Source organism: Episyrphus balteatus, chromosome 3, assembly GCF_945859705.1.
Source record: "Episyrphus balteatus chromosome 3, idEpiBalt1.1, whole genome shotgun sequence".
Taxonomy (NCBI): domain Eukaryota; kingdom Metazoa; phylum Arthropoda; class Insecta; order Diptera; family Syrphidae; genus Episyrphus; species Episyrphus balteatus.
The window spans coordinates 92878386-93009815 of record NC_079136.1 but is presented as its reverse complement, the minus strand read 5'-3'; the positions used below and the strand labels follow the sequence as shown (position 1 = coordinate 93009815).

Below are 131430 nucleotides of genomic sequence, written 5' to 3'. Positions count from 1 at the left end.
ACTCTTTTGAAAAAAAAAAAAATTAAAAATTAGTTCATTCAATTTCATCGGATTTTCTTGATAAAAACTGAATTTTTGCATTGAAATAATTGAATTTCTCAAAGACTTTGGCAAATAAGAACTTTAAACTTTTGCTATTTAACTTTCAACAATAAGGGTATTGAATGAATAAAAAATAACTTAATATTTAAATGTTGAACTTAAAAAAAAAAAAAATAAGTTACATTTTTTTTTTAAACTTCTATTAACAAAAATTTCTTCGAAAATGAAATGGGTACTTTTTAATTTTTTTCATAAATTGTAATACATTTTGACATTTCCTTTTATAATTTCAAATCATAATAAATGTGGCCAGAAAAAAAAACTTGAAAATAAATGCATTTTATAATACGAAAAAAGTTTTAAAAACGACATGTTAAAATTTTGTCAATAATTTTTTTTTTCAAAAATCTGAGTTCAATTACCATTCTTTCAAAAGCCCTTCATTCAATCAACTTAATTTTAATTTTACAAATATGACTAAGCTTCTAGCTTTTTAAAAATGTATATAGTTAAATGTTGTAGGTGTTGCCGTTGTGTTCAAATATTTTTTTTTGTGTTTGAAGTTAATTAATAAGAAAATTGCATCTATCGCTTGAACGATGGAAGATTTTCCCTCACTCCCATATATTTTTTTCCTTGAATTTCTTAGACAATCTTTTGGCATCAATTAATTTATGAAATTTAAGCAAAATTTTTGAAAAAAATTTTTTTGTTCACAAAAATCTTCAATTAAATTTAAAAAATCAAAACGGCAACACCGGCAATTTTTTATCTTTAGACTTTAAAGTATTTTTAGTTACCTACGTTTGAAAAAAAAGATCACCAAAATCTAAGCTATTCGGCCGGGTTTCCTAATATTGCCATTTTTTGAGCTTAAGTTACTCCGCTATAAAATTAAAATTGAATTAAAATTATTTTGTAAGATTTTTAACATTTCAAGCAATTTTTGCCATCATGAGAGTAAGTAAGTACGTGCGACGCAGTCGAGCATCTTATTTCATTTATATATGGGTTGAATCCTCATTTATAAATAAGTTTACCTAAATTACTCAGACTTCTATTATGTAAGTTTGTCAATTTTTATTTATCTTATTTGTTTACGAACAATTAACACTTTATTAAATGATGAATGTGTTAAGTTGACACACCCCTAAAATTATGTTTCAAATCCTTTCATTAAGTGGTATTGATACGTAAATTACAATCACATATAAAATAAAAAAAAAAAAAAAATCAGGCATTCTTAACAAATATTAAAAAATAACACAAACACTAAAAAAAAATTTATTAAACACAGAGCCTTGGCTATTATTAGATAGTCTTAGTTCAACTTCGTATTTCATTTAAAACAGTTGTACCACCTACTTTTAAAGACATATAAATTATAACACTGGTTTACAAGGGTTTTGTTGCCGAAACAAAAATATACTTTTCTGAAGGTTTTTGGTGTGCTGAACTCGAATCCGAAGTCAGAAACAACTAATCAGCTCCCGTTTTTGAGATATTACCGTTAGAAAATGCAAAAATACGTTTTTTTGAATTCTTCGGGCCTTCTTCTTTTGTATAAAGAAAATTGTTTGAGCATATTTAGTAACGGTTTCTATAAGAACTGTTTTCCATCTTTCGACACCTGTTTAAATCTTTTCAATATCTTTTATATTGCCCGAGATATCTCAAACTGAAGTAAGTGGGTTTGGCTTCATATATCATACCTATAGAAGATAATGACGTTATAAAATTTATAAAATTACCAATCAACTTAGGATATCTCGGGCAGTAAAAAAGATATCGGAAAGATTTAAACAGATTTAAAAAGATGGTAAATAGTACTTATGAAAACCGTTACTAAATATGCTCAAAAAATTTTCCTTATATAAAAGAATAAGGTCGGAAGTACTGCATTTTCTAATTTTCTAATTTTTTTTGACTTCAGATTCGAGTTCAGCACACCGAAAACCTTCAGAAAAGTAGATTTTTGTTTCGGCAACAAAAAAAAAGTTTAATTTTGTTAACCAGTGTAATAGGTAGGGGAGAGGTGCGGACAGTGAGACACCCTTTTTTTAAATTCGTATATCTTAGAATGTTTTCAAGATAGCTAAACGAAACTTTGAAGACAGTTTAAGATTTTTATCTTAATATTTTATATTTTATCTTAATGTTGCAAGAAACTTGTAGTTAAAGAATGAATGAGAGCATTACATTGGACTAAAATGTAGAAAAAGTCAAAACGTCTCACTGTTTGCAAGGGGTGCGATCAGTGAGACATTCTTAGGTGAAAAAAAATTAACGAAAACGTCAAATAATTAGGTAATTGACAAGTATATAATTAATTTATGTTTCTTTAACCCATTTTTTCAAAAAAAAAAAAAAAAATAACAAAAAGCCAAACAAAAAAACGAAAGAAAAAACACTACGAAATCATATTGAAGTCATGCTAAAATAATAGATTTTTTTTTTAAATCTATGTCTCACTGTTTGCTTTTTAAAAATCTATGTCTCACTGTTTGCTTTTACATAATGTCTCACTGTTTACTTTTTGTCATTATTCGGAAAAATATAAAATTACAAAAAACGAGAAGGTATTCTAATTACATGATATTTTTTTATGAAAGAACATATAAATATAATACATATGTAAAAAAAGTTCTGTCCACTAACCAGATTTTTTTGTGTTATACACTCTTTTTATAACACTCCAAAAACTACTTTCACCTGATTTTGTGTGATATTTTACGGTGTAGGAAAATGGACAGCTTTAAATTAGTCGGGACAAAATTAAAAGACGCAGACGGGGAAATAAACGTTTTGACCCAAACTAGCATTACACTGTGCTTATTTTCAGAAAAGAGAAAAATGGATTGTCTCACTGTTTGCACTGTCTCACTGTTCGCACCTATCCTCTACAGGTTAAATAAGCGTTTAATAAAAATTGGTACCCTCAAAATGTTTTCTCTTGCAATCAAGCCCGTAGCCAGGATTCTTGTGAACAATTTCGTATAAATTAAAGGCTGCCTGCATACTACATGCTAAATGTAATACAAACAATAGGTAACCAACATGATTTTTTTTTCTCATAAAACCATCCCTGGAATTGCAATGACGATTCTTAATTTCAAATTATGTATTGTGTTTTTTCATACACTATTTTCAGCAAAGTCCGATTGTCTTGGTTTTAGTTCCCTTTCATTGAGATGTAAACATGCTGTTTACTTGTTTTTTTTTTTTTGCAAAATACACAAATGATGGACTAAGAATCCACAGCCATTATGTGGATCTGTTGATGACATAAAATTATTTCCATCTTGGATGGTTCTTTGATTCGGATCTATAAGATATGAAATACTTGCAGAGTCAAGTCAGCTAATTCCAAAATAAAGTGCATTAACAATGCACTTTCTTAAATATTCTTTAAATATTGCCTTCTTCAAGTAAAATGCACTTGAAAACTTATACTTTAATTGCATTCATAACCTAGAAATTTTGGTAAAAGCTAAGGAAAAATATCCAAAAATGGTATAAAAAGCTTTTTTTTTTTCAAAATTTAACTTTTTTTGAAAACTTTTAATTATTCCTAGGTTTATCTAAAACTTAAACGATATTTATCAATAAAATGTTCAAATAAACTCAAAATAATTTGATTTTGCTCATAAAAAAGTTCAAAGAAGTAAGTCATTTAGACATGCAGAAATATGGTGTTTCATTTCATCTCAAAAATTCAAACCCTCACAACAGAAAAACTGCTTTATGAATAAGTCTGAAAATTTGCATATTAATTTCAGGTATATTAAGCTTCAATAATTAAGCCTCAGTTTAATCTTATCACCCATGGAAATTAAATAGCGGTACATTTTCTAAAAAACCGTAAAAATGCCTATTTTGATAGATTTTCTAAATTAATCTAAAAAATAAGAAAACAATTTGTTTAACAAAGCAAACTTAATTTCTTTGTAGGGAATTGAATGAAGTTTTTAAATGTGTCCTTGAATATTCTGTACAGTGATCCGTTGTTGGGATATTGATAGATAGTCAAAGACAAAAGTATAGTTTTTGGTTTGATGACTGATATTGCAGTTAAAAAAAAATCGTAGAAGTTTGAATTTTGGCTTTGGTCTGCCAAAATGATACGAGTTTTGCTGATTTTCTTATCTACTTCCAAATTTTTTCTCCCCTTAAAGCCCCACAGCAGATCCAGCTGACATCAATTTTAGTTTTCCAGCAAATAGGTACTAACTATATATCAAAATAAGTTTTTCAAAAATTGAAATTTGGCACGAGCCATAAGCTAAATTAGACAAAAAATGCAGTCCAATTTACTTGTTAATTACAACACTACCTTAGGGGCTAAGTTAAGCCCAGCTTAGCCCCGCGGCTTGACTTAGTCCGATGGGCTTTTTGTATTTAAAATGTAAATTGCTTAGCCCCGACTGCGTTTTTTGTCCAATTTAGCCCAGTCGTAGCAAAAAAAAAACACACCTATTAAAAGAAAATTTTAAACGAAATTGCTTCTAAATTTAATTTTTAGCCCTTTTTATAAAAAAAAGAGGTTGTCTGTAAAGCCGGTTTACGGACGATGATTTTACGTGATAACGTCGTCAGAAAACAGGTTGTGTGCTTTTTTTTAAATTGAGTCAATTGAAGCGTTTACTTTTTTCAAACAATCATAATTTACAAGAAAAAGCTAGAAAAAAAATACCTTTTTTATTTTCTCATTATATTAATTTTTTTATTTTAAAAGCTTACAAAAAAATTATGCAATTTAAAAGCCAAGTATTTCTTCTTAAGAATAAAATCATTTTTTAATTTTTACAATGCGCAAAAAGTATAAAAACAATTTATTGAAAACAATCATTTTCATCAAAAAAATTTTTATCTTCTCACGTCATTAATTCCATTTTTTCTCTTACAACCTATAAATGTGAAGGCCTATTATTTCACCTTTCATATGACGTATCAATCTGATTTCAAAGATGCCTACAAGAGAAGTTAGAATTTTTTTAAGTCAACCATGTCGAATTTCCAGACTGAGAATACGGAACTTCCCACACTGTTCGGGGTGCAACAGATCTCCACTGGTGTTTTGAGGTTTTTCGCAAGTTTCTTGAATTAACATTGTGTAGCTTGTAGTTAGTCTATCGTTATGTGTGATATACCAAATGAAAGATAATTGTATCAGGATGCTCATAAAAGTTTAATAAAATTTCTATCTGCTCTTGGTCAAAAGTTATAACCTGTTGAATTCTAAAATTTTATTTTACCGTTATCTCAAAATTGTGTTTACGAAAATGATTGGAACTTAGCACGCATATAGTCGTGGTCATGGTCTATCATTAACTCTATTTACTTTATTCCTGTATCTATTAAAGAAACAAAGATAAAAATAAAAAACGATGAAAATCGGTTAAAAACGGTAAAAAAAACGTGTTTTTTAAAAACTTGTTTCTTCCGTTATTCAGTCAAAACTCACTAAACGATTCTAATTTTGCATAAGGCAAAAACCTACATGTCCTATAAGTTTGAAATTTTTTGAACGCTCAAAAAAAAAAGTTAAAAATCAAAAACTATCCAAAAATACCGCTTAAAAACAAGGTGTTTTTCAAAAATTCATATTTCGAAACGCAGAGTGTTGGAAAAAAATCCTAATTTTTTTCCCTCAACTTTCACCTGGCACCTTTAGAATTGTTAAAAAAAATTTCCCCTACCCAAAATCATCATTTTGTCATAGCCCCAACACGTGTACAACGTTCAAAGAAAACGTTGTAGATTAGTTTCAAATTTTTTTAGAATTTTTTCTTAAATGCAGTTGTTCTTAAATTAGTTTTATCTATCTATAGCAAAAAAAATCAACTCTCTACGACTTCGCGTTTAGATTTTAGCCCAAACTTCATCTTTCCGTTTTGCCCCTGTTTATCCTATTAAATGACGGAATTTTTAAAAATCCTTCATTTGGATTAAGCTTTATTTTATTATCTTTCAAATAAGTTATAGAAGATTTTTTTACCTCTAATACTTTATTTTTAATTTTTAATTGAAATTTTTTGCCGCCCTGCGAAAGTGCGAGAGTGGAACGGGAGAAAATGGCGTCACTTTTTTGATGGTTCATCGATTTATAAGATGTTATCACGTCAAAAAAAAAAATTACCTAGAATGTTATGAAAATTTCTATATTTTTTGAGCTAGGGAAACACACTATTGTAGGTATATAAATGTATTTCTATGTTTCCTAGGGACTTATGGGGTTTTCTATTGAGAAAAGAAATTCATTTATTTTTTGATTTAAATCTATCAAAAAATTATTTTTGGTCTTTTCAACTTCCAATGTTTAAAAAAAAATATTTATTTTTTTATATTCAAAATTAGTTTTCAAGATTCAGATTGCTTGAAGCATTGACGTCAATGTACATTCGGACGGAGTATTTTCTTGAAAACAGTTTGCTTTACTTTTCACTATTCTCACGAAAACACGGCTGAAGTTAATAAAGTATTAGCATTGCATTTTTTTTGTATGTACAGTTGAACTTGACGCAGTTCATAAATCCACCCCTGCATCATTTTGTTTGTTTATTTTTTTTTTTAATTCATTCAACGAAAAAAAGGAAAAAAAGGCTTTTGGTGTTCATGACAATTTTCCCTCTGAAACCTGCATCCGCGATTATTTAAAATACAGTACCTAATTTTAGATATAAGCTTTTACCCAGGACTCATTGACAAAACCGATTCATTCAATAATGAAAAAATGAATTATTAAACAGGATAAATGAAGGGCTAATTAAATTTGATGTACTTTACCTGCAAAATCAGTAAGAGTAAACGTTTTGACTTCATTTAAACTGCAACAAATAAGTAAAATTTTCTACGAAAAGATAATTATCATGAAAACTGACCTATGAACTTAGTATAGACATTGAGACAGAAAACAATTCTCACAGAAATGGTGGCAATTACTGTAAATTGATTCATTTAATAATTGTTGTTGATTAATTAGAGGTAATGTTTAAGTTTACACCTAGTTAAAAAAAAAATTAACATTTAATACAATAAAGGCTATAAATAAAACAAACTAATAGCTTTTAAGGTATAGCTTCGACTTGGGTGATTTTTGTTTGTTTGTTTCAATGTGGAAACTACAATGCAACTACATATAAACAAGTATTTTTACATTACACTTTTGTTTTTTTTTTTTATTTTATAAAAAAAAATTTTAGATTTAGTTAAAGAGCAAAATATTCTATAAAATGACAGCAAAATTGCCATGAAAATTTTATTCCTAACAAAACTTTTCATGATAATTTTCGTTCCCATGTTTGAAACAAGGCTCCTTTTTGTTTTCCCTCTTTTGTTCGAAACTAGTTTTTTTTTTGCAATTGTATCCACAACAAATCGCTATTCTTCGCAATCACGAATCATATTAAGCTATTAATTGCTTGGATTCGCATATTTGTTAAAAGCCTTAATCGTTACATCTAGAGATCTTATGCTGTGGACTGAAACTACACCATTCGCGAGAATTTCTTGAGATGTTATCATTTTCTAATAGAGCAGAGAACAATCTCAATAATTGTTTTCGGCTAAAAAGTTGTGAGTCAATCTGCAAAGCATACAATGCAGTTTTACGTTCACTGTGGCGTATGCGTAACTTGTTTTGTTTAAACAAATTCTTTTATTAAATAATAATAAATTCTTTTATTAAATGGCATATAAGCATCCGTTTTTTGTTATAAACTAAAATAATAAAAAAATATTACTTTATTCAACGTGGTATGAAAAAAAAAAAAAAAAACAATTTTACATTAAAAAGTTAATATCACTTGAGATATTCTTCATTTCTTATAAAGGTCTTTTAATACGCTCCTCAAATACATTTTACATTGAATTGGTCTAGAACCAGCGATTTTTATATTTTCTCACTATTCTTCCAAGTTTTATAATTGTTTCCCTCTGTTTGGTGTTTAATATCTTCCCAAGAATTCTCAATCGGGTTGAGATAGTAAGACTTGGCTGGCCATTTTACTGAGTAGGTTTTGGATCAAAACGCCTCATTAAAGGTCTGTTTTCATCAACTTAATTAATCATGTGGTCTTCTGTTAGGCCCTTGTACACAATTCAGATCTAATTGTGTATTTATTTTGACAATTGAGGAGCTGATTTCCAAAACCAGCTATCGGAAAAAAATCGAAAAATGAGATATGCATGTCATTTTTAGGTCTTTTCAACGCGCGTCTGATTCAATTAAAAATAATTTTCTAAAAAGCACACAGAGATAGTCATTCAATGTCAAAAAACGACTTTATTTCCAAAACAGCCTATTGAGCACCAAATGTTTTTTCCAAAATGGCCTATACAAAATGTTCTTTCCAATAAGGCCTCTTCAGTATAAAAAATATCAATTTGGCGTATGATAAAATGCCACATTACAATGACGGAGGAGTTACAAAAGTAGTTTTCGTCATTACTTAGTTCCGTCCGCCCATTTGTACATCGTGCTAGGACCTAAACGGTCTAACGATTTTACTTAAATTTTGTGTACTTAAGGGTCTTAGTAAATAATATTAAGAATCTGTGTTTTTAGTTTTTCTCAAAAATTTGGATAATGAAAATGGCGTTGTGGTTTTTTGCGAAAAATTACTTATTTTTTAGCTTATTTCGTACCAACTTTTTTCAAAATTTGCAGACTGTTATTTCTTATCATTAAAAAAATGAAATATAGAGCTATTCAAATAACCAAAATAGACACTCCAAATTACAAGAGCAAGTAGGTACGTGCGATCCAGAAACGCATTTTAATTCAATTTCATTTATAAAAACGTATTTTTGTTTCATGTTATAAACTAAAATACTGATATTGATAAAGGTTTATTTACAAAAAATTTAAAAAAAAAATCGTGATTTCACCCGCAAAAGAAGATTTTTTAAATAGTTTTACTTCCAAAAGAAGACATAATTCAATTATAATTCCAAAAGCAGATATACCGACTTTTTAATAAGGAATTTTCAATATAAAGACTTCAGATATATTTATTTTGAAAACTTTAATGTTATTAAAATTTCGTAAAGAATAAATTTGTAGAAGATTATTTTGCTCTATATCTTCTATATTACGAAGTAAAGGTTTTTGGAATTTTACTCAAAACTACCTTCAGGTCTGATAGCTGGTTTTGGAAATCAAATCCTCAATTGGCGCCACACCGTGACCAGAAATGATTCCCCATTTCACTGCATTTCACTTCCGTTTTAGATTAGACGATTTTTAAACGGATCTACAATTACGTTGTTTTTTCTTAAGAGGGCCACCCTCTCGGCCCGTTTGTTGCGGTCCCAGAGGTTTCAAAAATTTAATTGCATTTTAAACTTGTTTTATGGAATACTTTAATGCATCTTCTATACACATAGTGAATTAGATTTTAAGAGTTCATTTCAATTGGCAATGAGCTGTGTCCCATCTGCCTCTACTTGTCTTGAGATATATGCAAAAAAAAATTTAACTTAGACCTCAATATTCAGAAGAATATATGTTACTACACTTTTGCACTTCTCCATAATCGCAATGTCCGTTTTGATTAAAATCTAGAAATATTTTTTACACGAAACCAATACTTGACCTATGTTTAAACAATTTAATAGCATTTATATCTTTTCTTCAACCGTGTTGTCCTTTCGCATACTCCATCAATGCATCCGTTAAAATTTGTATAAAAAATATTCGTTCCAATTAGGGTCCTGAATATCGCGTTTAGGACCCTAACTGGGAATTTTTTCGGATCCCCACCACTTATGTTACCGATACTGCTTCGAATAAAATACAATTAAAAAAAAAATAATCTTAAAATCTTTAAATAAAACTTTCAAAACTTTCTGAGCTTTTAGTTTTCTGTATATTTTTTATTTCAAAATCATTAAATAAATAAACCTTCTGAACACTTTCTTATAACGAAATCTTATTTATCAACAAATAAAATTTAACACAATTCTTTTTTTCTGTTTCTGGTTGTGATAAAATCAAAAGTTAAATTTTCAACCGTGAGTTCTTAAATAGGATTAATTTATTTTGTAGCAATTTATAATTGCTCTAGGGACACACACATACACACATTTAAATAGTCAATGTATATTTATTACACTTCGTCTACCAATGAGTATACAAATGCATTAACAAGATTAATTTTGTAAATAATATAATTTATGTATATCTACGTAATTAAAATGTCTTCAATGATTTATTATAATTTTCCATTTACTTTTAAGTTAAAACATGATAAAATATATTTTTTTCGATTTTTTCTAAGCATAATTATTATAAAATCTCAATCATTGCTTATTGATTTCTTTTATTTTTATATAAATTCATTAAATTGTTGGTCATGTGTTATCATTTTATCAAAATAAATTAAACTTCATTTCTTAATAAATCATTAAATTCCAAAATATTGTAATAAAATAACAACCATATTAAGCTAGTTAAAATAAAAAAAAAAAAAATACATAATTGCATCGTCCTCATTTGTAAGTATTTGACTATTTTTGTGGTTTCGTTAAAATTAAGTACGAATATTGCATTAATAAACTGAACAATTGGGGTATTAGGAGGAGGGGGGTCTTAGACAAGAGAGCAACTTTTTATAGGAAAAAGTTATTGTTGTTTAGGAGGTATAACTTTTGTAGGTCTTGTCATGAAATATAAACGCTAGATCCCTCTCATTTTTGAATATCAGTCATCAGTGTGGTAGGACACATGAACAACATCACCGCCGATGCTTACCAGACACTGCGCCTGAAATAAATTTATAAAAAAAAAGAGAATACAAAAAATGAGTAATTTAAATTGAAAATAACTAGTGAGTTTATTTACATAAAAAAAAACAAAATGTATTGAAGGTTTTGAATGAACAACAACAACTTGTGTGTGTTACCACACAAGCTATTTCACGGGGTAACATAACTACAGCCTATGAACTTGGTGGTAACATACACAAGTTGTTGTTGTTCATTCAAAACCTTCAATATAAATTGATTTCACAAGCAGCTGCCCTGCCAGTATTAAAAAGCTATACACAAACCATTTCTAATACAAAATATATTTTATTTTGTCTCTTCTATTCTAAATTTTAAAATTTTTCTATTCTATTTTTGATGTTTTCGGCCTATCGATATAATGGAAAATTATTTTTTACCTGATTCTTATGCTGATTGTCGACAAGAATTAATTCTGTCATGTAAAATGCGACCATTGCATTACCACCTAGTGTTGTAATATGTGCTCGAACAACAGCCAGTAACTGAAGGAAAATGTAAATGTATAATAAAATCAACGAAAAATATTGTTTGAAATTTAAAAACATGTATTTACCTCTGTGATAAAACTGTGCACGAATCCACTTATTCCACCAATTTCCCGTACAGATGTACTTTCTCGGATAAAGAAGAAATTTAAATTGCCAAGGTACTTCTCAATTTTTCCACCAGGAACGTAAGTCAGCGGAGTTATGTCAATTCCGAATCGTTCTCTTATTGGGTACTGTAATTAAAATTATAAGTAAGAATTGGGTTTATTTTTAAACATCTAAGTTTTTCCAAAAGGGAATGTCTTTTTATTATTTAGACATGAATATGTTCATTGAATATGTCTGTATTATTTTAATAATGTGAGAACTGTAACAAAAAATAGATATACAATTTCCAAATTAAATTTTATTTTCTATACCTAGTCTAGTCGTAAATAATAGCTGTGTTTTAATATTCCCGTGATCCAGATCGGATCATTGTATTTGTTAGCGTACAATAACAAATCGAGATCCTGCTTTTGTTGTAGGTAGGTATGTTGTAGGTGGAAAGCTTCAAAGATTCAATATTTCTGTGGTGAGTAGAGCAAGCCATTCTATCTAAAACGGACACCAACTTTTCTCCATAGGGTTTAGGTCGAGACTACTTTCAGCGGGGCAATCATTCGGTGATATTAAACCTGATACGTTATTTTTAGACATTCTTGATTGATTTTTGCCTTTTGAGCTAGAGCAGGCTCTTGCTTGCATGTTCATATTTTGTTTGTAAATATTGTTCGGTTAAGAAACTAAACAACGCTCTCCAAAGCAGTGATACAAGTCTTGAGTCACAAAAATGGAGGTTGGTTTGATAGCTTTTGGAGTTCAGGACAGGACCTTTCTTTTTTATAAATGATGGCTTTTTAGTTTTTGTAAAAAAAGGAACAGTTTTTAAAAACAAAAAAATATGAAAAATAGCACACAAAATTGTATAGAAATCTTACAGCAGTTACCGAAAAAAAACTAAAATATATGAAAATAATGGGCGTGATAGTGGACGGATTTTTCTAAAAGTACTTTCAAAATAAATTACTTGCGTAAAGAAACAAACCCTGAAAATTTCATGGAAATCTTTGGAGTCGTTACCAAAATAAAATGCATGACTGAGTCGCGCGTACTTGCTCTTATAGTTCAAAGCAATTTTATGTTAGTTTACTTGTAGATTGTCTCTATATGCATACATTTTTAAGCAATTTGGTTGATGTAGGGGAACAGCCAACATGGAGACCAAATTAAGTTAAATACATTTTTTGTTTTGTTGTTTGACTTTTTTGAGAAAAAGTTTTATTTCAATTGTTTTGAATATTATGTATGCAAAGTTTTCGAGAAAATTGCATTAACTTATTAACGATTTGCGGGAAGAGCCGGTATTAGTGATTTAAAAAAAAGGAAACACCAGCTTTCAACTATACGTATTTTCTGTGAAAAAGTAAAAACGCAGTTTGATTAGAATACATAATTATGTACATCAAGTTTAATCGAAATCGTTAGAGCTGTTTTCGAAATAATTGCAATAACTCAAACATTTTGTATGGGAGGTACACTATTTAAGTGAGATATTAAAAAAAAAAACTTTGGAAATAACAAACAATATTGCTTTACGCCGCCGAAATGTCACCCAACTTTTTATGACAATCAGAGCATCTTAAAATTTTGAACTTAATTTTAGGTGGCCTAAGTTGAACGCGGGAGTCTCACACTCCTATATGGGCTCATTCAACACGTACATAGGTATAAAAATTAGACCATAACTAATATTGCACATTTTACTATTAGCATCCATCAAAACCAAAATTGCTAGTGGGTGGGCAGAAGAATTTATGTCGTGTCAGCAATTCATTTATCTACATAGGTACATGGTACATATTAGGTTTCTTTTTAAACAAGTAGAATAAGAGTTGCGTTGTGATTAAATTGTCTGAAAAATTCTTTTATACTCACATGTTTCATACTTCTCGAAGCATTCATCTTAACGGACGATGGTGAACCTTTTCTATACTTTAATGAATAATTTCCATATAAAGAGGATGGTACAGGTGTACTGGGTACTGGAGTAGGTGTTTCCACAGCTTGATCTTCATCCAAAGGAAATATTAATTCCTCATCATGTGACTTTTTAATTGATCCATTCACATTAACTGCTCCATCATTATTAATGGTCTTTCGTCGATTTTTAAATTTATTTACTTCTCCAAGTCCCAATGCCATTCCTGTTACCAGAAGTTGGATTTCATCCTGTGAAAATAGTTCTACTATATAAATATATTTGATTCGTAGTTAATATAGGATCTTACACTCTCTGGAAGATCTAAAAGAAATCTAAGATCACATATTGCACATGGCATCATGCTGCGTAGTTTGAAAAATATAGTCTGGCAAAGTCTAGATGAAAAAATTAAAAATAAAAATGATACAGTTCATTACCAAAAAAGAAAATTTTTACCTTTGAAAATGATTAGCTAATCCATTGACACCTTGGTTGTGACCCAATTTCGCTCGCCAAACTTGTGTGAAAAATTGCAAGTTTCTCACTATTTCCATATCATTTAAGCCTGGCACAGTCTGTGTATTCACCACATGAAAACCACTTGGTGGTGAAGGTTCCATTAAAAGTGAAATAATTTCCAAATCTTCAATATCATCGACTTCCAAAACACAAGCATCTTTATTTCCAGTATTAAGATCCATCTCAAGAATTTCATCATCCGATTCATCAGTATCCGATTGGCATCGGGCACTTGGTTCATAGTCTGGATCCATTGATTTAAGTTGATAGATTTCTCGATTGCGCTCGTAAGTTTCTTGTAAATTTTTTTGCAATTCATTAAGTTTAGCTTTATCTGTCCAAGAATTACCAGCGACAATTTTTGGCACCGATGGGGGAGGCAGGGCTTTAAGGAAAATTGCTGTTCCAGTAGCAATGAGCGCAATCATTCGCTCACCAATTGACACTTGAGCTTTCAGACCGAATATGGCATTCATACCTTTGGCTTTTAATTTATTTATGAGCACTCTATGAAGTTCATATTCTAAAAATGGCAAACCGTCGGATATCTCTTTGGCATTTGATTCAGAACGCAAATCTTTTTTAGCACGAACTACTTGAGCTTGCATAAAACAACCTCGACCCGTAACCAACAATGAATCTGGGATTTCTACTGTGGCCATTAATACATCTGGTACTCTGCCCTTTCGACAAACAGCACATCTTTTCATTTTCACATTGAATGGTACCGAGGCAAGACTATATGGTACATGGCACATGGTGCAGGCAAGTTTGGGACTGGTTAGTTGACTCAGCAACGAATTTTTCGGTGTCACTCCGTAGGAAGTCGACATTATATCTTTTGATGCCGAAGATGGATCGACCAGATGTTTAACTTCTTTCAGTATATCACGTTCTTCGAGGGATGTTGACATTGCTGGAGGCTTGACGCCAGTCAATTCAATTTGAGAAGCAGTGCGATTGTATAACATGTTAATAACAGCTGCTGTACCCGTTGCTGAGAGAACACATACATCATCACTTTAAGGAAAAACAAATAAAGGAAGTTTTTATTAATACAAAAATAGAAAACAAGTGATATTTTTCTTACGATATAGTTGTTGCTTCGGAATAACCAAGAACAACATTACATCCCAAAGCTCGGGCGTGTGAACGTATTTCCATTCTCAACTCTGTCCACCATGAATCTCGTGTTTCGGGCTCATCGGGATTTGGAACTCTTTCGAGAAGTTTTACAGAACGCGCAGCAACTGTAGCTCCTGTAATAAAGTAAAAAAATATTTATTATATTTGGGGAAATGTTACAAATCTATAATAAAAGAAACCCTTGAACGGAGTTGATGAAAGTTTGGTTCAGGATTTATTTTTGAGATATATTTTTAACGTATGCTGAACACTTAAGAACAACAATATAAATTAGCATTAAGATTGAGAAGTGAAAATGAAAAATTTAATACTTCGTCAAATAGAGAACTTTTTCAAAGATGCGAGGGAGATTATTTAAAATTTTCGGTAAGATTATTTAAAATTAAGCATTTTTATCTTGATGTTGTTCAAAACGACGCTCTCGAGATCGTTTTTTTTTTAAGGTTGAATTTACTTTTTTTAATTGGCTCGAACTACTATAGTTCTTCTTTCAAAGTAGAAAGTTGAAGAGACGAGTGTTTATAGAAAAATTGACTGAGAACACAAATTTCAACGATATTTTCAATTTACTTCAGGCTTGAAATTAAAATGAAAATCAATTAAAGACTAAGATTGGACAACACGTTCATTTTAAGTGTTAAAGCTTTTGGCTTCAATTGATTCAATTTTCATTTTTATTTAAAATCGCAATTAAAAACGGAAAATCTTTCAACTCTCAAACAAATTTTACAATTTTCTGTTTTAAATGGCGCTAATATATGAAGGTAAGCTTTGACTTGGCGAAGGGGCTTACGGCTACTAGGTATTTTTATGAAGCTTTTAACTATGCGATCGCTGAAGTCGCTTCGGAGAAGTGCTTTTTATGGTCGACAAGTCGAAGCTTAGTATTATCATACTAATTATACACCCACGCCCCAAAAACAAAGAGTGGCCGGTAACAGAAAAAATCATTCATAAAATCAACAATAGCGTCAAGAGTTCTAGTTAGGCCAAACTACTTGGTGAACACCTTATTATGGTCTACTCAGACTTATGTCTTAATAAGTGACTAACTAGCTTACCCGTGCGAGACTTCTCGCATGCTTAAATAAAAAGAAAGTATGGGTAGGTAGGTACAAATGTAAATGCAGAGTGTGTTTTTTAAAAAGTCGAGAATTACTAAAAAACTCGTGTTTATCCCATTTAAAATACATTGGATTAGCCCCAGTTTAAGTTAAACAGCTATGAATATGGCACATTAAATTTAGCAATTCTAGGTTCCCTAAGTTGTACATACATTTTATAATTAACTCTATTTCAAACAGGTTGCCGCAACTAATATCTCAAACTTGGTCAATTTGAAGAACTTGAACCGATGTTGAATCATGCATTCACCACCTTAAATCGTCAATAAAAAAATTGTTGAACGTAAGGTTTCTGTCTGATTCTTACATCCGACAATTTTTCCTTTGACGATTTTTCTTTGCTGTTGTATTGGGCTTTTCCAAAAATTATCTTAGACCCATTTAATTCACACTCCATTAAATTTTATATCGCTATTCAAAAGTGGAAATTTTAAAATTCGTATCTACCTACGTGATTTAATTGTTTTTCATTTTTAATAGCCACTTATCATATTTTAGCCTAGGAAGTACCTTAACGGACCTAACACCCCTATTACGATTGTCAACTATCAATTGATAGTTGATAAATACTGAAATTTGATGTTTTAAAATCGAAATGGGGGAAAACTGGTCATTTTTTTAATGGATCTTTTCAGTTACATTTCAAGGTTAGCATCATTCTTCGTTTTCAAATTTTTTTCAAAGCAAATAAGAGATCGAATTTTTTTTTAACAACTATAAATTCTTTGCTTCCGGCTACAAAGATGTTCAGTCACAAAATTGCACTTTCGGGTTTTGATGAAAAGAGAATCAAAAACATAAATTTAGAGTAACTCTTTCTTATAAAAATAAGAGGATCAATGCTCAAAAATTCATCGATTTTCAACTTCAATCGGATTTTCTGGTAAACTATCATTTATGTAAGTCCTTTTTACCCAGGGGCAAAGAATTGATAGTTGACAATCGTAATAGGGGTGCAACACTTACGCCCCTATAGCACGCAAAGAGCAAATGAAGGGTCCAGGGGAAAAACGGCACATGTCCACTTTTTGTCAAAAATAAACGAATGATGAGGTCTTTGTAGTATTTACTGACCACTATCTGATGGCATCCTTACTTTTATAAAACAAATTTAAGCCTTGCTGAAAAAATAAATAAATTGTGTGCTTTAAGTACTAAGTTGTATGGAGAGCAAAATTTAAAAATGCATTTTTCTCGAAATGAGTTGGAATGGACTTGTGCTGTTTTTCCCCTGGAGCCTTCAAATATTACGGCCTTTTTCTTATGTACATTATGTATATACTATATATGTACATACAAAGGTACACTTCCCAGACTTTTCCTGGCAAATGGAAGATGAAATGTTCCTACGGAATATGTTCATACATATATGTACCTACTTACAAAAAATCTTGAAAAAAACCATAGGTGTGTTTTTTGTTTATCTATGTTGATTTTTGAAATCCATGCAAATATTTGGCGCGACTGTGCATAAACTTTGGCAGCTGTCTGTCAGAAAAGTTGCTTTTGTTTTTTTAATATTAACTCCGCAGTGGAAGGCCATTACATCCATGATGGATGCAAACAAATTTTTTCACAAAAAAAAAAAACAAAAACCATAGCATGGCATCCATTTTGGATTCAAAAAATTTCACAAAAAACCAAAAATCAAAACTGACAGTTCTGATTCCAAAAACTATCTTTGTCTTTTCCTTTTCTAATTTGACATATCTCGGCAGGGAAAATGTAAACAAAAAACATATTGCCACACACACTTACAACAAACACTGTGTGTTCGAAATCATTTGACCACAAAAACTTTTATATTTCGCGATTGTTTTCAAATTTAAAGTTTTTATTTCCGATTAATTAAAAAAAATTAATTAATTTTACATATTTATTTTGGAAAACACGAACTAAATTCACAAAACTCTATCACAATTCGCGCCTCCTTTTGTTTGTTTATGTCTTCACCATCCCAGCTATAGCTGTACATTTTTTTTTCTTTTTTTTCTGTTTTCTTTTGACTATTTTCTTATACTGACAATCGTTGGAAGTTCCCCACTGAACTTATTCCAAAGATCCTGTCAAAAGCGATGAACACTTCCACTTTCCAATCATTTTGGAAACATCTTATGTAGAAGTGTTCAATGATCTGAAAGAATAAATAAAATAAAGGTAGGACCGCACTTGATGTTGAAGGAACTACGCTAAGTACACCAAAGTAAAAAATAAGCAAAATATTTTGTAGAGATGAGCAAAAAATCACGACCTGTGATTTTTAACCTGTGATTGACAAATCACAATCACTACCTGTGAACAGTCTTCAAATAACCTGTGATTACCTTAACCATGAATTGGATATTCACTTTTTACTTTACAGTTCGCACTGAAGTGAGGCAAATTTTTTTGATAAAAGTTAATTAAAGTGCATTTGCGGGTTCAAAACAATTCCCTTTTATACTAGAACTGTTGTAAAAAGTTATTTTTTTCCAAAATCACAAGTAAAAAGTCATTTTCAATGCGTTTTCGTGAATTCCGCGTAAAATAATTCACGTTTACACTTGACCTGTTGCAAAAATTTAATTTTCCAAAATCACAGGTCAAAAGTCATTTTCAATGCGTTTTCTTGAATTCCGCGTAAAATAATTCACCTTACACAAGTGCTTTAGAAATTCAAATTATAACCTGCGATTTTTCAAAACAGCTATTGCAACAGTTCTTTATTAAAAGTGAATTGGTTTGACTGGAATTCACGCAATTGCTTTGGATTTTTTTTTTGACCTGTGATTTTTCCCAAAACAACTTTTTAACAGTTCTTTATTAAACGTGAACTGGTTTGACTGGAATTCACGCATTTGCTTTCCAATTTTTTTTAACCTGTGATTTTTCCCAAAACAACTTTTGCAATAATTCTTTTGTAAACGTGAATTGTTTTGACCGGAATTCACGCAAATGTTAAGGATTTTTTTTAAACCCGTGATTTTGTTCAAAATAACTTTTGCACCAATTCTTATGGAAACGTGAGTTTAAAGCGGAATTCACGAAAATGCATTGAAAATTACTTTTGACTTTATAGCTTATAACTATAACTATAAATAGCTTTTGCAACAGTTCTTGTGTAAACGTGAATTGTTTTTATCGGAATTTACACAAGTGCATTGGAAATTATAACCTGTGATTTTTCCCAAAACAACTTTTCAACAGTTCTTCTGTAAACGTGGATTGGTTTGACCGGAATTCACTTCACAAGTGCTTTGGAATTATTTCTAACCTGTGATTTTTCCCAAAACAACTTTTCAACAGTTCTTGTTTAAATGTGAATTGTTTTTTACCGGAATTCACGCACGTTCGGTAAAATTAATGTTTTGTTTACCCCTCACAATCACGTATGGCTCCAGAAGAATCACGGTTTGCCCCCAAATATTGGCTGTGAAATCGCAGGTTGCCCTGATTAGAATAAGGGTTTTCAATGCTACTTTTCCCGTGATATAATAAATTTCTCCCGTAAAATCAAGAGTCGCTTAGACAAAATAATGTTTTCCCCAGTATAATCACGGATGGCTTTGGTAAATCGCGGATCTGTTTGCTTAAACCAGGAGTTTTCCTCGTAAAATCAGCTCCATTGTTTCAAATACACTCGTATTTGAGCTTCATTAGTACTTCCTACGTGAAAAATCGTAAAGAAATGTGTATATTGGAAAATACAAACGTTAATAATGCTACGTGTAATTTTTTTTTTTTTTTTTGGATTTTCATTAAAAAAAATTAAATCACGGTTAAAAATCACAGGTTACAATCACCGTGAATTCAAAATCACAGGCACAGGTATACCTGTGATTGAAAAATCACGACTTAGCTCATCTCTAATATTTTGTATCTTTCATTGGTTATCGGAACTACACTATGTGGAATATAATTATTCCTATCAAAATATCGTATTATGTGATAAATGAATAAAATAAATCAATTATTTGTATTTGACGAATTCGACGGAAGAAATAGCCCAACTTTCTACTTTTTCATCTGTCGTATCCTTTGACATTGGTTGTCAACAATAGATCAGTTCGATTTTCTGTTTCGGAGTGCACACCGGGGAATTTCAGAACTTAGAACTGTGTTCTTTTCTTTTCTGATTTTATGAATTGTGAACTTTAGTTGTTTATTTGTGAAGAAAATGTAATAAAAGTAACATTTAATGATATATCTAATAAATTATATCAATTAAATACTAAAATTCTGTTGTAGAGTTCAATTTTACTATGCCAAAGTCATATCTACAAATGATAATCTGTTATTAAAAATTGTTTTTAACTGAAGAGCAAGTACATACATAAAGTCTAGTAGCGTATTTTATTAAAAAAAAAGAACAACGATAATAGTTAACAATTTCTTGCATCAGAACTTCCTTAGTGCACATTCATCGAGAAAATATCGAACACACCTTGGAATTTAAAGTGAGCTGTCAAAAAGCAATCCGTCATGCAACGTTTTCTTTGGGTCACCCCTTTCTGTCCCATCCTTCAATTTCAACGGATTAATTGACACAACGGGTGGAACGGATTCTATGGGTTGGGGCCTTTAATTTCAAATTAATCTTTCGATCCATTTTACCTCGATGAGGATTAGCAATGTACCATTAACCATTTGACATTCAAAATGAAATAGTTTACGAAAATATCTTATTTGGATTTTAGTGAAAACATGATATAAGGCACTTAAATACAAAATAAAACTTTTGAGTGATCTTTTTTTTACGGAGGTTGACTACCCAGAACCTCAAAAGTTGGCATTTTCAATTTGTGTGCCAAAAATGAAATAAAAATGTATAACTAATGTTACATGTAACAGGGCTGTTTAGGTACTGCCTAAAACAGAAATAATTCTCCTTTTTTCAACTTTTTTAACCCAATTCCTGTTTGATTAGACTGAAACTGTGTAGTTTTTTTTTTACAAAAAAGAGAGCCCCTCTTCTTGCAAATTTCTGCCCAAAAATTTCTTCGGACAAAAGTCTGAAATCTTTCAAAAGCTAGTGCCTTCTTTTTTTCTTTTAATAAATGATTATTTTGTCCTAAAAGAGTTTGCGTACTTTTGCACAATTTTTTCTTTCTCTGAGAGGATTTCATCCCCACTTCTAAAATTTGACAGGTTTCATATTTTTGTCCAAACTTATCTGCAATTTGTTTGTATAATAATGCTTAAAATGTTAACCATCAGAATTTTTAAGCAAATCGGAGAATTTACTCGCCTAATGAACGCCCCTGATGATACGAACTAATGATATACGAACACCCCTAATGTGAACAGGAACACGCCATGTCAAACATTTCCAAATTCATTGGAAAGTGGTAAAAAGTCATTTTAAAATTCATTTTGGCTGGAATATTATTTTTTAAACAAATTAAGATTTCTTAAAAATTATAAACATTTAAATATTTATATTTTGCCAGATTCTGGCGGCAGAAATTCGCCTTTTTTTAAGATATAATTTATTAAAATCTGTTCGGTGTAAGTCCCGGTAAAGGGTGTTCGACAACCGTAATAATATATATGATGATAGGGAGAGGATAAGCTGACCTCTCGTCTTTAGGTAGTTAAGTACCTAGTCGGTACTTAAGTACCGGTACTTGAAGTATTTTTCAAGTACCAGTACCAAGGACTTAAGTACCAGTACCAGTACCGAAAACTGGTACTTGAAAGACTTATAGTCAAACCAATGAGCAAAAAATAATTAATTTTATTAATTTTAAAAATCAATGACAACTGCACTTTGTGATTTTTTAAAGTTTTCAAAAACTTGAGAGGGATAAATTTTTTAATTAATCATGCATACTTACCCAAATGAAGTATAAATCCTGTTGGGTATTTTGTTAATGTCAAAAATGGATACTCAAGCATATCTAAGTTTTCTGGATTTGATTTTATATTAACTCCGGCATTAAGACGCATAGATGCTGTTGCTGCAATTAGTCTTTCACTTGGTACACATATTGAGTTTCCTAAATTATTGAAAAAAAAAAAAAATTATATTAATAAAATACATATTATCTAAAATTTAGATTTAAATAAATAAAATTATACACAAAATACACACGAATATTTACATGGTTTTTATTTATTTTTTAATTGTTTCTTTTTTTTTTTTAAACCAAAACAAGAAAAAAAAAATACATTGTATGACAAAACAAAAAATACTGAAACATTGAATCAGAGAAAATCTGAGATATTGACCACTCAAAAGAGGTTTTATGATGTTTAAACATAAAGATTCTATTTTACATAAAGTTTGTTGATACATATTAAACAAAAAAAATATCTAAAAATCTGGATGAATGATGTAAGAAACATGAAGAGGCGAGGGTTCGATTCATTACACTACACAATTTTGTATGTATTTTATTCGACTGTAATTAGAGTGACAAATCTACCCACAACCATTATGAAATATGACTGATGAGAATTGATTTAAAAAAAACGACATAGATTACAATACGAAACAAAGAGATTTAATAAAAAAAATAAGCAATACGTAAGAGGTTTCCACGAAGACAAGTAGACTTAAAATATTTTGAAAGGATCTAATTTTAAGTAGAGCCTAAGACATTCAACAGTATCAACTTCGTAGTTCAAGTAGACGATTACTTGATAGAATCATCTCATAATGGTGCTGAAATATTCAAACACAAAGTTGATACTTATTTCAATCAGCTAAAAAAAAGCTTCCTAACTATAGCACATTGATAGTTTTTAAACATGCTTTTAGGATCAGTATACTCGAAAAAGATTTACTTAAACCCTGTGTAGCCCTCTTCACTGTTTCATGCAGTCTTCTCATGCTTAACTATCACATATATAAAACAAGGCTTGTTTTTTTTTTTTCTGAGAAGATATAAGAGGAAAACATACATTTTGACATGTAAATATATTATATATGCATGTTGTAATCATACATACATATTATATAAGACAATTATTGGAAGTAGAAATTTATGAGAACAACATTTTTTAAACAGTGAATACTCAATACGAACAGAACAAAATAGTAGAATTTATCAAAATAGAAACAGAAGAAGTTTTCCTTTGGTGTTCTAGCCTTTGATGGTTCTATACTTCTAGTAATTTTGTACTCACTTTTACGACCATAAACTGTAAAATAAACAGACACTTTTTTAAGCCCTTACAATTAAAAATAAATTATAAAAAAGAAATAAAATATCAGTTTAATACTAAAACCATGAATACAAATAAAATGGAAGTGGACTCCATTATGATAAGAAAACAAACAGGATCACAGGATCAGTATATCGAAATTTCTTTTTACTTGCTTTATAAGGCAAGTTTTGGTTTTGTGTAAAAAATAAAATCGGGGATTTAATCAAAATTAACATTACGATTATCAAGAAATTAATAAAAAGTGGTTTTCGTAATGGCGTCCGCCCTTGCGTTGGCGTTCGTCCAAACCCCCATCTGTACATTAATAAATGGCTTAAACGGATGAATGCATTTGCTTAAACTTTGTACAGATCTTCTTTAGAAGTGATACCTCCGATATAAAATGTTCGGTGTATGGCAATAATCTTAAAAAGGATTTAACGTAATGGTCTAAGTAATTGTTAAAACTACGTTTAGTTTTTTCAAAACAAAACAAAATGGCAAATTCGAAAGAAATGGTTTGAAAAACGTTTTTCGAACGAAACTGTTCAGAAATTTTCATACTAGGTATGTTTGTGTTTTAGTATTGCAATAAAATTTGGCGCATCGTATCGCTTTGTAAAGGTTTTAATTATTATAACTTGATTCAGCGCCACATAATGAAAAAATTTTGCACTAACTAAAAATCCTTTACAACAACCTGTGAAATATTTTTCATAATCAGATGAAGCGCCTGCTATTGGAACCGCTTTTGTAATTTTATCTTTCCACTAAAAATAATAAATTCTGATTATAAATCTTGTTATTAAATTACATACAGAGCCACAGCCCAAACTGATGGGTTGATACATTTTAAACTTGGTATGAACTCATACCAGTAAAGAGGGGTTTTTGGAATTATTTTTTTTTTTTTTTGTTCGAAAATAACGGTAAGTTTGATTTTCTCAAAAACAGCTAATATGATTTTGATTAGAAAATTCAATTAATAATTTGAAGACAAGGTCTATCTTTCAATGAAAAAAGTTTTTTTTAATTGTTAGTAACGGGACCTCCCACAGAACCGTTTTTTGTGTGACTATCTCCCATATTACTGGTTCAATTTCAACGAATTTTTTTAATGCAAATGCATTTATATCTTCTGAATAATAATCAAAAAAAAAATTTTTTTTTTTTGATTTTTTAAATATATGTATTTGAATTTTTTTTTTTTTGAAAATCAAAAGAAAATGAGACATTGATACAAGTTTTGGTTTTAGATGTTGATTTGAGTTGCTACAAAATGGCTTACCTACCAATTTTATTAATTTTTTATTTTTATAAAAGTTATTTATAAATTAGTTTTTTTTAAACGGCTTTAACGATTTTAAAAATTTGTTTATAAAAATACATCTTAGTAAAAGAAATTAAACTGCATTTTTTTTGGAGCTCAATTACATACATTTGAAATGTTGTTTTTTTCATTTTTTTAATTGTTTTTTTTAATTTTTTTTTTTTCATGCACAATAATCAAATTTGTATTTAAAAAGTCTTGAGTTGTAAGAGCAAGCTCTTGCGACCCAGTCGTGCATTTTATTTTTGAATGCAATTTAGATTGTACAAGTATCTACATTGATTCTATGTTGGTATTCAAAAAATGAATGATACAATTTAGAAGTGTTTTTTTTTTATTCCCAAGAATGGCCGTTTTGACCGTTTCGTCAAATGGGTAAAACGCACATTAAGATCAATAAGAATTGATTTCAATATGAACAAATTGCTTTGTTAAAAAATGTAACACGGTAAGTTTTTACTTTGAATTTTAAACCAATTGTCGGCTTGAAAACCGTTTGCTAACATGAAAATAAATGTTTTGAGAAATTAATATTCGAAGTCTGATTTATGTGTGAACTTGATTTATTTATGAACTTAATTTTAGTCAAATTTTAATAAGAAATTTGAATTCTTACCTTTTGGTGTAACACTCAAATCGGAATCAGATGATCTTCTGCATATCTCAATATCTTTAGCACCAGATGTTGTTTGTGTTGCAGCTGCAGCTGCTGCTGCTCCTGTACTACTTATGCCAACTGTTTTTGATGGACTTGGAGACATCTTCGAGCTGGTTGAGTCATGTCGGATGTGCCCTCCAGAACTGGCCATTGTCCTACACACAGGGCTCGCCCGTTTGTCAAGTACAGGAATACCAGCTGGTGCTGAACTACCCCCACTAGCCGCAGCAGCCGTTGATGATGATGACACTACCTCCGTTGATGATCTATTATGTTTTATGGACAATGGAGTAGATGGTGCAAGCAATGACGAGCTGTTAGTATGGTTACTCAAAGTCACAAGGGATTGTGAGTGATTTATAGATTTATTGCTAAGGGACCACTCAGAGTCACATTTTTCTGGCGGCATATTGGTTGTGATGGGACGACGTTTGGGATGTGGGAATAAATTGTGAGGGGAAAAGTGCTCCGTCGGAGACATTTGGGATGAATCGGATTCAGTGGGCGTTGGAGTGGATGGACAAATCTGCAAAATAGGCGAGGTAAATGTAACACAATTTTTAGCGAGACTAGCAATTGCACTATTGGGAAGCTTTTTCGGCGAAGGCGAATGCGCAGGCGACGGCACCGGTGATTTTTGGCATGGAGAGAAATTTGCTAGCGAAACAAAGGACGATTCAAGGGGCAAAGCACAAAGCGAATTAGTTCCCTCAATGATTTCTGGTTGAGAGGAATAGAAGTCGTTCTTTTTGTTGCGATTTTGTTTAGGTTTAAGATTGGTTAGAGTAAGCGCCGGCACGTCTAAGCTTCGAAATTCATCTTTTTTTGGTACGTTGTTTTCTAATGCAGCTGTCGCAACTGTAGATGGTATTGTATCAGAGTCTCCAGTAGTGCATAGATCTATGACTGTTGTTGGTATATATGGATCTGCAGTTACAACAACTATATTTATGTCTGCAACTTGAGATGGTGATTTTTCATCGTCTTCTGATTCTGGTGATTTTTTACTATCCTTGGCTTTTTTCTTTTCGGGAGATTGTTTGGAGCGTTGCATAACTTCCTATATATGGGTATATTAGTGTAGTGTTTGAGTTATTTTTTTAGATGTTTTGTTAACAATATTCTATACAAAGAAAAACCAAAATACATAACTAGCCGTATTACTTTATTTTGAACAGAAGTTGATATATTATAGGAATTGCCACGTATTTACAGGGGGTGATTCAGAAAAAAAATTGCATTTCAAAAATCGAACTAATAAACATTAATGAATTAAACTATTTAAACAAAACAAAAATTGATGATCTGAACTTTTTCCACAAGAATACAATTGTGTAGCTGTAGCTCTGGCTTTGAGATCTATGTATCACCTCAGAGCGCTTTAACAGTATTAACATAGTTTTACATTTTGACTGTAATACAAATGATAGCTATAGCTGTAACATTGTATTAAGGTGGTTAGGTTCCTGATGAGTTTAAACAAATTCCTCTTAAATATTTAAATGCGCGATTCAATTGAGGCTATGGTTTTTGAAAGAGTATGTAAAAATCTAGCAAAACTTTGCGTCTTTAGCAAGAACTTGACGAGCTTTCAAAATCCAGGATTAAGAAGTTGACAATTTTTTTCTTTTGGATTTTTTTTTTCTACTTTAGAATTTTCTAGGCGTTTTCAATAAAAACCGCTCCGAAGTTACAGGTGTTAAAATAAGGTAATCGAGCTGGGTTTTCATGATCGTAGGTACCTCCCTACCTAGTTTTTATTAGATTCGTAAGTATCCCAATTCCTTGCACTTAACCTTGATCATTGATTTTTTAAGCTCCCATACCACAATCGTCTGCGAACATTGTGATAGCAAATTATTTTTCAAATCTTCTTAAAATGTTGTTTGATGGGTAGTCAGTATGGTGCAACTCTAGGATCTCGCTAAGTACGCCGGTAAAACAAGACCTCATTCTTTTAATATTGTCTAATTAATTAATGTTCGTTCAGTTTTGATTTTTTTTTTCTGAATCACTCCTACATCCTACACTCCTACTTGGCTGCGTTCCTTTGGAAATACTTATCTACTGCTTAGTACTTAAAGCTGCTTTGAACTACTTTTTTAATATAACAAAAGTAGTTCAAAGTAGTTTTAAGTTCTAACCAGTAGATAAATGTTCCCAAAGGAACGCAGCTATTAAAAAAAAAAAAAAATCCTAATCGTAGACACAAAGTAAAACGTAAGGTTAATTTTGTCAATGCTTAAATACTTCTTAGAGCACCCGCACAATCAATGTGAAAATGTATGCACACTACGATTGAGTATCGACCAATCAAAAAGTTTGAACGATTAAAAAAAAAACACGATTGCCTTCAAACTAAAGTGTATCGTGCCGACCCGACTATTAATTCGGTCGGCCGTGGGCACACTTGCAGCCCAAACCGACTTAACACTCACCCGATAGACAGTTTGTAGTTTTGCAAGATTCCCAGCTGGTACGCAGGTGAAGTGAAACGAAATTTGTTTATGGATTTCACGTTGACAACGAAATGCTATGCTAGCAAATACAAAATAGAAAATTGCTTAGTGGCCGGTTATAGCGATCAGGAAAATGAATCAGGAAAAAGTTTTAAACAGATTATTCGTTGAATAAATTTTTTCTTGATTCGTTGTGTTTTCATTGGATTTTAAACACAAAAGCGATTATAAATGACTCAAATAATTTTTATTGAAAAAAATTTACAATGAAACACTTAAAATTCTATTTATTTGTTTTCTTGATGCAAATTCATTTTTCGTGCCAGCTGAATGACGCTTGAAACAAAATAATAACCATAACCGGTGCCTTATTAAAGAATTCCGTGATCCAGATCAGGGGACGAATTACGGCATACTTTCGTTAACGAATGGTCGCTATATGTCCCTATTTTTTTCTACTGTTGAATAGAGACAGCGATAGTGAAAACTTTAAAGTATAATCGTAATCATATATTATATTGTATTAATTTGCGTTACAACAACAAATCGAAATCCTGCTTTTGTAACGCAGATAAATGCAATGATCGTAACTGGATCAAGGTAAAAATAAAACACGGTTAAAAAACTATTAAGCTAATATCAATTATTATCAATTGGTAATGAAATAGTATCTCAATTCAATGGATAATCGGTTATATACAGCATTTCCAAATACAATAAATTCTTCCACTGGTTGACTAAATCGAAAATTTATTTTGCTTATTGAGAGTTTTTCTTTTAGGGGTTTCTTACTTTAAGCTGTTCACTATTACTTGAAGGGTTGTATTCATGATTCAAATTTTTTTTAAGAGTACGCCTGAGGGGACTTTCGCTCTTTTGAAATCTACATAAATCATAATTGAACTAATAAGCGAACATTAAATCATTTACTTCAGGATATTTTTTTTCTTTGAGGATTTCCCTTTAACGCTTTGCTGTAGTTTTTTTAATCTCGAAAATAATCAAAAGTAACCGAGATCGAATCGATAGTAGAATAATAGAAACTGATGTTTTCTTTGGATTAAGCTTCCGACGCTCCGTATAGCAAATTATTTTATGAATACATACAAAATTAAAATCCAATTTTCTGAAATAAATCGAAGAATATCGAGTTAGGCCATCATTTCAGAAATCATTTTACACACTGAGGTATTTTAGCGTACTATCTTTTGAAAGTTATGGGATACATGAGTAATCATTAATTTTAATTGAATAAGCCCGCAAACAATGACTTGATATATTTATGATTTCTATTAATTTACGAACAAAATTACTATAAAAAACATCTATTTCAACATTTACAAATGTTGCAATTAAATTTCTACTAATAATCTTAGAAAATTAAATTTCTACGAGGATTCTTGCTTCAACTTCAATAAATTTTTACTTTAGTATATAAAATGGGTCTTTAAAAAAAAATAACACTAACAACATTAGATTAGAAATTTTATCACAATAACTTAAATGATTAAAAAACTATTAAAAAACCCCACAGTTTATGTATAAAAACCTACGTTACTCCTATGTCTACGATTTGATGTGCAGCAATATCATAAGCAATTACCACATTAATATTATTATTACAATCTATTGAAAAACAAATGTGCTGATTTATGCTCCCTCTAACCTGTAGCTGCTGATATTTTGTAGCAATATTGTCTTTTAAATCGTGCAGCAACGATCCACGCCTTTCATCCATTACACATTCAAGTTCATCAACTGTTGTACCTGGCTGCATCCAATTTATTTCATCAGCCTCATCATCTTCAGATCTCTCATCGTCTTCCTCTTCGCCGTCGTCATCGTCACTAGAGGACGACGATTTAATATCAATATCATCTTCATTAGGTTCATTCATGGCAAGGCTCTTTAATATCCGGCGTAAATCTTCATCGTCAACAATGGCATTGACGACTTTGCCATCTCTTGATTCTTTCCCATCTCTTGATTGATTTACTTCACCAGCCGAGGAGGCACCACTCTCCTCTGTGATAATTGGTATTGAATCTACATCTTCACAAGTTTTGGGAAAAGTTCTCATAATCTCTGTTGACGTTGTCGAATCTGATGACTGAGAAACTTCTCTCATGTCTACCCTCTCTGGTTTTGTTACAATGTCTGGTGATGAACGAATCGAATCATGAAGGGTCGACTGGAAATTCATAACTGGCTTTTCAACAGACGACACAGTTGCGTCACTTATTGAACGCTGCATCAAATGCTTTGGTGATTTATTAAGTCCAACCGCATTTCTTAGATCCATTAGTGACAAGCGAATGGGATCGATAATGGACAATGTAGAGTATGAACTACTCAATGACTTTGTTTCATTGTCAGACTTTTCTGTGTCGCTGAGCTTTTTCTTAAATGCCCCACATTTTTTGTGAATAATCATTCGGGATTTGTTTTTGATTCGTTTAACATGATGAGTAAGTTTTGTACGGGGTTTCTCTCCACGTCGTTCCTCTTGCCGCAAAAGGGATTTCATATTAGAATTTTCAGTGAAATTCTCATCGTCCGAAGGACTTCTGAGTTGTGGTTTTTTAGTCTGATCGGATAGCAAATTTCGGTCAGATTCTACTATTGTGAAATAATCATTGCATGGATCATTAGCTCCGGTTAGAAATTCAAGATAGTTTAGTGTTTGCCTTATTAATTTGTTTGTAATTAATTTGATAAATTTAGCAATTGAGATTATAATAGTGACAAAAAAGCACAAAGTTCACACAATTCACCAAGACGTAGAGGAGAAGAGTTACAAAAGAAAAACAAAACAAAAGAAAAAAAAAATACAATTAAGAGCGCGAATTGATCGAAATGAAAAAAAAGAACAAGAAGAATAACAGGTTATTTTGGAGCTGAAATTTGGGAGTTTCTTTTTTTTTATAAAACATAATTTTTTTTTATTTTTATCGCGCACACACTTGATTAAGTGCAAAAGTATGTTCTTGATGGTTTTATTTTTTTTTTTATATCTGTTCAATATATCTATTTGTTTTGTTGATAAATATTTAAATTGATAGTACTTACTCTTCAATTAATGTATTGTCGGCAAGAGTTTGAGCATTGTGTTCTGGGATTTTAATTAGTGTTACAGCAGTTCCTATGCCTCTAGCTACAACTCCGACGTCACCCTCCAAATCAAAGCATTGATTGTAGCCAATAACAGCATTTGCACCCAGATTGATTGCTTTCAAACCAATTTTTCGCTGGACCTATACAAATATTATTGATTTAATATGTAGTTTTACTGTATTGTTGTTTTTAATTTTTATATTTCTAAATTAAAAGAGGAACACTTTAATTTTGATAGTATGCTGTCGTTAAAAGAAAGACGCCATGTACAATAAGCATACACAACCATCAAAATATTTAACATATTGGCGTTTAATTGAGCTAATGGCCTTATATGTATTTAGTTATATCTTAGTTTGAATTGCTAGATGAATAAACACCGAAGTGATATTAACCGATTATTCATTGGTCATCAGTGGATTTTTTGATTGTTTATTTTTTTTGACATATTAAAAAAAAATTAAAAAGTTTCAACATTCTCAATATTTCATTCATTCTATTAAAAAACTGCTATTGTGTGACTGTTTTTTGCAAATTTAAAAAAGTTGGTTGTCTGTTGTTTAGTGTGCACGCACAGCCGGCTATTTTATCGGCCCAGTATACTGATTGCAGGGTCAATATGATCTGTGTCTGTAATATGTGCGATCTAAACACTTTTTTAGCGGATCAACGAAGTTGGATGATCAAAAATTGCTTTGAAGAAGAAATCAAAATTCGACCTAGCCGTTAACTTATGCCACTTTGACAGTGGAAACCTCATCCGTTTTATTAAGTCATATCTGAAACCTAACACTTTGAAAAACCTTTTTTTTCATTTCTATTACATAATGTGAAATTCAAGACTTATTATAAAACGAAAGTAATTCTGTATAGGAATAATTTTTCGGAACATAAGAATGCTTCTGTTTCAAAATTTTAAAAATGATTATTCTTTGAATTAATACTACTTACTCCAAATCTCGTTCTTAATAATACCGGCTTTTAAAGAGAGGACTAAGCTCATCTACGTTGATCGATACTTGCGCATCTTAGCCGCAGTAAGATGGACATGAAGTTCTTATTTCTAAATTTAGGCACTAGTCGACTTCAGAAGTGTAGCAATGTTGTGTGTGGAAACTTGTTACACAAGAAGAAAAAGCACCGTATTGCGCCAGTAATAAATATGCAAGTCTTAACATGGTATATACCGCTCTTTATAACAATTCTTGATTACGTGAAGGCAAAGTGACTGGGAAAATCATACACCAACGGCGACGTTTCTAACAACTGATACAAAAAAATTCAAATCAATTTAAACTATTTTCGTACTACTGTTTTTACGGTATAGCTGGATAAGAATTCTTAGTGATGTTCCAGTTTGGTCAAGAAAAAGTCATATAGCTAATGCTGAAATATTTGGTCTTAATTGCAATGACATTTTTTATTTCAAGTTAAGATTTTAGAACTTTTTGTGTTCAACCAAATTATGTACATACGTACATATCGCTTATTTACTTGAACATTGTCATAACTCAAAATATCTGGTTGTTCAGGAAACAACTTTTAAATTTAGTATCGATCTATTTTTGTAAGTAAAAAGCTAGTTTCTTAAATAAAACTAGTGATCCTTCTCCGTCAGTTTTTAACGCTAAGAAATCCTGTCTGCAGGATTAAAGATTAATTTTTTCCAATAACTTAATTACTCAAAATTCGTAATTTTTGACTCATGAAAGTAGTCACGTAAATGAGCGATATATGGTTACATGTTTGTTTAGTCGGGTTTTTATTTCAAATATTTTTGAAGTGTTATGATATCATAAATCTTCAAGAGCTGTTTATGGGAATGGCTTAATTCGTGATCCTGATGTGACACTAACAAACACGTAGTTCAAAGTGCAACAGAAAAATAGTTTGTCTGCATAATTCGAAACATGCACAGGCTTTTATATCAAGTGATTTCATTAATATTATTCAAAAGCATCTAATGCCGGCTCTGGAAAGCTGACGGTATCTACATTATCGGCTGCTCTTATCGAGCTGTATAAGATGATGCTATAAAAGCAATTGAAGAAAAAGCTTAACTCGTTTAGTTTGACATAACCAAGTACAAGGTATCCAAAAAAAAAAAACATATATTCGCCTCCGCCTAAGACAAAGAGTCACCAAAGTAAACAAATTTTGCTAGTGTCGGCTTCAAGGCGAGTGTTTGATAACACTGGTTTACAAGGGTTTTGTTGCCGAAACAAAAATATACTTTTCAGTGGGTTGAACTCGAATCCGAAGTCAGAAACAACTAATCAGCTCCCGTTTTTAGATATTACCGTTAGAAAATGCAAAAAAACGTTTTTTGATTTCTTCGGACCTTATTCTTTTGTATAAGGAAAATTGTTTAATTATATTTAGTAACGGTTTCTATACGAACTGTTTTCCATCTTTCGATACCTGTTTAAATCTTTTCAATATCTTTTGTATTGCCCGAGATATCTTAAAATTAAGTAAGTGGGGTTTTCTTCATATATCATAAAGGAGATAATGACGTTATAAAATTTATAAAAATACCAAACAACTGTGGATATCTCGGGCAGTAAAAAAGATATCGGAAAGATTTAAAAAGGTGATTAATAGTTCTTATAAAAACCGTTACTAAATATGCTCAAACAATTTTCCTTATATAAAAGAATAAGGTCCGAAGTACTGCATACTCTAACGGTAATATTTCAAAAATGGGAGCTGATTAATTTTTTTTTACTTCGGATTCGAGTTTAGCACACCGAAAACCTTCAGAAAAGTATATTTTTGTTTCGGCAACAAAAAAAAAAGTATAATTTTGTTAACCAGTGTAATTATCACAAAAATAGAGTTAAGCTAGAACTACATCGAAACACAAAGTCAAAAAAAGTATAAAAAGTAAATAAAAGTAGAAAATAGCAAAAACAATTTAATTGATGTGACATTTAAAAATTTAAATTATTTGAAAAATTAGAAACTTTTTTGTACTTTTTTCACTTTGTGTTTGTATGTAGTTCAGGCTTTAGTTTAGTTTTTTTTTTTTGAGAAAAATTACTCAGAAATTAGTTTGCATAGAGCGAAATAGACAGAAAGGATACAGTGAATCAAGTCTTTTAATTCCAGGCCTTAGGTTTTAGTTTTCAAAGAAGACTGAACTTCTCTTCTAAGGCTAAGTTTAAGCCTGATCAAGTGGTGTAGACAACTGCAAGCATCACATGAGGGATAGCGAACCGATTGAAAAACGCCGTTACTCAGACGATGACTTTTCTTGGATCAGTCTGTTAGCAAAGTGGCAACTTAACAAACATATATTTTTTCAAACGCATGTTTAATAAAATGCTCGACTGGGTTGCATGAACTTGATCTTAGAGTTCAATTTGCTTAAATTTTTAAGTCTTTTTATATAGAAATTTGGGAAATGTAGGGAGGTATATATAAAAAAAAAAAAATTAAAAAAAAAACATAAAATTCGTTTTTCAAAGCAATAAAACAACATCTGAAATTAAATTGCCCCACAAAACAAGTATCCAGTTTTATTTGATATATTAAGGCCCAATTTGTTCACACTCCATTAAATTTAAAGTCTCCATTAAAAACGGGAAATTTTAAAATTTGTATGTGATTTGACAGATTTTTTATTTTTAATGGGGCCTTTATATATAATGGAGAGTGAATAAATTGGACCTAAGAGGCATTTTTAGAAAATTCAAAATCGTTAGAGCCGTTTTTTAAAAAAAATAATTTTTTACAAATAATTTTTTGGAAAAAAAAAACATCTATAACCAAAATTTAAAAAAATTCAATGTCCCGTTTTCGAAAATTTAATTTTTCAAAAACAAATTTTCAATTTTTTTTTATAATCCAAAAATTATTTTTTCCTAAATTTTATTTCTGATTTATGTTAAAATAATATTAATGCTATTTCGTTGAAATTGAATTAGTAGTTTGGCAGAAAATCAGATTTGAAAAATAAGGTTCTATGGCAGGTACCGTTTCCATTAGTACATAATGATTTTCGAAAAAAAAAATTTTAAAATAAATTGCAACACAATGAACCTCAACTTTTTGATATTAGAAAATAAACGACCCTTCTTAAAAAAGTTAAGGCTTAAGCATAAATACAAATTTAAATTTCTCATAATAAAAAGACTTCTCACCTGTCCAGAAAGACGAAGAAAAACAACTTGTCTAGCTTCATTCGAAGCTCTAGGTGTTCGAATTTTATCAATCCATTGATATTCGGGATCATCATTTACAACTAATTCTTCAACAAATCCATGAATAATTTGAGCTCGATATCCATGTGGAACACAAGAAGCTTTAACAAAAAAAAAGTTAAAAAAAATTAAATTGTATTCCAAAAAACCAAAACAAAATCCAAACTTACAATGAAAAAATTGAATACCACACGAACTTTGTCTAAATTTATTAACATCCGAAAACAAATCTACTTTGACAATGATATTGACCTCGCCACGAATCCCATGCATTGTATCAAAAACCGGAATCCATCCCGAAAGGACGGCACCTTTTCCCGTAGTCGACTGACTTGCCGTTTCCAGACAAAGTGGATTCAAGCTTATATTCACTTTGCCAATAGCATCGTTGGCTGAATATGTGTCATGGTCCATTAAACGGATTTGAAGTGGTTCATCTTGTAATTCAGCGTCGTCAACTTCGAAACGGAACCTAAAACAAAATAAGTCAATAAATAGATTTTCTTTTATCTTCTTTCGTCACTATTTTATTTACCAATCAGTATTCCATTGTGGATTGAGACTTTTACGACAAACGTCTGTCTTGTGAGTGACACCGCCTAATTTGATTTCAACATAGGCGTCAGTGGTCTCGCTACTGCGATCCATTATAGGCAAATTACGCCCAGCCTTGATTTTCACTCCAACCTTACCGGGCATTGTGTTTTGTTGTGTGGCGAACTAAAGCTTAAGCTTATTTTTAAGTCTATTGTTGTTGAAGAAGAGTATATTTATATCGATGAGCCGTCACCGTCAACAAATATAAAAAATTAGGTTCACGTTCGCTCACACTTCTTTGCAACACAAACGAAACGATGAAAATAACTTTTTTTTTACTTTAAAATGGATATGATGAGAGAAAACATTGTAGGTACTTGTTGGGGATATGCTTAATGATATAATGCGCATTAAATAGACTCATTTAATAATTTGGCAATTTTTTAATTGAATTATGATATATTTTGCAATATTTATAAATATAGTCACCTTGAAAGTATTTTTTTTTCTTTCGTTTTCTTCTCAGGTAGAATTTTTTTCGTCCATACCGAAAAAGTGTTTTTGAAAGGACGTGCAGGTGCGAATTTGAACTGTCAATTTTGACACTGACACATGATCACGGATTCGCCGCAAAGCAAAATATAAAGTGGGAGCGTTCAATAGAATTCAGATTTATGTATTTAGAATTTTGCTCCGAAAGAAGAAAGTAGTTACAAAGTAGTAGTACAAATACAAAGGAGATGGCACATTTTTGGGCCCAGTGTGTTCACTTACGAAATGGGTATCAAATGAAAGGTGACGGTAAGCACATTACGTGGGTAAAATATTTTCAAATTCGTTAGTGGGGTTTTGGAGATATTTGAGTTTGAAGTTTCGGATTTCAAAATCAAGATTTCAGCTATTTTTGCGATCAATTAATCGTAGAATGCGTAGAAAGGACTTTTTAGATTGGAAATTAGTTAATCTTTCTTTTTCTAGTACATCATTTTTCTCTAGGAGTTATACTTTCAGAGTAACAGAACCGCAAAGTATCTCATTCTCAGTAATTCCGCACTTAACTCTAAGGATTGTTTAAAATATTTAAAATATCAAAAAACACACAATTTTCGGTAGTGTAACTATGAAATTATAACTCCTAGAGAAAAATGATGTACTAGAAAAAGAAAGATTAACTAATTTCCAATCTAAAAAGTCCTCTCTAGTTTTCTGTCCGACCAGTCGTTCTTGAGATATTGAGACAAATGCGTTTTTCAAAATGGCGGTCGCCCCACAAGACCAAACAATACGCAATCTGAGATTTGTACTTGGGATAAACCTTTCTTCAATACTGCATTCAAACTTAGCTCACGTCATAGCTTTTTCCAGATTTTTCCCCATTGACTGAACTATAGTTTCTATTCTTATTATTTAATAGGCATATTTCAGCGCGTTTTTGTGTATTTTGCTTATTATAAGGTTTTTGTATGTTTTATAGAACTATTTTATATATAGAATTAAAGGTAACACATTAAGCTATCGAAAAATTACAAAAAAAAAGTGCATGTCACCACTAAATATTTTGATATTTCTATGTGCCAAATGCCTCGCTTAAAAAAATCACCTTTTGAGAAGTAAATACCTAATATGTATTATTTTTTTTAACAAAGAAAAAAACTTTTGAAACAGATTTATAGACAAGAGAAATACCTTTTATTTGATACCAATATTATTTCTGTACACCCATTATTACGCATTCTACGATTAATTGTTCGAAAAATTAGCTGAAATCTTGATTGTGAAATCCGAAACTTCAAACTCAAATATCTCCAAAACCCCGCTAACGAATTTAAAAATATTTTACCCACGTAATGTGCTTACCGTCACCTTTCATTTGATACCAATTTCGTTAGTGAACACACTGGGCCCAAGCTCCATAGAAAAATGTGCCATCTCCTTTGAACTGTTATTTTGTTGTTGCTAAATGATGTCGTACTCGATTTTATTCACAGTTATAATTGTTTATATGCTATGCTTGCTTACTGGTTGAACAGAATGAAAATTCGCTTGTAGCAAAGAAAAACGTCGTGGTACATGATGTCAAATAAATTCGCTCAAAATGTAGAAAAGATGAACAGAATTATGTGGTGTACAAAAATGTCAATTGCCTTGAAAAAAAAAATAATTTTAACTGAGTAACCACATTAGAAACGTCAAAAGTCATTCCGCTTGTAGCTTGAAGTAAAAGTCGACTCGACTTGTACCACAGCGAATTTCCTTGCCACAGCCACAGCTACGTATTCTGGCACCAATATACTAATTTCATACTTTTTAACTTTGACAGCGACACAAGACACAAGCCACAGACACACATTCTGGTCTACCAGTTAATGTTGTATGTAGAAAAGTTTTTAAAAATTGTTGCTAATTTCTAAATGCGATCCTATTAATTTAGGCCGTGTGCGAATTGCGTTAAAATGTTGGTTAAAATTTCTACCACGATTAAAATTTGACGTTTGGTTAAAAAAGGGATCAAATTTATTTTTTTGCTGTGCGAATTGGGTTAAATTGTATTAAATGGGACTTTTTTCTTGGTACTACTTTGAATAAAATTCCCTCAAGATAAAACAAAATTACCCTCAAAAATGGTTTTTCTTATGTTCAATTAAATATTTTTTTTAACAAAACCCAGTTGAAAATATATCAAGTTAAATATTCTAGTATGAAAATGTAAGAAATTCTCAATTTCACATACTTTTTTTTTATTTTATCCATAAATTCCCATTTCATTATGATCAAAAAGAAATTTATTAATTCAGTCTTCTACTAATTCGTAGTTCTCCAGCTGCCAACAAAAAAAAAAATATAAAAAATAAAAAACAAACAAACAATTATTTCAAATTATTATTTCAAGATGAATATTAATTTGAGGAAGTACTTTGTTTTATTACTTTTAACATTTCTTAAAATATCAACGCATTATAACAAAAATAATTTCAAATCTATCTTGATCTTTCTATCTTGAGAAACGTCAAATTTTAACCACTAGTGTCAAATTTTACCCTGCTCCGCAGCTGGGTAAATTTTAACCCATTTTATTCACCATGCTAGTGTCAAATTTTAACCAAACGTCATATTTTAACTAACATTTTAACGCAATTCGCACACGGCCTTATGTGCGAGTTTGAACACCAATCCCAGCTGGCATTAACAAGAGCGTTGTATGGGATATACTTTCCGGCACAAGGAATAATACGTGACGTAACGTAATACCTAGTTTTGGTTATGTCGTTTTCTATTGACGAGATTCAAAATGAGATTTGTGAATCTGACAGCTAAAAGGGGGGGGGGGGGGGGGATTGAAGAGAGGGAAAACACACACTCCTCTGTTTGACATTTGTCTGAACAATTGTTTTTGTTTTATTTTAAAAAGATTTTTTTTTTTATACGCTCAGATTTCGTACACAATTACAAAACTAGATTTCAGATTTTTACACCAAAATCTCAAAAGCAAATAGAAAACGACATTAGTAAATCTTTGGAATTTGATAAAGTTAAAATGACCTACCGGTGGTAAAAATTTTCATTAAGGTAACTCACACCAAAGCCGACGACCGATGTCAGCGTTTTTGTATGAACAAAATTTTACACCTGAACTTCGATGTTCAGATTTAGATTTTTTTTCAAACAAAAACGTTGCCGTGCGTCGCATGGTTGTCCGAAAATGGAAAAGTCGTGGGCAATGATACAAAATCTGATGTTTAATTTTTATTGTTTTGTTTTGTAATAGAAACACACAAAAACAAAATCTATAGAAAAAAATTGAATTTGAAATCTGAACTGACCTCATTTGCGAAATTATCTCATTAGTGAAAACAAGCTATAAGGCATAATTTGATAAAAAAAATCTTATTTTTTTTAATATTACCTACATTTATAAGTAAATTATAATTTAAATTTAAAAAAAATTAAAACAAATATTTTTTAAGTCTTGAATGAATCAAAACGCAACTCCATTTTCTAACAGTCTATATGAAGTTTGAATAGAGCTACAAGAAAATGCCCTTATTCGAATAGGGTATTTGCGCGCTGCACTGCCAAGATTTTGTGCTTTGAAAAAAAAAAAACCCTTGAGAAAACACTTAATTTGGTATACCTTGACCTACGCAAACGGTAATTTCTCTGTTAATGCTAGAAACTTTCTTAAGGTTAAAAATTTTAGAAGAAATATTATTACCTATTTGTAACTGCGATTAAAAAATATCGTTTTTTATTGGTCAGGTATTTTTTCAAGGCAATTCCATTTTTCTTGCCCGTGATAATTTTTCACTTTTAGATCAGTGTTCTTCGAAACATAGCGTTGTTTTTTACTTTATTCTTATGAAGATATTAATGAATAAAAAAATTCATTCATAAGGTGGCTAAAAAACTGACACATTTTATTTTTTTTGTTTCGAAGGTGAAATTTTTTGGTTAATAAAGAAACACATACAGTAGTTACAGAATATTTTTTGTTTGTGTTTTCAACCAAACTACTGAGTTTTGGTTTGCAAAGTAGTTACCACTATCCCTTTGACAATCTTGTCAAACAGTAAATTTGTACCCTGTACAAACGCCCGAAAAGAAGTGTAACTTTATAAATTGAACAAAAAGCTCTCAAAATAAACTCGAAACTGTTATTTGACAAAGCTTATTTTTGGAGTGCTAATGGTTGGATATTCAAGATTTGGGTCTTCAAACTAAGGGAAATGATAGAGCCCTTTGAATACTACGCCTTTTAAATACAGTTTAAGACATATGCTCGGGACATCTTCGGGGCATGCTCGGGACATCTTCGGGACATCTTCGGGACATCTTCGGGACATCTTCGGGACATCTTCGGGACATGCTCGGGACATCTTCGGGACATGCTCGGGACATCTTCGGGACATCTTCGGGACATCTTCGGGACACCTTCAGGACATCTTCGGGACATCTTCGAGACATGCTCGGGACATCTTCGGGACATGCTCGGGACATCTTCGGGACATCTTCGTTACATCTTTGGGACATCTTCGGAACATCTTCGGGACATCTTCGGGACATCTTCGGGACATCTTTGGGACATGCTCGGGACATCTTCGGGACATCTTCGGGACATGCTCGGGACATCTTCTTGACATGCTCGGGACATCTTCGGGATATCTTCGGGTTATCTTCGGGACATCTTCGGGACATCTTCGGGACATCTTCGGGACATGCTCGGGACATCTTCGGGACATCTTCGGGACATCTTCGGGACATCTTCGGGACATGCTCGGGACATCTTCGGGACATCTTCGGGACAGCTTCGGGACATGTTCGGGACATCTTCGGGACATCTTCGGGACATGCTCGGGACATCTTCGGGACATCTTCGGGACATCTTCGGGACATGCTCGGGACATCTTCGGGACATCTTCGGGACATGCTCGGGACATGCTCGGGACATCTTCGGGACATCTTCGGGACATCTTCGGGACATGCTCGGGACATCTTCGGGACATGCTCGGGACATCTTCGGGACATCTTCGGGACATGCTCGGGACATCTTCGGGACATCTTCGGGACATCTTCGGGACATCCTCGGGACATCTTCGGGACATGCTCGGGACATCTTCGGGACATCTTCGGGACATGCTCGGGACATGCTCGGGACATCTTCGGGTCATCTTCGGGACATCTTCGGGACATGCTCGGCACATCTTCGGGACATGCTCGGGACATCTTCGGGACATCTTCGGGACATGCTCGGGACATCTTCGGGACATCTTCGGGACATCTTTGGGACATGCTCGGGACATCTTCGGGACATCTTCTTGACATGCTCGGGACATCTTCGGGACATCTTCGGGACATCTTCGGGACATCTTCGGGACATCTTCGGGACATGCTCGGGACATCTTCGGGACATCTTCGGGACATGCTCGAAACATGCTCGGGACATCTTCGGGACATCTTCGGGACATCTTCGGGACATCTTTGGGACATGCTCGGGACATCTTCGGGACATCTTCGGGACATCTTCGGGACATGCTCGGGAAATCTTCGGGACATCTTCGTTACATCTTCGGGACATCTTCGGGACATGCTCGGGACATCTTGGGGACATCTTCGGGACATCTTCGGGACATCTTCGGGACATCTTTGGGACATCTGCGGGACATGCTCGGGACATCTTCGGGACATCTTCGGGACATCTTCGGGACATCTTTGGGACATCTTCGGGACATCCTCGGGACATCTTCGGGACATGCTCGGGACATCTTCGGGACATCTTCGGGACATCTTCGGGACATCTTTGGGACATGCTCGGGACATCTTCGGGACATCTTCGGGACATCTTCGGGATTTCTTCGGGACATCTTCGGGACATCTTCGGGACATGCTCGGGACATGCTCGGGACATCTTCGGGACATCTTCGGGACATGCTCGGGACATGCTCGGGACATCTTCGGGTCATCTTCGGGACATCTTCGGGACATGCTCGGGACATCTTCGGGACATGCTCGGGACATCTTCGGGACATCTTCGGGACATGCTCGGGACATCTTCGGGACATGTTCGGGACATCTTCGGGACATCTTCGGGACATGCTCGGGACATCTTCGGGACATCTTCGGGACAGCTTCGGGACATGTTCGGGACATCTTCGGGACATCTTCGGGACATGCTCGGGACATCTTCGGGACATCTTCGGGACATCTTCGGGACATGCTCGGGACATCTTCGGGACATCTTCGGGACATGCTCGGGACATGCTCGGGACATCTTCGGGACATCTTCGGGACATCTTCGGGACATGCTCGGGACATCTTCGGGACATGCTCGGGACATCTTCGGGACATCTTCGGGACATGCTCGGGACATCTTCGGGACATCTTCGGGACATCTTCGGGACATCCTCGGGACATCTTCGGGACATGCTCGGGACATCTTCGGGACATCTTCGGGACATGCTCGGGACATGCTCGGGACATCTTCGGGTCATCTTCGGGACATCTTCGGGACATGCTCGGCACATCTTCGGGACATGCTCGGGACATCTTCGGGACATCTTCGGGACATGCTCGGGACATCTTCGGGACATCTTCGGGACATCTTTGGGACATGCTCGGGACATCTTCGGGACATCTTCTTGACATGCTCGGGACATCTTCGGGACATCTTCGGGACATCTTCGGGACATCTTCGGGACATGCTCGGGACATCTTCGGGACATCTTCGGGACATGCTCGGGACATGCTCGGGACATCTTCGGGTCATCTTCGGGACATCTTCGGGACATGCTCGGGACATCTTCGGGACATGCTCGGGACATCTTCGGGACATCTTCGGGACATGCTCGGGACAGCTTCGGGATATCTTCGGGACATCTTTGGGACATGCTCGGGACATCTTCGGGACATCTTCGGGACATCTTTGGGACATGCTCGGGACATCTTCGGGACATCTTCGGGACATCTTCGGGACATGCTTTGGACATCTTCGGGACATCTTCAGGACATCTTCGGGACATGCTCGGGACATCTTCGGGACATGCTCGGGACATCTTAGGGACATCTTCGGGACATCTTCGGGATTTCTTCGGGACATCTTCGGGACATCTTCGGGACATGCTCGGGACATCTTCGGGACATCTTTGGGACATGCTCGGGACATCTTTGGGACGTCTTCGGGACATCTTCGGGACATCTTCGGGACATGCTCGGGACATGCTCGGGACATCTTCGGGACATCTTCGGGACATCTTTGGGACATGCTCGGGACATCTTCGGGACATCTTCGGGACATCTTCGGGACATCTTCGGGACATCTTCGGGACATCTTCGGGACATCTTCGGGACATGCTCGGGAAATCTTCGGGACATCTTCGTTACATCTTCGGGACATCTTCTGGACATCTTCGGGACATCTTCGGGACATCTGCGGGACATGCTCGGGACATCTTCGGGACATCTTCGGGACATCTTCGGGACATCTTTGGGACATGCTCGGGACATCTTCGGGACATCTTCGGGACATCTTCGGGACATGCTCGGGAAATCTTCGGGACATCTTCGTTACATCTTCGGGACATCTTCGGGACATGCTCGGGACATCTTGGGGACATCTTCGGGACATCTTCGGGACATCTTCGGGACATCTTTGGGACATCTGCGGGACATGCTCGGGACATCTTCGGGACATCTTCGGGACATCTTCGGGACATCTTCGGGACATCTTCGGGACATCTTTGGGACATCTTCGGGACATCCTCGGGACATCTTCGGGACATGCTCGGGACATCTTCGGGACATCTTCGGGACATCTTCGGGACATCTTTGGGACATGCTCGGGACATCTTCGGGACATCTTCGGGACATCTTCGGGATTTCTTCGGGACATCTTCGGGTCATCTTCGGGACATGCTCGGGACATGCTCGGGACATCTTCGGGACATCTTCGGGACATGCTCGGGACATGCTCGGGACATCTTCGGGTCATCTTCGGGACATCTTCGGGACATGCTCGGGACATCTTCGGGACATGCTCGGGACATCTTCGGGACATCTTCGGGACATGCTCGGGACATCTTCGGGATATCTTCGGGACATCTTTGGGACATGCTCGGGACATCTTCGGGACATGCTCGGGACATCTTCGGGACATCTTCGGGACATGCTCGGGACATCTTCGGGATATCTTCGGGACATCTTCGGGACATGCTCGGGACATCTTCGGGACATCTTCGGGACATGCTCGGGACATCTTCGGGACATCTTCGGGACATCTTCGGGACATCTTTGGGACATGCTCGGGACATCTTCGGGACATCTTCGGGACATGCTCGGGAAATCTTCGGGACATCTTCGTTACATCTTCGGGACATCTTCGGGACATGCTCGGGACATCTTGGGGACATCTTCGGGACATCTTCGGGACATCTTCGGGACATCTTCGGGACATGCTCGGGACATCCTCGGGACATCTTCGGGACATCTTCGGGACATGCTCGGGACATCTTAGGGACATCTTCGGGACATCTTCGGGATTTCTTCGGGACATCTTCGGGACATCTTCGGGACATGCTCGGGACATCTTCGGGACATCTTTGGGACATGCTCGGGAAATCTTCGGGACATCTTCGTTACATCTTCGGGACATCTTCGGGACATGCTCGGGACATCTTCGGGACATCTTCGGGACATCTTCGGGACATCTTCGGGACATCTTCGGGACATGCTCGGGACATGCCCGGGACATCTTCGGGTCATCTTCGGGACATCTTCGGGACATGCTCGGGACATCTTCGGGACATGCTCGGGACATCTTCGGGACATCTTCGGGACATGCTCGGGACATCTTCGGGATATCTTCGGGACATCTTCGGGACATGCTCGGGACATCTTCGGGACATCTGCGGGACATGCTCGGGACATGCTCGGGACATCTTCGGGACATCTTCGGGACATCTTTGAGACATGCTCGGGACATCTTCGGGACATCTTCGGGACATCTTCGGGACATCTTCGGGACATCTTTGGGATATCTTCGGGACATCTTCGGGACATCTTTGGGACATGCTCGGGACATCCTCGGGACATCTTCGGGACATCTTCGGGACATTTTCGAGACATGCTCGGGACATCTTCGGGTCATCTTCGGGACATCTTCGGGACATGCTCGGGACATCTTCGGGACATTTTCGAGACATGCTCGGGACATCTTCGGGACATCTTCGGGACATGCTCGGGACATCTTCGGGATATCTTCGGGACATCTTCGGGACATGCTCGGGACATCTTCGGGACATCTGCGGGACATGCTCGGGACATGCTCGGGACATCTTCGGGACATCTTCGGGACATCTTTGGGACATGCTCGGGACATCTTCGGGACATCTTCGGGACATCTTCGGGACATCTTTGGGATATCTTCGGGACATCTTCGGGACATCTTTGGGACATGCTCGGGACATCCTCGGGACATCTTCGGGACATCTTCGGGACATTTTCGAGACATGCTCGGGACATCTTCGGGTCATCTTCGGGACATCTTCGGGACATGCTCGGGACATCTTCGGGACATGCTCGGGACATCTTCGGGTCATCTTCGGGACATCTTCGGGACATCCTCGGGACATCTTCGGGACATCTTCGGGACATCTTCGGGACATCTTCGGGACATCTTCGGGACATCTTCGGGACATGCTCGGGACATGCTCGGGACATCTTCGGGTCATCTTCGGGACATCTTCGGGACATGCTCGGGACATCTTCGGGACATGCTCGGGACATCTTCGGGACATCTTCGGGACATCTTCGGGACATCTTCGGGATATCTTCGGGACATCCTCGGAACATCTTCGGGACATCTTCGGGACATCTTCAGGACATCTTCGGGACATGCTCGGGACATCTTCGGGACATGCTCGGGACATCTTCGGGACATCTTCGGGACATCTTCGGGACATGTTCGGGACATCTTCGGGACATCTTCGGGACATGCTCCTGACATCTTCGGGACATCTTCGGGACATGCTCGGGACATGCTCGGGACATCTTCGGGACATCTTCGGGACATGCTCGGGACATGCTCGGGACATGCTCGGGACATGCTCGGGACATGCTCGGAACATGCTCGGGACATGCTCGGGACATGCTCGGGACATCTTTGGGTCATCTTCGGGACATCTTCGGGACATCTTCGGGATTTCTTCGGGACATCTTCGGGACATCTTCGGGACATCTTCGGGACATGCTCGGGACATCTTCGGGACATCCTCGGGACATCTTCGGGACATGCTCGGGACATGCTCGGGACATCTTCGGGTCATGTTCGGGACATCTTTGGGACATGCTCGGGACATCTTCGGGACATCTTCGGGACATCTTCGGGACATCTTCGGGACATGCTCGGGAAATCTTCGGGACATCTTCGTTACATCTTCGGGACATCTTCGGGACATCTTCGGGACATGCTCGGGACATCTTCGGGACATCTTCGGGACATCTTCGGGACATCTGCGGGACATGCTCGGGACATCTTCGGGACATCTTCGGGACATCTTCGGGACATCTTCGGGACATCTTCGGGACATGCTCGGGACATCTTCGGGACATCTTCGGGACATGCTCGGGAAATCTTCGGGACATCTTCGTTACATCTTCGGGACATCTTCGGGACATGCTCGGGACATCTTGGGGACATCTTCGGGACATCTTCGGGACATCTTCGGGACATGCTCGGGACATGCTCGGGACATGCTCGGGACATGCTCGGGACATCTTCGTTACATCTTTGGGAAATCTTCGGGACATCTTCGGGATATCTTCGGGACATCTTCGGGACATCTTTGGGACATGCTCGGGACATCTTCGGGACATCTTCGGGACATCTTCGGGACATCTTTGGGACATGCTTGGGACATGCTCGGGACATGCTCGGGACATGCTCGGGACATGCTCGGAACATGCTCGGGACATGCTCGGGACATGCTCGGGACATCTTTGGGTCATCTTCGGGACATCTTCGGGACATCTTCGGGATTTCTTCGGGACATCTTCGGGACATGCTCGGGACATCTTCGGGACATCCTCGGGACATCTTCGGGACATGCTCGGGACATCTTCGGGACATCTTCAGGACATCTTCGGGACACCTTTGGGACATGCTCGGGACAGGCTAAGGTCATCTTCGGGACATCTTCGGGACATCTTCGGGACATGCTCGGGACATCTTCGGGAAATCTTCGGGACATTCTCGGGACATCTTCGGGACATGCTCGGGACATCTTCGGGACATCTTCGGGACATCTTCGGAACATCTTCGGAACATCTTCGGGACATGCTCGGGACATCTTCGGGACATGCTCGGGACATCTTGGGGACATCTTCGGGACATCTTCGGGACATGCTCGGGACATGCTCGGGACATGCTCGGGACATGCTCGGGACATCTTCGGGACATCTTCGGGACATGCTCGGGACATGCTCGGGACATCTTCGGGACATCTTCGGGACATCTTCGGGACATGCTCGGGACATCTTCGGGTCATCTTCGGGACATGCTCGGGACATGCTCGGGACATCTTCGGGACATCTTCGGGACATCTTCGGGACATCTTCGGGACATCTTCGGGACATCTTGGGGACATCTTCGGGACATTTTCGGGACATCTTCGGGACATGCTCGGGACATCTTCGGGACATGCTCGGGACATCTTCGGGACATCTTCGGGACATCTTCGGGACATCTTCGGGACATTTTCGGGACATCTTCGGGACATGCTCGGGACATCTTCGGGACATCTTCGGGACATCTTCGGGACATCTTCGGGACATCTTCGGGACATCTTCGGGACATCTTCGGAACATCTTCGGGACATGCTCGGGACATCTTCGGGACATGCTCGGGACATCTTGGGGACATCTTCGGGACATCTTCGGGACATGGTCGGGACATCTTCGGGACATCCCCGGACATTTTCGGGACATCTTCTAGACATGCTCGGGACATCTTCGGGACATCTTCGGGACATCTTCGGGATATCTTCGGGACATCTTCGGGGCATCTTCGGGACATGCTCGGGGCATCTTCGGGACATCTTCGGGACATCTTCCGGACATCTTCGGGACATCTTCGGGACATCTTCGGGACATGCTCGGGACATCTTCGGGACATCTTCGGGACCTGCTTGGGACTAGTGATGGGAACTATCGAATGATTTGAACTATCGACATCTTCGGGACATGCTCGGGACATCTTCGGGACATCTTCGGGACATCTTCGGGACATCTTCGGGACATCTTCGGGACATCTTCGGGACATCTTCGGGAAATCTTCGGGACATGCTCGGGACATCTTCTTGACATGCTCGGGACATCTTCGGGACATCTTCGGGACATCTTCGGGACATCTTCGGGACATCTTCGGGATATCTTCGGGACATCTTCGGGACATCTTCGGGACATCTTCGGGACATGCTCGGGACATCTTCTTGACATGCTCGGGACATCTTCGGGATATCTTCGGGTTATCTTCGGGACATCTTCGGGACATCTTCGGTACATCTTCGGGACATGCTCGGGACATCTTCGGGACATCTTCGGGACATCTTCGGGACATCTTCGGGACATGCTCGGGACATCTTCGGGACATCTTCGGGACAGCTTCGGGACATGTTCGGGACATCTTCGGGACATCTTCGGGACATGCTCGGGACATCTTCGGGACATCTTCGGGACATCTTCGGGACATGCTCGGGACATCTTCGGGACATCTTCGGGACATGCTCGGGACATGCTCGGGACATCTTCGGGACATCTTCGGGACATCTTCGGGACATGCTCGGGACATCTTCGGGACATCTTCGGGAAATCTTCGGGACATGCTCGGGACATCTTCGGGACATCCTCGGGACATCTTCGGGACATGCTTGGGACATCTTCGGGACATCTTCAGGACATCTTCGGGACACCTTTGGGACATGCTCGGGACAGGCTAAGGTCATCTTCGGGACATCTTCGGGACATCTTCGGGACATGCTCGGGACATCTTCGGGACATCTTCGGGACATCTTCGGGACATCTTCGGGACATGCTCGGGACATCTTCGGGACATCTTCGGGACAGCTTCGGGACATGTTCGGGACATCTTCGGGACATCTTCGGGACATGCTCGGGACATCTTCGGGACATTTTCGGGACATCTTCGGGACATGCTCGGGACATCTTCGGGACATCTTCGGGACATGCTCGGGACATGCTCGGGACATCTTCGGGACATCTTCGGGACATCTTCGGGACATGCTCGGGACATCTTCGGGACATCTTCGGGAAATCTTCGGGACATGCTCGGGACATCTTCGGGACATCCTCGGGACATCTTCGGGACATGCTCGGGACATCTTCGGGACATCTTCAGGACATCTTCGGGACACCTTTGGGACATGCTCGGGACAGGCTAAGGTCATCTTCGGGACATCTTCGGGACATCTTCGGGACATGCTCGGGACATCTTCGGGAAATCTTCGGGACATTCTCGGGACATCTTCGGGACATGCTCGGGACATCTTCGGGACATCTTCGGGACATCTTCGGAACATCTTCGGAACATCTTCGGGACATGCTCGGGACATCTTCGAGACATGCTCGGGACATCTTGGGGACATCTTCGGGACATCTTCGGGACATGCTCGGGACATGCTCGGGACATGCTCGGGACATGCTCGGGACATCTTCGGGACATCTTCGGGAAATCTTCGGGACATGCTCGGGACATCTTCGGGACATCTTCGGGACATCTTCGGGACATGCTCGGGACATCTTCGGGTCATCTTCGGGACATGCTCGGGACATGCTCGGGACATCTTCGGGACATGCTCGGGACATCTTCGGGACATGCTCGGGACATCTTGGGGACATCTTCGGGACATCTTCGGGACATGCTCGGGACATGCTCGGGACATGCTCGGGACATGCTCGGGACATCTTCGGGACATCTTCGGGACATGCTCGGGACATGCTCGGGACATCTTCGGGACATCTTCGGGACATCTTCGGGACATGCTCGGGACATCTTCGGGTCATCTTCGGGACATGCTCGGGACATGCTCGGGACATCTTCGGGACATCTTCGGGACATCTTCGGGACATCTTCGGGACATCTTCGGGACATCTTGGGGACATCTTCGGGACATTTTCGGGACATCTTCGGGCCATGCTCGGGACATCTTCGGGACATGCTCGGGACATCTTCGGGACATGCTCGGGACATGCTCGGGACATCTTCGGGACATCTTCGGGACATCCTCGGGACATCTTCGGGACATGCTCGGGACATCTTCGGGACATCTTCAGGACATCTTCGGGACACCTTTGGGACATGCTCGGGACAGGCTAAGGTCATCTTCGGGACATCTTCGGGACATCTTCGGGACATGCTCGGGACATCTTCGGGAAATCTTCGGGACATTCTCGGGACATCTTCGGGACATGCTCGGGACATCTTCGGGACATCTTCGGGACATCTTCGGAACATCTTCGGAACATCTTCGGGACATGCTCGGGACATCTTCGGGACATGCTCGGGACATCTTGGGGACATCTTCGGGACATCTTCGGGACATGCTCGGGACATGCTCGGGACATGCTCGGGACATGCTCGGGACATCTTCGGGACATCTTCGGGACATGCTCGGGACATGCTCGGGACATCTTCGGGACATCTTCGGGACATCTTCGGGACATGCTCGGGACATCTTCGGGTCATCTTCGGGACATGCTCGGGACATGCTCGGGACATCTTCGGGACATCTTCGGGACATCTTCGGGACATCTTCGGGACATCTTCGGGACATCTTGGGGACATCTTCGGGACATTTTCGGGACATCTTCGGGACATGCTCGGGACATCTTCGGGACATGCTCGGGACATCTTCGGGACATCTTCGGGACATCTTCGGGACATCTTCGGGACATTTTCGGGACATCTTCGGGACATGCTCGGGACATCTTCGGGACATCTTCGGGACATCTTCGGGACATCTTCGGGACATCTTCGGGACATCTTCGGGACATCTTCGGAACATCTTCGGGACATGCTCGGGACATCTTCGGGACATGCTCGGGACATCTTGGGGACATCTTCGGGACATCTTCGGGACATGGTCGGGACATCTTCGGGACATCCCCGGACATTTTCGGGACATCTTCTAGACATGCTCGGGACATCTTCGGGACATCTTCGGGACATCTTCGGGATATCTTCGGGACATCTTCGGGGCATCTTCGGGACATGCTCGGGGCATCTTCGGGACATCTTCGGGACATCTTCCGGACATCTTCGGGACATCTTCGGGACATCTTCGGGACATGCTCGGGACATCTTCGGGACATCTTCGGGACCTGCTTGGGACTAGTGATGGGAACTATCGAATGATTTGAACTATCGACATCTTCGGGACATGCTCGGGACATCTTCGGGACATCTTCGGGACATCTTCGGGACATCTTCGGGACATCTTCGGGACATCTTCGGGACATCTTCGGGAAATCTTCGGGACATGCTCGGGACATCTTCTTGACATGCTCGGGACATCTTCGGGACATCTTCGGGACATCTTCGGGACATCTTCGGGACATCTTCGGGATATCTTCGGGACATCTTCGGGACATCTTCGGGACATCTTCGGGACATGCTCGGGACATCTTCTTGACATGCTCGGGACATCTTCGGGATATCTTCGGGTTATCTTCGGGACATCTTCGGGACATCTTCGGTACATCTTCGGGACATGCTCGGGACATCTTCGGGACATCTTCGGGACATCTTCGGGACATCTTCGGGACATGCTCGGGACATCTTCGGGACATCTTCGGGACAGCTTCGGGACATGTTCGGGACATCTTCGGGACATCTTCGGGACATGCTCGGGACATCTTCGGGACATCTTCGGGACATCTTCGGGACATGCTCGGGACATCTTCGGGACATCTTCGGGACATGCTCGGGACATGCTCGGGACATCTTCGGGACATCTTCGGGACATCTTCGGGACATGCTCGGGACATCTTCGGGACATCTTCGGGAAATCTTCGGGACATGCTCGGGACATCTTCGGGACATCCTCGGGACATCTTCGGGACATGCTTGGGACATCTTCGGGACATCTTCAGGACATCTTCGGGACACCTTTGGGACATGCTCGGGACAGGCTAAGGTCATCTTCGGGACATCTTCGGGACATCTTCGGGACATGCTCGGGACATCTTCGGGACATCTTCGGGACATCTTCGGGACATCTTCGGGACATGCTCGGGACATCTTCGGGACATCTTCGGGACAGCTTCGGGACATGTTCGGGACATCTTCGGGACATCTTCGGGACATGCTCGGGACATCTTCGGGACATTTTCGGGACATCTTCGGGACATGCTCGGGACATCTTCGGGACATCTTCGGGACATGCTCGGGACATGCTCGGGACATCTTCGGGACATCTTCGGGACATCTTCGGGACATGCTCGGGACATCTTCGGGACATCTTCGGGAAATCTTCGGGACATGCTCGGGACATCTTCGGGACATCCTCGGGACATCTTCGGGACATGCTCGGGACATCTTCGGGACATCTTCAGGACATCTTCGGGACACCTTTGGGACATGCTCGGGACAGGCTAAGGTCATCTTCGGGACATCTTCGGGACATCTTCGGGACATGCTCGGGACATCTTCGGGACATCTTCGGGACATTCTCGGGACATCTTCGGGACATGCTCGGGACATCTTCGGGACATCTTCGGGACATCTTCGGAACATCTTCGGAACATCTTCGGGACATGCTCGGGACATCTTCGAGACATGCTCGGGACATCTTGGGGACATCTTCGGGACATCTTCGGGACATGCTCGGGACATGCTCGGGACATGCTCGGGACATGCTCGGGACATCTTCGGGACATCTTCGGGAAATCTTCGGGACATGCTCGGGACATCTTCGGGACATCTTCGGGACATCTTCGGGACATGCTCGGGACATCTTCGGGTCATCTTCGGGACATGCTCGGGACATGCTCGGGACATCTTCGGGACATCTTCGGGACATCTTCGGGACATCTTCGGGACATCTTCGGGACATCTTCGGGACATCTTGGGGACATCTTCGGGACATTTTCGGGACATCTTCGGGACATGCTCGGGACATCTTCGGGACATGCTCGGGACATCTTCGGGACATCTTCGGGACATCTTCGGGACATCTTCGGGACATCTTCGGGACATTTTCGGGACATCTTCGGGACATGCTCGGGACATCTTCGGGACATCTTCGGGACATCTTCGGGACATCTTCGGGACATCTTCGGGACATCTTCGGGACATCTTCGGAACATCTTCGGGACATGCTCGGGACATCTTCGGGACATGCTCGGGACATCTTGGGGACATCTTCGGGACATCTTCTAGACATCTTCGGGACATCTTCTAGACATGCTCGGGACATCTTCGGGACATCTTCGGGACATCTTCGGGATATCTTCGGGACATCTTCGGGGCATCTTCGGGACATGCTCGGGGCATCTTCGGGACATCTTCGGGACATCTTCCGGACATCTTCGGGACATCTTCGGGACATCTTCGGGACATGCTCGGGACATCTTCGGGACATCTTCGGGACCTGCTTGGGACTAGTGATGGGAACTATCGAATGATTTGAACTATCGACATCTTCGGGACATGCTCGGGACATCTTCGGGACATCTTCGGGACATCTTCGGGACATCTTCGGGACATCTTCGGGATATCTTCGGGACATCTTCGGGACATCTTCGGGAAATCTTCGGGACATGCTCGGGACATCTTCTTGACATGCTCGGGACATCTTCGGGACATCTTCGGGACATCTTCGGGACATCTTCGGGACATGCTCGGGACATCTTCGGGACATCTTCGGGACAGCTTCGGGACATGTTCGGGACATCTTCGGGACATCTTCGGGACATGCTCGGGACATCTTCGGGACATCTTCGGGACATCTTCGGGACATGCTCGGGACATCTTCGGGACATCTTCGGGACATGCTCGGGACATGCTCGGGACATCTTCGGGACATCTTCGGGACATCTTCGGGACATCCTCGGGACATCTTCGGGACATGCTCGGGACATCTTCGGGACATCTTCGGGACATGCTCGGGACATCTTCGGGACATCTTCGGGACATCTTCGGGACATCCTCGGGACATCTTCGGGACATGCCCGGGACATCTTCGGGACATCTTCGGGACATGCTCGGGACATGCTCGGGACATCTTCGGGTCATCTTCGGGACATATTCGGGACATGCTCGGCACATCTTCGGGACATGCTCGGGACATCTTCGGGACATCTTCGGGACATGCTCGGGACATCTTCGGGACATCTTCGGGACATCTTTGGGACATGCTCGGGACATCTTCGGGACATCTTCGGGACATCTTCGGGACATCTTCGGGACATGCTCGGGACATCTTCGGGACATCTTCGGGACATGCTCGAAACATGCTCGGGACATCTTCGGGTCATCTTCGGGACATCTTCGGGACATGCTCGGGACATCTTCGGGACATGCTCGGGACATCTTCGGGACATCTTCGGGACATGCTCGGGACATCTTCGGGATATCTTCGGGACATCTTTGGGACATGCTCGGGACATCTTCGGGACATCTTCGGGACATCTTTGGGACATGCTCGGGACATCTTCGGGACATCTTCGGGACATCTTCGGGACATCCTCGGAACATCTTCGGGACATGCTTTGGACATCTTCGGGACATCTTCAGGACATCTTCGGGACATGCTCGGGACATCTTCGGGACATGCTCGGGACATCTTCGGGACATCTTCGGGACATCTTCGGGATTTCTTCGGGACATCTTCGGGACATCTTCGGGACATGCTCGGGACATCTTCGGGACATCTTTGGGACATGCTCGGGACATCTTTGGGACGTCTTCGGGACATCTTCGGGACATCTTCGGGACATGCTCGGGACATGCTCGGGACATCTTCGGGACATCTTCGGGACATCTTTGGGACATGCTCGGGACATCTTCGGGACATCTTCGGGACATCTTCGGGACATCTTCGGGACATCTTCGGGACATGCTCGGGAAATCTTCGGGACATCTTCGTTACATCTTCGGGACATCTTCGGGACATCTTCGGGACATCTTCGGGACATCTGCGGGACATGCTCGGGACATCTTCGGGACATCTTCGGGACATCTTCGGGACATCTTTGGGACATGCTCGGGACATCTTCGGGACATCTTCGGGACATCTTCGGGACATGCTCGGGAAATCTTCGGGACATCTTCGTTACATCTTCGGGACATCTTCGGGACATGCTCGGGACATCTTGGGGACATCTTCGGGACATCTTCGGGACATCTTCGGGACATCTTTGGGACATCTGCGGGACATGCTCGGGACATCTTCGGGACATCTTCGGGACATCTTCGGGACATCTTTGGGACATCTTCGGGACATCCTCGGGACATCTTCGGGACATGCTCGGGACATCTTCGGGACATCTTCGGGACATCTTCGGGACATCTTTGGGACATGCTCGGGACATCTTCGGGACATCTTCGGGACATCTTCGGGATTTCTTCGGGACATCTTCGGGACATCTTCGGGACATGCTCGGGACATGCTCGGGACATCTTCGGGACATCTTCGGGACATGCTCGGGACATGCTCGGGACATCTTCGGGTCATCTTCGGGACATCTTCGGGACATGCTCGGGACATCTTCGGGACATGCTCGGGACATCTTCGGGACATCTTCGGGACATGCTCGGGACATCTTCGGGACATGTTCGGGACATCTTCGGGACATCTTCGGGACATGCTCGGGACATCTTCGGGACATCTTCGGGACAGCTTCGGGACATGTTCGGGACATCTTCGGGACATCTTCGGGACATGCTCGGGACATCTTCGGGACATCTTCGGGACATCTTCGGGACATGCTCGGGACATCTTCGGGACATCTTCGGGACATGCTCGGGACATGCTCGGGACATCTTCGGGACATCTTCGGGACATCTTCGGGACATGCTCGGGACATCTTCGGGACATGCTCGGGACATCTTCGGGACATCTTCGGGACATGCTCGGGACATCTTCGGGACATCTTCGGGACATCTTCGGGACATCCTCGGGACATCTTCGGGACATGCTCGGGACATCTTCGGGACATCTTCGGGACATGCTCGGGACATGCTCGGGACATCTTCGGGTCATCTTCGGGACATCTTCGGGACATGCTCGGGACATCTTCGGGACATGCTCGGGACATCTTCGGGACATCTTCGGGACATGCTCGGGACATCTTCGGGACATCTTCGGGACATCTTTGGGACATGCTCGGGACATCTTCGGGACATCTTCTTGAAATGCTCGGGACATCTTCGGGACATCTTCGGGACATCTTCGGGACATCTTCGGGACATGCTCGGGACATCTTCGGGACATCTTCGGGACATGCTCGGGACATGCTCGGGACATCTTCGGGTCATCTTCGGGACATCTTCGAGACATGCTCGGGACATCTTCGGGACATGCTCGGGACATCTTCGGGACATCTTCGGGACATGCTCGGGACAGCTTCGGGATATCTTCGGGACATCTTTGGGACATGCTCGGGACATCTTCGGGACATCTTCGGGACATCTTTGGGACATGCTCGGGACATCTTCGGGACATCTTCGGGACATCTTCGGGACATCCTCGGAACATCTTCGGGACATGCTTTGGACATCTTCGGGACATCTTCAGGACATCTTCGGGACATGCTCGGGACATCTTCGGGACATGCTCGGGACATCTTAGGGACATCTTCGGGACATCTTCGGGATTTCTTCGGGACATCTTCGGGACATCTTCGGGACATGCTCGGGACATCTTCGGGACATCTTTGGGACATGCTCGGGACATCTTTGGGACATCTTCGGGACATCTTCGGGACATCTTCGGGACATGCTCGGGACATGCTCGGGACATCTTCGGGACATCTTCGGGACATCTTTGGGACATGCTCGGGACATCTTCGGGACATCTTCGGGACATCTTCGGGACATCTTCGGGACATCTTCGGGACATCTTCGAGACATCTTCGGGACATGCTCGGGAAATCTTCGGGACATCTTCGTTACATCTTCGGGACATCTTCGGGACATCTTCGGGACATCTTCGGGACATCTGCGGGACATGCTCGGGACATCTTCGGGACATCTTCGGGACATCTTCGGGACATCTTTGGGACATGCTCGGGACATCTTCGGGACATCTTCGGGACATCTTCGGGACATGCTCGGGAAATCTTCGGGACATCTTCGTTACATCTTCGGGACATCTTCGGGACATGCTCGGGACATCTTGGGGACATCTTCGGGACATCTTCGGGACATCTTTGGGACATCTGCGGGACATGCTCGGGACATCTTCGGGACATCTTCGGGACATCTTCGGGACATCTTCGGGACATCTTTGGGACATCTTCGGGACATCCTCGGGACATCTTCGGGACATGCTCGGGACATCTTCGGGACATCTTCGGGACATCTTCGGGACATCTTTGGGACATGCTCGGGACATCTTCGGGACATCTTCGGGACATCTTCGGGATTTCTTCGGGACATCTTCGGGACATCTTCGGGACATGCTCGGGACATGCTCGGGACATCTTCGGGACATCTTCGGGACATCTTCGGGACATGCTCGGGACATCTTCGGGACATGCTCGGGACATCTTCGGGACATCTTCGGGACATGCTCGGGACATCTTCGGGATATCTTCGGGACATCTTTGGGACATGCTAGGGACATCTTCGGGACATCTTCTTGACATGCTCGGGACATCTTCGGGACATCTTCGGGACATCTTCGGGACATCTTCGGGACATCTTCGGGACATCTTCGGGACATGCTCGGGACATGCTCGGGACATCTTCGGGTCATCTTCGGGACATCTTCGGGACATGCTCGGGACATCTTCGGGACATGCTCGGGACATCTTCGGGACATCTTCGGGACATGCTCGGGACATCTTCGGGATATCTTCGGGACATCTTCGGGACATGCTCGGGACATCTTCGGGACATCTGCGGGACATGCTCGGGACATGCTCGGGACATCTTCGGGACATCTTCGGGACATCTTCGGGACATCTTTGAGACATGCTCGGGACATCTTCGGGACATCTTCGGGACATCTTCGGGACATCTTTGGGACATGCTCGGGACATCTTCGGGACATCTTCGGGACATCTTCGGGACATCTTCGGGACATCTTTGGGATATCTTCGGGACATCTTCGGGACATCTTTGGGACATGCTCGGGACATCCTCGGGACATCTTCGGGACATCTTCGGGACATTTTCGAGACATGCTCGGGACATCTTCGGGACATCTTCGGGACATCTTCGGGACATGCTCGGGACATCTTCGGGACATGCTCGGGACATCTTCGGGTCATCTTCGGGACATCTTCGGGACATCCTCGGGACATCTTCGGGACATCTTCGGGACATCTTCGGGACATCTTCGGGACATCTTCGGGACATGCTCGGGACATGCTCGGGACATCTTCGGGTCATCTTCGGGACATCTTCGGGACATGCTCGGGACATCTTCGGGACATGCTCGGGACATCTTCGGGACATCTTCGGGACATCTTCGGGACATCTTCGGGATATCTTCGGGACATCCTCGGAACATCTTCGGGACATCTTCGGGACATCTTCAGGACATCTTCGGGACATGCTCGGGACATCTTCGGGACATGCTCGGGACATCTTCGGGACATCTTCGGGACATCTTCGGGACATGTTCGGGACATCTTCGGGACATCTTCGGGACATGCTCCTGACATCTTCGGGACATCTTCGGGACATGCTCGGGACATGCTCGGGACATCTTCGGGACATCTTCGGGACATGCTCGGGACATGCTCGGGACATGCTCGGGACATGCTCGGGACATGCTCGGAACATGCTCGGGACATGCTCGGGACATGCTCGGGACATCTTTGGGTCATCTTCGGGACATCTTCGGGACATCTTCGGGATTTCTTCGGGACATCTTCGGGACATCTTCGGGACATCTTCGGGACATGCTCGGGACATCTTCGGGACATCCTCGGGACATCTTCGGGACATGCTCGGGACATGCTCGGGACATCTTCGGGTCATGTTCGGGACATCTTTGGGACATGCTCGGGACATCTTCGGGACATCTTCGGGACATCTTCGGGACATCTTCGGGACATGCTCGGGAAATCTTCGGGACATCTTCGTTACATCTTCGGGACATCTTCGGGACATCTTCGGGACATGCTCGGGACATCTTCGGGACATCTTCGGGACATCTTCGGGACATCTGCGGGACATGCTCGGGACATCTTCGGGACATCTTCGGGACATCTTCGGGACATCTTCGGGACATCTTTGGGACATGCTCGGGACATCTTCGGGACATCTTCGGGACATGCTCGGGAAATCTTCGGGACATCTTCGTTACATCTTCGGGACATCTTCGGGACATGCTCGGGACATCTTGGGGACATCTTCGGGACATCTTCGGGACATCTTCGGGACATGCTCGGGACATGCTCGGGACATGCTCGGGACATGCTCGGGACATCTTCGTTACATCTTTGGGAAATCTTCGGGACATCTTCGGGATATCTTCGGGACATCTTCGGGACATCTTTGGGACATGCTCGGGACATCTTCGGGACATCTTCGGGACATCTTCGGGACATCTTTGGGACATGCTTGGGACATGCTCGGGACATGCTCGGGACATGCTCGGGACATGCTCGGAACATGCTCGGGACATGCTCGGGACATGCTCGGGACATCTTTGGGTCATCTTCGGGACATCTTCGGGACATCTTCGGGATTTCTTCGGGACATCTTCGGGACATCTTCGGGACATGCTCGGGACATCTTCGGGACATCCTCGGGACATCTTCGGGACATGCTCGGGACATCTTCGGGACATCTTCAGGACATCTTCGGGACACCTTTGGGACATGCTCGGGACAGGCTAAGGTCATCTTCGGGACATCTTCGGGACATCTTCGGGACATGCTCGGGACATCTTCGGGAAATCTTCGGGACATTCTCGGGACATCTTCGGGACATGCTCGGGACATCTTCGGGACATCTTCGGGACATCTTCGGAACATCTTCGGAACATCTTCGGGACATGCTCGGGACATCTTCGGGACATGCTCGGGACATCTTGGGGACATCTTCGGGACATCTTCGGGACATGCTCGGGACATGCTCGGGACATGCTCGGGACATGCTCGGGACATCTTCGGGACATCTTCGGGAAATCTTCGGGACATGCTCGGGACATCTTCGGGACATCTTCGGGACATCTTCGGGACATGCTCGGGACATCTTCGGGTCATCTTCGGGACATGCTCGGGACATGCTCGGGACATCTTCGGGACATCTTCGGGACATCTTCGGGACATCTTCGGGACATCTTCGGGACATCTTGGGGACATCTTCGGGACATTTTCGGGACATCTTCGGGACATGCTCGGGACATCTTCGGGACATGCTCGGGACATCTTCGGGACATCTTCGGGACATCTTCGGGACATCTTCGGGACATTTTCGGGACATCTTCGGGACATGCTCGGGACATCTTCGGGACATCTTCGGGACATCTTCGGGACATCTTCGGGACATCTTCGGGACATCTTCGGAACATCTTCGGGACATGCTCGGGACATCTTCGGGACATGCTCGGGACATCTTGGGGACATCTTCGGGACATCTTCGGGACATGCTCGGGACATGCTCGGGACATGTTCGGGACATGCTCGGGACATCTTCGGTACATGCTCGGGACATCTTCGGGACATGCTCGGGACAACTTCGGGATATCTTCGGGACATCTTCGGGACATCTTCGGGACATGCTCGGGACATGCTCGGGACATCTTCGGGACATGCTCGGGACATCTTCGGGACATCTTCGGGACATCTTCGGGACATGCTCGGGACATCTTCGGGACATCTTCGGGACATGCTCGGGACATCTTCGGGACATCTTCGGGACATCTTAGGGACATCTTCGGGACATCTTCGGGACATGCTCGGGACATCTTCGGGACATCTTCGGGACCTGCTTGGGACTAGTGATGGGAACTATCGAATGATTTGAACTATCGATAGTTAGTAACTGAATGATTTGAACTATCGAATAGTTCATTCATTCGAATAAAAACTATCGAATAAAACTATCGATTAAATATATAGAATAAACTATCGAATAAAAACTATCAAATAAACTATCGAATAAAAACTATCGAATAAACTATCGAATAAAAACTATCAAATATTCAGTTATTTTTTACTCACAATTTTTTCATCCCATTTATTTTTTCCAGTTTTTACTAATATAATGACTTTGTAAAGGACATACTTTATTTCACTGTTTGCAGTTTTTTAACTACAATTTAAATACTTTTTCTCAACTGAGGTTACATTAAATAATAAATAACAAGTACTGAATCAGAAAGGAAGATGGTTGTTGCCAAATTTTTTCTATGTTGCGAAAAGATAGCCCAATTTTGGCTTAAATATGATATGATTTAAATTAAAACGAAAACAGAGGAAAACCCACACTGAGGCAAAACATTTGCGCACAAAAAGAAACAAAATATTATTATGTCTCGTAAATGAGCCTATAAATCGCTGTGTGAAAGAAGTAAATGCTATTTTGAATGATTTTGATTTTAATTTTCAATATAGTAGAGAAACTTTTAAAAATTTGTTAAATTTATATTTTTTAAATAGATAATTTTATATTGTTATTTTTTTCTTCGTTAATTTTATATTGTATTATTTATTGTATTATTATTGTATTATTTCGTAGTCTGTAGAGTATTGTAACTCGATTGATGTAAATAAATTAAAATTAAAAAACCAAAAGAACACAAAATTTTCATTTTAATACATAAGAACTGCATATATATATTTAAGGAAAAATAACAAAAATATTAAATAGTAAAAAAGAACAAGACATTTTTATAAACTTTGAAACTATAAAAACTAACAAAACAAAAATTAATAAAAAAAAAAACATATTAATTAAAATGAATATCAATTAATGTATCGAATAAAAAAAAAACTTTTAGATATCAAAATTGCTATTTAAAAATAATATTTTATCAAGTTTTTCACTTTTCATCCGATTTCATCTTAAAGAAGCATCCATCATACATTGAAGTACATAATATAAAAATCGTAAAAAAAAAATAGTCGAGAAATGACCACTGGAAAGGATTTGTTTCCTTTTCTTACACTTTCTATTTTTGCTCGTCCACATGCAAAATTGCAAATACCAAAAGTATATACCTACAATAATCTAAACCAACCACAAAGTTGCATCATATTTTTGTCTAACCTATTAACAACCCTTTACAAAATCCACTTGTTGACACAGATACCTGCTGTTTGTGCGTGCGCGAATGTTTTGCTTCTTCCGGCTCCATGTCTCGTCTAGGGATTGAAAAGATCATAATTAGGATCATAAACTATACACTGGCTGAACAATGAACATGTTCCGCTTTCCAGGTCAAAGAGTTATTTTTACTTGCTCAATAGGGCAAGTATTGGTTTCGTGTCGAAAAAAAAATTTGAGGTTTTAATCAAAACCAACATTACGATGATGGAGAATTCCAAAAAAGTGGGTCTCGCAATTCCGTCCGTGCGTCTGTGCGTCTGTACGTCCATCTATACGTCCATCTGTACACATTTCCACAGCCTAAACGGGTGGACGGATTTTCTTCAAATTTGGTACAGATGATTTTTATGGAATTCTGAAAGTTGTTTTTTTTTTGGTTTTTTTTTTATCTCGCTTAGAAAGTGTACCTCCCTTACAAATTTTTCAATTCAAACCAAATAACTCAAAAACGGCTCTAACGATTTTGATTAAACTTTGCAGACGTAATATTTGAAGCAATTGCAATAAAACTGCATTTTTAGTTTTTCTCAAAAAAGTCAAAAAAGTGTACCTCCCATAAAAATTTTTCAAAATGTTGCCCTAAATGTCGGCTCTTCCCCAACATCAACAAAATTTCTTTAAATTTGTATAGAGGCAGCTCTTAAAATCTACAAGTAAACTAACATAAAAGTGTTTTAAACTGCAAGAGCAAGTACGTGCGACCCCAGTCGTGCATTTTATTTTTCTCTCTTGTCACTTTTTTATGACACCGCACTGACCGACAGATAACTTCTATTCTTTTCATGCACCGTGTCGCCTTTCTTTTTCTTCTTTACCGCCTTTGTTTTGAAAATATGGGCACTCCAACATAAAACACATAAATTCAGTCCTGAAAAACTTTCAAGATATCATTTGGAAGATCACACAATATGGTATCATCATTCATCTTTCTTCAGTCCTTCCTTCAAATGTAAATAAAATTATTTACAATTAAATTGTGAAATCAAGAGAAAAAGGAAAATAGTAGAGAAATAAAATTATGACTGAATATAAAATAAAACTATGTAATAGACTGAAAGAAAACAGTAACTGAATACAAAAAAATTCAAATGAAAAAACTATCGTTTGAAAAAACTATTCAAATGAAAAAACTATCGAATAAAAAAAAACTATTCAAATGAAAAAACTATCGTTTGAAAAAAACTATTCGAAGGAAAAAACTATCGAATAAAAAATACTATTCAAATGAAAAAATTATCGAATAAAAAAAAATATTCAAATGAAAAAACTATCGAATAAAAAAAAACTATTCAAATGAAACTATCGTTTGAAAAAACTATTCGAATGAAAAAACTATCGAACGAAAAAACTATTCGAATGAATGATTTTAAACTATCGAATGAATGAATATTTTACAACTATCGATAGTTTGATAGTTTTTATTCGATAGTTCCCATCACAAGTTGCTGATGCTTCGGACAAGTTTCTTTATAGAATGCAGAAGATACCTACCTCTTGCCCATAAGCTTTAGACAGGAAATGGAGAGGAGGTTCTTCTATTTGATGTATCGAAAATATTTGGTTAACTATCTAAGGCTACGGTTTCGATTAAAGTTATTTAGACTCGAGGAATTGAGCGAATAGTGTGGAAAAATGCCATTGAATTCAAAATCAGACTTCCAACATGTATGGCAGTTCAAAACGTATTACAGTGGATTTTTTTTTAAATAAGAAAAGTTTACAATTACAAATAAAATTTAATATTTTTTTTTCTTACATCAATATATTATTGTATATTATATTCCAAAGCATTTTTACCATACATAAATACATCTAATTAATTTATGACTAGTAAATAAATTGTTTTGTTCTTTTTTTCTTATCTAAATACAATATGAAACCATTTGTAATACAAAAAATACACTGCAAAATACTGTAAAGTCTTCATGTACTTTGTGTTCTGGTTGTATTGTACAGCAAAGGTATTCCCTTACTTTGTGTGTCATCTAGAATAAAGTTAAAATTAATATAAATCGATGATTTTTTTTCATAAGTTTACCTGGATTTGATCCTGTTCCCGTAGCTGAAGCTTCCATTTTCTTTCGCGCTGTGAATTTCTGCCAACCACGCAAAAGTATTTGTTTTCTATATTTGGGTGTAGTAAATGTATACAACAGTGGATTAACAGCTGAATTGAGTGGCAAAATAAATATAATAAGCCATCCGTAAGTGTCATCTGCAAGACATAACTTTGTTTGAATATACAGAGTTTAAGAGTAAATTAATTCAAACCTGATATGTGGTAACGAAAGAAAGCCCAAATTTTCATAACTATAATTGGCGCCCAACACATGACATCTGTCAAAACTATGAAAAAGAATCTTACAGCAAATTCACAATCCAATAGTGACAACGGTGTAGCTTTTCTAGTTCTGCAAATTGACACCATAAGAGCTGTGTACAAAACAATTATCGACATCAACAAGAAAAAGTTCATTCCAAGAAATATAAATGCTGAATACTGCCATCCCAATGGATACGGTTCTTGCATGTGCAATGGAAAACAAGTTCCTGAATAAGTTCCATAAAACATCGTACTTGATCGCCAAAATACAGCTGGTGCAATAGCTACTCCAGCACCAATCAACCAAATCAAAAGTAAAGAAATGAAAATATTTTTTGGATTCAAGCGATGATGGGCACGAAATGGATGTGCAATTAATAAAAATCGTTCCAATGACATGAAAGCTAAGATCAGCATTGATACTTCCGATGAGGTCACAGCTAAAACACCAATAGCAGCACATTTCCACGAACTGATCCAATCTCGAGCCAACTTATGGTATTGATTGCGAAAACGATAGTCTTGAATTGCAATGCAGAATAAATAGAAACCCATAAGAATGTCGGATAGAGCAAGATTCCGAATGACCATAGTAACTCCACGATTTTCATCACGATAAATGAATCTTCCCCAAAGAACCATCAGGTTTCCAATCAAAATAATACATGCCATAATCCATGTAGAGTATCGTAGTACTGGTTTTGTTAGAAGGTCTTGAAATGAAGACACTCCATCCGAGTTTGGTTTACAATTTCGCACTTGTAGTGCCATCGAACAAAAGTAGAATTTTTCAAAAACAATGTATTTGAGATTGGTAATTTCGGCGATAGCATGGAAGTTTATATTTTGAAATGGTATTCCATTTAAATTGAGGTAAGATAGATTAACATTGATCAAAAGTTCAGAGCTGATAGTGAGTGATGTATGACCAAGCCAGCTGAAATAAAAAAAAATAATATAAATAGAATATTAACAAAGTTTTAAAAATTGATCAATATGATTTTCTATTTTAAGACTTTTTAGAAAATTGAATTTAACGAGGGCAAATAGACCACCTCCTTAATACAATTATAACTTCTTGTTCTATTGGTTTCGTGCTAAAAAAAATAGAAATATGGAAAAGTTCAATAAAGAAGTTTTCGTCATGCAGTCCATTGATCCATTCGTACACTGAGATAGGGCCTAATAAAATGGATAAGCGAATGGGTTGAAACTTGGTACAGATGATTTTTGCGTGGTATCCAAGACCCGTTATATCTTAGCCTACGCATTAAGATAAAAAAGTAACAAATACATTTTTTGTATATTTTCGAAAAAAAATTCAAGGGTATATCTACTCCTGGCTGAAAATAAATTAATTTTAAAAAAATTCTTCCAAGTTCATGGAGTGAGACATCAAAAGCTCTATTCATAACTGAAAACCAAAATTTTCTTGGAGGTCTGGTTGCTGAGTTATTTGTATTCAAACATTGTTTTCCTACATTCGGAGGCAGATATCTGCATCACTATCTCTAAACAAGTTTTTGTTTACAAAAATATGAGTTCACAATATATATTATTTTTTTTCTTCATTCGGAATATTTTCGGATCAAAGAGTCGAAACAAGTTTTGGTTTGTTTTCAGATATGAGATCACAGTTAACAGGCCTATGCATTCAGCTAAAAAAATTACAATGTTATTTTTTTAAGATTTTCGAAAATTTTCCAAGGGGTACCCCTTTTCTAAAAAAATGAAATTTCCAAAAATTTTCTGCAAATCCATGGAATGAGACATCAAAACAAAGGACTCTTTAGACTCTATTCATAACTGAAAGCCAAAAGTTTGTAGGAGTTCGGGTTGCTGAATTATTTACAATCGAAGTATATTTTTTTTGTTTCTTCATTCGGAATCAGATATCGGATCGGATCAAAGTCTCAAAACAAGTTTTGGTTTACAGATACGAGATCACAGTGAACAGGACTATGCATTCAGAAAAAAAATTACAAATTTATTTTTTTAAGATTTTCGAAAATTATATCCAAGGGGTACCCCTTGTCTAAAAAAAAACGGAATTTTCAAAATTTTTCTCCAAATCCATCGAATGAGACATCAAAAGAAAGGACTTTTTAGACTCTTTTAATAACTGAAAACCAAAAGTTTGTAGGAGTTCGGGGTTGCTGAATTATTTGCAAAAAATACAAATTTATTTTTTTTAAATTTTCAAAAATTATCCAAGGGTTACCCCTTGTCTGAAAAAATGGAATTTTAAAAAAATTTCTCCAAATCCATCGAATGAGACATCAAAAGAAAGGACTTTTAAGACTCTATTCATAACTGAAAACCAAAAGTTTGTGGGAGTTCGGGTGGCTGGATTATTTGCATTTTTTTTTTCAAGATGCAGAAACAATGTGTTTTTAAATCGTGGCAACCTAATGGTTTGCTCATTTTTGGGTTGTGAATTCTACACTAATGTTTTCATAATAACAACATCTGCATTTGCCCGCATAATTTTTACTTTTTAGACAAGATAGATATTGGTAAAGGCCTACTGAGCACCTGGTAACTCTTACTTCTGCAGAGCAATGGGGCAGACATTCTAGCACGTTTTGTTTCTTTCAATGAACGTATGGCGGAATCTTATTCTATAAGATGCATGAATATATCAAATTTTAAAACATAACAAAATTAAAAATATTTAAGGCCCATTTGCTGAAACGGAACTTAAATCTTTATGTGAAACATAAACCCTTAAACTCTACATAGTCGTTTGCACGAACTTCAAATTGTGTCAAAAATTTCTCTAAGTTTAACATAACTTAGGGGCAAGAAATAGTAGAACCTAAGGGTTTTATGTTTTACATAAGAAATTTTAATTGAGCAAAAAACCATATTATCCCTTAAAAAATGATTTTGTCCATTAAATTAACATCTGTTATTGATTTAAGAATGGTAAACTCACTTTTTAACATGTTAACCATGGTAAAATTGGCTGCATAAATGTTTATAGAAGTGTTTATCAATTATCTGTCACTTATTGTGACACACAAACACATTTACAAAAAAAATCCTTCACATGAATAATTTTTGTTTAAAAAACCAGACACTTATTTTTTGCCACTTTCACTATTATTTAACTATTTTCTTCAATAAAAACCACAAAATACCAACATTGTTTAAAAATTTCAGCTTGATTGCTCAAAAACAAATAAAATTTACTGACGTTTGTATCGATTTGAAGTTTAAATTTGAAGTTCTCAGCGATTTCTCGCATGAAAGTAAAACATTGCTAGGTTGAACATATATATTTTTTAGAAACTTAGAATAAACTAAGAAAAACATAAAGGCTATGTTCGTCCTAGCTATGATTCAATTTTACGATCAGTATGAGCAAATGGGCCTAAATAACTAAATAAAAGCTTTAATAAAAATAAATCGTTTTAATGACAACATTTGTGTATTTTACTTACAGTGCGTCCAATAAATTATTCCTTGCAAATGTTTCAGCCGATAAGGATTTTAAAGGATTCCCCATCAATTGTCTAAGAAACAAAAAAGAAAGATTTTTATTTAAATTTAAAATTTAATCAATAAAGTAAATAATGCGTGAAATGATCAATTGTCAAAATGTATGGTAATGTCTGGTTCTACTTTCGTGTGCCATAAGAATTTACATAAAAAAATGCTGCGTAGACACAAGTTAACATAAAAATGCCTGATTTAAAAATCGATAAATATCAGATAATTGAAATTATTGACTGTCAAATGATGTCAAGACGAGAATGATAGTTGTTCAATCTTGTTTAGGAATAAACTTTATCCATTCAATTGGGCAACTTATTGCTTTCTTATTTTTGACAAAAGGGTATAACAAAAAATAGAAATTTATATGCGACCTTCAAATTATCTTTTTTTTTTTTTTGTTATGTGCAATGAAGTTGAAATTGATTGGCAATATTTTGAGTACTTTATGGTGTTTCAATACTGATTTATGTGGTACGGGAACTTGTGTTTTTTTGTGCGGATAAGAAGATAAAACATAAACCCTTTCTTTAAAAAACTTTGTTAGATATTACCAATTCTCCATGTTAAGATAGTCGTCTTGAGTGATTTCATATTACAGACTATAGATTTCGTGAAATTTAAATCGTGATTCAGTAGCGTAACTAGCCCTTTGGGGGCCCTGTATCCACATTTTCTTGGAGGCCCCCTTCATCTCCTAGACGTGGATACAGCCTTAAGCCTTAACAACATTGCACAGTGGGTACCCTCCCATACAAAGTGCGGTCAAATACATAATGACCATTTTTTTTTTTAATGAAACGCCTGTATTATCATTTTATATGATTTCTTATTGCAAAAAAAATGCATCAAGTCAGTTTTTTTTAAATTTTTTTCATTTTGAAGAAAAATAAAAAAAGGTAAAAAAAAAATGGTTAATGCCGGATATGGAACCTGACTGTCAGTCGAGCACCTTACCCTTACACGGTGATCTTGAAGACGCGGCAGGTTTTACAAAAATAGACCCCAAAAGTGATGATGCAGGATTGTTCGGACTGATTTCAGGATTCTAAATATGTAAACTTCAAAATCGTACCTGATCCCTTTTTTTAGTTATAAGCATTTTTGTATACACGGGAGGGCATTTTGACTTAGAATGGGGAAAAAATTTATAAAAAACATCGAAAAAAGACATTTTGGTTTTGTATATGTTTTTCGAAAGCTATAATATTGTTCTTGAACTAAGTCTTTAATTTAAGTTGGCTGAGCAAATATGTTCTGAGAAATTTAATTTCAAAAACATAATTTTAGAAAAAAAAAATTTTTTTTTCAAGTTTATTTTTTTCCATTTTTTTAAATAAAAGGTACAATTTTTTTACATAATTCAATGGTCTTATAAATTTCTAGTGGAAAACAAAAAACCACATGCTTATAAGTATTTTAGTTTTTGAGATTGGAGGAAAAATGTATCGCATCCCCAGAATTTTTTTTTCATCCTAGGCTATTGATTATGTCATTCAGAAAGGAATTAAGACGTTCACGGGTTTTTTATAGCAGGAATCGTTCAATGGGTTATAAGAGAAGATAAAACCGCGGAGTGCTATTAAATGAGAGGGTAGAAATTGAAGATAAGGGTGGAAAAGCCCCTTTTTTGGTTTTTTCAATATATCTCGTAAGCCGAGCAAAATTTTGATACATTGCATTTAAAACTTTTGTACAGAATTAAATTCCCTATTAGAATAATGTTTTTTTTTTTTTAAATTAAAAAAAAAATTCCATACCAAAACAGCCGAAACAATGATTAAAAAAATATCAAAAAATTCGTTTTTTTAGTTTTTTTGCTTTTTTAGTTGTATATTTTTTTTGGGTTGAGATAGGCATAAACCTTGGTCTAAAGAAAAAAAGAAAATTAGATTTCCTTCAAAATGCTGTGCTCACTTAACTTTTTCATTGAAAATTAACCGAAGTATGGCCATTTGAATCAATTTTTTTTTTCGAATTTTTAGTTTTACTCAAGTAAAACAGAAACATTTGAGGGGAAAGTACGATAACTTAAGAACCAAGAATTAATAATGAGATTTTGTACAGGGGTTAAATACAATCATTGTTGACTATGGGAGGGGGGTCTATCTCCCCCCGTTTTGGCGGGAGGGTCAATTTTCTAAAAAAAATATTTAAAATTTAAAAAAGTTATTAAAAAACAACAGCAACACTTAAAGATATGATTGATACTTTTTTCAAAAGCTAATGCTAATACACTTAATGCTAATTTTAAAATAAAGTTATTTTTATCAAATGTTTTTGTTTAATATCCATAACAATTTAGTACTGTTAACAATTTTTTAACACCTGTTATCAATATCGCAAGTTCACCCCTTATTACTGCAGCGATAAAAAAAACTGTACCTTTTTTTATATACCGACTTTGAATGGCTATTACGAAATGAAAAAAGGGGTAACCGTAAAAGTTTTTTTGGTTTTGGTTCGATGGGAGATTGTAGAATGTTGTTTAATCATTGGATTTTAAAAAACTGACATTTACTTTTTTTTATTTTTGACCTATGGCGGTACCCACTGTGCATTGGTTCGAAAAGCGAAAATTTGCAAACGCATTTTTGTATTGTTTTCCGGACTGTTTTGCAGAAATTTGAAGTAAACCAGACCGAAATGAAATGCTGAAACCTCGATTTTGCAGCTGGACTAGTTTTCTACAAAATCGGGAATGTAAGCGATTCATTTCGGTCTAGTTTACTTCAAAATCTGCAAAAAAAAATTTAAATTTTGCAAAACGCAAAATGAGACATGTCTCATGAGAAATTTCTAATGAGACATTTCTCATGAGACATGTCCAATGACGAATGTCTTATGATAAATGTCTCGAGATAAATGTCTCGAGATAAATGCCTCATGATAAATTTCGCATGATAAATGTCTCATGATAAATGTTTTGAGATAAATGTCTCGAGATAAATGTCTCGAGATAAATGTCTCATGATAAATGTCTCATGATAAATATCTCATGATAAATGTCTCGAGATAAATGTCTCGAGATAAATGTCTCATGATAAATGTCGCATTATAAATGTCTCATGATAAATAACTCGAGATAAATGTCTCGAGATAAATGTCTCATGATAAATGTCTCATGATAAATATCTCATGATAAATGTCTCGAGATAAATGTCTCGAGATAAATGTCTCATGATAAATGTCGCATTATAAATGTCTCATGATAAATGTCTCATGATAAATATCTCATGATAAATGTCTCGAGATAAATGTCTCGAGATAAATGTCTCATGATAAATGTCGCATTATAAATGTCTCATGATAAATAACTCGAGATAAATGTCTCGAGATAAATGTCTCACGATAAATGTCTCTCGATAAATGTCTCTCGATAAATGTCTCACGATAAATGTCTCTCGATAAATGTCTCTCGATAAATGTCTCTCGATAAATGTCTCACGATAAATGTCTCGCGATAAATGTCTCTCGATAAATGTCTCACAATAAATGTCTCACGATAAATGTCTCTCAATAAATGTCTCTCGATAAATGTCTCACGATAAATGTCTCTCGATAAATGTCTCACGATAAATGTCTCTCGATAAATGTCTCCCGATAAATGTCTCTCGATAAATGTCTCGCGATAAATTTATCGAGATAAATGTCTCGAGATAAATGTCTCAAGATAAATGTCTCGAGATAAATGTGTCAAGATAAATGTCTCGAGATAAATGTCCCATGATAAATAACTCATGATAAATGTCTCATGATAAATGTCTCGAGATAAATGTCTCGAGATAAATGTCCAATGATAAATGTCTCATGATAAATGTCTCGAGATAAATGTCTCATAATAAATGTCGCATTATAAATGTCTAATGATAAATGTCTCATGATAAATATCTCATGATAAATGTCTCGAGATAAATGTCTCGAGATAAATGTCTCATGATAAATGTCTCGAGATAAATGTCTCACGATAAATGTCTCTCGATAAATGTCTCTCTATAAATGTCTCACGATAAATGTCTCTCGATAAATGTCTCTCGATAAATGTCTCACGATAAATGTCTCTCGATAAATGTCGATAGATAAATGTCTCTCGATAAATGTCTCACGATAAATGTCTCACGATAAATGTCTCACGATAAATGTCTCACGATAAATGTCTCATGATAAATGTCTCATGATAAATGTCTCATGATAAATGTCTCGAGATAAATGTCTCATGATAAATGTCTCATGATAAATATCTCATGGTAAATGTCTCTCGATAAATGTCTCACGATAAATGTCTCTCGATAAATGTCTCACGATAAATGTCTCTCGATAAATGTCTCTCGATAAATGTCTCTCGATAAATGTCTCGAGATAAATGTCTCATGATAAATGTCTCATGATAAATATCTCATGACAAATGTCTCTCGATAAATGTCTCACGATAAATGTCTCTCGATAAATGTCTCACGATAAATATCTCATGGTAAATGTCTCTCGATAAATGTCTCACGATAAATGTCTCTCGATAAATGTCTCACGATAAATGTCTCTCGATAAATGTCTCTCGATAAATGTCTCTCGATAAATGTCTCGAGATAAATGTCTCATGATAAATGTCTCATGATAAATATCTCATGGTAAATGTCTCTCGATAAATGTCTCACGATAAATGTCTCTCGATAAATGTCTCACGATAAATGTCTCTCGATAAATGTCTCTCGATAAATGTCTCTCGATAAATGTCTCGAGATAAATGTCTCACGATAAATGTCTCATGATAAATGTCTCATGATAAATGTCTCATGATAAATGTCTCGAGATAAATGTCTCATGATAAATGTCTCATGATAAATATCTCATGGTAAATGTCTCTCGATAAATGTCTCACGATAAATGTCTCTCGATAAATGTCTCACGATAAATGTCTCTCGATAAATGTCTCTCGATAAATGTCTCTCGATAAATGTCTCACGACAAATGTCTCACGATAAATGTCTCATGATAAATGTCTCATGATAAATATCTCATGATAAATGTCTCGAGATAAATGTCTCGAGATAAATGTCCCATGATAAATGTCTCATGATAAATGTCTCATGATAAATGTCTCGAGATAAATGTCTCTCGATAAATGTCTCGCGATAAATGTCTCTCGATAAATGTCTCTCGATAAATGTCTCACGATAAATGTCTCTCGATAAATGTCTCTCCATAAATGTCTCACGATAAATGTCTCTCGATAAATGTCTCTCGATAAATGTCTCTCGATAAATGTCTCACGATAAATGTCTCTCGATAAATGTCTCTCGATAAATGTCTCTCGATAAATGTCTCACGATAAATGTCTCGCGATAATTGTCTCTCGATAAATGTCTCACAATAAATGTCTCACGATAAATGTCTCTCAATAAATGTCTCTCGATAAATGTCTCACGATAAATGTCTCTCGATAAATGTCTCACGATAAATGTCTCTCGATAAATGTCTATCGATAAATGTCTCTCGATAAATGTCTCGCGATAAATTTATCGAGATAAATGTCTCGAGATAAATGTCTCAAGATAAATGTCTCGAGATAAATGTGTCAAGATAAATGTCTCGAGATAAATGTCCCATGATAAATAACTCATGATAAATGTCTCATGATAAATGTCTCGAGATAAATGTCTCGAGATAAATGTCTCGAGATAAATGTCCAATGATAAATGTCTCATGATAAATGTCTCGAGATAAATGTCTCATAATAAATGTCGCATTATAAATGTCTAATGATAAATGTCTCATGATAAATATCTCATGATAAATGTCTCGAGATAAATGTCTCGAGATAAATGTCTCATGATAAATGTCTCGAGATAAATGTCTCACGATAAATGTCTCTCGATAAATGTCTCTCGATAAATGTCTCACGATAAATGTCTCTCGATAAATGTCTCTCGATAAATGTCTCACGATAAATGTCTCTCGATAAATGTCGATAGATAAATGTCTCTCGATAAATGTCTCACGATAAATGTCTCACGATAAATGTCTCACGATAAATGTCTCACGATAAATGTCTCATGATAAATGTCTCATGATAAATGTCTCGAGATAAATGTCTCATGATAAATGTCTCATGATAAATATCTCATGGTAAATGTCTCTCGATAAATGTCTCACGATATATGTCTCTCGATAAATGTCTCACGATAAATGTCTCTCGATAAATGTCTCTCGATAAATGTCTCTCGATAAATGTCTCGAGATAAATGTCTCATGATAAATGTCTCATGATAAATATCTCATGACAAATGTCTCTCGATAAATGTCTCACGATAAATGTCTCTCGATAAATGTCTCTCGATAAATGTCTCACGATAAATGTCTCTCGATAAATGTCGATAGATAAATGTCTCTCGATAAATGTCTCACGATAAATGTCTCACGATAAATGTCTCACGATAAATGTCTCACAATAAATGTCTCATGATAAATGTCTCATGATAAATGTCTAATGATAAATGTCTCGAGATAAATGTCTCATGATAAATGTCTCATGATAAATATCTCATGGTAAATGTCTCTCGATAAATGTCTCACGATAAATGTCTCTCGATAAATGTCTCACGATAAATGTCTCTCGATAAATGTCTCTCGATAAATGTCTCTCGATAAATGTCTCGAGATAAATGTCTCATGATAAATGTCTCATGATAAATATCTCATGGTAAATGTCTCTCGATAAATGTCTCACGATAAATGTCTCTCGATAAATGTCTCACGATAAATGTCTCTCGATAAATGTCTCTCGATAAATGTCTCTCGATAAATGTCTCGAGATAAATGTCTCATGATAAATGTCTCATGATAAATATCTCATGGTAAATGTCTCTCGATAAATGTCTCACGATAAATGTCTCTCGATAAATGTCTCACGATAAATGTCTCTCGATAAATGTCTCTCGATAAATGTCTCGAGATAAATGTCTCACGATAAATGTCTCATGATAAATGTCTCATGATAAATGTCTCATGATAAATGTCTCGAGATAAATGTCTCATGATAAATGTCTCATGATAAATATCTCATGGTAAATGTCTCTCGATAAATGTCTCACGATAAATGTCTCTCGATAAATGTCTCACGATAAATGTCTCTCGATAAATGTCTCTCGATAAATGTCTCTCGATAAATGTCTCACGACAAATGTCTCACGATAAATGTCTCATGATAAATGTCTCATGATAAATATCTCATGATAAATGTCTCGAGATAAATGTCTCGAGATAAATGTCCCATGATAAATGTCTCATGATAAATGTCTCATGATAAATGTCTCGAGATAAATGTCTCTCGATAAATGTCTCGCGATAAATGTCTCTCGATAAATGTCTCTCGATAAATGTCTCAAGATAAATGTCTCTCGATAAATGTCTCTCCATAAATGTCTCACGATAAATGTCTCTCGATAAATGTCGATAGATAAATGTCGATAGATAAATGTGGATAGATAAATGTGGATAGAAAAATGTCGATAGATAAATGTCGATAGATAAATGTCGATAGATAAATGTGGATAGATAAATGGGGATCGATAAATGTCGATAGATAAATGTCGATAGATAAATGTGGATAGATAAATGTCGATAGATAAATGTCGATAGATAAATGTGGATAGATAAATGTGGATAGAAAAATGTCGATAGATAAATGTCGATAGATAAATGTCGATAGATAAATGTGGATAGATAAATGTCTCATGATAAATGTCTCACGATAAATGTCTCTCGATAAATGTCTCTCGATAAATGTCTCACGATAAATGTCGATAGATAAATGTCTCTCGATAAATGTCTCTCGATAAATGTCATTTATCGAGAGACATTTATCGTGAGATAGATAAATGGGGATAGAAAAATGTCGATAGATAAATGTCGATAGATAAATGTCGATGGATAAATGTCGATAGATAAATGTGATAGATAAATGGGGATCGATAAATGTCGATAGATAAATGTCGAAAGATAAATGTCGATAGATAAATGTCGATAGATAAATGTGGATAGATAAATGTCGATAGATAAATGTCGAAAGATAAATGTGGATAGATAAATGTCGATAGATAAATGTCGATAGATAAATGTGGATAGATAAATGTGGATAGAAAAATGTCGATAGATAAATGTCTCTCGATAAATGTCGATAGATAAATGTGGATAGATAAATGTCTCACGATAAATGTCTCTCGATAAATGTCTCACGATAAATGTCTCTCGATAAATGTCGATAGATAAATGTGGATAGATAAATGTCGATAGATAAATGTGGATAGATAAATGTCTCTCGATAAATGTAAATGAGAGACATTTATCGTGAGACATTTATCATGAGACATTTTTCTATCCACATTTATCTATCGACATTTATCTATCGACATTGATCTATCCACATTTATCTATCGACATTTATCGATCCATATTTATCTATCCACATTTATCTATCCACATTTATCTATCGGCATTTATCTATCGACATTTATCTATCCACATTTATCAATCGACATTTATCTATCCACATTTATCTATCGACATTTATCGAGAGACATTTATCGAGAGACATTTATCGCTAGACATTTATCTATCCACATTTATCTATCGACATTAATCTATCCACATTTATCTATCGACATTTATCTATCGACATTTATCTATTCACATTTATCTATCGACATTTATCTATCCACAATTATCTATCCACATTTATCTATCCACATTTATCTATCCACATTTATCTATCGACATTTATCGAGAGACATTTATCGCGAGACATTTATCGAGAGACATTTATCGTGAGACATTTATCGAGAGACTTTTATCGAGAGACATTTATCGCGAGACATTTATCGATCCACATTTATCTATCGACATTTATCTATCGACATTTATCTATCGACATTTATCTATCCACAATTATCTATCGACATTTATCTATCCACATTTATCTATCGACATTTATCGAGAGACATTTATCGAGAGACATTTATCGTGAGATATTTATCGTGAGACATTTATCGAGAGACTTTTATCGAGAGACATTTATCGCGAGACATTTATCGATCCACATTTATCTATCGACATTTATCTATCCACATTTATCTATCGACATTTATCTATCGACATTTATCTATCGACATTTATCGAGAGACATTTATCGCGAGACATTTATCTATCGACATTTATCGAGAGACATTTATCGTGAGATATTTATCGTGAGACATTTATCGAGAGACTTTTATCGAGAGACATTTATCGCGAGACATTTATCGATCCACATTTATCTATCGACATTTATCTATCCACATTTATCTATCGACATTTATCTATCCACATTTATTTATCCACATTTATCTGTCGACATTTATCTATCCACTTTTATCTATCGACATTTATCTATCCACATTTATCTATCCACATTTATCTATCGACATTTATCGATCCACATTTATCTATCCACATTTATCTATCCACATTTATCTATCCACATTTATCTATTCACATTTATTTATCCACATTTATTTATCCACATTTATCTATCGACATTTATCTATCCACTTTTATCTATCGACATTTATCGATCCACATTTGTCTATCCACATTTATCTATCGACATTTATCTATCCACATTTATCTATCGACATTTATCGATCCATATTTATCTATGCACATTTATCTATCCACATTTATCTATCCACATTTATTTATCCACATTTATCTATCGACATTTATCTATCCACTTTTATCTATCGACATTTTATCGATCCACATTTATCTATCCACATTTATCTATCCACATTTGTCTATCGACATTTATCTATCGACATTTATCTATCCACATTTATCTATCGACATTTATCGATCCACATTTATCTATCCACATTTATCTATCGACATTTATCTATCCACATTTATTTATCCACATTTATCTATCCACATTTATCTATCGACATTTATCTATCGACATTTATCTATCGACATTTATCTATCCACAATTATCTATCGACATTTATCTATCCACATTTATCTATCCACATTTATCTATCGACATTTATCTATCCACTTTTATCTATCGACATTTATCCATCCACATTTATCTATCCACATTTATCTATCCACATTTGTCTATCGACATTTATCTATCGACATTTATCTATCGACATTTATCTATCCACATTTATCTATCGACATTTATCTATCCACTTTTATCTATCCACATTTATCTATCGACATTTATCTATCCACTTTTATCTATCGACATTTATCGATCCACATTTATCTATCCACATTTATCCATCGACATTTATATATCCACATTTATCTATCGACATTTATCTATCGACATTTATCTATCCACATTTATTTATCCACATTTATCTATCGACATTTATCGATCCACATTTATCTATCCACATTTATCTATCCACATTTATCTATCCACATTTATCTATCCACATTTATCTATCGACATTTATCTATCGACATTTATCGATCCACATTTATCTATCCACATTTATCTATCCACATTTATCTATCGACATTTATCTATCGACATTTATCTATCCACATTTATCTATCGACATTTATCTATACACATTTATCTATCCACATTTATCGAGAGACATTTATCGTGAGACATTTATCGAGAGACTTTTATCGAGAGACATTTTTCGCGAGACATTTATCGATCCACATTTATCTATCCACATTTATCTATCGACATTTATCTATCCACATTTATCTATCGACATTTATCGATCCACATTTATCGATCGACTTTTATCTATCGACATTTATCTATCCACATTTATCTATCGACATTTATCTATCCACTTTTATCTATCGACATTTATCGATCCACATTTATCTATCCACATTTATCTATCCACATTTATCTATCGACATTTATCTATCGACATTTATCTATCGACATTTATCCATCCACATTTATCTTTCGACATTTATCGAGAGACATTTATCGCGAGACATTTATCGAGAGACATTTATCGTGAGACATTTATCGAGCGACATTTATCGAGAGACATTTATCGTGAGACATTTATCGATCCACATTTATCTATCCACATTTATCTATCGACATTTATCTATCCACATTTATCTATCGACATTTATCGATCCACATTTATCTATCGACATTTATCTATCGACATTTATCTATCCACATTTATCTATCGATATTTATCTATCCACTTTTATCTATCGACATTTATCGATCCACATTTATCTATCCACATTTATCTATCCACATTTATCTATCGACATTTATCTATCGACATTTATCTATCGACATTAATCTATAAACATTTATCTTTCGACATTTATCGAGATACATTTATCGAGAGACATTTATCGAGAGACATTTATCGTGAGACATTTATCGAGCGACATTTATCGCGAGACATTTATCGAGAGACATTTATCGTGAGACATTTATCGAGAGACATTTATTGAGAGACATTTATCGTGAGACATTTATCGATCCACATTTATCTATCGACATTTATCGATCCACATTTATCTATCCACATTTATCTATCGACATTTATCTATCCACATTTATCGAGAGACATTTATAGAGAGACATTTATCGTGAGACATTTATCTATCCACATTTATCTATCGACATTTATCTATCGACATTTATCGATCCACATTTATCTATCCACATTTATCTATCCACATTTATCTATCGACATTTATCTATCCACATTTATCTATCGACATTTATCTATCCACATTTATCGAGAGACATTTATAGAGAGACATTTATCGTGAGACATTTATCGTGAGACATTTATCGAGAGACTTTTATCGAGAGACATTTATCGCGAGACATTTATCGATCCACATTTATCTATCCACATTTATCTATCTACATTTATCTATCCACATTTATCTATCGACATTTATCGATCCACATTTATCTATCCACATTTACCTATCGACATTTATCGATCCACATTTATCTATCCACATTTATCTATCCACATTTATATATCCACATTTATTTATCCACATTTATCTATCCACATTTATCTATCGACATTTATCTATCCACTTTTATCTATCGACATTTATCGATCCACATTTATCTATCCACATTTATCTATCGACATTTATCTATCGACATTTATCTATCTAAATGTCGATAGACATTTACCGCGACATTAATCGAGAGACATTTACCGCGAGACATTAATCGAGAGACATTTATCATGAGATATTTATCATAAGACATTTATCATGAGACATTTATCTCGAGACATTTATCATGAGACATTTATCATGAGACATTTATCATGAGACATTTATCATGAGACATTTATCGTGAGACATTTATCGTGAGACATTTATCGTGAGACATTTATCGAGAGACATTTATCTATCGACATTTATCGAGAGACATTTATCGCGAGACATTTATCGTGAGACATTTATCGAGAGACATTTATCGCGAGACATTTATCGAGAGACATTTACCGCGAGACATTTATCGTGAGACATTAATCGTGAGACATTAATCGAGAGACATTTATCGCGAGACATTTATCGTGAGACATTTATCGTGAGACATTTATCGATCCACATTTATCTATCCACATTTATCTATCGACATTTATCTATCGACATTTATCGATCCACATTTATCTATCCACATTTATCTATCCACATTTATCTATTGACATTTATCTATCGACATTTATCTATCGACATTTATCTATCGACATTTATCTATCGACATTTATCCATCCACATTTATCTATCGACATTTATCGAGAGACAATTATCGAGAGACATTTATCGTGAGACATTTATCGATCCACATTTATCTATTGACATTTATCGATCCACATTTATCTATCCACATTTATCTATCCACATTTATCTATCGACATTTATCTATCGACATTTATCTATCCACATTTATCTATCGACATTTATCTATCCACATTTATCTATCGACATTTATCGTGAGACATTTATCGAGAGACATTTATCTATCGACATTTATGAAGAGACATTTATCGCGAGACATTTATCGTGAGACATTTATCGAGAGACATTTATCGCGAGACATTTATCGAGAGACATTTATCGTGAGACATTTATCGAGAGACTTTTATCGAGAGACATTTATCGCGAGACATTTATCGATCCACATTTATCTATCCACATTTATCTATCGACATTTATCTATCGACATTTATCTATAGACATTTATCTATCCACATTTATCTATCCACATTTATCTATCGACATTTATCGATCCACATTTATCTATCCACATTTATCTATCCACATTTATCTATCGACATTTATCGATCCACTTTTATCTATCCACATTTATCTATCGACATTTATCTATCCACTTTTATCTATCGACATTTATCGATCCACATTTATCTATCCACATTTATCCATCGACATTTATATATCCACATTTATCTATCGACATTTATCTATCGACATTTATCTATCCACATTTATTTATCCACATTTATCTATCGACATTTATCGATCCACATTTATCTATCCACATTTATCTATCCACATTTATCTATCCACATTTATCTATCGACATTTATCTATCGACATTTATCGATCCACATTTATCTATCCACATTTATCTATCGACATTTATCTATCGACATTTATCTATCCACATTTATCTATCGACATTTATCTATACACATTTATCTATCCACATTTATCGAGAGACATTTATCGTGAGACATTTATCGAGAGACTTTTATCGAGAGACATTTTTCGCGAGACATTTATCGATCCACATTTATCTATCCACATTTATCTATCGACATTTATCTATCCACATTTATCTATCGACATTTATCGATCCACATTTATCTATCGACATTTATCTATCGACATTTATCTATCCACATTTATCTATCGACATTTATCTATCCACTTTTATCTATCGACATTTATCGATCCACATTTATCTATCCACATTTATCTATCCACATTTATCTATCGACATTTATCTATCGACATTTATCTATCGACATTTATCCATCCACATTTATCTTTCGACATTTATCGAGAGACATTTATCGCGAGACATTTATCGAGAGACATTTATCGTGAGATATTTATCGAGCGACATTTATCGAGAGACATTTATTGAGAGACATTTATCGTGAGACATTTATCGATCCACATTTATCTATCCACATTTATCTATCGACATTTATCTATCCACATTTATCTATCGACATTTATCGATCCACATTTATCTATCGACATTTATTTATCGACATTTATCTATCCACATTTATCTATCGACATTTATCTATCCACTTTTATCTATCGACATTTATCGATCCACATTTATCTATCCACATTTATCTATCCACATTTATCTATCGACATTTATCTATCGACATTTATCTATCGACATTAATCTATAAACATTTATCTTTCGACATTTATCGAGATACATTTATCGAGAGACATTTATCGAGAGACATTTATCGAGAGACATTTATTGAGAGACATTTATCGTGAAACATTTATCGATCCACATTTATCTATCCACATTTATCTATCCACATTTATCTATCCACATTTGTCTATCGACATTTATCTATCGACATTTATCTATCGACATTTATCTATCCACATTTATCTATCGACATTTATCGATCCATATTTATCTATCCACATTTATTAATCCACATTTATCTATCGACATTTATCTATCCACTTTTATCTATCCACATTTATCTATCGACATTTAACTATCCACTTTTATCTATCGACATTTATCGATCCACATTTATCTATCCACATTTATCTATCGACATTTATATATCCACATTTATCTATCCACATTTATCTATCGACATTTATCGATCCACATTTATCTATCCACATTTATCTATCCACATTTATCTATCCACATTTATCTATCGACATTTATCTATCGACATTTATCTATCCACATTTATCTATCGACATTTATCGATCCACATTTATCTATCCACATTTATCTATCGACATTTATCTATCCACATTTATCGAGAGACATTTATAGAGAGACATTTATCGTGAGACATTTATCTATCCACATTTATCTATCGACATTTATCTATCGACATTTATCGATCCACATTTATCTATCCACATTTATCTATCCACATTTATCTATCGACATTTATCTATCCACATTTATCTATCGACATTTATCTATCCACATTTATCGAGAGACATTTATAGAGAGACATTTATCGTGAGACATTTATCGTGAGACATTTATCGAGAGACTTTTATCGAGAGACATTTATCGCGAGACATTTATCGTTCCACATTTATCTATCCACATTTATCTATCCACATTTATCTATCGACATTTATCGATCCACATTTATCTATCCACATTTATCTATCCACATTTATCTATCGACATTTATCTATCCACTTTTATCTATCGACATTTATCGATCCACATTTATCTATCCACATTTATCTATCCACATTTATATATCCACATTTATTTATCCACATTTATCTATCCACATTTATCTATCGACATTTATCTATCCACTTTTATCTATCGACATTTATCGATCCACATTTATCTATCCACATTTATCTATCGACATTTATCTATCGACATTTATCTATCTAAATGTCGATAGACATTTACCGCGACATTAATCGAGAGACATTTACCGCGACATTAATCGAGAGACATTTACCGCGAGACATTAATCGAGAGACATTTATCATGAGATATTTATCATAAGACATTTATCATGAGACATTTATCTCGAGACATTTATCATGAGACATTTATCATGAGACATTTATCATGAGACATTTATCATGAGACATTTATCGTGAGACATTTATCGTGAGACATTTATCGAGAGACATTTATCTATCGACATTTATCGAGAGACATTTATCGCGAGACATTTATCGTGAGACATTTATCGAGAGACATTTATCGCGAGACATTTATCGAGAGACATTTACCGCGAGACATTTATCGTGAGACATTAATCGTGAGACATTTATCGAGAGACATTTATCGCGAGACATTTATCGTGAGACATTTATCGTGAGACATTTATCGATCCACATTTATCTATCCACATTTATCTATCGACATTTATCTATCGACATTTATCGATCCACATTTATCTATCCACATTTATCTATCCACATTTATCTATTGACATTTATCTATCGACATTTATCTATCGACATTTATCTATCGACATTTATCTATCGACATTTATCCATCCACATTTATCTATCGACATTTATCGAGAGACATTTATCGAGAGACATTTATCGTGAGACATTTATCGATCCACATTTATCTATCGACATTTATCGATCCACATTTATCTATCCACATTTATCTATCCACATTTATCTATCGACATTTATCTATCGACATTTATCTATCCACATTTATCTATCGACATTTATCTATCCACTTTTATCTATCCACATTTATCGATCCACATTTATCTATCCACATTTATCTATCCACATTTATCTATCGACATTTATCTATCGACATTTATCTATCCACATTTATCTATCGACATTTATCTATCCACATTTATCTATCGACATTTATCGTGAGACATTTATCGAGAGACATTTATCTATCGACATTTATGAAGAGACATTTATCGCGAGACATTTATCGTGAGACATTTATCGAGAGACATTTATCGCGAGACATTTATCGAGAGACATTTATCGTGAGACATTTATCGAGAGACTTTTATCGAGAGACATTTATCGCGAGACATTTATCGATCCACATTTATCTATCCACATTTATCTATCGACATTTATCTATCGACATTTATCTATAGACATTTATCTATCCACATTTATCTATCCACATTTATCTATCGACATTTATCGATCCACATTTATCTATCCACATTTATCTATCCACATTTATCTATCGACATTTATCGATCCACTTTTATCTATCGACATTTATCGATCCACATTTATCTATCCACATTTATCTATCGACATTTATCTATCGACATTTATCTATCCACTTTTATCTATCGACATTTATCGATCCACATTTATCTATCCACATTTATCTATCGGCATTTATCTATCGACATTTACCTATCTAAATGTCGATAGACATTTACCGTGACATTAATCGAGAGACATTTACCGCGAGACATTAATCGAGAGACATTTATCATGAGATATTTATCATAAGACATTTATCATGAGACATTTATCTCGAGACATTTATCATGAGACATTTATCATGAGACATTTATCATGAGACATTTATCGTGAGACATTTATCGTGAGACATTTATCGTGAGACATTTATCGAGAGACATTTATCTATCGACATTTATCGAGAGACATTTATCGCGAGACATTTATCGTGAGACATTTATCGAGAGACATTTATCGCGAGACATTTATCGAGAGACATTTACCGCGAGACATTTATCGTGAGACATTTATCGTGAGACATTTATCGAGAGACATTTATCGTGAGACATTTATCGTGAGACATTTATCGTGAGACATTTATCGAGAGACATTTATCGCGAAACATTTATCGTGAGACATTTATCTCGGGACATTTATCTCGACATTTATCATGAGAATTTTCTCTCGAGCCATTTCTCTCGAGACATTTCTCATGAGACATTTCTCTCGAGACATTTCTCTCGGGACATTTCTCATTGGACATGTCTCATGAGAAATTACTCATTGGACATGTCTCATGAGAAATGTTTGAAGAGATATGAGACATGTCCCATGAGTTTCACTTAACCGGCCAGGAGCTGACTGTCGATGTTAACTCTACGACGACCACAGCCAAACTGAATATTGTGAGTGGTGTGTGGCCCTATTTATAACAAAATATGATCCTCCCGCAGAAATATTTAATTCTATTTACTTCTTTGTTTTTGTTTCGTAGTAGGTACACTCCGCCCCTGGGTTTTAAGTTTTTTTTTTTTCTTGATAGACAAAATCAGATTGGTAGGGTTTCAGAGCCATCCGTTGCTAGTTTTTTGTGGCATGATTCTGGAGGTTGGACCCTCCAGAACTTTTTATTTATAAAGATTAATTACGAGTAAATAAAATTTTAAACTAAGTAATAAAGTAGGTACGATAATCGGAAGTAGGCTAAAATTGATTTGGGGTAATTCGACTCCCCAATACCCCTCCTCTATTAATCAAGTTTTATTTGAGGTTTATAGATTTATGTGAATTTTTTTATAAACGTCTTGTGCTCTGGTCTCATGGGGGCCCCTAGAATTCGGGGGCCCTGTTACATTGATACAGCTGATACAGCAGCAGCTACGCCTCTGTCGTGATTATTAATTGTGTACAAAAAGTACAACCAGATATTAACATAAACCTGTGACAATAACCCATTAGAGTATAAAGCCTAGTACGCAGCGGAAGCGAAACGAAATTTTCCATACAAATGTAGCATAATGAAAAGGAAAAATTGGAGAGTCAGAGATACCCAAAGGAGATGGGAAACTTTCGTACGTTTTACCCCCCAAAACAAATTTGTTTATTTCGTGTTGTAATCTCTTTTGTATTCGTGAATAAATGTGAAAAACACTCTAGTGTAGCCACGGTGTTTTTACGCACACCTAAGCAAAAATCTACGATTTTTCACGTATACTTATCCAAAAATGTCTAAAGCAGCTTGTAGGCAAACCCGTATGACGTCAGAAGTTTCTCATCTCTTTTGGGTATCTCTGTGGAGAGTTTTCACTCATTTATCACTACTTACTTTTTATTGTTCTTGATTCCAAGAGCGACGGTTTTTCACTTTTAGTTCATTTATTTCTTGCGTTTAAAAATTATTTTCTGTTCTTTTTCTTGATTTTAAATTAAATTGAATATTTTTTATTTTGATTTTGACAGAATACTCGATGATTTTATTTCGTTGGATTTTCATTGTCGACTTTTGAGGCTTAAAAATTTTTCGTTTCGCTTTAGCTGCGTACTAGGCTTAAGTCAAATTTTTTCCACCAGGAAGAGCGTTTGAAGTTTTCAAATCCTTTTTAACAAACAAAATTTAACATAAACAAAAATATAAATACGCTAAGCGATATAAATTATTTTTTTTCTATTTTTTCGATTTTTTTGTTCTGAAAATTTATTTAATGTAAACTAATTAACTCGTATAAAGCGAAAAAACGGACTTGAAGTGTCAAGTTTTACATAGTTAATGATTTAAAAATCACATATACATAAGTCAACTTGTATCAAATGTGTTATCTGCTATGGTTTTATGTTAAGGAACAAAAGCTTAAGTGCAGTTTTGTTTAAACTTTTTGTTCCCCTTGAATGAAAAAGCGAGAAAAAATAATTTGGATCAAAAGCGTAAGTTGACTTGTCAGCAAAATTTCTTAAGCAATGTTGAAATAATAACGTAAGTGGTTCTCTATTTTGGAGGCTTTTAATCTTTCTAACAACAAACATTTTACACTTACCTATACATAGTTTAAAATAAAAGGAGTAAAACTGCATCATTAACTCAATTTATGCTGTTATGGGTTATTGCCACAGAAATTTGGATTGGGATTTTGTACTTTGATTGATTTGTTATTTTTGTTATTTCTAAAACGTCGCAAATTACAAGTTAAGTATGCATAATGGTTAAAATTAGTGAATGTCGACGAACGTAACATAGAGGAAGGAATACCTAGAGAGCCGACTCGTACCCCCCTTGCCTAAAACACCCGCAAATTTAATTTCAGATAATTGGTATACATCTCTCTTTCTCTTGTTTTCCTACCTGTGAATACGTGTGAAAGCAATAATGTTCCTTTCACCAGTAGATGTCCTCACAAATTTTGAATTTAAACATGATTTTGGTTTGTACATGAACTTGAATAGCTCAAATAGCTCACTCCAGACACCCACCTTTCAATAAATATGTACAGAAATAAAAAAAAAAGGTTCGTGTTTTGAATTTATTATATTATTTTTTTATGAATAAATTCCTCTACTGAGCACTTAAATTGTTTTTAATTGTTTTGAGCTCAACTCCACAGTTGAATGTGTTGGTGCCATTTAAAATGCACGTTAAAACTACCATATATAAGCACTGTGGAGTTTTTCCTCTCATTGCAGCTTGTAGGGTGGAAGAGAAAAACCAACCGAAGTCGCGTCTCTAGGTATTCCTTCCTCTATGGAACGTAACTAGAATGTCAAAGTTTTCTAGTTCTAGTTTTTGAGCCGTTTTTGAAAAAAAAATCAAGCTTTTCCAATTTTCACTCGGACTTTTAAAGGTCAAAACCGTGAAATTTGATGTTTGAGAAATAATTCACCAAAAATCAGCAGGATTTTTTATTATTTCAAAATATTCTGAATGCCCTACCGAAAGTTTTAGGTCACCAGAAAATATTTTCAAAATTCGTTTTTTTCGTTAAACAGTGTATTGAAAAGTAAAAATCTGTAGATCTTCTAAAATACGCAGGAGCCAAAAACTAAGTTCAATAAAAAATTTGCAGATACGAGGTATTTTATTTTTGCTCTCTACATCATTCCAAATACCTTTCGTGCTGATTTTTGGTGAATTATTTCTCAAACATCAAATTTCACGGTTTTGACTTTTAAACGTCCATATCTCAAGTTGCAGATTTTTTACAATTTTTGTTTGTATGTGTGACTTTTATAAATTAACAATAGTTATTTTTTTTTTCATTCAATAGCCCTTATTGTTGAAAGTTAAATAGCAAAAGTTCTTATTTGCCAAAGTCTTTGAGAAAATCAATTATTTCAATGCAAAAATTCAGTTTTTATCAATAAAAAATCTAATGAAATTGAAGAAATTCTTAATTTTTATTTATTGGAGACAAAATTTTTGTTTATTTAATTTATACTTTACGACGAAAAAGTTTGAAAAAGAGTCATTTAAAATTTTTTAATAACGTTTTTTTTCCAAAATTTTGATTTGAGGACCATTCTTTCAAAAACTCTTGATTAAATGTAGTGGATTAACTGATAGAAATGAGATTATGGCTTTTTAAGAAAGTGTATTTAAATATTGTAAGTGCTGCCGTTGTGTTCAAAATATTTGTTTTTGCAATTGAAGTCAGTTTTTGAGAAAATTGCATTTATCGCTTAAATGATGGAAGATTGTTCCTTACTTCTATATATTTTCTTTTTCCTTAAATTATAATTTTAATTTTAAAAAACAATACGGCAACATCGGCAATTTTTAACCTATAGACTTTAAAGTATTTTGAATTACCGACGTTTGTAAAAAAAGATCATCAAAATCAGAGCTGTTCAGCCGGGTTCCCTTATAATTTGCTTTAGTTACTCCACTATCAGTGATTAACTTACAGGGTCACTGTGGCGTATGCGTAACTTTTTTTTATGGAAAAATCGTAATGCAAATTTTTCTTTTCTTGAGTAATTAATAAAATGATTTGACCTTTCAAATGGCTTTAACCATGCATGTTTTATGTGTATTTTAAAACAAATTAATTTAATCCAATAGAAGCAATTTGTGCCTAGCTCAAGATTTAAATTATTTTGCGACCTTATTCGACTCCATGCGTCTCTTAGCCCCACTTTCTTATACAAAAACAATATTTCGTTCAACTTTTAAAAACACTCTTAAAAATGGCAAGAGCTTAAACTTTTCATTTGAAATTGAAAAGTTCTCTTAACGCAATCAAACAAATTTTCCATCAACAGAAGAATAGCATAAATTAAATATTAAATATTTTCAAACAGTCCCCAGTGAAGTAGTATGATGTGTTTTATTTGAACTAGTTGCACTATTTTGTTCTAGTTTTATTGTTGTAAGGCTCAAATTTTTTTTATTTATTTTCCCATAAATCGAAAACATTTTTTTTTATTCGTATCTTCCTCAGGATATCTTCTCCAAAAGAATGATGTCATTCGCACTCAAATTTCTCCGAAATCTATATGAATGACAAATCACGTACCAGGGGATTTTATATTTATTGTACCTACTTGTTGCTTCTTTAAAGACCAAACAAAAAAAATAACCCCAACACAAAAATGTAAACACTATGTACTTATGTTTGTTGGCACAATAAAATAATGGAAAACTGAAAAACAATAAATTCTAACACAAATTCACCCGCATGTTTACAAAAAAGCTTACAATGCTCTCCACACAACCTCGCGCTAAATAGACAACAATGACTGGCTCGCGTTTGACTGGAACGTGACATTTGGCCAGTTTTAAGTTGTCACCTTATCCTAGCTGGATTTGACCCACTAAGCTCTGAAACAATAACATGCCGTGCTGGTATTATGTTGGTCCCTGGCTCAAATTGGGGTGAATAACAATTTACAATTTAATGAGGATGAATTTGCTTCTAAATAGATATTTTCAACTTATACTTTGGGCAATACTTTAAGGTCATGGTGTAAAAGGTTTTCGATAATGCATATATGCACCCAGGACTATGATAACGACAAAAAACAAAATTGAAAAAATAGAGATTCATTTGAAGTAAATTTCTTGCTTGGACTTGTGCGTCTAGACAAACTGGACAAAGAATCTCCAATGGGAATTAAGGTGTTTCCCTAAAAAAAGTGTATTCTTTGAAAAACAATTTCAAAACTCCTCTATATTGGTAAACAAAAAAATAAGTCATTTGTACGTCGAAAAGCTTTATTTTAAATTCGAAGCACGTCATAAATTTACATAAAATGGATTTTTGATTAAGTTGGGTATATATGGGAAAAATACTGTACTTTTTTGTTAGGTATGGAGTATGGACAAAACTAGCTTTCAACCTTTTTTTTATGATTTTGGTGACCCAATGTTTTGTCAAGGGATTAGGTATATTAGGAATGTTTTTACTTTATAGCAATCTAAAATATAGATTTTAGTTTGCTAGTACGTGAGTTATGAATGTGCTACAAGAATAATACGTGCTGGTTAGATAGTGACAAGATAAAGTACATAAATAATTGTGCTTTCTCAAATTCTATTTAATTCAATAAAAAATATGAAATGAATTTTTGGAAATCAACAATGTTATTATCTTTTGATTATATACATTGAAAAGTATTGTAAACATAAATAAAAAGAATTAAGTTTGGGGCCCTGTATCTTTTCTTGGCGACACATGGCGACATTGGCCATGGGGACATGGCGACAAAGCGACAAGGCGACATGGCGACAAGGTCGACATGACGACGTTGATGTCTTTGCTATAGTGTTGCATTTATGTTAAATTCTAACCAGAAAACTTATTTGACCTGTTTTATACACCTCATATTTGTGTAGAATATTTAAATATCAGAGAATAATAAAAACAAGTTCAATGAACCTAAAAGTAAGTTTTATTCACAAAAGTACAACCAGACCATGACATTATAAGAGAACTTTATCATTAATTTTTCCTTTTTTTTTTTTCAAAATCAGTGTTATGAACTCGGGATAAACATAAACGTCTGTGTAGGTACGTATTAAATTACAAACTCGCAGATTTTTTTCTTTCAGTTTGTCATCTGTATTTTCTCATGTATTTTGTTCATAAATGTCCAACTTGAGAAAAATATTATTTTAACACACTATGGTATATTAGGTTAGGCTTACCTACTTCAAAAATGTTGCTATAGTTTTTTTTTTAATGATTTTACTGTAAAGAAATTTTATATTATTATTTGAACTCTACATTCCTAACTACCTACGTTCAAAAAGTATATGATTACTGGCAGGGGCGTACACACCATTGGGGCGATTGGGGCGGTGACCCGGTACCCTCGACACGCCCCAGGACCTAATTAATTGGTAGCCAGCTACATATTATTTCATCTTATAAAAATATATTACCTCAGGGTAATATTATCTTAGAGCCCAAAAAAATATTACTTGAATAAGCTTAGTGACGAAAGAATGATACATCAGGGGCCCCAAAAAGTATAGTTAAAATTGAAAGTGCGGACAAAACAATATTTTTGAATTCTAACGGCCATATTATTGACTAATTTCAAACCAAGTTTTATCTCAAAACATGTTTAAGGAATTTAAGATGCTTGTCCCAAACTTGACACTCCTATCGATAGATTTGACATCTAGAAGGCAAAATCTTTAATAAAATTTCGGTTTAATTGCCAATTGGTCGAGATATTCCTGATTTCTTAATTTAATGCGGAATCTGGTTGTTCTTATGTGGTCTTTTTAGTCTGTGTAGGTTTAAAAATGATATGATATGATTTCAAAGGTTTTAATGTCTTTTTAGAACAGGTATTCAAATTGAAACCAATTGAAAACCCAAGTAGCTAGGATTTTACCAACGAAATGTAATTTTTAGTTCCTACAAAACGTCCGAGAAAAACACATACACATACTAAATAAGCTACAACAAAAATTCGGGAGATACATACATACGTGTTAAGTTATTTTATTTTTCTAATAACATTATTTCAAATTATTTAAAATACTTTCATCCAGTTTTTTGGTGAATTTGTTAAGAAACTATCTTTTTGACCTTTTTATAAATTCATATTCCTATTTGAAAATGTGTGCATATTCGGATGAAAATTAACGAGTTAATCTTCTATTCGCATTGTTGAAATAAACCAACATGTGACCACGAAAAATCACCCTACCTAAGAATCAGGCTTTATTTATGTAAAGCGGTCATTTAAAATTAGGACACAAAAATTGCCACATGGAACTTGCCACACGCAACTCGCCACATGCAACTTGCAACATGCAACTTGGTACATGCAACTTGCCACATGCAACTTGCCAAACTCAACTTGCCACGTACAACTTGTCACACTCAACTTGCCACATGGAACTTGCCACATGCCACTTGCCACATGCAACTTGCGACATGCAACTTGCGACATGCAACTTGCGACATGCAACTTGCGACATGCAACTTGCCAAATGCAATTTGCCACATGCAACTTGCCACATGCAACGTGCTCTTTTTGCTCCAACGCCGCAAAAGAAGTATAACTTCAAAAAGCACAAGATAATTCTTTGATGCCGGGTACAAAGGGGTTAAGTCAAAAAAATCGATTTTCGGATTTTTATTGGACTTCAGTCAGATTTTTTTCTCTTTCCTTTGGTCCTATTGCCATAGCTCTAGCGTATCTCCCACCGTTAGAAATGATTCGGTAAAAAGGGTTTAAGTCAAAAAAAATTTAAATTGTATGGTACTAAGGGCGTAAATTAACTCAACTCCTTTGTTTTTGCATTCATTTTTAATATGTAAATAAAAAAATTGATCCTAAAGCGTTAAGTCAAGAGGAAGAAAAAAAAACGAAAAGCGAGTTTTCTACTGTATTACCTATATTATTTCAAAATGAATTTTCACATTTGGTAATTAATCACATTAATATTTCCAACTTTCTTTTATAAATCAATGTTATCAATGTAAACAAAGATTTTTCTTGACTTAAAACCTTTGGACCAAGTTTATTTTTGAAGACTAAATGGCTTTAAAGTGTTAAGTCAACACAAATTTTTTTTTAAAACGGCCATTTTCTTGTCAACAGCAAATGGATATTAAAAACGATCTTATAAATGATGTTTCTGCATCATTACTTTTTAAAAATAACAATATTCAGATTTACAAACAAAAATTGAAACTTCAATTTCATTTTCCTCAAAACTACATTTTCTGACTTAACACCTTTGTACCCAGCGCCAAAGAATTAAGCATACCTAAATAAAAAATTGCAAGTGTATCTAATCAACTACACCGTATTGTAGTCACAATGACATTTCAATTAATACTGAATTGAACCGAAGAAGTTTGTGGTGGCAAAAATTTGTTGAATTTATGCACCCTCCACTTATATCCTGATAGTTTTTATACTCATTTAGGTAGGTACTCTATGTTCCACCACCCCAAAAACCAATGGCACACATATCCTCAGTGATGATGAAGTATCGTCTATATTGACTGGTGGCTGTAGAATTGGGTGTCAAAACAGAAGTTTTTTTTTATATTTTTGTTATCTAATAATAAAAATGAATTTGTTCCAAAAGTGGATGTGACTCTATAGGTGAAATGAAGATGGACGAAAAGACAAACCCCCATGAAAACTATTAAGTAAGTCAATAAAAAAAGGTTATAAAAGCTTTGCCCCAAAAAAATATGACGGATAACATGAAAACAAAATAGACAAATATACTTACATGTCTCGTATGCTTTGGAGTCCTGCAAATGCCCTCGCATGGATGTGAGTTATTTTGTTGTAATTCAAACCCCTGCAAGATTCATCGTTGAGCGTACAAATTTTTTTCATGTGAATGTTGCCAAAAGAGAATGGAAAATTGAAAAAATAAAAAGTTATTTGAATGAATCTGAATGAAATTTAGAGTAATATGTAAGCGAAGTTGTCATCATAATAATAATTTAAGGATTGATGTATAAAAATAAAAAGCTAGGCCTACGTTTATTGAAAAGTTTCTCTAAAATCTAAATTGCTTACTTTGTTAAAATATCAAATTTCTTTGCAAAACTCAACATTTTAAGTTGCGAATAAGAGGTTGTCTGTAAAGACGGTTTACGGACGATGATTTTACGTGATAACGTCGTAAGAAAACAGGTTGTGTGCTTTTAAAATGAGCCATTTGAAGCGTTTATTTATTTCAAACAATCATAATTTACAAGAAAAAGCTAAAAAAAATACCTTTTTTCTTTTCTCATTATATTAATTTTTTTATTTTGAAAGCTCACAAAAAAAATTTATACAATTAAAAAGCCAAATATTTCTTCTAAATAATAAAACCATTTTTAAATTTTTACAATGAGCAAAAAGTATTAAAATAATTTATTGAAAACAATCATTTCTTATGAAAAAAGTGAAAAAATCACTTCACGCAAAAACTCATTTTTTTGATACAACAACCTATAATAAATTTTATACCACCTGAAAGCTTATTGCTTCAGCTCAAAATATTTATATGAAGGTCATCATGTCTATTAGACATCTACAAAGAGAGCTAGAATTTTTTGAACTTGATCAAATTTCATTAAAAAAAGCAAAATAAACATGTACATTTATCTTCTCACGCTATTAAATCAATTTTTTTTAACAATCTATAAAAATTTTTACACCATCTAAAAGCTTATTGTCTTAGCTAAAAATATATATATAGATCAAGTCTATGAGACATCTACAAAAAGAGCTAGAATTTTTTAAACTCGATAAAATTTCATCAAAAAAAGCAAAAAAAAACATTTATTTTTATGTTCCCATGCTATTAAATGAATTTTTTACCTAACAACCTATAAAAAATTTATACCATGTGAAAGCTTATTGTTTCACCTTTCAAATGACGTATCAATCTCATTTTAAAGATGCCTACAAGAGAAGTTAGAATTTTTTAAAGTCAACCATGTCGAATTTCCAGACTGAGATTACGGTAGGGGAGAGTGGGGCAGTTTTGAACACGGGGCACATTTGAACACTGCATATAAAATTTTAGTATATAAATCTTTTTTAGAAGTATTTCGATATTTGAACCCGTCAACACGATATCCATAAATGTCAACGAATTTCCATCGTTATCTCGGCTGACTTTCAGATTTATAGGTGGAAGGTGATGTTTATAGTGGTTTTGCATTATTTCAGTTTTTTAGTTGTAAGAGTTTAAAAAAAAATTGGTACGTGATTTCAAAACGCAATACGGTTTTTGTTAATGGTTAATGAATTTTAAACTAATTGACGGTGAATTTTTGAATGAATATATTAATGTTAAATATTTATTCAACATTTTATATCGTTGACACAGTGGGGGCAGTTTTGAACAAGTATGGTGGGGCACTTTTGAACATGTTCAAAACCGCCCGAACAGTTTGTATCAGACATTTTAAGGACACTTGAATGTGTTTTATTTAATAAATCGTAATGTTCTTATAAAAAAAAATAATGAAACAAGCATTTGTGGGCAAAATTAAAGAAAAAATGGGAATATGTACAACATAATTGAAGATTTAAAAAAATGCCTGAATTCTTCAAGTTCTCGATGAGAACTCGATTATATACAGCTTAAGCGTTATAGAAATTAAAGTCAAGCTACCTACACCAATTAATGCTCCTGGTACATGAAGAACATCCGCTTTGTTAACATTTGGATTTAATGTCTAGAAATATATCTATATACATTAGTGTGGTCCACGTTATAAGGCAAAAAAATAAACTATATAATTCATTAGTTCCCCACCCATTACTTTGCTACAGACATCAATACCAACACATGCTGAAAGTTTTAGCCCTCAAAAGTAAAAGGAAGAGGGCGCTCATCAGCTTTGGAATATTAGACTTTGTTACCCTTACCTTACTCTTAATATCTGATTATATTGTATTAGGACTTGGCTTGAGGTTGGAATTAGGCTTACCCGAGTCGAACTTTATGTAGGAAATAAGTACTCAAGACACCTAATAGAATCTATATAAGAACTCTTTATTTTAAAATAAACCTAACTATGAACTTAAGTATAATTAAGTGATTGAAAATAAAAAAATATAATAATTAAGTGAAATAAACAGCGTTCGCAACGTATGCGCAAAATAAATAACATACGCGGAAAAGGGTGAATTAAATTGTGAAATAAAATAAATATGAAGAAAAAAAAAGTGAAAGTGAATTAAAATAAAAAAATAATATTTCAGTAAAAAAAAAATATTAAAAATAGTTCAGAGCAGAGTTGGAACTGTTATACAAAAATTGTGAACTTTCAGTGCTTCAAATTTGTGTTTCTTTTTCTGAACGTGTTCTTGTTCAGAGCGCGTTGTGTATGAGCTTAGAATAAAATAACTGAGCCGCTATCTTGGAAAAGAGGTTGTTATCGGTTTTTTTTTTAATATCTCCATTATTACTCATTTTAACCAAATATGACCAAGGACAGAATTGTGTACAATAAAAAAACAATAATATGTAAACGATTAACGAATTCCGTGAGGTGATTATTTTCAATGGTGTTTGTTTAGGTTTGTGAGCCAATTTCTAATAAATCTCTCGCGAAATTTAGATTTGAAAAATTGATTATGATAAAAAAAAAATAATTATTTCTGCCCAATGAAACGCTATGAAAAATAATTGATTTATTTTTACAAATGAAAATCCCCATGAAAAACCTAGTAAGAATATCTAGACTCTAGCGAGGACAAAAGAGACTATAGAATTTGTGTAAATATATAGATAGTAGATTGTAGAATATATAGAACTTATTGAGTTTTTGTAGTTTATTTAGGTTTTAAAAAGGGTTTAATTATATTTTTTTAGCTCCTAAATAACTACCCAAAATGGGATTTTTTCCGATAACTGACTATTTGAGGTCTTAAGTAGAGGCTATTTCCTTTACAAATAAAGGTGATATTTATGACCTATTAAATCTTGACAGAGAATATTTGGGTTTTAAATAGGTGTCAAGTAGTGCCAAATGTTCGACTCGGGTAAACATGATAAGCACGCATGTTCCCGACATCCATGTAAATGATTATCATGTTTCTTTGGTTTTGAGTCACTACATAGCTCGTATTTCATTGATTAATTCTGTTTTGTTAACTTTAAGCAAAAAATACTTACAGACGAATTTAAATGAACAAAAATTATTATCTGTGAAAATATCACTTAACTATTGGTTTTTTATGAAAAACTTTACCACATCATAACTTAATTCACTTGATAAATCAAAACAAGAGTTAATTACTAGGCTTGAGGACCCAGCTATAACAGCATCTGAGCAAAAACTTTGAGCCTGTTGAGCGCCCACTTACACTTCACCTAAAAAGCTGAAATTTCACGAGTGTAATACAAAACACATATGCAACCAATTTTTGAGTGGGGAACAACGGAAATGTAAAAACCAACAAATTGGACCACCCTAATATACATATATTGAAAATAAATCTATTTTACTCTGAGAAGCATAAATGGTATGAATACCATTTTTCTAAGATATATTTTAAATGAATTTTTCTTGGTTTTTGTTTTTCTTTTGAACTTATAAATGTGATAAACTGATAACTATAGTTTAAATTTTAATGTTATTTTTTCTGAGTTTTTATTATTTTTTGGTTAATTGAATATGATATAATAATCAATTTGGAGTTTTTGTATGTTCTTATTTAAAAACTAATGAAAAGTTAAGTATTATTTATTCATTACAACGAAATTAATACTGATGTTCAAAACTGCCCCTTTCATGTTCAAAACTGCCCCATACATGGTGCACTTTTGAACATAAGATCTAATATTGGTTAAAAATTAAAATTAAATATAAATAATATGCTAAAATAACCAGATATAATTTAAAATCGAAGTTCAATATCACTGCTTCATATAAGTAAACTTAACAGATCAATAAATCGAATAAATATCTTTCTAGCAGTTGCGAAAGCAAAAAGTGTTCAAAACTGCCCCACTCTCCTCTACTTCCCACACTGGTGGCTGTTCATGGCGCAACAGATCTTCACTGGTGGTATGATGTTTTTCGCAAGTTTCTTGATTTAACATTGTGTGGCTTGTAGTTAGTCTAGCGTTATGTGTGATATACCAAATGAAAGGTAATTGTATCAGGATGCTCATAAAAGTTTAATCAAATTTCTATCTGCTCTCAGTAAAAAGTTATAACCTGTTGAATTTATCTTATTTTACCGTTATCTCAAAATTGTGTTTACGAAAATGATTGAAATTTCGCACACATATAGTCGTGGTCATGGTCTATCATTACTCCATATATAATATTAATCTACCTATTAAAGAAAAACAGATAAAAATAAAAAACGATGAAAATCGGATAAAAACGGCAAAAAAACATGTTTTTTAAAAACTTATTTTTCTACGTATTCAGTCAAAACTCTTTTAACGATTCCAATTTTTTGCACATGTATGCGCATTTATCAGCCCTACATGTCCTATATAACTTTGAACGCTCCAAAAAAAGATAAAAATCAAAAACTACTCAAAAATACCCCTAAAAAAGTAGGTATTTTTCAAAAATTCATATTTCGAAACGCAGAGTGTTAATTTTTTTTCCTTCATCTTTCACCTGGCACCTTTAGAATTGTCAAAAAAATTTCCCCTACCCATAATCAACATTTTTTCATACCCACAACACCTGATCAACGTTCAAACAAAACGTTATAGCGGAGTTCCAGAATTTTTTAGAATTTTTTCTTAAATGCAGTTATCCTTAAATCAGTCTTTTCTATCTATAGCAAAAAGAATCAACTCTCTACGAACACGCGTTTAGATTTTAGCCCAAATGTCATCTTTCCGTTTTACCCCTGTTTACCCTATTAAATGACGGAATTTTCAAAAATCCTTCATTTGGATTAAACTTTAGGTTATTATCTTTCAAATAAACTATAGGAGATTTTTTTATCTCTAATAGTTTATTTTTAATTTTGAATTGAAATTTTTTGCCGCACTGCGAAAGTGCGAGAGTGGAACGGGAGAAAATGGCGTCACTTTTTTGTGGTTGCTGCCATGGTTCATCGATTTATAAGACGTTATCACGTCAAAAATTTTCGAAGTCTTACTTGACCAATCTTCATATTCATGCACTCGATTCTGATACCAAATTTATAATAATGTTATATTCAGAGTAGATTAAGGACAAGCACTTATATTTTATCAATCAGGATTTCAGTTGCTGATGTAAGAATATGAAATGACCAGTTAATAATTTTGTTCAGTTAAACAAAAACAACGGATTTAAACGGATACGTGATTTTATCGGGAAATCCCGTGATTTTACCACGGCAACTCGTGATTTTTCCTTGATTTCACCGGAGATCGGCGATTTTACCATGAGATTACTTGTTATTTTATTAGCAAAGCATGTAATTTGATTGGTGCGATCTATGAGCGTACTGCGGAAACCAGTGATATTACCAGGACTAATCGTGATTTCACCGTGAAGTCTGTGATTTCACCGAAGAAATCCGTTATTTTACAGTGAAAAAGCCTTAATTATAACGGACATTTTGTGATTTTAACAAAGAAGCCCTTCATTTTACCAGAGTGATACCTGCAAACAAAATTAAATAATTGGGGTAAATCTTGATTTTACGATCAAATACATCATTTAACCAAAGCGATCCATTGGATAACCTGAGATTATCCCGGTTTAAAGATGCATGCTTTTTAGATTTCCATAATGAGAGAGATAGCCCACGGTTTAGAAAGAGTGAAAAATGGAAAAACTATACGACCTACGTTTATGCAGAGCTGTAATTCGAAGAAACCACGCAAAAATACTTCATCAGTGACCACACATCAACTATATTAGCGGAAAGTGATAATGTTGTCTAGCTTTGTACTTAAAAAGTTACAGAATCTTGCAATACTTCGCCTGATAATTATCTGGAATAACTGCCTCAACAACAGCTACTTTACATTATCATGGAAAATCACAATAGTAGGACAATCGCACCGACCGGTCGGGGTCGCGACCCCATTCTGCATAAGAACAAAATCCTGAAGGCACTCATCCTTTTAAAGAAAAAAAAAAAACATTTCTTGGCCATCGCACAGTAACCGCACCACCACTACGCGCCAGTTGACGCCACCGCCGCAACACAGCCGCACGCTTGCATTTTATATGGATAAATTCGCCGCACCCAGCTTTCCAAAAATTAAATTAAAACAAAAATTTAAAAAACTTTTAAACAAAAATGTTTTTTAAGGTTTGATCTATGCTGTTAAAAAATCATTAAAAATAGTGTAGGAGCTTGTAGCAGTAAATTTATACAATGACATATAGCCAAACATATAGTCTATGCGTTTCTGTACAAATTACAGGATATTTTGAGCCGCTAATTGTTCACGTCTGTTCAAAGTTCCTGAACTTTTACAAAAAAAGGAAATTAAATGGTTATTAAAATTAAATTAAATAAAAAAAAAAAAAATTAAAAACCTCCGACTGATTTCCAAAATATTACAACATTATACCTTCTTGATAACCCAAAAAATATTTGTTGTTTAACTGTTACCCGTACTTGTTAAGAAAAATAATCGTTCGGACTTACCAAAGCAGGCTGACTAAAATGTTTTTTTTTTTCTTGTTTCCAATGCATAGTTGCAGCAGACTTTGCCGGAAAACTATTCTGCCTAGTGGGAAAAAAGTGTGTAAGGCGAGTGCCTTACTGCAACTAAAGCTAAAGTGTGACTATAATTTTGAAATTTTTATTTTTGCTCGGTTTTTTAAGATGAACATTCACATTAAAATAAAATGAAGTTCACATTTATTGTAATTAAAATGCTTTTGGCTTCGAACAAAAATAACAATAAGTAAGAATTTATTATAAGAACTTATTCTCACAAAGTTTAGAATCGGAATGAAAATTTATAAAATTTAATTTGATTACTTTTAAGAAATCGATTGCTTGAGTTTCTACACCCTCTCTCAATCGAGCCTTTATTCTGTCAAATTAAGTTTTGTTCTCAAATTTAAGAAATGTACAGGATCCATCGCTTTAGTAAAGATGTCAGCTTGTTGTTCTTTTGTCCCGATTGATTCAACTTTTATTAATTTTTTTTCAATACTGTCTCTTACAAAATGATGTTTTATATCGATGTGTTTTGCTCGTTTGCTTTCTAAATTGTGGGCCATGCCAATGCATCCTCTATTGTCTTCAAAAATAAAAGTTGGTTCGTCTCTGATCTCTTTTAAATCTTGCAATAAACCTCTTAGCCATATACCTTCTGTTGTAGCTGAACTTAAGGCTATATATTCAGCTTCGCTTGAAGAGGTAGCTACAGTTGTTTGTTTCTTGCTACACCAGGACACTGTACTTCCATAGACCTTAAACACATACCCACTTACAGACTTCCTGTCTACTATATCAGATGCCCAGTCGGCATCAGCAAATCCAATAATTGGTTGATCATTGTCACATCTAATTTTTAGTTTTAAGTTCTTTGTACCTTTTAAGTATCGTACTATTCTTTTCAGATGTTGCCAATGTATGTCAGATGGATTTTGTTGGTATCTTCCCATAAAACTGACTGCATAACATATGTCTGGTCTTGTACAAAGCATTATATACATAATGCTTCCGAGAAGTTCACGGTATGGTTTTTGACAATTTTCACTTGTTGTATTTGCTTGAAGTTGCAAGCCTTTCTCCATTGGACTTTTGACAGGGTTGCATTCTATCATACCAAACTTCTGAAGAATTTTGTCGATACTAGTTTCTTGAGATATTTTTAAACCATCATCATCAATATCTATTTTCATACCCAGAAAAAATCTTAACGGACCAGAGTCCGACATTTCAAATCGAGAAGAGAGTTCACTTTTAAGTTTCTCTATCGATGTGATTTTCTCACCAACAATTAGGAGGTCGTCAACGTATATCAGTAGGAACAAAATATCTTTGTCAAATCTTGTATATAAGCAACTATCATGACTTGAACGCTTAAATCCAATAGAGACCAAATGTTCATTAAGTTTCTGATTCCAGCATCGGGGAGACTGTTTTAAGCCATAAATTGACTTAAGAAGCTTACATGCTTTTCCCTCTCTGGCTGGAACACCGTCTGGAACAGCCATATAAATATCTTCATTCAGATCTCCATGGAGAAATGCTGTCTTAACATCAAGTTGATGAAAATGGAACTTTTTATGTACGCCGATTGCCAACAAAACACGAATTGTGGTTAACTTTGCAACTGGAGCATATGTCTCGGTGTAATCTATTCCATATTTCTGTAAAAATCCCTTCACAACCAAACGAGCTTTGTATTTGATTTGGTTGCCATGTTCATTTTCCTTAATAGTGAAGATCCACTTCGACTGCAAAAGTTTTGTGTTCAAAGGAGTATCGACAATCTCCCAAACGCAATTTTTCTTCATGGATGCAAGTTCGGCCTCAACAGCTTTCTTCCATAGATCTGAATCCGTCCGGTTCAGAATATCATTGTAACAATCAGGTGGATCTGTAGGGAAAATACCAGCAGCAGAATTTGCCCTTGAATTCATAATAAAATCTAGGAACTTACTTGGTAGCCTGCGCTCCCTTTCACTGCGCCTCACAATCTCCGTTTGGTGATTGTTATCTGTTTGTGAAGGGAGCGCAATAGCAGCTTCATCCAATTCCTGATCATCTTCTTCTAGTAGTTGGTTTGTTTCATTTACATGTTCCTCATTTTGCGAAACTTGTTTATCTGACGTGTTAGCCACAGCATTGTTTTGAAATTCTTCTTCCCTACATTGAGTTGGGATCCAAGCATACGCCTTACAACCAAATACTCTTAGCTTTTTGAGATTTGGTTTTGACCCAAACCATAATTCGGCTGGAGTCATCGAACCTTCTAAACAACGGGTTGGACTCCGGTTGATCGTATAGACGGCAGTAAGTGCAGCTTCATTCCACATTTCATTTGGGACACTTGATTCGATTAATAAAACTCTTATTGTTTCAGTAAGAGTTCGATTAAACCTCTCAGCAACGCCATTTTGTTGAGGAGAATATGCAACTGTTGATTCAACTTGAATTCCTTTTTGTTTATACCAAGAATTTTGTTCTTTGGATAAATATTCTCGCCCTTGATCAATAGTCAGTTTTGATATTGCACAATTAAACATAGCGGTCGACAAAGCTTCATAATCTTTGAACGCTTGAAACACATCTGACTTGTTCTTCATCAAGAAAATCATGGCAAAATGACTAAAATCGTCAATAAAAGAAACAAAATATTTCGAACCGTCATATGCAATTGGACTTAATGGACCGCAAACATCTGAATGTATTCGTTCGAGAGCTCGCCTAGCTCTATTACGGGTTCCATTAAAGGGTTCTCGTACCTGTTTTCCTTCAATGCATACGTCACAAAAATCAATTTTGGACCTTTGAATATTGCTTGAAATTAGATTCGTCTTGGCAAGGACATCCATTCTTTGCTTACTGATGTGTCCAAGACGACGATGCCATAACAAAGATTCATCTTTTGAACATATATTAACCTTTGCTTCATTGATTTCTACTTCAAGTTCATACAAGTTCGCTCTTAAGTATGCTGTCGCTATAAGTTCGTTGTTACTCAAAATTAAAGCCTTGTGTCCACAAAACTTGACTTCAGCTCCAGCATTCGTTAATTTACTTACTGAAAGTAAATTGTCTCTTAGCTCAGGTATATATAGAACGTTTTTAATCGTGAGCTCAGTTTTATTATCGCTCAATCCTTTGATTTGTCCCATTTTGTGTGCTACCAAGGATTGATCGTCTTTGGCAACATTTATTTCAATGGGAAATTTCAATTCGGACATCTCTGAAAAATACCATTTCTCATTAGCGAGATGATCGCTAGCTCCAGAATCTAGCTTGAAAACAATCTTTTTGCATTGTTTATCTGTTGGACATTTTCTATCCGCCATGAAGCAAAAACCTTTGTGGCTTGCGGTTTGAGCTTCTTTTGCATAGCAATCTTTAGCTTGGTGACCAAATTTGTTGCATTTAAAACATTTGCCATTAAATTTCTTTTTCTTGCAGTTCTTCTTTTTACTCGAAAAGGCTATTGATTCTTGAAAATCTTCACGATCATTAAGTTTCAGTTCTTCAGCTTTCAATCTTTCTTTGACCATAGACAATGAAAGTTTCTTTTCGTCTAAGTTCTGAAGAGCTGTTACCAAAGCATCAAATTTTTCCGGCAACGTTAAAAATAGTTGGGTTAGGACATCATTATCTTCCATATTTGCCCCAGCCATTTTCAGTTGACGAACCAAATTTTCGAAGGTAACCAAATGTGATGTTATTGAATCGCTACTTTTCATTCGCAGCTTTATTAGTTGCTTTCTTAGTAAATGCTGGTTAACCATCGAAGTTTTAGCGAATGTAGACTCCAGGTTGAGCCACATCAATTTTGCAGTTTCTTGATCTCTCACATAACTGAGATAATCAGAATGAATAAAACTAACCAAACAATGTTTAGCTATTTTATCTCTCTTCATAAACTCGCTTCTTGGACCTGCTTCTTCCGGGGGTTCGTCGGTTAGAACGTCCCACAAATTTTTCGATTCCAATTGAATTTTCATTCGAAATTGCCAATCATCATATCCACAACCGTTAAATTGTGGAATAGATTGCACATAATCTTTATTGTCGCCCATAACCTATTGTAATTAAAATGCTTTTGGCTTCGAACAAAAATAACAATAAGTAAGAATTTATTATAAGAACTTATTCTCACAAAGTTTAGAATCGGAATGAAAATTTATAAAATTTAATTTGATTACTTTTAAGAAATCGATTGCTTGAGTTTCTACAACATTAAATTTAACTTAGTTTAATTAGTGGAATCACCTTATTTTAAGCGGATATCACCTTATTTTAGCGTGGTTAAATTTAATGTGCGCCTCATCTTATTTTAAGGTGACACTTTTTTCTCCGTGTACGTACGTGCGTGCTTATACATTTAAAATGGAATTAATTTAAACTTCAATCGGTTTCCTTGATTTTCAACCAAAAACTTTAAGCAAGCTTTAATTAAAGAAACATTTAAAACTGGTGACAGCTATTCAAAGAAATAGTCCAGTAAATAAAGGAGTTTTACCCTACAAAAGGTCCGGTAGTTATAAATTTTTGATATGTTGTTAGGTATGGTTAGTAGAAAAAAAAACCAAATTTCCACAACCACGCCCCCTCCGCCCCCTTCAGCATCACCGAAAAACCATAGAAATCTGGCACTTTTTTCACTTTTATGCCCATAACTTTCTTCTGGTGCATTTTATTGAAAAAAAGTTGTTGGTAGACTTGTAGAAAACATAATTTCCTACGAAAATGACCTTGGTATTATTTTTATACAACCAAAAACAACGAAGTTGTGAAGCTTCCAAAAACATATACAATTTTGGATTTTGCGTGGCTATGAATTTTTTATCAATCACCACTAAAACCTGATTAAATATAAAATAAGAACCACCCGACCTTTTGTAGGATACAAATCCTTCATTTAATGGGTAATTCAAAAAGTGTCGAAAACTATCAAAAATACTTTTTTACTATTTTAGCCCTAACTCGGTTATTTGATTCACAAAATCAAAGTGGTTTACATTTTATTTTAGGTAATTAAATTGTCTATAAGATTGATTATGAAGACTTTTGCGTAAAAGTCAATTGTTACCAAAGCAAGGTAAGCCACCTACAGAAGTGACGTCTTACAGACCAATATCGCTTATACCAATTATGGCAAAAGTTTTTGAAAAACTGCTTCTGAAGAGACTTAGCAAAATTATAGAAGAAAGAAGGTTAATCCCAAATCATCAGTTTGGCTTTAGAAATAAACATTCCACGACCAAGTTCATAGAATAACGGATGTAATAGAAAAAGCGTTAGAAGAAAAACAAGTCTGTTCAGCTATTTTCTTAGATGTTGCTCAAGCCTTTGACAAGTTTTGGCATGAGGGACTTGAGTACAAACTGCAAAGGGATCTTCCCAGACAGTACTATGAAATATTAAAATCGTACATCTCAGACCGAATGTTTAGAGTAAGGTACGATCAAGAATATTCGGAATTGAAGAAAATAGAAGCCGGTGTACCACAAGGAAGTGTCCTAGGTCCTACCCTGTATTTACTATACACAAGGGATATCCCAGTTGGGAATCACACCATAATGGCTACTTTTGCAGATGATACCGCAATTTTGGTACCCGACAAATGTGTCTCTAGGGGAGCAGTAAAGCTGCAATATGCCGTCGACACAGTCAGAGATTGGACCGAAAAATGGCGTATCAAACTCAATGAAACAAAATCTTCACATATAAACTTTACAAATAAAAAGATAAACAATATTCCAATATTCATTAATAATCAAGCTGTACCTTACGCCAATACGGCCAAATACCTTGGAATGACTTTGGATGCAAAGCTAAAGTGGAAAGAGCACATCAAAAAGAAAAGAGAAGAACTAAACTTGAAATATAGAAAAATGTACTGGTTACTTGGTAACAACTCTGATTTATCAACCCAAAACAAAATAATGCTGTATAATCAAGTACTAAAGCCTGTTTGGACCTATGGTATCCAATTATAGGGCTGTACAAAGAAAACAAATACCGAAATCATCCAAAAATTCCAAAACAAAGTCCTTCGTGGAATAGTTAATGCACCTTGGTACATAAGAAATAGCGATCTACATCGTGACTTACAAATAGAAACGGTTACAGAAGTTGTTAAAAAATACGCTGTATCCCATAATCAGAGACTGCAATGTCATACCAATTCTGAAATGGTGTCCGTCTTGAATACTAGAAACCATGTTCGGAGATTAAGAAGAACCAAGCCTCATGAGCTTATGGTCTAAAAAAACATGGGAAAGTATTAAAAGTTTAAACTTCCCCCAAAGTGATTTTACAAAGTTAAGAAAGAAAAATCTGATGTCGATCTCTCAAGATTGGTCCTGATAAAGAGGTGGTTTTAGTGGTTAAGAGTCCCACACTACTTGGTGTCGAATACTGCCAAGTGTCTTTTGAAGATTTCATCCCGTCAAAAAAAAAAAAAAAAAAAAAAAAAAATTGTTAAAGAGTTATAGCACTGTTAAGTGACAAGAAACTGAAAATATTGCAAAATCCAAAATTTTATGTTTTTGGAAGCTTCATAACCTCGTTGTTTTTGGTTGTATAAAAATACTACCAAGGTCATTTTCGTAAGAAATTATGTGAAATTATGAAAAAAGTGCCAGATTTCTATGGTTTTTCGGTGATGCTGAAGGGGGCGGAGGGGGCTTGGTTGTGGAAATTTGGTTTTTTTATCTACTAACCATACCTAACAACATATCAAAAATTTAGAACTACCGGACCTTTTGTAGGGTAACCCCCTTTTTTTAGCTTCATTTATTGGACTAAAATGCCACCACTTAAAAAAGAAGTATTTAAAAGAGTAAGCCTTGCCAATTATTAAGGTTCACTTGCAGTTTACTCAAGCTATTTAGGATATAAATTTAAAAAAAAGGACACAACAACTCAACGATAACTATAGAAATAATTCTGAGACAAAGATTGATGATGATGATAATTTCTGAGGATATATTTATCTACTGTAAGGGCTTCATACCTTAGGGATTAAAAACGCATTAAAACAAGTAGCATTACTTTTTTATTGAAAATAAAATACCACCAGAAAGTTCAACAAACTTGTGATTTTATTTTTCATATAAGAGTTTGATTTATTTGGTATTTATTGACAACAGAAATAAACCTTTGAGTGAAAACAAATGTAACTTAAATAGTTTTATGGGATACTGGCAAAAAAAAATAAAGATTTTTAAAAGTTTCTGACAGATACACTTAACTTTTTGAAAAAAAAAGTTTATGTACTTTTTATATTGATAGTTGACAGAAGTTTTTTTTCAAGGAGAAGCGAGGAGGGATGGGATGTGTTAAAAAGAAATATCTACTTACAACAAATGTAGCTTATCCAGCTGCTTGAAGACTTCATCGTCTATTGAAGAGATTGCATTGAAACTCAGGCAACTTAAAGTAAACAAAAAACAAAATATTATTATTATTTATGAATATTGAACAGATTTTGCTGTCTTGTTAACAGAAAAAAAAACATATTGAGGATAGACTAGTTTAAATGCAATACATTTTTTTAATTCCAACCCTTATTTAGATATTTTAAAAGTTGGGACACTGTGGCGTATACGTGTTTTTTTTTTTCAACTACATTCCTTGATCGCATTTTTATTTATTTTATTCATATTGTCACTTTTGATAAATTAATTGAAATAGTTGTTTTCTAATTTCCTTAAACTAACATACTTACATATCGTAGATATACTCCATTCTGGGAAATCGATCTCCTTCCAATGTTAACCAATTGTCGGTTAAATTTAACCACTGAAGCTTTGGCATGTCCATCAAATTGTCAAATGAAAATTCCCTCAATCGATTTGAGTTAAGAAAAAGCCATTCTAATGATATAAGGCCCCGAAATGAACCTTTAGGCAGTGTTTCAATTTTATTATAACTTAGTTTCAGCTTTTCTAAATTTGTTTGACTGAAAAATGTTGCAATTGGAATTGTTGATATGTTGTTATGCATTAACGAACTGTAATTGAATTGTATACATTATTTTTGTTTTTAAATACAGTGGTAAATGAAAACTTACAGATAATTTAGATTATTAAGTCCTTGAAATGAATCGTTTTGTAAAGTTAAATTGCTGCTGCCTACAACCATTAGATGTGTTATCTTGAAAACATAGTTTAGAAAAATGTCAAACATAGGTATGTACAATGAAATACAAACAAACTTTAAAATTCAAAGGCCTAAAAAAATAGTTAAAAAAATGCAAAATAAAATTAAAATTATAAAAACAAATTTAATATAATTTTGGACATTATCCTTTGATTTAACAAAATTACAAAATAATAAGCTTCGCATTAAAAAATCTCTTTAAAGAAAGCATTGTCATTGATTGTCCAATTTTATTAATAACCTCAGTAAAAACAAAAGTGCTAAGATTCTCGCCACATAAAAATATTTATACCACCTATGGAATTTATGGGTACATCATCAAACACTTCACTAAAATAAAAAGCAATATACCCAAAATGCAATATGTCCTCCAAATATATCACTTATATTTTAAGCAGACAACCAAAAAAGATACAATGGCATCAATTTCTCGTGATGGATTTATTTTGATGATGATGTGGTTTGAATTGGGGGTTGGTTTGGTTTAAATGAACGTCTTAAATAACTAAGCTGAAAAAAAAATATAAAACTGCCTCGAGAACAATGATCCTTGAAATCATTTCGAATCTACACAAAAGAAAGAAAAGGCTGACAAAAAAGAACAAAACAGTTGTTTAATTTAAAATTATTGTTATACCTACTCTTTTTTTTTTTTGTTTTTTTCTTATTTTACATAACTTGAAATTAGGGAGTTTTTAACATTAAAAATAATCGACCAGAAAATTACGGAAGATGTGATTGTGAATACCCAAATGATTGTTTTAGACAACACAATTGAGTCATTTGTGTGTAATTTTTTCAACCGTGAAATGTTCTTACTTGAATTTCAGAAACTAAATGTTAAAATAAACACTTAAGTTTCAATTCGAGATGATTGTCTTTGAAAAGGTGTGGCAAATGCAAATTTCGTCTCAAATGAAGATTCTTATTCTTAAAACAATGAAAAAAGACACATCAATGAAAAAAATGCAATGTTTAATTAAGAAGCTGGGTTTTGCTAAGTTGTAGTAAATTTTATTTCCAACCTTTCTAAACTTTTTTTTCTGGGAAACTGGATAATTCCACGCAAGTTGACCACTAATAGGCAAATATGAAAGTGGACGTATACAAAATAAAATGATGGTATTTAAAAAATTACACTTTTTACTTTAATCTAATATATAAAATTCTCGTGTAGCAGTGTTTGTTACCAAACTCCTCCGAAACGGTTGGTTTAATGAAACTTTGTGTGCTTATCGGATAGGTCTGAGAATCGCCAACATCTGTTTTTCATAACTTTAAATTGTTAGGGTGGTCCAGCCAAATTGTTTTATATCTTTTTGGAACGATCTTTACGTAGGGTAGGGTAGATCTGAGATAGACCAACATGAATTTTCATATCATAAAATGGTTAAGGTGGTCCAACCAGATTTTTTTTTATATATTTTCGGAACGATTTTTATGGAAATTTTGTGGTTATATCGGGTAAGCCTAAAAATCGGCCAACATCTATTTTCATATCACTAAATGGTTAGGGTGGTAAAACCAAAATTGTTTTTTATATTTTTTTGTTATGATTTTTATGAAATTTTGTGGGTAGGTACCTACATCGGGTAAGTCTAAAAATCGGCCAAGATCTATTTTAATACCACTAAATGTGGTCCACTCATAATTTTGTTTTTAAATTTATATTTGATGTTTTGTGACCCGATTTTTTTTTTTTTTTCTTTGAAAAGATTGAGACACTCCAAAATTGGAAGTAAATACTCAGAAGAGGCGTAACAAAGTCCGCCGGGTCAGCTAGTAAATTTATAATAGCTTAATTTTTTGTATATACATTAATCTAAAAATATCAAAAAATGATGATGGAAAAATAAACACTCTAAAGTTTTCAAAGCAAGCATTATTTAAAAAACCTTAGATTGCTGGACACTAGCTAGTTTTTAAACAAAATTAAAATCTCGAGAGATTTATTTTCAAAGCAAGCATTATTTAAAAAACCTTAGATTGCTGGACACTAGCTAGTTTTTAAACAAAATTAAAATCTCGAGTCATTTATTTTGATGTATATGTACGTACATATACTCAGATTCTGACCCTAATAAACTATTTTTTCTATAAATAGTGGCTTAAATATTTGAAATTTATAGAAATTGATTTTTTATTTAATGTTTTCATATTTAAAAAAATATGTTTTTTCATACAATGTGGCACCTGTTACAAAAATATGTCACACCCGTTTCATTTCTGAATTATTAGAAATACCTAAAAAAAATCTACTCTAGGTCACCGAAGCAGACTGAATCAATTTTCTAACCGTTACACCCGTTACATTTTATATTAAGAGTTCATGACGTTGAATTGTTGAAGCTCCGTGAAGCCAGAACTGCGACCTCAAAATTTTTGAACCAAATTTGCCTAATTCGTTTGTCCACCGTTTGTCCATGTTTGTCCACCCAAAATTTTTGTTTGTCCATCCTTCAAAAAAATTTAAGAGCAAATTCTTTTTTTTTATAGGAAGTCTGAAAAATGAAAAATCGCCTGAAACGCTCAAATTTTGAGATAGATGTATAAAACCAACTGCATTTCTATATACATACCAAATATTATCGTTTTTCCACCACCCGTTTAGGAGCAATTTAAAAAACAAATTTTGCACTGAAAAATTGAAAATCCCCTAAAATCCCCAAAAAATCAATTTTTATCAAAAATTCAAACTGCTGTCGTTTGTCCACCTCGAGTTCTTTACTCCCAAAAAAGTACGCATACACCACAGTGTACCTCTACTGAAAATTAAAAAGTCCACAAAAATGTATACAAACAAAAAATCGTCGTTTGTCCACCCTACGTTCAGGAGATATTCAAAAAACAAAATTTGTACTGAAAAATTCAAAGTCCCATAAAATCTCCAAAAATTGATTTTTTCAAAATTTCAAATTTCTATCGTTTGTCCTCCTAGCTTCAACAATATTCAACAAAGAATCAAGTAAATGTGTCACACCCGTTACAATGGAAAGACCCAGCAAATCTCGTTAAAAGCATAATTCCGTTTTTTTCTATTGACCTTAACTTTTTTTTAAGCATAAAACAAAATTTAACTTGAAGCAAAATGTCTGTAATTTAAATATTCTATCTGACTTGGTCCCATGGAAACGTTATTCTGTTTGCTAACTAATAGTAGGTGAAATATTGTACACCGTACATACCTAATAATTTCTCATAGTTAATAAAAAAAAATTTAAATAAAAGAAACCAAATTTTCACATGAAACTTACACAAAAATAAACTCACTTCTTTGCTTAACTTTGGAATTTCAGTAACCATTGAATGGCGGCCACAGTGTATTTTTGCATTTTTGCACAAGCACTGTTTGGGATATGTTTGAACTTCTGAAAATACGATGCAAAAAAAAAACAAACAACAAATAAAATAACATTATCATTTTCTAATGCCAAATTCTATTATATACCACAATCTTTGGTGGAAGTAGCTGTAGCATTACTACTTGAATGGGCTTTTATCACTATATTCGATATTAACTCCATGCTGCCATACAACATTCCGCATTCAACGGGGTGTTCATCGCTTTTATCCTTGCAATCCGGACGTTCATCGCATATCTTACGTTGTGTCAAGCATAGTGCTCCATTGTCACAAGCAAATGTTCCTCGGGGACATGGTCCTATTGTCCCGCACGGAGCCATTGGGGGAATCAAAAAATGTAACAGAAAAAGAAAGACAAAAATTGAACTTTAATCATATTGATTAAGCAATGAGGACTTGTTGTAAATAAAAAAAAATACACAAAAAGGATACGAAATGAGGGACAATTGATGTTTTTATTGATGTTTTTATTGATGTTTTTTTTTTTTTTTTTTTTGTTTTTTGTTTTTCTATTTAAGGGTCATACACATGTGTCGGTTGGGAGTGCTAATCAGGCAAGTCATAAATAAGCTATAAAGTATTTATTAGAAAAAAATGGACTCTATAATGGTTCGAAGGTGTCACATTTGATAGACAAATTTCTACATTTTCAAATTTATGACTACAGAAGAGAACTGAAGAGAAAATACCTAGAATTATAGATAAGGAGGAAAATCAGAGCAACAAATCCTGAAATCTTATATTAGATGTGGTGATTTATATATTGTAAGGTAGAAATATTCTGAAAAGTTGATGATTATAATGAAATATTGCATCAATTTAATGTTTCTTGTATGCAAGGTAGAGAAATGCTATTTTCTGTGCTATCAGCACAAACTAACTTAGATTTAAACTCCAGTTGACAAAATAATAATAATTTTGCATGAAGGTTTTAATATCCATTGTCCTTAAAAATCAAAACAATGCTATGAAAAGACCATAATCTATGAAATAATGGTATTTTTTGAGAAAGGGGAACATTTTGTGACATACACTAAAAGGCATCTTCGTCCGAATAAGTGCTAATTGAATACTTTTTTGTTTTAATCTTTGTTTGGATATTTTTTAACTTACCTCAAAAATCTAAAATAATCTCATGTCTTAATTTTTCAGGTTAAAGCAGGTTGGGTGCAAATTTAAAAAATTGAAAAACAACATTAAAGATTCAATTCAATTCAATTCAATTTTGGTTTATTGAATTTGCTATTTGCAATAGACTTAAAATAACTTATTTATAAGATACATTGATCTTAAGATTGATTAAAGATTCTCGTGTCAGATCAACATGAATAAGGTGGATTACTTTTCAGAAACTGAGATTGCCCTACACATAATAACCAACTTTTTAAATAAAAAAAATATTTTTTGTACCGTTATTAACGGTACCTGTCATAGAACGGTTTTTTTCGTTTCTGAATATCTCGTACAACATTAACCCGATTTAAATGAAAATTTTTATACAAAAGTGTGTAAGTAAAGATAATATTAAAATTTTAGAAAATTTTCAAAAAATGCATTTTTGGTTTTTTTTTAAATATTTCAAAATTTTTTTTTGAAAAATTAATTTAGTTTTTATGTGTAAATTAATTATTTCTTCAAAATGGCATACCAACTTTTTTTTTGAAAAATGTTAAAAAATTTTTATATATAAAAAATTATTTTTTTAAAAAACGGCTCCTACAATTTTCGAAAATTTTTTTCTAAAAATACCTTTTTATACAAGAAATAAAATGGCATATTTTTTATTTTTTTTAAGATAATTTAAAACGGAGTTTAATTAATTATAAAAACAGATTTAATTTTTTTATACTACTTATGGAATTTCTTCAAAATATCAAATTTCAAATTTCTTGAATGAATAGCTTTAACATTATAGTTACTTTAAGCATAAGAGCAAGTACGTGCGACCCCAGTCGTGCAATTTATTTAATATTTTTCCCCATTTTTTTTTTGTTTTTTCTTTTTTTTTTGAAAATTCGAATAAACATAAACATGATAAGAAATATCTTTGAATCAATCCATTCTTCAACAAGATATGCGTAAAAAACCAAAATGGCAGTTTTCGCAAAAAATGTCAACGCCATATTTACAATACCTATCAGAATTTTTTGAGAAATTAAAAGAGCAGTTTGATGAGAATAGCTTAGATCATTATGTACAGAAAGTTTAATCGAATCTTTAGAACTGAAAATTGCAATAACTTAAACATTTTGTATGATGCACAAACCGACACGGGTGTCATTACGAAACCCACTTTTTTTTAACTTCTCCATAATCTGTTTTGAGTAAAACTTCGAAATTTTTTTGACACGAAACCAATTACCTGACTTTACATTATTTTTTAGACTACGCAAACACTGTCATAATTAAAAAAAAAAACTGTTTTTTCAGGAAACGAGTTTTAAATTTAGCATCGATCTATTTTTGTATGTAAAAAGTTAGTTTCTTAAAAAAAAACTAGTGCTCGTTGTCAGTCTGTTTTTATAGCTAAGAAATGACTTGAAATTTTAAAAATTTTTCAAAAAACACATTGTTGGATTTTTAAAAAATATTTCAAATTTTTGTTTGAAAAAATCTATTTTTTGAAAACAAGTGGATGAATTTTATCAGAATTTCGTTTTTATGTGTCGAATAATATTTTTTTAAAAATGCCATACCTAGGTACCAACTTTTTTTTTGAAAAATGTAAGGAAATTTAAAAAAAAAGTTTTTTTTTTTTAAACGGCTCTAGTGATTTTCGAAATTTTTTTCTAAAAATTCCTTTTTATGCAAGTAAGTTAATGACAATCGACATTAGAGTTACTTTTATCATAAGAGCAAGTACGTGCGACCAGAGTCGTGCATTTTATTTTTTAATATTTTTGAAATTGGGCATTAGTTTTTATCAAAAAATTGGATAGTGGATATGGCGTTGCCACTTTTTGCGAAAACGGGCATTTTGGTTACTTACAGCTATTTCAATGAAGGCTAGTTGGATTTTATTTAAACTTTACAGATAGTTATTTCTTATCATTCTAAATCATTGTTTTTCAAAGTGTGCGGGTCGCAACCCCCTGGTGGGTCGTGATATGAGTTCCTAAGGGAGTCACGGCCGCAAGTCAAATATTGAAATAAAATAATAAATTATGCTAAATAAAAATAAAAGGCAAACAAAATTTCTCAGTGCAACAAATGTGTTTGTATGTTTTTTAATAAAAAATTGAAATTTTGGATTGATCTTTGATACTTTAACGATTAAATGGTTTTCCAAGTTTAGTTCGTTTCTCTTCATAGTTTTGATGTCCAACATTGAAGAGAATTTGAACCCACACAGTAATGAAATGGATAAGGGCAGCTCAGAATACTATCAACTATCCATTCTTAACATGCCACCTGCAGCTAAATCTATAAGGTTTTCTTTCAGTTTTACAGACGGTAGATTAGCAAGTTCAACCGAATTATTCAAAAAAGGATTTGAATTCCATCTTAGTTCCATTTTCACTTTCAGAGTCCATTTCTTGAAAGTACACAGAGAAAAATATGACCCGCTAAAAACTAACAGATTGCCACATTGTTTTACCGTCCATACATTTCATAAGGAAATCTTATTAAAATCAACGATTAATAAGGTTTTTTTAAGGAGATTTCTTATTATTTTTATAGAGAAAATCTTATTAAAATTTGACTGAAAAGTTGATTTTTTTTGCAACTAAGCACTAGAACAAAAATTGCGATCAATATTTTCATGGCAGGTTGGTTCAGGTGGTAAGGTGGGCGACTAATGATTTGAAGTCTCCAGTTCGATTCCCAGCCTGGTCATCGTTTTTTTTATTTTTTTTGCAGATTTTAAAACAATATGGAAAACCCGATTGTTTTAATAAGGTTTCCTTCTTGGATGAAAACCATAGAGAAATCTTATTGTTTTTGTTCTATTTTATGTGGTCTATTTTTCTCTGTGTAACTCAATAGTTTCATCTCCAAATTTAATAAACACTATACTATGAGAAGAATATGGTAGCAACAAATTATTGATTCTTCCGATGAGTTTTCTTTAAGAATCTTTTGAACGCAGGAAAAACAAACAAATTTGTATGCTTGTAGAGACCACGGACCATAACCGAAGTTTTCTGAGGTATCCTCTGAATTTGTCTTTTGCAGTTATAATGTTATCCTCTCTTCCTGGAGACTCTTATTTAAGTGGTCAAAAAAATCAGTTTTTGAATGTTGGAAACAAAGTCACCAATAATTCAGCTCGTAATTCCAAAACGTGTATCAATACATTTTCCTCTCACAGTCAACTGTGTGCTAAAAAAGATTATTGTAGAGTGAACCAATGTCATCGCATACAATCCTAAACGGTCGACTTTGCAAGGCCTTGCCTTCTTTTTAACATCTCTGATCACATCTTTAGGCACATCATTTAATCCTGCAGACAGTACCTTCGATTTAAGAACTTGTCGATGAAGAAAGCAGTCAAAGCTTTGGCAACATCGCTAAAAAAAAGCAAAACAGTTTGCCTTTCTAAAAACATGTGGCACACACATTGACCATTAGTGTAAGCAGAAAAGCTTTAGAAAATAAAATATGCAACACGGGAAAAATCCGGAGTTTTGAACGGGTACAGTGTATAGTATACACTGTATACAGCTATTTAAAAATACTGATACATTATAGTGTGGGGGATCGCCAAAATATTTTTCCTCTCAAGGGTATCGCGAACTCAAAAAGTTTGGAAAACACTGTTCTAAATGATTTTGTGTATTAAAATTAAAAACAAAACAAAAATTGAACAAATAAAAATAAATATTTTTGTTCGATATTTTTTTTTTTTTTTTTATTTTTTTTTTTATAAATAACCTAATCGATGAATTTCCAAGGGTAAGCTAATATACATATATGTACTTTGAACTATAAGAGCAAGTACGTGCTACCCAGTCGAGCATTTTATTTTGTATGGTGTTGAACGAGTACCGATAAATAGGTACTCGTCGTGACATATTTTAATTATTATTATTCATCACTCGTTACTAAAGTAAAAACCCGTATCTTAGTAAGGAATAATGGATTCGTTGAATTTTTGCTAAAATTTTATTTTAAGCCTTCGCCATTCAATTGGCAAGTTATATAATTTAATTTCAGACCTACGATATGTATTTGAAATGATTTATTAGTTCTTGAAATTTTACCAACAATCATATTACGTATTCCCTTTAAATAAACTACTTCAGTCAAAATAATACATCATCACAAAATAATTTCTGCATCACATTAGATCATCCTTAACTATTTCCAATATTTCATTCCAACAAGTTTTCTTTCATTCTATTTTGAGGAAAACCATAAATCTAAAAAAAAAACACTGATTGTCATTCATCATCTCATGTTTTATTAACATAATCATAATAAAAAACAACAAAAAATGAAATATGAAAAAGTAAAACCATAAACAGTCAACACGTCGTACTACAAATACAAATTTTATAGGATTTTTATTTATCAGCAGGATTCTGCAACTTAGCGAAATACACAAAACAATAGATGTTATGCTGCTCGGCGCGGCTGCCGCCGTCTTCATTAACTAATTATAATTTATTAAAGATATTATTATATCCTTAATCCATTGTCCTTAACTTTTTGATTTTTATTTTACTGTTTGACGGATTCGCGCCTCTTCACTATACTGTCGCACATAAAATACGTCTCAAAGAATCAAGGTCAACAATTGAAATGAATATTCTTTTTTAACTAGGAAAGTTTAACCTGCGGTTCATTCGGTTAGATGCATTTATTTTTTAGTATTGATGAACTTGAATTCTATAATAAATAAGATTTGCATTCCTTAAAAGATTTTACTTTTTGCAGATACAGGTTGAACCAAGGCCTCAAAGTTTCTTCAACCCAGCGGGTTTCATGGAATCAATTTGTATTTTGTTTTGAGTGTGTCTAATCGAGTTTGCCGTACTATACGAAATATTAAAAAATGAAAAAATAAACGCTCTCAGCAAGCACTAAGAAATCATTATTGCGTTAAATGATTTTTTTCTGCAGTTTAACCATTCACTTCAGAACGATGAAAGAAAACAAATAACACCTCAAGGATAATAGCAAAGAACGTGCTTCAATATCTTTTCCTAACACAATTTAAGGAAATTGGTCACATTTTCAAAGATTGGATAGCTAAACTGACCAAATAAAAACAATTCATGAATTTGAATGATTAATTACATTCTATTCTGCTCAGAGGTGTACTTTGAGCTGCCGGGGCCAGGGGACAAATAATTTTGTTCTCTTCATCAAGTGAGACATTAAATAAAAGGTCTTTTTAAGCTCTATTCATAATTAAAAACCAAAAGTTTCTTGGAGGTATGGTTCCTGGGAAATTTGCATCCAAACAGTTTTTTTTTCTTACATTCAGCTGCTGACCAAAGTCTCGAGTTTTGGTTTACAGATACATATGTATGAGTTCACAGTGAATAGGCCTACGCATTTAGGCAAAAAAAAATCCATTTTTTTTAAGAAAAATTCAAGGGGTATCCTTGCCAGAAATAAAATTAATTTTCAAACATTTTCTACTGAAAACTAAAAGATTCTTGGAGGTCTGGTTCCAACTTTGGGTGAACCACACGGCAGCCATTTTGGTTCAATGTTATATTTATTCTGGGAGTAAGAGATGTTGCTCTGGGGTGTCATTCCGTCGTAATTAGAGATTGCAATCCCGGGATTCGGGATCCCGGGATCCCGACCCATTTTTTGATCCCGAAAATCCCGGGATTATAGCTCTCCAATCCCGGGATTTTCGGGATTGGTGGCTAAATATTCGCATACAAAAAATGACACAATTCTGCAAAAATATGTAGAAAAGGAACATGGGAAATTACTTTCCTTATTACTTTATTGCAAAACAAGGAGGAATAGCCTTCAAAAATTGCTTATCGATCTGAATTACCCTATAAGGTTTGAAGAAACAGATTTTGATTTAATAAATGAGACTATTGAAGTACTGGCTCCAAAAAAATTAATAGTTGAATCTCTTTGCCGTTCAGATTCGAACTTGTGTACAGCTGGCTAGTGGTGTTCTTAAATTTCTTCTAGAGTCAAAAACTTCAACAATAACAAATTGAAGACAGCTTTAATTAATAGCTTGAGCTTGCGGCAGCGAGCCGAGTTCTCTGGTGTTCTTGCTTATCTACAGAACCCAAATAAAAAGTAATTTTCGAAAACTCAAGCCCAGAAATAAGAAATTTATTTTTGAGTCCTAACAAAATAAAATAAAGCAAATTACATCAAACGTGTGGGTGCTGTCAGTATTCAAGAAAATAAACCTTTTGCTGTTCCAAGCTGCGAAGCATAGCTGTATTTAGGGGGGGGGGGGGTTATGGGGTTTAACCCCCCCCCCCACCCCCACCCCCCCCCGAAATGTTTTTTTCAGATAATCAAAAGTATATTATAAACAAATACTAGTCTAATATGTGAAACACTAAATAGTTTGTTTGTGTATTTTAGTGATTTGATTACCTTTCTGAAAATCTCTACCAATTTTGTATCGTTAAAGAAACTGTCGATGAAGTTTTTATAAAGGAAATTTTTTGGCCATTTTGGCCGTTTGATAAGGGATTTTTCAAAAAACGAGTTTTTGCCTCTTTGACCATTTTCTTAAGCATCATGTTAACACCTTAAAATGCTCTTTTAAAAACCGTTTTTGAAATGTGCCCTTAATTATGAAAGTGGACTAAGTCACTCCTAAAAATGGCATCAAATCTAGCCTAAAAATAATTATTATTTAAGGGGTAAAGTTTATTTGAAAGCGAAATTGCAGCAAATAAACTTCTTTATTGCTCCTCTAGTGATTTCATAAGAGAAATATAATTAAATCGTTATAAGAAAATTATTATGTAAGTTTTTCTTCAAACAATGCAAAAAGTGACTTAGTCCACTTTCATAATCATAGGCACAAATATTACCGTGAAATCTAATTAATTCTTCCGACATTTTTTCTACTGTCCGAGATATCTTAAGTTGCTTGTTAGCCACTTTCTTTTCTATGTTAAGCTTAAATCCAGTACATAAGCGACAATAAATGTTTCCATTTATTCAGAGAGTGTAGTACTTATGTACGTACAACATTTCGTTATTTTTTTGTTTCAAATTATAAAATTAAACAATTTCAGTTTATTGTTAAATTGTTAAATTGTGAATTGAAAGTGAAGTATAATTTGCTCATGCCAAACAACTTGGATTATTTAAAATTTTTGTTTTTTTGTATCGCCAATTTCATTTAGAACTTAATAGATAGAATGTACCTATCAATTTTCTGCTATCCATTTTCCATGTTTTATATAAATTTGTACGAAATAATTTATTTATTTGGGCTGTTTTCGAGCTTATGTTTTTATGTGGGGTAATTCATTATGACAAAATTTATAAAGGTGTCTATAAGAATTGGTTTTATTCTTCCAAAAATGTTTAAATCTTTCCGATATCTCTTTTACTGCCCGAGATATTAAAAATTTAAGTACCGGCCTTTGATTTAGAAACAGCACTGGCCAACCAAATTAAACTTTTTTTGCCACAAGAACCAAAATATACTTTTCTAGAGGTTTTTGGGTTGCTGAACTTGAATCCGCAATCAGAAGAATTCTATTGTCCTCCGTTCTTGAAATATTACCGTTATAAAATGCAAAAAAAAAAGGTTATAACGGTTATATTTCAAGAACGGAAGCTAATAATTTTTTCTGATTGCGGATTCGTGTTAATCGACCCAAACACCTCTAGAAAAGTATATTTTGATTCTTGTGGCAAAAATTTTATGACCAGGGACTTAAACTTTAGATTAAATTTAGTTTCTCTTTGGCTTACTAACTGAAACTTAATATATCTCGAGCAATAAAAGAGATATCGGGAAAATTTAAACAGTTTTTTAAAGAAAAATATCAGTTCTTATAATCATTGGTACAAATTTGTTTATAATGAAATACCCCACCTAAAAACAGAAGTTCGAAAACAGACAAATTAAGGTTTTTTTTTAGCATTTTATAACGGTAATATCTCAAAAACGGATAGGCCAATCAAATTTTTCTAACTTCAGATTCGAGTTCATCAAAAACCTTTAGAAAAGTATATCTTGGTTCTTGTGGCAAAATAACAAAATTATTTTGCATTAAAATTTTTTTTCGTACTTGCTAAACCTAAATATTCAGCCTTATTGTGATTTACAACTATCAATCGATAGTTGATAAATACCAAAATTTGGGATTTTTAAAACTAATTAATAGGAAAACTGGTCAACTTTTTAATGGAATTTTGTAATTAGATATCATTTAATAACGGCACGGGGGCACGTGCCCCCCCCAGAACTTAAAGTTCATACTTAAAGGAAATCAAACTATAAGAGTTTTAAAAATATATGAATAATAACAGAAAGAACTTGAGTGAAACTCTTGTCTATTTCTGGCTGAAAATGCGAATTTTGTTGATTGTTGCATCCCTTTCCCATGAAAAGCTCCACCTCACAAATAAATAAACGGCTATTTGTTGGGTACACACGAATTTTGTTTTCGATTTAAAAAAAAGTGAATTTTCAAAGTGATTTTGGTGAAAAATTTTGATATGGACATCGAATGACATTGAATGATATAAAAAAAATAATTGTATATGCAACTCTATTTTTTCATACAGAGGGGCTAAAAAATTTGCACTTTTTTCGTTGCTTTTTTTTTAACATTAGTGTTTTTAAAATAGCGGAACACGTCACAAAATTGCATAAACTATATATTATAGAACTGCTGGATATGTAGAACAAACTTGCATTTCAGAAGTTTGCCCAAGTTTGCACCCCGAAAATAAAGACCCCTTGAAAAAAAACTCCTCAAAAGCGACCCTTACTTATAGATTTTTATAAATATTATTTTATTGAGAAAATTTCTCCAGGGATACCTCTAAAAATATGTAAAAAAAATAGTGTTCCAAATTTCAAAAGAATCGGTGCAGTAGTTTTGAAGTTATGAGGAGCACCGGAGTTGAAAACATTAGTTGTGGGGATAACGATTTAAAGTTTTGAACTCTGGACTAAAAGACTAAAACGTTCCTAAGGGAAGTATTAAAATACTCATAACTTGGTCAATTTGGCTCCAAGAGACCTACAATTTGAACACAATATTCTTGAGGTATAAAACAATTTAACCCCTTGTAGCCCCATGTGACTTTTCTGTAACAAACCGAAAAAGATTGCATAAAAGCTCTACAAACTATTTTTTTTTTTTTTCATTTGAAGCTTCTAATATTATAATCTTTAATGTCGTTTTCGATTGGTTTCACTCAAGGATTCACTCATTCTGAAATCCAATAAAACAGTTTGAATCGTTTCCACTCAATTCTGAAAGTTTGTATCGGTGTTAGTGAATAATCAAATAAAAAAAATTAATTTTGTACGAAAAAATTTTGTTTGACATTTATTTTCTATGTATAAGTAATTTTGAGTCGATTCTGATTTGAAATCAAGAAGAGAATTTTACTTCTGAGAAGCGTTTAAGCTGTCATGTTTTTGTGAATAAAACGCTTTCAGAAGGCTTCTGAATGCTTCCGGACGCTTCCGGACGGCCAATCGAAAACGACATAAGTATTGCTTTATCGAAATAGTACTTCAAATTTCTAATAAATAGCACCCATAGTTTTTAATTGACAGTTAATGTTGAAAGTTGGGCTTTTTTTGAAAATAAGCAAATTTGTGTGAAAAATACGAAATTCAGAAAAAAAATAGTTTTTGTTAGTAAACCCCACGGGGTTTAATATTTGGATTTTAGGAAAGTGCCTAAAAAATAAATATTAGATAGTTTTTTGCTTGAATTTTTGCATTTTTATATAAAAATAAATTATTTAAACTTTTTTTTACTCCCAAAATATCGAAATAACTACATAAGTAAATAATGACTTTATTGAATTTTTAAAAAATACATGTTTTATTAAAGATAAAGGCCAATCGATTGACTTATTAATTTTTAAATTTACGACCTTGGGTTACAAAAGGTTAATGCAAATAAAAAAAAAAACAAAACTGGGCTTCCCGGCAAAAAAGTATGATTCAGTTTTTTTTTGTTATTCTTAGGAACTTTAATATTTATTAGAATGAAGTCTTTAGTTTTTGACTATAAACTACTAGGTCATTAACTAATGGTATAATTATGTCCATAATATTGCAAAATTTTATACAAAATCAATTAAAAAACGTAAACATTATTTTTTTTTCAAAATTTCATCTTTAAAACTTAATTTCTCAAAAACTATTTGGTGAAACAACTTAAGTCAAAAAATTAAATAAAGAACAGATTTCTAACTTTAATATAGCACAGAATTGTACGTGCATTTTCTGATTTTTTATATTTTTTTTCTTCCGGCTAATCCAGGAGTAAGAGGGTTAGCACTTAAGTGGCTTTTACTGTAACAAGAAAATGAAAATTTTTCCTTCCGAATAACTTTTTGGTCATTTGGTACCTATTTGGTGTGGGAAATGTGCCTAAATATTTTTGGCCAGGTTTTAGACCACTGTGGGTCGTGAAATTTTTCTGCTTGTTAGTCAGTCGTATGGTACTTCACTTTATTTCTAACTGTTACTGTTTTTTTTTGCCAATCCGTCCCTTGTGCCCCCCCCCAGAAAAAAATCCTGGATCCGCCCCTGGTTAGGACCATTCTCTGCTTTCAAAACTTTTCTTAATTAAAGTAAAAAAATATCGAAATTTATTTTTATCAACTATCGATTGATAGTTGCAAATCGCAATAAGGCTAATTTTTTTAAAGCAAATACTTTTCAGTTACAATAAAAATATTTTTTTTTAATCCAAATTTTTTCCAGTTACAATAAATTTTTTTTTTCTTTAATGCAAATGTTTTTTATTTGCAACAATTTTTTTTTTTAATTTCAAATGCATGTGAGTTGGTATTTTACTATACGATTTTTTTGGAATATGAATTATTATATTAATAAGGACGTAGGTACAAATTACCTTCAGCAATTTGAATACAAACCCAATAAATTTATCAAAATTGTTGCACGCGTTTAACGAAATGGATTCTCTTTATCGGTTGTCGAGCAATTTATCTACAGTTGGTGCAGAACAAAAAAAACAATTAAAATCCTTTTCCCGGCAAAAATCATTCTTCTTCCTCTTTAGTGGGCATTCATCTTACCATTTTATATTTAAAAATCGAATTTGAATTGTTTTCGAATAGATATCAATAAATTGAGACTATTAATACTCTTAATTTTAAAATGCCAAACACAAACAAAATTCCAAAACAACTCCCTCAAATCATTAATCAAATATATTTTTTTTATAAATTAATGAAGGCGTATATACGTAAATCCTTTAAATGTCACAGAGGGCATTAATTTTGTTCTATACCTCCTACACTCTACAACTATTTAGCTTTATTCCCCAATTTTGAAAGTACTTTACCCTGATGTGAACTTTTAAATTAATATTCTCAAAACTCACTTGGCCTCCTTATTTCGTTGCACAAGTTAAATTAAACATCACTTTTCAATTACTCACTGATGACATTGAAGTGTAAAACTTTATGTCCTGACAAATTGCACTCAACTGGGAGTAATCCCTATTTTATGTACAGAAGACACAACCACTTTCACTTTCTCATCATTAGCATCCACTAAACGTTGTTTAGAAAAAAAAAAAATACAGCTACACGAGTATGTACATAAATAAACATCATCTTCATTTATTCTCAAAGCGAAGGAATTTTTGAATGCAAATTATGTACTCCTTGGATGCACTGCAGGGCAACACATCCTTGTGCAACTTAACTTACCCAAACTTAAGTAGAACGTCAGGGCAGAAACAACAAGCACAATGAATAGAATACTAACGCCCGTCCAAATACTCCTCCTGTACACCATTCTGAATAAAAAGCGTTAGCTTGTCTGATGACCTAATCACATCCTCGGGCCAGACTCATTATCCTGAAGTGCAGAATGAGCTGCTTAACTTGATGCGTTTAAACATACGCGAAATGTCGTATTTTCTTTATTTGTTTATTTATTCAACAACAACACCATAGGCAATAAAATCCGGGATGTTACGTTTGAGCCTTACAAAAGCTACCGAATGAATTAACAGCTCGATTTATAACATGTGTAGAAGCCAACCATCAGGATGGAAGTCCTTAAGGATATTGAAAACAAAATGTTAAATTCTTAACAGTACCACTTAAATACACACTGTAGCTACAAATTGGGAGAGTAAAAGACCGGCAATTTAATATTCACACAATTCGGCTTGGCTGCTGCCGACCGAGACAAGAATAACGAAGACAATCTCTCTACGGAACACTTGACTTGGCCTAAAAATGTTCGACGAAGCAATGAACATTTAGAGTTGTTCTCGCGCCCTTCCTCACAGAGCAGAGCTCAGCATCCAACTGAATATTTCTTTTACAAATGTTCATTCAGAAAACATCCTTTTTATCCTTTATCTTTATAGTAACGAACATTTTGGGTAATAGGGTTGCCATTTCACTATTATGAGATTTAAATTATTTCACTTCATTTGTTTTGATTTAATAATTGTTTTATTAATAATAATATTATTTTTTTTTTTTTATTTATTATTTAATTCTACGTTATTATTATCTAGTTTGCTAAAATTAGAATAGAAAAATGCACGAATGGATCGCACGAACTTGCTCTAGATTTGTATTTTATTCGAAGAATATTGACTTACCGAGCACCAATTTTTTTTTTTTTTTTATAATTTTTTTTAAAAACAAAACTACTTGTGAAAAATTTATAAATATATTTTGACGCTCCGTAAATCGATTTAAAATATTAATTCGTCCACTACTACTACTAAACCGCGTTCCAAAACGCGTCCGAAACGCGTCCAAAACGCATCCAAAACACATCCAAAACGCGTCTAAAACGCACCCAAAACACGTCCAAAACGCGTCCGAAACGAGTACGAAATGCATCCACTTTCGGGGCACATTCGGAACACATTCGGGACACGTTCGGGATACATTCTGGACAAATTCGGGACACGTTCGGGACACATTCGGGACACATTTGGGACACATTCGAGACACGTTTGGCACACCCCAAGTAACAATTTAGCTTTCATAAGGGTCAATGCAAGCTATTTTTTGGCTTTCATAACAAGAAGGACAGGTCTTATGCAAATCATTTTGGTGCATTTTACCGAAATTGCATAGGACTTTCCTTCACAGGTAATCCACAAGGTAATAGCTTGTGACAAACAGCTTAAAATGGCCTTACGGTGGTCTTCCTGCAGAGGGTTTATCTAATGCACAAACCGGATTACTTGCGTAGGATGTTATAATAAGGCCTTATAGAAGTTGTTGAAGGTGTTGTAGAAAATGTTGAATTTATGCATAAAAAAAAGAATTTATTGAATTTTATTTAATTTTTTTTATTTTCTTTTGATTTTTTCTGTTTTGTATTTTCTACATATTATTTTATATATTTTAATTTTTTCCTATTTTGTTTCTTTTCTTTTTTTTTTGGAAATTCCACTGCATTTTCTGTGGTTCTGAAATGATGAGAATATTATCACAACAAAAACATTACTGTTAAAAAAGAGCCAAGTTCTCCTATGTTGAAGTTATGCTGGTACAAAAAGTACTGAAATGTAAAAGTGTACCAAGTTCTTAAGCTTGGCTTTAAATTTGTATAGTTAAAATGTTGATTGTTCTCTTGACAATTTTTCTTTAAATTATCGATTTTTAAAGCTATTTGAAAAATTGCCAAGCAAACAATCAACATTTTATTCTTACAAATTTAAAGCCAAGCTTTAGAACTTGGTACACTTTTACATTTCAGTACTTTTTGTACAGGGGCGGACTGGCCCACCGGGCAACCGGGAATTTTCCCGGTAGGCCCTCGGGCAAGAAGAAAATGTTTAAAAGCACTTGAAATTCTATTTTGTAATAGAAAACTTTCTCATAAAATGCTCGGTTGCTAGTCAATATAAACATATTGTGGCCTCCTATAAATCTTTCGAGGTCCACAGAATTATTTTTGTGGCCCTTTTATTAAATGTAGGCCCCCTATAGATCTTTGAAGGCCCACCGAATTTTGTTTGTGGCCCTTTAGTCAATGTAGGCCCTCTTTCGATCTTTCAAGGTTCACAGAATTATACTTGTGGCCCTTTTAGTAAATGTAAGCCCCCTCTAGATCTTTGAAGGCCCACTGAATTTTGTTTGTGGCCCTTTAGTCAATGTAGGCCTCCTTTCGATCTTTCAAGGTTCACAGAATTATGCTTGTGGCCCTTTTAGTAAATGTAGGCCCTCTATAGATCTTTGAAGGCCCACCGAATTTTGTTTGTTGCCCTTTCATTAAATTTAGGCCCCCTATAGATCTTTGAAGGCCCACCGAATTTTGTTTGTAGCCCTTTCATTAAATGTAGGCCCCCTATAGATCTTTGAAGGCCCACCGAATTTTGTTTGTAGCCCTTTCATTAAATGTAGGCCCCCTATAGATCTTTGAAGGCCCACCGAATTTTGTTTGTTGCCCTTTAGTCAATGTAGGCCCTCTTTCGATCTTTCAATGTTCACAGAATTATGCTTGTGGCCCTTTTAGTAAATGTAAGTCCCCCATAGATCTTTGAAGGCCCACCGAATTTTGTTTGTTGGCCTTTCATTAATTGTAGGCCCCCTATAGATCTTTGAAGGCCCACTGAATTTTGTTTGTGGCCCTTTAGTCAATGAAGGAGGCCTCCTATTTATCTTTCGAGGTCCACAGAATTATGTTTGTGGCCCTTTAGTCAATGTAGGCCTCCTATGGATCTTTTACAATAATAATTTGCCTTAGTTACTCGACTTTAAAGTTCCTATCGATATGCATCCTTTTGAAATTTTTTAAATTAAAATATTGTAAAAAACGTATAGTATCGTTCATAACTGTAAGTGCTGCCGTTGTTTTTTAATAATTTTTTTTTATTTAAAGTATTTTTTTTTTGAAAAATTGCCGTTCCCGCCTAAAAGGGGGCAGATAGACCCTCCCCCCTTTCCATAATAAACATTCACTGTATTAAGTGGCCCACAGACAAGACACTTTTGGAGGAAATTTAATCTCATTTTTTAGAGCAATATTTATTTCTTACTCAGCCCAAAAAAGAGATACGACCAAAGTTACAAAAAAAAAAACTAAAAAAAAATGAAATTTTTGATTTTCTTTAGTGTTTTTTTCGACTGTTTAGATACGCAATTTTTTTATCTGAATTTAAAAAAAAATATTATTCTTATAGGAAAAAAAACATTATTCTTATAGGAAATTTAATTCTCTACAAAAAAGTTTTAAATGCGATACATAAAAATTTTGCTTTGTTTGCGAGATATATTGAGAACTTCAAAAAGGGGGCGTTTGCACCCCTATCTTCAATTTTCACCCTCTCATTTAATAGCACTCCGCGGTTTTATCTTTAAAAAATAGTTTCGGGATTTAGGATAAACAATATCATATGAGATCGTTTTTTTTTATAAAATAATTGATAAAAATATGCTACTTGTATTTGTTAAAGAAAAATGACTTAAAAAGATCAAAAACAGTAGGTTTTCAAAGTCCATATTTTATCCAATTTTAGCCGTATTTAATTTTTGTGACCATTATGTTGAAAGATAAAGTAGTATTCTCTTTTCTCCTTTATATCTAAAAATACTCAAAGGATACAAAAAAACTATTAGTAAAAACATCAAAAATGTCGTTTTATTCCTTTTTTGAATAGTTTTTTCTTAAGTTTTTTACAATTTTTTAATTTGAAAAAAAAATTTAAAGGATTCATATCGATAGAAAATTTATTTATCTTCAAAATATTACTTAATAAAAATTTTCAAATTCAGCTTGGTTTTCAAGTTATAGACAAAAACCCAAAAAGTAACAAAAAGGGTCGAAAATATTGATAGTTACAAAATCCATAGATTTTGAAGAAAAGTATTTTGTTATCTTTTCCAAAAAACGTACTACACATGCAAAATTTAAAACGATGAGGATTCGAAAGATTTTGATTTTTTCTTTCAGTAAGAAATTTTTTGTCAAAAATTTACTTTAAAAATCTTTTTATACATTGCTCTTAAACATCTGGAGTGACCCAAAAAAATATTTTAGTGTTTGTTGCTTATTTATTCAGCTATCAGGGCCGGTTTTTCGGTTCAGATTGGTCGTTTATTACTAAAGATATTGCCCGAATGGGTACTAACTATGCTGGGAAAAAAACAACGACAAAAAACTGAGAAATTATGTCTCGAAAACGTATCCATCGTAATTTTTTGTAAAGTAATTTCCGAGACCCTTAGGTCAAAGCACGTAAGAAAATAAAATGCACGACTGGGTCGCACTTACTTGCTCTTGTAGTTAAAAGTATCTTTATCTTTAATATCTATTGGATATTTAAGATTTTGTTATGTTCCGAGAAAAAAATTAAAAAATTAGATTTAAAATATAAACTTTTTTTAAATTTTGTTTTGCATTTTACACTTTAAAATGATAAGAAATACCTGTATGTAGATTTTGAAATATAGAAACCTAAAAAATATGACAATTTTTGCAAAAACGACAACGCCATATTTCCGTTTTCCGAATTTTTTGAGAAAAACTAAAAATGCTATTACGTACACAAAATTTCGAGAGCCGTTTTCGAAAAAATTGCAATACCTCCAAAACGGTATATTGAAAAAAAAAAAACGGGTCTTTGGAACTAGGTAAAAATCATCTGTACCAAGTTTCAAGGAAATCCATCTACCATCTATCCGTTTACGCCCTAGCTCGTAGGACAGACCGACGACGGACGGAATGACGTAATTTTAATTTTGTAATTAATTAAACACCGTTTTAAATGATCGTTTACACAAAACTAAGTACATATGCTATTTGATATCTTCCATGAAAAGGAACTTTCAGAAAAAAATTTTGAAAATCGTTAAAGCCGTTTTATAAAAAAATAATTTTTTATACATATATAAAATTTTTTTAACATTTTTCAAAAAATATAGTTGGTATACCATTTATTAGAAATAAAAAAACGAAATTTCCATAAAATTTTTCAACCCGTTTTCAAAAAATCGATTTTTCAAAAGACAGGTAGGTACCGTTAATTTTGGCCCTAAAAAAATTTCAATTTGTCCTCCAGGGAATCACCCAAAATTATTAACTACCAAGTTTGAAAAAAATCGCTGTATTAGTTTAGGCTATAACTCGCGGTACTTACAGACGGACAGACAGACCAGAATAGCGGGACCCACTTTTTTAGCATACTCTATCATCTTAATGTCATGTCTGATTGTTATCTCAAGTCCGATTATTTTTTCGAATTTTTAACTTGCCCTATATGTAGTACCAATATCGCAAGTAAAAATGTCAATTTGTCCCCACCTTTCGAGACAAACCGGGACCAGTTATAAAA

General features: G+C 35.0%; 2 protein-coding genes across 7 annotated transcripts; both read right to left on the bottom strand.

The window, feature by feature from the left end:
* Window positions 1-9910: 9910 nt before the first annotated feature.
* Window positions 9911-36274, bottom strand: LOC129913406 (C2 domain-containing protein 5). Of its 5 annotated transcripts, XM_055992041.1 has the most exons (15): window positions 35563-36274; window positions 35198-35499; window positions 34968-35128; window positions 30778-30962; window positions 29375-30395; window positions 25208-26309; window positions 23241-23255; window positions 21947-22108; window positions 14951-15119; window positions 13798-14880; window positions 13649-13736; window positions 13296-13589; window positions 11384-11551; window positions 11208-11312; window positions 9911-10807 (listed from the first exon to the last, which is right to left on the bottom strand). In XM_055992041.1, the coding sequence occupies exons 1-15, from the start codon at window positions 35724-35726 to the stop codon at window positions 10745-10747; spliced, it is 5082 nt and encodes a 1693-aa protein (XP_055848016.1). In that variant the 5' UTR covers window positions 35727-36274; the 3' UTR covers window positions 9911-10744. The 5 variants fall into 5 exon arrangements, with proteins under 5 accessions (XP_055848016.1, XP_055848017.1, XP_055848020.1 ...); XM_055992042.1 differs by lacking the exon at window positions 23241-23255 and having other exon boundaries at window positions 9912-10807; window positions 35563-36273; XM_055992043.1 differs by lacking the exon at window positions 29375-30395 and having other exon boundaries at window positions 9921-10807; window positions 25208-25515; window positions 35563-36262.
* Window positions 36275-64337: 28063 nt separating this feature from the next.
* LOC129914419 (relaxin receptor 1) lies at window positions 64338-126217 on the bottom strand. Of its 2 annotated transcripts, XM_055993670.1 has the most exons (11): window positions 125828-126217; window positions 113076-113288; window positions 112898-112995; window positions 109539-109621; window positions 109194-109478; window positions 108827-108898; window positions 94608-94679; window positions 68350-68421; window positions 64852-65840; window positions 64619-64795; window positions 64338-64565 (listed from the first exon to the last, which is right to left on the bottom strand). In XM_055993670.1, the coding sequence occupies exons 1-11, from the start codon at window positions 125913-125915 to the stop codon at window positions 64504-64506; spliced, it is 2211 nt and encodes a 736-aa protein (XP_055849645.1). In that variant the 5' UTR covers window positions 125916-126217; the 3' UTR covers window positions 64338-64503. The 2 variants fall into 2 exon arrangements, with proteins under 2 accessions (XP_055849645.1, XP_055849646.1); XM_055993671.1 differs by lacking the exons at window positions 113076-113288; window positions 125828-126217 and having other exon boundaries at window positions 112882-112985.
* Between the last annotated feature and the right edge of the window lie 5213 nt (window positions 126218-131430).

Excerpts from the sequence above, each read along its gene's own strand:
- LOC129913406 (XM_055992041.1), bottom strand. The coding sequence starts at position 35,726 with ATGCCCGGTAAGGTTGGAGTGAAAATCAAGGCTGGGCGTAATTTGCCT. Across the intron at positions 15,120-21,946 it reads AGGATTTATACTTCATTTGG|GAGCTACAGTTGCTGCGCGT; the intron begins GTAAGTATGCAT and ends ACTTTATTACAG. Across the intron at positions 11,313-11,383 it reads TGCACAGTTTTATCACAGAG|TTACTGGCTGTTGTTCGAGC; the intron begins GTAAATACATGT and ends ATTTTCCTTCAG.
- LOC129914419 (XM_055993670.1), bottom strand. The coding sequence starts at position 125,915 with ATGGTGTACAGGAGGAGTATTTGGACGGGCGTTAGTATTCTATTCATT. Across the intron at positions 109,622-112,897 it reads TTCCAAAGTTAAGCAAAGAA|ATAACACATCTAATGGTTGT; the intron begins GTGAGTTTATTT and ends TATGTTTTCAAG. Across the intron at positions 68,422-94,607 it reads CTCCAAAGCATACGAGACAT|ACAATTGATGGGGAATCCTT; the intron begins GTAAGTATATTT and ends TTTGTTTCTTAG.